The 144,179-nt window shown below is 46.8% G+C and overlaps 2 protein-coding genes, 1 long non-coding RNA gene and 1 pseudogene across 4 annotated transcripts; 2 read left to right on the top strand and 2 right to left on the bottom strand.

Annotated features, from left to right (window-relative positions):
* Positions 1 to 17,565: 17,565 nt before the first annotated feature.
* Positions 17,566 to 97,617, bottom strand: LOC136512419 (glycine-rich protein A3-like). 2 transcript variants are annotated; one of them, XM_066506382.1, is made up of 4 exons: positions 97,589 to 97,617; positions 21,886 to 21,921; positions 18,845 to 19,149; positions 17,566 to 18,079 (listed from the first exon to the last, which is right to left on the bottom strand). In XM_066506382.1, the coding sequence occupies exons 3-4, from the start codon at positions 19,131 to 19,133 to the stop codon at positions 17,769 to 17,771; spliced, it is 600 nt and encodes a 199-aa protein (XP_066362479.1). In that variant the 5' UTR covers positions 19,134 to 19,149; positions 21,886 to 21,921; positions 97,589 to 97,617; the 3' UTR covers positions 17,566 to 17,768. The 2 variants fall into 2 exon arrangements, with proteins under 2 accessions (XP_066362479.1, XP_066362480.1); XM_066506383.1 differs by lacking the exon at positions 97,589 to 97,617 and having other exon boundaries at positions 17,566 to 17,937; positions 17,971 to 18,079; positions 21,886 to 22,154.
* Positions 97,618 to 104,309: 6,692 nt separating this feature from the next.
* Positions 104,310 to 109,534, top strand: LOC136514435 (uncharacterized). The gene is made up of 3 exons (XR_010773652.1): positions 104,310 to 104,527; positions 108,903 to 109,247; positions 109,403 to 109,534. It is a non-coding gene; the product is annotated as an uncharacterized lncRNA (long non-coding RNA).
* LOC136514434 (protein NETWORKED 2D-like) lies at positions 105,092 to 109,495 on the bottom strand (annotated as a pseudogene).
* Positions 109,535 to 137,654: 28,120 nt separating the features above from the next.
* Positions 137,655 to 138,753, top strand: LOC136509862 (uncharacterized). The gene is made up of 2 exons (XM_066504443.1): positions 137,655 to 137,699; positions 137,788 to 138,753. Exons 1-2 carry the CDS (start codon positions 137,661 to 137,663, stop codon positions 138,208 to 138,210), a joined length of 462 nt encoding a protein of 153 aa, XP_066360540.1. The 5' UTR covers positions 137,655 to 137,660; the 3' UTR covers positions 138,211 to 138,753.
* The last annotated feature ends 5,426 nt before the right edge of the window (positions 138,754 to 144,179 follow it).

Consider the following 144,179-nt stretch of genomic DNA (forward strand, 5'->3'; position numbering starts at 1 on the left):
GCAACCCTTCGACGACTGACCTTAATTGACAGCGAACTTCCCACCGTGGTGAGGACCATAGTAATGGCTGTACTTGCCGTGGTGTCCCTGCTGGAACTTGCCATGGTGGCCATAACCACCATGCCTGTAGCGGTGGTACGCTTCGTGTGCTTCGTGAACAGCTGCAGCTCCGGCTGCTAGGCGGCCCATGCCCATGTGCTGCGGCGGCGCTCCGTACCCGTAGTAGCCGTAGCCGCCTCCATGACCATGATGTGTAGGGTAGCCTTGCACAGGATAGCCGCCGCTGTCGTGGTAGCCGCCGCCAGCATGTCGAGGAGGGTACCCATACAGTGGCGGCGGGTAGCCGCCTGCAGCAACATCACAACCCGGATACCCATCCGCCGCCGCCGGCGGCGGATCCTTTCCAGGTGGTTGCTACTGGTATGTTGCAGTTGCAGCAGTAGGAGGAGGGTCAGCTGCTGCTGCTGCTGCGACTGGCTTTGGCTCCGCTTCAGTCTTGGGCGGCAGCTTTTGCGCTGCCGCCGCCGCCGCCTTCGCCGTCGCCACCGCCGCCGCTTCGTCCTGTTGCCAAGCAGGAGCAGCGCCATAGCCGTACATGGGCTGCGGCATCCGAGGACCGAGTCCGAGTGGGTGGTGGTACTGGTATGGTGGTGGGTAACCGTAAGGAGGGTACGGCGGTGGCACGTTGTATCCAGTGGTGAATGACGATGAGAATGCGGAATGGTGGTGCGTCCCCGTCCCCGCCGGCGGCGGTTGTTGTTGGTCTTTGCGCCCCCAGCCCCACTTCTGATCGCCCTTCACATTGCTTGCCGCCTGACCGCTGTTACTAGTTGTAGCTAGTCCCTCCGATGAATTCGATGTTGACGTCCTTCGGCTTCTTCTCCTTCTTCATATCTCTCCCAGCGCTGGCCAGACTACTGAAGAAACATCAGACACAGATTACAGGCACTACAAATTCACGAGTCATGTCATGATTCAATCATTAACTGATTAATTTTTTGCATGAACTGTGGCTTTGATGATGGGCTCAAAACGTATGTTAAGTTGTTTTTCGTGCTCAAGCTCTGCTTCTACATATGTCTCTCTCTGTTCTTTGATTCACAACTGGATTCACGTTCTTTGCCGAGTGCCTGGCAAAGGCCAAATTACACTCGGCAAAGGCTTTGCCGAGTGTGGCACTCGGCAAAGAACACACGACAAAAATTTGATCGGCAAAGCCCTTTTTGCCGAGTGCCCCGGAGACACTCGGCAAAGAAAAGCGACTGTCACGGCGCCGGTCCCGTTGACGGTCACTTTGCCAAGTGCCAACCCTGCAGGCACTCGGCAAAGATTTTTTATTTTTTTAAAAAAAATTTCTTTGCCGAGCGCCAACCCGTAAGGCACTCGGCAAAGATTTTTTTTTAAAAAAAAAATTATTTGCCGAGTGCCAACCCGGAAGGCACTCGGCAAAGAGGTTTTATTTTTTTTGAAAAATTTCTTTGCCGAGTGCCAACCCTGCAGGCACTCGGCAAAGTGTTTTTATTTTTTTTAAAAAAAAATTCTTTGCCGAGTGCAAGACATAGGGCACTCGGCAAATATTTTTTATTTTTTTTAAATTTCTTTGCCGAGTGTCAACCCGGAAGGCACTCGGCAAATATTTTTTATTTTTTAAAAAATTTTCTTTGCCGAGTGCCCTATGGATGACACTCGGCAAAGTTTAGAATTTTTTTTTAAAAAAATTCTTTGCCGAGTGCCAGCCATAGGGCACTCGGCAAATATTTTTTATTTTTTTTCAAAATTTCTTTGCCGAGTGTCAACCCGGAAGGCACTCGGCAAAGATGTTTTATTTTTTAAAAAAAATTTCTTTGCCGAGTGCCCTATGGATGGCACTCGGCAAAGTTTTGAATTTTTTTTAAAAAAATTCTTTGCCGAGTGCCCTATGGCCGGCGCTCGGCAAAGTTTGAACTTTTTTTAAAAAAAAAATTCTTTGTCGAGTGTTATGATCACAGCACTCGGCAAAGCTGGAAAATCTGTTTTTTGGTCACCCATTTTTCCAGCTTTGCCGAGTGCTGTGACCATTGCACTCGGCAAAGGGGTCCTTTGTCGAGTGCAACACTCGACAAAGTGACCCAAAACGGCAAATTTTAATTTTTTTTACATTCCATCATGACAAATAAATTCATACAAACATATATCACATATATATCTCATCCATCACATATATATTTCATCAATCCACACATCCATCCGCCCATATCACATCACAATATATATCACATATATAATAATAAGTGCTCAAGTCCATCCAAATAAATCCACAAGTCCATCAAAGTCCACAAGTGCATCACAAGTATATCACAAGTCCATCACCAAGCGAACAACAAATATAAAAAATACAACATACACTCATCTCGGCCACTGCGACTGTGGTGAAGGCCCAGATGCATCATTCGGAGGTGTATGAGGTGAATTATTCGAACCACCGTCAGATGAAGACTGCACAAAGGAGAAAAGATTGCATGTGAGACAAGATTATTTTGATAGCTAATCTAGGACGATAGGGGCCATACAAGCAAAGCACAAGCGAAAATAAAAAACTTTGATACTCACAGGAGTAGCTGCAGCTGCAGGACGTGGAAGCGGAGGTGGAACCAACAGCCCAGGTGGCAGAGATAAGCCCATACATTGCCCAAGCCCTTGTAAGCATCGTACGTGTAGAGATGTCCTGGTTTGTAAGCATCGTACGTGACAACGTACACGAAATCTTTTGAAATTTTTATCATAGCCTCCACATATGATATCACGACATCTCAACAAGTTTCATGATTTTCGGACTTCATTTGCTTTTTAGAGAATTTAAAAACACTTCACACGCAATTTCGCGGACATGTTTTGTGAACAAGATGTCCGAAATTTCAGATCTGTTCCTGGATACGGCCTCTCACAACACTCACTAACATGACTATCAATTTTTGAATCATTAAATTCCATTATTCGTACTACGTGCAGTTCAAATTTCTATTTTTGGAAAAAATTCAAGTAAACAAAATAAAGTAATTAAATATATCAAAAAGCCACAAAAATCCCCAAATTGTAACTAGGAGTTCCTGGTGCTTTAAAAGGGCTGCACAAAAAAATTGGAGGCCAAAAACAAAAAAACAAAAAAAACTTTGCCGAGTGCCGGGGCATGGCACTCGACAAAGGGTGTCTTTGCCGAGTGCCTGGCATAAGGCACTCGGCAAAGAGGGTTTTAATTTTTTTTAAAAAAATTTCCTCTTTGCCGAGTGTATCCACAGGAGCACTCGACAAAGAAATTATAAAAAAATTAAATCTTTGCCGAGTGCCGTTCCAGGGGCACTCGGCAAAGTATTTTTTTTAAAAAAATTCTTTGCCGAGTGCCAGACCTGAGACACTCGGCAAAGAATTTAAAAAGTATTTAAAAAAATTCTTTGCCGAGTGCCAGACTGGAGACACTCGGCAAAGAATTTAAAAAAAATTATATCTTTGCCGAGTGCCAGATCTGGGGCACTCGACAAAGAATGTTTTTTAAAAAAAAAATCAAATCTTTGCCGAGTACCTAACAGCAGGCACTCGGCAAAGAAGGCCGTGACCGAACACCGTTTCGCGGGCAGCCTATGCCGAGTGTAGAGATTTTGCCGAGAGTCTGGCACTCGACAAATAAGTCCTTTGCCTAGTGCCCTTGTTTACCGAGTGCCCGGCACTCGACAAAGAACTCTTTGCCGAGTGCAATTCTTTGTCGAGTGCAGCACTCGGCAAAGAGGGTCCCTCTTTGCCGAGTGCCCGATTTTTGACACTCGGCAAAGAATTTTGCACTCGGCAAAGTCTCTGTTTCCAGTAGTGTAATTACTTGGCAAAATGCCCTACGCATGGCAACTAACGCCTATGATATATACTAGTGCCTCCGTTCTCCAAATATATCAATTTGTAAAATTGTCTTAAGCCAATTGTAGAAAAAAACTCAAATATTTGTGACACAAAGTCAGTATTATTTGATATATCATGAAATATATTTTTATAATGTCCTTATTCGATCTTATAGGTGTTGATATTCTTTCCTTTAGTCAAACTTATAAAAGTTAGTTTGACTTTGAACACCTAGAAATAACTCTGGAGTTGCTGCTACGTGCAAGAAGTTAAGTTTAAACAAGACATATATGCTCATTTCTCACCCACAACCCTTAAACCGTCAGCATGCATGCATACATTTATATTCTCTCCATTTTAAATTAGAGGTCTTTCTGGTTTTTCTAGGTACATATATTTTGTTATGAATCTAGATATACGCTATATAGATATATAGCTTTTACTATATACATCAAAAACAGAGAGACCAACCTATAATCTAGAATGAAGGGAGCAATATATATTTCTAAATTCTGCAACATGAAGAAACATAGCGGTTAATAAAACCATAGACGGGAGAACAAGGAAACGACTAGCTACGTACATGATGCGAGAGAAATAGATGGATTTAGACAAGTAAAAGCTAAGGTACCGATGGAGAGAAGGACTTCTTTAATTTCTATGGTCGTCTTACAGCTTTGTGGATGCTGTGGTATGCCATTATGGAGCACGGCCTAGCGAGCTATATATAGGCCAGAGGAGGCTGCCAATGCGTGTGTGTGCAGTCCAACGAGTATGCAACTGAGAGTAAGTACAATAAAGAGCTATAAAGTGAGTTTTATGGTGAGGTGGAAGAGAGAAGGAGAGAGAAGAGAAATGTGTTTATAAGTTTAAGGCCTAGTTTTAGAACCACGTACAAAACCGTGGTTTAGAAAAAAAAAAAGATCTCTAGAGTGGCGTTTTTAAAACTCCAAAAAAACTACAGTTTCAGCAATACCATGATATTCAAAACCATAAAATTTGTTGCACCCAAACACTTCATGGCACTCTAAAACCAAAGTATTTCATAAAACCATAGTATTTTTCTAAAACTCCAAAAATACTTTGTATCCAAACAGGGCCTAAGTGTGTTTTATGTTGAGTTTGAGGAGAGAAGAGAGCAGTGGGCTATAAGTTTGCATGCACGAGCTCCAAAAAACTTTGAGAAAGAGAAAATTGGACCATGTATTAATAGTGAAGTATATTACTGCTAGAAGTAGAACTCTGAATCAAGAAAAGTACCAAATCGATTGGAAATGTACGCTCCTGTGGGAGTCGAACCCACCGCATAGGTGCCTTGTTCTACTGAGAGATGAACTAAGGAGCGGCAACCCCTACATCTGTTCTTTGTACCACCCAGAAGGGCACGAGAGAAAAAACAAAACCAATAAAAGATCAGACGAGATGGAATTGGTAACGTGAACGTCTTTTCGTCTTCTTGCCTGAGTTTCATATAAAAAACCTGGCTTTCCAAAAAAAGAAGTACTGATTAGTCACAGAGATAGAATCCTAGATATGATAGGTTTAGGCCAAGTATCGTTCTGCAGGTAGATATCTTGTGTTCTTGGTTGGTGGGATAGGATGGGACGAACCCAGTTATGGTAGTGTTTGGTTGAGAGTCAAGTGGGATGGAGATATCCCACTAGGGAATATCCACAGCATATTCTTAAAAAAGGGGACAACCCCATTCCATCAAAATGAAGGAACCATGGGGACGAAGAGGGATGAGTGGGCCCCACTAGGGGATGAAGAGAATGACGAATGGACCCTGTTAGATGGTTCATCTCATGATAAATATCATGGGACCAAACACAAAACGAGGATGATCCCAAGCCTTGCAACCAAACACGCGACGAGGATGGTCCTATCCCTAGAACAGGGTTGGGGCCATCCTATTCTTCATTGACTTGGAACAAACACGTATGAACCAGACTATATAATAAACATGCGGTAGCCTAAGGTAAGCAAAGTCGTTCTAATTATTTTTCACATGGACTAGCGTCGCTCGATCCTATCTTCCGCTCGTGTTGTCCTAGTGAGATCAATCTGTAAGCTCACTAGGAGGCCGCTGAGAATTAGCCTATCTCCAATAAATCATTCGTAGATGAGATTAGTATTTTTTTTTTCAAATCTAGCACCGCACCTGCGGCAAGTTCATATACGAGAATAATTTAGGTAGCATCGAGCCATCGACGAGACAGTACCAGAAGCAGGGAGCATCTCGTCACGCCAGACACGGCAGCGGCAGCGGCCAGGAGTGCAACCGTGAGGCAATGTACATGCATGCGTGATGTGCATGTTCCATGTACGGATATATATATATATATATGGCGCATAATTGAATGCTAGACTTCAATCGAACATCACTGCTACTTAAAACGATTTTTAGAGACCGGAAGTTTTTCTGAGACGGGTCAATATAGAGCTGTCTCTATAGTGGCCTCCAAACTCATCTCTAATAATACATTTTAAAGACGGCTATTGTTTTCAGCTGCCTCTAAAAATACCCTAATTTTAGAGATGGCTCTATTTCGAACGGCCTCTAGGAATCAATTTTTAGACGAGGCTCTAATTATTCAGCCACCTCTACAAATAGGAGCTATATAGTAAATTCGAATTTTCAAATGATCTTGGACGAAGAAATGACCAAAACGAAAGTTGTAAATCTCAAAAAAAATTGTGTAATTTTGTAATTGATAATTTTTCCATTTGAAATCATCTATGCATAATTACGTCTAAATTTCTCACATTTGAAATTCGAATTTTTCAAATGACCTCTTAATAAACTTTCTACTTGACAAGTTTTTTAGTTGAAACCATGTATCTAAAGAAAATTACATTTGAATTTCCTCACAATTGAAATTTAAATTTTTCAAATGACCTCGGATGGAAAAATGAGCAAAACACAAGTTGTAGATCTCTAAACGTTGAACAACTTTGTAGTTGATAATTTTTTTTTTCATTTGTAATCATCTATCTATGAAAAATTACGTTTGAATTTCTCGCATTTGAAATTTAAATTCTTCAAACGACCTCATCTGGGTAAACAACCAAAACCAAAATTGTAGATGTCAAAAAGTTATAAACTTTGTAGTTGACAACTTTTTCATTTGAATTCGTTTAAGATTAGGATTTCTAATTTGTAGAGGCAGAAAAGCAGATGCGGCTGGAGTAGCCACTACCCGCCTCTACAAATAGGATTTCTTATTTGTAGAGGCAGAAAAGCAGAGGCGGCTGGACCTATAGAGGCTTCCCAGCCGTCTCTGTAGTTCTTTTCAGTAGTAGTGTATCTCAAGCTGTAAATGGATCTACAGTGCCAAGTCTTTGTTAAGTTTGATCTTCAGCACCAAATCTTCGTGAATGCAAGTTTATAGCTGGCAATTCATCGCCAATGATGGTCTTCATCCACCGCCGCCTCTTCGTCCATAAGATGGACATATCGTGTTCTCTGAAAGAAATTTTGTAAGACACATCAGCGAGGATGGCAATGACCACGTCAAAGGACGTTTGGTCAAAGCCAATCTATCTTAAGTGTGACTAATATTATGGAAATAGTGTCAGCATGTGTGACTCCAAATAGATATACTATGAAAATATATTTCATGACAAATCTTATGATACTTATTAAGTGTGATAAATGTAAGTATCTTTTAATATAGATTTGGTCAATCTTAACATCATTTAACTTAAGACTATTCTAGAATTGCATCCTTTATAGGATGGAGAAAGTATCTTATAATACTGCTATATTATCAGAGTAGCATTTTATCCTTTTATTATTTCGTAGGTCGCAGTTAATTGATTTGTGTTTGTGTCTATAAAGTTGAATTCAATTTTTAAAAAAAAAAAACTCAAGGAACACCTAAAATGTGAGCGTGGTTTTTAGTCTTGGATAGCTAGCCAAAGTAGTAGTACTTTCAAGAGTGATACTACCTGACTCTCTTTCCTTTAGTAATGTGCATGATGCCTTGCACCGGGAATAATCTCATCGATATCAGTTACTGCTGTCATCTTGTCCACTGGAGTTTATAGTAGTTTGCGTGCAATCGACGACGCCTCACAGCCTCAGACAAGTGTATACAAAAAGATTTCACCAGCAATGGGTGGATAGGGTAGCAAGACTGAATGCGAATATATGGGCTGGGGCATCATTGCAAGACCGACCCCTGCACCAGCAAACTCAATCACGTGTCGTCGAGCTTGCAATTATTAGCTAATTAATTAATAATATAATCTCAACGACTAAAGATATCACCTGCATCCACTGTGAGCTTGCTGTGTTACAGATTTGGACGACTTGCAATATAAGGGATGGATATATAGACAAGAATATAATCTCAATGACGACGACGACGACGACGGCACTTATGAATAGGCAATACAGCACCAAGAAACGGAAGAATCACCACCTCGACACGATTGGGTTCTTGCCTTCTCTTGGAATAGCGACCACGATGAGAACAAACCACGCATCATTCCAGTCCCAAGAAACAAATAAAACCAGGTGAGACTCGTATCTATCGCCACCCTACCTCTCCCTCTCGGTGATCTCCCAAGAAACAACGTCACATTATATCAGAAATTTGTAGCGTGTGCAATTATCGAATAAACAGCAACATGAAAGGATAACAGAGGAACAAAAGCAGATTTTTTTAATAAAGGAATATTACATTCCGGCCCCCTACGCATTCACAAATGAATGAGTGTAGCCATTTAGAACAGACTCATGGTGCTTAGTAGACCACGTACACTTCACCTAGACCTGAGCAAATTGAGCCCGGACCGAGCTCGATGAGTTTTAGCTCGCCCACGATCCTTACTGGACAGGGCCTAGGCAAAGATCCCCTGCCCAGAAAAATTTTTCTTAGCTCGAGCCTAGCCCGAAATACTTCTTTTTTTTTTTTGCTAATTTACACTATAGAATGCACGCGTGGCCCGCCCAGACCCGGGCCTGGCCCAAAAAATTAGGCCCAACCTGCCCAATGGGACGGTCATGGATGGGACTTTTTTTTTGCCCGAAATAGCTTTTTTTAGCTCGGCCCGAACCCGACCCGGCCCACAAAATGCTCAGGTCTTCACCAGACGGTGACACAAAGCTAAGACATACAAAGGAATGAGACTAAAGTCCCTAACCCAAACTTGCTGCAAAATTCCAGCATCAAGGCCTCAAGCAAGCTACTGCCTTCCCCTAGTGAAGGCAATTCACAATAAACCTTGCACCAATCCGCTAGTCGAATTTGTGTGAAGAAAGACTTCCAGAACGACACCTCCAAGAAGGAAAACGATGAGAGACACCGATGCCGATGGTGGATCACACTGTCGCTCCAACAACATAGGACCTAATTAGATCATGTAAACACTAGCTAGTCGCTTTCAAATAGGGTTCATCTTCAGTTTGTTATAGTTCGCCATGAATTAGATCATGTAAACACTCTTGGTTGTGTAATCACCATCTGAAGTCCATCTCCAAAGAATCTCATCCTCGTTTTCAATATTCCGAGGGATGTTCAATATCGTTTCCCATAATTCTATATATTCTTTAATCTCATTGTCCGACGCGATAGGCAGCACGTGTCTAACCCATCTGTTGCTATTGAGAGCTTCTTGAACTGTTTTGTTCTTTCTTATTGCTTTAGTATATAAATCTGGTGTAATGTTTATTGATTACTTCAACCAAGCCAATAACCAGAATTGCCATGTCTCCTTTCCCAACTATGACCACTGTTGATGCGTAAAAAAGATCTCTGTCTATTTTATCACACGAAATGTCTAGGCCAGTCCAAAGCCCTTTCCTTGATTCTCCTATTGTCATACACAATGCTCCAGCTTGTAGTGGAGATGGTAGGTGTGTGTGCTCGTGTACGTGAACGTCTGCGTCTGTAACTAGTCTCACAAAAAAAAAATGCTCACACGAGGGGAGGATATGGAGGGAGTAAGCCGATTTGAGCTTAATCCGCAATCCAATACTACACCATCCAGCGGTAACAAAACTCGTTGTCAGCGTCAATGCACAAGAGAAACAACTTTTATCGGCCGCATCAATACCCGGGTAGTTTGCCTGTTTCATTTGTTGCGATCATCATCACTGGTGGAGTTAATTATTGCATTTTTTATTTGATGCTCTGCTCACATTATGGTAATGGCATTAGATGCCAGAAAAGATAAGCTCGGCCAGCACAGTAAAATAAAATTTCCCTTTTTATCCTCCTCCGCTGGCGAAGAATATGATGAGAATCTCACAGCAACTGGGACAGCAACGCCGTGGTTGTTTTGTGATTATGCTTGACCTTGACCTAGAGCATTGTAGACCTAGATATTAGTATATTAATTGTTATTTTTCTAGAGACGAATACACGCTCTATCACGAGGGCAGATAGCCCACAATAATGAGACATATGGTGTCAAATTTAAGGCTTGACCCATGTGTATAGCATCGAGAACCAAGCCTGGGCGTTCGGGTTACCCGATTTTTTCGGGTCGGGTAATTCGGGTAATTCAAAATTCGGGTAATGAAAATTGCTACCCGATATTACCCCGGAAAAAACACTACCCGCAAATTTGGGTACCCGATAATTCGGGTTCGGGTTCGGGTATTACCCGATATACCCAAATTTGCAGAAAACAACAAACTACACTAAATTTTAGTAGCGATCTATACATAATTTCAGCAGCAATTTGTATATAATTTCAATAGCAATTTGTAGAGAATAATATATTACAGTCACTCATTCAAATAGAGAGAATTATATTCTAATAAAGTGATAAGTTAAATGGTTCAGCTAACAACACATGATAAATACAAAGACAAAAACAAATCTATAGGTAGTTTGGGTAGTTTGGGTACCGGGGGATATTACCCGAATTACCCAAACTAATTTCGGGTAATCAAAATTGCTATCCGAATTTGGGATCGGGTACCTCGAGTTCGGGTATTTTGGATCCGGGTTCGGGTAATTCGGGTACGGGTAATGGGTATCGGGTATTTTGCCCAGGCTTATCGAGAACCTGCTTAGCTAACCATCCAAAAGCTACACCAAGAGCATGGTTTAAAATAGCGGGCTATTGAAAATAGACAACTTTTTTCAGCAGCTATGAAGCTATAGCGATGCTACGACAGATAGCGTTTTTATAAAAAAAACATGAAAACACAAGTAATTGATGAAAAAACATGGCAAATATGAAATTTGATGAACACAAATATGTTTCTAAGATTCCACGAGTCTAGGTAACATTACCAATATGACATTACAACAGGGTTCATCAAACTCCAGTGTTTAAATGTCTAACATACCAAATTAGTAATAAATGATAAGTAGGAAATAACTAATTAAATTAGTAAGCAAATGATATGTTGGCAAAATATGATATAACACCGCTATTTTAACACTAAAGCTATGCAACTTAGAGGCGCTATAGTGCGCAATAGCGGTCAAAGTTGGCATAGCGGCACAAAGAGCAATAGTTTAGCGTCGAGTCTCTCCGGCCGCTATAGCCCACTATTTTTCCATTGTCCAAGAGCCTCTCAAAAATTTGATCTCTATATCTTTATTTAGAGACCCGTGTGTATAGCATGCACTACCGGAATGCCCAGGTTTGCTGTGTGTCCACGGCACACGACAAAGCCTAAAAACACTCGGCAAAGCCTTTGCCGAGTGTTACACTCGGCAAACGGCACTTGGCGTACACAGAGTCGGCAAACGTTTCTTTGCCTGGTGTTTTTTTATCGGCCACTCGGCAAAGACTTTGTCGAGTGCTAAAACCGACACTCGGCAAAGACTTTTCAAAAAATATAAAAAAAACCACCGATGCGCGCCCGTGGCTCCCCCCCCCCCCCCCCCCCCCCCGCCGCCACCACCACGCCGCTACCACCACCACCAGGACGCCACCACCAAGCCCGCCGTTACCACCACGCCGCCGCCACCACCTGTGCAAAAAAAGAGGGAGAGGGAGGGAGATGGGGGGTTGGGACAGGGCCATGGCCGCCCGGCGGCGGCACTCGACCTTGCAGCCAGCACTTGGAAGTTTGAGCCGAGCTCGCGCGGGGGTGGCTTTCTGCAGATGGCAGCGACGCGGAGGGGTTAGGGACGCAGGGCGAGGCCGGGTCGCGCGCTGGCGGCGCGAGCAAGGTGACGGGCGGCGTTGCTCTACAACCTGCAGATGGCGGCAGCGTGGGCGTACCTGGAGATGGAGCGGGCGTAGGCACACACCGCCGAGCTGCAGCGGCGCCTCGAGCATGCCTACGGCAAGAGCCGCCACCTCGTCTAGGAAGCCCATGGCCGGATCCTCGAGATCCTCGTGCGCTTCCACAAGAAATAGGATCCTCGAGAGGGAGCGGAGGGGGCAGCGCCGGGAGAGGGATGAGAGGGGGCGGCGCCAGGAGAGGGAGGGGAGGGGGCAGCACCGACGGGAGAGGGAGGGGGCGCCGGCGAGAGACAGAGGGAGGGCAGTGGGCGGCGGCGCCAGGAGAGGGAGGGAGGGGAGGGGGCGACGGTGCTGGGAGAGGGGGGGGTGGCCCGTGGGAGGGAGGGGGCGCCGGCCGGGCGAGTTTATAAGGTTGTGAGTTTGCCGAGTGTCGGATCGGGACACTCGGCAAAGTCTGCCAGATCGGGGGCACTCGACAAACCCATTTTTTTATTTTCCTTCTTTTCTATAACGTGTTTCAAGGTCAGAAGAGAAAAAATAAAATTATTTGCCGAGTGCTAAATAATTACACTCGACAAACATTTTTTTGCCGAGTGCCAGACAATTACACTCGGCAAACATATTTCTTTGTCGAGTGTCTAGTTTTGCCGGGTGTTTTTTTTTCTATTTTGCCGAGTGTCGAACTTTGCCGAGTGTTTTTTGCCTCGTTTGTCGAGTGCAATTATTTTGCCGAGTGTTTTTTTGCAGCACTTGGCAAAGAGTTTGTTTATCGAGTGCCCGATGGATTGCTCTCGGCAAACCCTCTTGCACTCGGCTTACCTACTGACTCCGGTAGTGATGTAGAACCCACTCAGCTAACCATCTAAGAGCGTCTCAAATAGTTCCAAAAAAATTGGTCAATCAATAAGTTTTACATGTGGCTAAAAATATTAGAAGCATATTTGTTGGGTTTCTCCAATAATTCTAAAAAATATCGCTCCTCAAATATAGAAAACAATTTTACATTATGAATCTCGAATTATTTCTAAATCACTCCGACCACTTTTATACTTTTTCTATTGTACATTTGCATTGGCAATCCTATCGTGCTCCTCATTCTTTCCGTGTCCTTCCACTTCCAGGTTGGCTGATCGATATGCACAAGTGTATATTCCGTGCGATTGGATCGATTTTCCCAAGTGCGGAAAGATTGAGAGTTGAGATAGAGAGTTGTTGGAGAGCAGTTTTTTTCAATCTTGCAAAAAAAATCAAGATTAGGAGTGAGTTTTTGAAAGTCTTGGAGATGCTCTAAGAGTTGCTCCAAGAGCCTTTTCAAATTTCAATCTCGGTATCTCTATTTAATGAACGCGGGTGGCATGCTTAACATGTGCAAATCGAACGGGATACGGTGTTTCTAGTGATGAATGGATGAGTCGTGTAAGAACTTACCCTTGGGAGGGGAACAACATCTGAAAATGGTTGCTAATACTCTGTAGGCTGAGCAAAAGGAGAAATCCGTCCAAGGAGGGGCTCGCGTCTGCTTAGCTAGTTGGTGAGGCAATAGCTTTACCAAGATGATGATTAGTAGTTCACTACTACGAAAATGATTTTGCGAGGCGGTACTCTTTTATTGACCGAGGCGGTCACAAAAACCAACCGCCTCGTAAAATGCCCAACGATTAACGGAGGTGGTCATTTTATTTACCGAGGCACCAAAAAATGATTGCCTCGCAAAATCGATTTACCCAGACAGTCATTTTATTTACGGAGGCATTTACAATTATCCGCCTCCCAAAATCTATTTACCGAGGCGGTCATTTTATTTACAGATGTGTTTACAATTGCCTGTCTCGTAAAATTGATTTACAAAAGCGGGCCTCTTAAAAAGTCTGCCTCCGAAAATAGAGGCCTGCCTCATAAAATACCCCCGAGGCCCAGCTAAAGCCAGGTAGGAGTGGGGAATTTTTCACAATGGCTGAAAGCCTGGCGCAACAATGTCGAGTGTGAAAACCTTATACATTACTCAAAAAGAAAAGGCCAAATTACTCCCTCAAATTTGGCCAATGCCCAAATAACCTCTTAGACTAACATTTGGTTCCATTTATTTCGCTAACTATTTTAGTCAGCCCACAATACCATATATCCATTAGCAAAAGTTTTTTTTTTTTGCCATACACAAGTTGAGTTTTTAATTTCGTAATTAGACAAGTGATAGTGAAATCACAACTTATTTTGAAATGTACATTTTTTCATAATTACGTTTCGTAAAATTTCTATATGTAGTGTTAATTTGTTGTTAGATGTCCTAACCTGTAAAAGTAATGATAAAAATTTATGATGCATTTTTCCAACATAAGTTATGGTGTTAGGTATGATCACCTCACAAATTTGAAACTAAAAATTAACTTGAACATGGAGAGAAAAGAAAAAGTTTATTAGAAAGTAAATTGGACCAACTGACACAGTTCAGGGAGTAAATAAGCCAAATCAAATGTTAGCTTAGTGAGTTATCTAGACGTCGTCCAGACTTAGAGAATTAATTTGGACTTTTCCTTAACTATAAAAAGGTTCCATTAAATTTCAAAGGAGTTGATGGTAAAAAGCTCCCCTGAATCCTATGGATTAGTTGCAAAAGTTCATAGCTGATGGGATATATTCTAATGTCCGCATAACTGATTGTAACTGCGTTGGCTGATAACTTTGCAGGTTTAATGATTAATCACATGTAACCGTAATGATGGACTGAATTTCAAATTCGAACTAAGAAGGTAACATTTTTGCAGAGGAAAATTAAAACAAAAAGGAAATGGGACAGGCTAGCGCCCGGTCGTCCGGCTCTAGGGCCACGTACGGACGCTGCTCCCCATGCCCCGCACCTGCTCCGTGCCACACGCCTCGCTCGCTCGGGTTCCGCGCCACTCGAACATCTCGTGCCCCACCCAATCCGCCCGCCCCCACGCGAGCCCATGCCACCCGAACATCACTAGCATCGAGAAGAGGAGAAGGCACCAAGGCAAAGTAACAGAAGGCGAGGAGAGAGATGCAACACCTGATCTACTTTTGAAACATTTAGATACAACACTTGCAACATACGTACGAAGACACATGAGACATTTGAAACATGCATCTGAAACACTTAAAAAAAACACACGAAACACTTGAAAACCATTGCAATACATACGCAACATCCAGATAAAACACTTGCAACAAATGTGTGAAACATATGCAACATTCAGATAAACACACTTGCAGCATATGTCTGAAAAACAGATAAAAACATTGGGAATAAATGTTTGCAACATAGGTGTACAACCACAGTAAAATATGCAACATCCCAATCTACTTTTGTAACATCCATACGAAACACTTGCAACATACCTCTGAAACAACTGAAGCACTTGAAACATACGCTTGCAACATGTGCTTTCAACACAATGTCACCTTGCTGCTTGGACGAATGAAGTTCGTCGTTGTGGAGCTCGACGCTTGCGCGGAGCTGAATGACACAGAGTGAAAGGAGGTCGCTAGTGCCCACGATGGACCATCAGCGGAAGAAGGCCCTAACGCGGCGGTCATCGAGGCCCGAGATGTGGCGGTCGTCGAGTGAGCCCATTAGGCGGTCGCTGAAGGCGGCGAGGTAGCTCCCCGCGGGTAGCACGATGCGGCAGCTGGAACGGAGGTCGATGGCGAAGTCCGGAGCCGGCGTCGAGCATGTAGGCACGTGCCTTGGCCAGGAGCAGGCCGTGCGGGAAGCCGCGGTGGTGGCAGACGGTGACGAGGTGGAGTCCAGGCAGGCGAGCTCGGAGCGACGCCGCGAGAAGGGTGGCGCGCCATCGCGGGTTGATTGCATGGGTCAAAGACAGGGGGCGGAGCCGTGGAGGCCTGGAGGCCTAGGGAATGGGAGAGACGTGTGGGGGCGGTGGAACAATCCGGAATGGAAGAGTCGGGCCGTTGAAATGTCTGGACAGGAGTCACGGGATGGAGCGCTACAGTTGTCTGGCCCGCCTGTCCACATGCCCAGCAAGAAGGCGTCCGGACGGACGGGACGGACGTCCGTCCTGACCCAAGCATTATCGACAGAAAATGCATGGCATCGCTATCCTTGAATTGGGCCACAAGTACGTTTCATTGTTAGGCTCGACATAAACTTGTACCTGCTCTAGGTGGGGCCTGTTAAAGAAACAACAAAGAGAGAGACGCTTGGGCCATGGTGGGCCTACTGCTAAAGTCCACGCCGTCATTCGGCCCATTCTCTGAAAATGGTTAAAATAAACAGAAAAGAAAACGCCCGCGCCATGCATGAAAAAACGTTTCTCCAGCACTCTCGCCTGTGCTGGAGACTTCATAGGCTCTGACCAAGGCATCGCTGGTGGCCGCCACCGCCGTTACGGTTACGGCCATCGAGCTGGCCGCCCTTTCTGCAGCTCTCTCCGGCCGTCGTCGGATTCGTGCAGAACCTGCAGTTCAAACCTTGTTGGCTCACAAAACCTACTCTCGTTGGCTCACAAAAATATCACAATGGGTATATATACTAAAAAGCAGTCACACGACACAACACACAAATTAAAAGCCCTGTGCCGCACGTTTCTTTGTCAATTAATAACACACAAAAACTTTGTAAATTATAAGATTTCGATTAGAAATACATAGTACGATCAATATTGTTTTGACTTGATTAGAAATACATAGTAAGATCGCATCGCATCGGATCAGATCAAGATTCTTGACAACCATGCTCGCGACACCCACCAGACCAAGCCTACATCCTGTGTCTGGTAGTGGTAGGTGTGCCTTCCCGTTCGTGTGCGAATCGAAAATGGCTACTTTCATTGCTGATAATTGCATTTGATGTGTTTGTTTTCTCTAAATTATGCTCATACCCACTGCAAGATTTCATAAGAGCAGAATTCAGAGACAACTCAATTGTCAGGATCCCACGAGATCTGACGATAACTGAGTAATAAATCGACTAAGAAATTGGGAAGAAAAGATAGATCCCATGAGATTTGACGATAACTGAGTAATATAAATCCACTAGAAATTGAGGAGGAACGAAAGTAAAAATTTCCAGTACCGGACATACATACATGATACATATACATGTACTTATTCAACATAAATGATACATATACATATACTTATTCAGAATGTCCGCTCGTCAGTGAGAGATGGAGAGAGCTAAATGGGGTGGACGTGAATGACATGTGAGATCCGCTTATATGTGTTTTCCAAAAGCCACATTTGTTCTACCAAACGGCCTTCTGCTCAGCTTCTTTTCCACAGAATCTTTTCCACGCAGCAGCTTTTCCAAACCAAACAGGGCCATAGCATGTCATACATACGACATGATACATTATCTACTATTTCAGCATTTCAGGCAAGCACAGACACAGTTGATCGTACCAGAGCATAATATTCACACATCTTTTCCAACACCAGCAACAAGTACCAAAATTCAGTGCCTACTCATGCAGGGTAAAGTGGTAAACGCAGGGTACGACCATTCCAACACACAGGATATAATCTTCAGAGGCTCAGAGCGCTTCATGCACAACATCAACATAGTACTGCGTACCAGCAAGATAGCAAATGGTTATTATGTCACTTATTAGAAATCATGTCACTCGCCACAAGCTAGATTACTACATATAGATGAAGGATGAGTAAGCGATCACCCTGCTAAATACACTGCTAGGACATTCCAGGCAACAGATGTGCTGGAAGCCTGCATACGAGTTCAGTTATGATCAACCATGGAGAGCGCATCACTTCCACTTCTTGAACTTGCCGCCGGACATGCCGTGCCCATGCTTGCCATGCTTGAACTTGCCGTGGTGGCCTTGTCCGTGCTTGAACTTGCCGTGGCCACCATAGCCATGGCCGTAGCCACCATGACCATAGCCTCCTAAGGCCCCATGTCCACCCTGTCCACTATGACCATAGCCTCCTAAGGCCCCATGTCCACCCTGGCCATGAGAAAGCTTGTTTGCTCCGTAAGCAGCTGCGGCGGCGGCGGCACCTCCAGCGAGAACTGTCCCCATCCCCATGTGGCTCCCGGCATGGCTGCTTCCATAACCTGAAATCACAAGAGACATTAGCTACGAGCTTCAACATTTGAATGGATCAGCAGAATAGAAATACCAATTTCCAACATTACAACAATAAAATTGTATATATAAATGTTAGTGCAAGTGTATGAAACAGTACAGCTCTAAATCTGAACAATAAAATATATATATATATATATATATATATATATATATATATATATATCCAAAACAATCTCAAACCCCACAGTGTAGTATATAAACTGTTTAAATATCATTATTATTTGTAAATAGAAAATGCACAAGTATTTGTCGGAGTTAGACGAACTATTACCTATTCTCGTGGCCATTTGTTTTTGTGGAAGGAACGTTTTGCTAGCTATTGTCATGGTTGAGGCTCTATGATTTAGGAGGTAAAACATATAGTTGTAGAGCAATTCATACAATGTTGAGTCAGTACCGAAGCTACTACTAGTCATTATGATCTCACTCTACTTTAAAGCTAAGGACCCGTTTGGCTGGCTGCGGGCGGCTCCGGCTCCTGCGCCGAAATCACTGTTCATCTGCACGTATTTCACTGTTCATCGAAGCCCCTTTTCTCTCTCCTCTCCTCCCCACTCACAGACGCGATCGCAGCAGCCGGAGCCAGAAATTCGAGCTCCGCTGGCTCCGGCTCCCGCAGGCTCGTGTCGGCCGCCCAGCGGCCGACACCCTGCTACAGTGCCGGAGCCGGAGCCGGCAGGAGCCCGGCCAAACGGTTTCTAAGTATGGAACTGACGAAGAAGAGATCATACCCTGGTGAGATGAGCCGGGGTAGCCTGCAGGAGGATATCCACCTTGCGGTGGGTAGCCACCCGGCTGAGGGTACCCATGTTGTGGTGGGTATGCCCCAGGTGGAGGTGGGTATGCCCCTGGTGGAGGAGGATACGCCCCAGGGGGAGGCGGGTATGCTCCTGATGGTGGCGGGTAGCCCTGCGGAGGGTATCCCTGCTGTGGGTACCCATGGCCACCGGCAACACCATGCATCATGTTTGAGAAGAGCCCCTTGTCGCTCTCGTCATGCTTGTCCTTCCCTCCTCCCATTGTCTCCCCAAGTTACCTGAAGAAAGAACATGCAGAGTATATATCAAACTGTGAGCCAGCTGAAGTGTATTTTGAAACAAGATGAATGTAGACTGAAACAAGATGGAAGAATGCAGTGAGCAAATTCGATATATCAGCAACAGAGTGCACGGCAATGAAACAGGTGATGCAGGGACAAAAGTAGACTAGCTTCGGTTTGGATGTGGCAGTGTACTCATGAAATTGAACGGTACGTATTGGAACAGGACGGATGTAGTAATACTGTAAGAACATTTTTTTTTCTAGATGAAGGCAGTTTTATTAATGAAGTTTGGCCTTTCCTCTCCATAAGAACATTTGGGATCCATACACCGCATTCAATGAACACAAACACATAGAAAAAAAAGGTTTGCTTCGTTCTGAATACTGCTTCTACAGTTCTACTCCTCTCTCCTTACACAACTTGCGATCCAAGATTAGATGTTCCACTGGGGGATCAGAAGAATGCTAAATAAAACAGAGCAGCTTGCTGTGTATACTTGCTAAAGGAAGAAAAAAGACAATGCGTCTAAGACATGTTAGCCCTTGGATCTCTCGGAACGGGTGAGTCGACCACTCACCAGCGTTGCCGACCACGCACTGTCGTTGCCGACCACACACTATGGCTAGAGGTAGAAGAAGGGAGGGAGAACAGAGCACACACACAGCACAAGCACTAGCGTTGGCCGGAGTTCTGCAGAGGGGATGGCAAGCTGAACTCTCTCTCTTTACTGAGTTGCAGTGGCAAACTATATATACGACTCTACCCATCTAATCCTAGTACAGAGATATGTTAGGCTATCATGCTGCTACAGTGACTAGATGTGACAGCATGGCTGACTTTGGCGTCTACCTCTGCTGTTGCTACAGTGTGGCAGGAGAGCCATTCGGCGCCTGCCCCTGCAGCTGCTACAGTGCAACAACAGGGAGCCCTTTTCGGCGCCGCCTGTCCCTGCCGTGCGTTCACACAAGGGGAGTAGCAGATTACTTAACAATTTTGTGCTCCTGGGCTACGCGAAAGGTACCAAGGCATACCGAGCCTGTCCCTGCCGTCCTCCACGTCAGCCGCTTCATGGAGGATCCACGAGAGGATCACTGGGCTGCGGTAAAGCGGCTGCTGCGCTATGTAAGGGGACGGTGGATCAGGGGATCGTCTTCCCTAAGACCGGCGGGAGTAGGCTGCAGCTCAATGTGTTCAGCGATGCAGACATGGCGGGGGACATCGACGGACGGCGGAGGACCTCTGGCGTGCTCGTCTTCCTTGGGTCAACTCCAATCTCATGGTTGTCGCTGAAACAGAAGGTGGTGGCGCTATCCACGTGCGAAGCAGAGTACGTGGTGGCAGCCACAGCGACGTGCCAAGCTGTATGACTGCGCCTGCTGCTGGACGAGATCACCGGTGTGGAAGCTCATCCACCAGCACTGATGGTGGACAACTAGCCCGCCATCGCCCTAGCGAAGAATCCGGTTCTCCACGACCGGAGCAAACACATCGACGTCAAGTTCCACTTCCTCATGGACTATCGATAGAGGGCAGATCGTCATCGAGTTCGTCGAAAATGGTCGGCAACTCACGGACGTCCTCACCAAGCCGCTCGGCCGTCTTCGGCTCACGGAGCTGAAGAAGATGATCGGCATGAAGGGGGTTCAAGGGTTAGCAGCAGGATTAAGAGAAGAATTGTTAAGTAATCTGCTGCTCCCCTTGTGTGAACGCACGGCAGGGACAGACGGTGCCGAAAAGGGCTCCCTGCTGTTGCACTGTAGCAGTGCAGGGGCAGGCGCCGAATGGCTCTCCTGCCGCACTGTAGCCACAGCAGGGACAGACGCCAAAGTCAGCCCTACTGTCACATCTAGTCACTGTAGCAGCATGACAGACTGACATGTCTGTCTACTAGGATTAGATGAGTAGAGTTGTATATACAGTTTGTCACTGCAACTCAGTAAAGAGAGCGAGTTCAGTTTGCCATCTCCTCTGTAGAGCTCCGGCTAACTCTAGTGCTTATGTTGTGTGTGTGCTCTGTTCTCCCTCCCTTCTTCTACCTCTAGCCATAGTGTGTGTAGTCGGCAACGATAATGCGTGGTCGGCAACGCTGGTGAGTGGTCGACTCACCCGTTCCAAGAGATCCAGGGGCTAACAAGACATAATAGTTAATTGTGCATTGCAACACGCAAGCCAAACGATTCCTATAAAAAGAATTACAAATGGAATTGCATGTCTATAATAGTGGTCAAGTATCATTCCAATTTCCTACTGCACATCACTGCAGCCGGCCTTAGGTAACTGAATATTACATGTTATACTCGTCTTGGCAAGCAGAACAGACCCTAAGCGTTACCTTTTTTCGCCAACAAAAGTAGGATCTACTTGTTGCCCAAATTCCAGCCCTAAAAACATTATAATTTACTATTAACTCTTCCACCCTAATCATTGCTGGATCCATATAAAATCCCCTATGCACGAAGATTTCCCCTCCACCTCCAGCTCGATCGAACAGGGGAGGGTTAATTTGGAGGATCCTTACAAGTTACAAGTACAGCCACGCACTTCAGATCGACAGATCACACACAGTCCACAGAACTCTACCACGATGATGATAAGCAAAAAGCAACGATCTACACACACCACATGTATCCCTAAACTTATGTAACAAAAAAACAAAAATCTAACCGAATTACGAGCAAGTATTATATAGAGACTAGAGAGACAACAAGGTGGGAGGAGAGTTGGGCATACCGAACGACGACGCGAACTCCGGCGCCCAGAAGCAGCAGATCTCGGGCGGAGATGTTCCTGTGGGCGACGGGTGCTGGTATGGCCGTTCCCCTCCCCCGGCTGGCGGCTATATACCCGAGGAGACGAAGGCAAAACGCAACCCGGCGAGGAGGCAGGGATGGATTTGGGTGGGGGCAAACGCGTGGCGGCGAGTCAGGCTGACATGCGGGCCCGGGGAGGAGCTATTCGCGGGCGGATAGGCTTTGACCTGCAGGCGCCGCGCCCGCTGCGGCACGGTTGCCGCCTGCGACTTGCGCGTCGCCAGCGCGCGGGAGTGGGAGGAAAGGAAGAAAAGCAAACTGAATCCCACACCACACCACGGGCCGGTCCCACCGCGCAGTGACCCTGGTCGGCGAACGGACCGCCATATTTGCGTGGTATCCACGCGTGTACAGGGCCCCACGCGTCGGCCGGAATGCGGACGAACTGGCCTGGTTGGACCAATTGGGCTCGTCTCGTGTGGACCTGCCGGGCAGGCCCAGGTGAGCCCAGTTGGGCCTGTTTCTACTCAATGCGATGTTTATTTTTTGTTGAAATTTACGCAAGGCAGGAAAAAAAGGCGTTATTAAGTTATACAACGTGGTGCGCAGTCACTCAACAACTTCAGGGATTTATGCATATTTTAATACGTTGTACATATTAAAATTTGACTCCACGGTGTGGCTAGACACACCCTGTTGTTTTGGTTTTGGATTACAAATGTGGTCTCATATTGAATTTGAATTACAAACGTATGAATGATAATGGTGAGATGCAGACAGGGGAGAGTGACGTGCGCAGTACGATAGGCTGACAGATGGGGCTCTTGCATATATACCCTTGTTTTGTATTGAAATTGGGGCCGTTCGGCTGCTCACAATTTCAGTGGGAATTTACTGTGCGCGGATGAAAAATATTGTTCACGCTCTCACAAATTCCTCCGGATTCCTCCAAGCGAACAGGGTCATTGTGATTTTGTCTCTGTTTTTTTAACTTTGTGAATTTGCCCCTGCGTTTTCAAAACGAAGCACCACTTTGCCCCTATTCCGTCATCCTCATCTAACGGTGTTAACTTTTATACAAATGACAACTATGCACATGTGATTTTGCCCCTTGTTTTATAGTTGTTTGTGATTTTACTCCTGATTTGGAATAAGACATTTATATTGTATTTTAACAAAAAAAATGGTTATATTTTATCAAATATATTTGGCACAATTTGCAATGATTTCAAATTAATTCATTCTCAAATAAAATGAACCATGCGGTCTACATCAGGAGCCAATCGGGGTGTGGATGCTTCTAACAAATTGAACGATAATGTAGTGATTGCTACTGAAATCCACATTTCCACACAGCCAGCAGGCAACAGACATCATCACATTCATCAAACTAATCTTTACAGAAATTATCTACTACTAGTAGGCAGTAGCTAGCATTCATACAAATACGAACGGGGCAGCCTAAACTACAGAGGTTGCCCCTCCGACTGCAGCTCCAGCAGGAAGCTACGCCTGGCCCAGGGCCGCCCCTCCGTCACCGGCAACTCCAGCGAGGAACCGGCGTCTGCCCTGCTGCGGTGGCTCCAGTAGGCTGCTGCTCCTGTCCAACCGCCGCTCCTCCAGCGGGCACCAGGCAAGGGCGGCGCGGCAGGCGCAGGCGAGTGAGCTGGTGTGCCGCCGGCCAAGGCCGCCCCACCTCCATCGCGCAAGGCGGAGTGCGAGCAGGCCGGACCACCGCTAGGCGAGGCCACCCTGCGTCCTCTGCGTGAGGGGCAGTGCAGCAGCCGGTCTCGGGCACCGGCAAGAGAGGCCGCCCCGCATCCTTCGCGTGATAGGGCGCATGGCCGCCGCGTCCGTCGCCGCCTGCGCTGCTGCCGCCGCTGTACCTCGCCTTGGAAGAGCCCCTCACGCAGCCGCCTCCGCCGCACCCCGCCTCGGATGCGCCCCCGATGCAGCCGTCGCCCTCGAGAAAGCCCGCGCCTGCTTTATCCTTCTAGTCGAATGGGGGGAGAGGCTGATACGGGGCAGTTTGGTCTTTTTCGTTTTGTGTTTACATATTTTGTATTTTTAAACCATTTATTCTATCATTATCTTACGAACATCCAAAGCAGGGGCAAACGCAGGATTCGTTTAAAAAATAACGAGGGCAAAATCACAAAGTTTAAAAAACAATGATAAAATCACAGTTGGACTGCTGGAGAAGGGAAGAACATAATTTTTTCAAAAAGTTATGGAGAAAATTCTCTTTTTTATCATTATTAGTCAAATGTACGGATTATGTCGTCCGTTCTAATATATTTAGAATCACCACTCTACTATATAAGTATATGTGTACATGCTGGACGGTAACCTTTTCCGCTTTCCATAGCTCTAAGCTGTGATTGGTGAGCTCTTTTCAATCCGATTCCTCTCAGTGCTACCAGCAAAACAAACGGACGCGGATAAGCCGCAACCGGTCGCGAGCGTGCGACCCAGGCCCACGTGTGCAACTCTCAGACAACAGGAGGCCCAAAAAAAAAAAAACTCTCAGACAACAGCGTTATCCCAGCCTCCCGCGCGCAACATCAGCCTGGCTGCAAAATTCCGAGCAGCCTGCCATGCTGGCGTTAGGCTGACGCAAAACCAAAAAAACAAAAAAATTTTCTTTGAATTGCTATATCTTTTGAACGTTGGATCCGTTTTCAAATCCGTCTGTGGGTTCTACGTAGTTTCGATGAATTTAAATTTTTATAGCAATTTATGTGTAATACGTGCTATGAGATTTTTCGAAGGAGACACTGACATGTAATGTTAAAGTTGCTACTTCAAAAATATACTAAAATTTGTCACATAGTATACACAAGCTCGGGAAAATAATTAAAAGGAGTTCCTACCATATAATATTAAAGTTGCTACTCCAAAAATACTAAGTTGTTACAGAGTATGCACAAGCTATGGAAGGGAAAAATATACTAAAGTTGTCACATAGTATACACAGGCTCGGGAAAATAATTAAAAAGAGTTCCTACCATATAATACTAAAGTTGCTACTAAAAAATACTCTCTTTGTTCAGGAAAAAATACAATTCTAGCAAAGTGTCATGGTTTTGTATCTTAAGTTCGATCAATTATAAATAAAAAATATCAATATTTATGATATCAAATAAATATCATTAGATTGATTACGAAATGTATTTTTATAATAAATTATTTTGGAGCCGTAAATATGAATATTATTTACTAGAAATTTAGTCAAACATGAACTACTTTTTGCTGACACGCAACACGTAGTTACATTCTTTTATGGACGGAGGAAGTACTAAAGTTGTTACATAGTATGCACAAGCTAGGGAGAGGGCAAAAAAATATCTAAGGAGTTACCAGCACATAATACTATAGTGTATAACTTTGGGGGCAAATTATTAAAGTAAGCATTGCATAAGCTGCCAACTAGGGGTAAGTTATTATACAACTTGCTCAAATCGGTTTCTCTTTTCTGTTCGAATCTATCGGCAGTGAAAGGATCAAGATGCCCAAGAGGGGGTGAATTGGACTAATTCTAAATTTCTTTGTAATAATTAAAACCTATGGTTAGCCCAATTAACCCCTTGTGCCTAGAAAGTGTTTCTAAGTGTTCTACCGCACAAAAGACTTGCAACCTAAATTCCAATCCTACTCTAGTATGACAATTCTATGAATGTAAAGACAAGTATTGAATTGCTCAAAGTAAATGCTCAAAGTAAATAGAGAAGGAGGAACGCGGCGATGTTTTGCCGAGGTATCGGAGAGTCGCCACTCCACACTAGTCATCGTTGGAGCACCCGTGCAAGGGTGTAGCTCCCTCTTGATCCGCGCAAGGATCAAGTGCTCCCTACGGGTTGATTCTTCGACACTCTGTCGTGGTGAATCACCCACAACCACTCACAATGTGAGTTGGGTCATCCACAAGCTCTCCGGATAATCACCAAGCTCCCAATCACCACCAAGCCGTCTAGGTGATGGCGATCACCAAGAGTAACAATCACGAACTCTCACTTGACCACGACAAGCCTAATGAGAAGGGTGGATACACACTTTGCTACTCTTGATCTCACTAATGAGGGCTCTCTTTAGGATTCTCAAATCTCAATCACCTCACTAGGACCTTGCTCTTCTTGGCACTCTCAAAGGTGTTTCTCAACTGTTGGAATGAGCAAAAGTACCTCCACACACGAGTGGAGGTGGTATTTATAACGTGGGCTGAAAAACGAATCGTTATGTGCCTCTCTGTGGGGTGACCGGACGCTCCGATCATGTTGACCGGACTTTCTGGTCAGTACACCCCGAACTCCAGTGTTTACAATGTGATCGGACGCTGGCCAGCGTCCGGTCAGCACTGATCGGATGCGTCTGGTCATGATTTTCCCTCTCTGGAACCTTACTGGAGTCGACCGGACGTTGGCTCTCAGCATCCGGTCACTTCACCTCTCAGCGTCCGGTCGCACCAGATGATTTCACCTTGGTCAAATGAACTGAGCGGACTCTGCGCTAGCGTCCGGTCAACCCGGAACCAGCGTCCGGTCAGTATTTGACCATCCATTCACTTTCAACTCTCGATCATATGTGAATAAAGTTTGCTCCATTGGATCTAAGGGCTGTTTTGGAGCTACCTAGTGCTAGTTTTAACAAGTGTGTGCCATACCTAACTCACTAGACTCACCTTGGTCAAGCTACCCATCCATACCCCCTTAATAGTATGGCTAAAGGAAAAATAAAGTGTTAAATTACTCGAAGTGTCTCTCCAACTCCAATCGACACTTAGAACTAGTCCATCCTTAACCTTGTCGTCCATCCTTTGAAAACCGAAATGATTTCCATCGTAGAGGCATGACCACCTTGATTGCCCAATTGATCTCCATTACCATGACCTAACTAAATTGCCTCTGCAAAACACATATTAGTCATAGTAATCTTGTATTGTCATTAATCACCGAAACCCAACTAGGGGCCTAGATACTTTCAATATCCCCCTTTTTGGTGATTGATGACAATACCACCCCGAGTATGTGAAAGAGATAAGGTTTTTAACATGCTTGGATCATATAAGCTTTTAGCAATAAGAACAAAAGTGTTAGTCAAGCTTATATGACCCAAGCCAACATGATGTACTCAAAAGATATGAAATAAGCATGAGTATAAGTAGTAAAGCTCATTTGCATCGGAGTTAAAACGCGGAAGCAAAAACAAATGAGCATAGCACAAGTGATATGACATATAAATGATTCAAAAGTAGAGAGCACACATGTCATATATCACGATTACGTAGATATCACTATCACATATATATAGTTCAATGCATGAAAGTAAACACATGATGAATACATAATAGTGTATCACACATAAAAACTCCAAATGTAATAGATAAGCTATTATAATAACTAAGCTCCCCCTAGATATGTCGCTCCCCCTAAGACTAGCATACTCGAACCCTCTCCCCCTTTGGCGTCAAACACCAAAACCGAAGGGTCGATCGGCGGGGTTGTAGCGGATGAGCCGGGCGCTGAGGTACGAGGAGCGAGCTGGAACTGGTCACCATCATCATCTGACCCTAAGCTCTGAGCTGTCTGACCCTCTATAGCTGGTAGTGAAGCTAAAGCAGTCTGGGTTGGATCAGGAACTGGAGCTACTGTAGGCTGAGCTGGTACGACTGAAGCAGCGGGCTCTGATGATGCTACTGATGAAGGGAGCGTCTCTGTAGTCCCGGTAATAGGTGCAACAATAGAAGGACCTGGGACATGTAGATATGGAGGAGTGGGCTGCCCTATCAACTCACTAAAGGAAGCACCAAGGCTCCTGGACACTGTGGTCTCTAGCTCTAGCAGCGATGACGTCTCAGCTGGTGTGAAGCTCGTACGAAACGGTGTGAACTGCGGGGCTGGCACTGACGTAGCAAACCATTGGGACACCTGCTCTGTAGGAGAAGCAAACTATGCTGGTGGCTGTCCCTGACTCTGAAGCCCACTAGGTTGTAACGCTGGAGTCATGGAAGTGGTGGCAAGCTGACCAAGCTAGGGCGTAGGCTGTGGCGGTGGAGCCCCAATAGTTGTCACTACATGCTGCATAAATCCAACAAGCTGCTGCTACATGAGGAGCTACTGCTGATGCATGGCCCGCTACTGCTGTTGTAGTGCCTACGTCTGCTGCTGAATAGCCAACTGCTGCTAGATCTGCTGCTGCTGATGTTGGAACTCATCCTGTCGAGTCTAGAACTGTGCAAAAGTGGCAGCTGTCTCCTGAACCTAGCGAATCTAATCCAGCCTCATCTGCTCAAGTATAGCAAGGAGAGCGAGGTCTGTCTGCGGGGCAGGTGGCGCTGAACTAGAACTGTTGGCCTCATGATCATGTCATTGAGGAGGCATCTAAGGAATGGGCTGGTAGTCATCATCAGAACTGTCACTGGGGTCGCTCACGACCAACCCCTCCTGCTGAGCAAGCTCAAAACCCCTGATAATATCATCCTGCTGGGCTGCAGTCTCTAGCACCTTAGGACGACGGCGCGGCTGACTAGGTGCTGTAGGTGTACAATGCCGAATCATTTATGTCATGTTATTGTAACAACCCAAAAATCCATACACTAAAAATACCAACTACAAAATTTTTTTCTTAGAACTCCCATGTGATGATGAGTGTCATGTATAGAAACCCAACCTAAGAGATGCATTAGGTCTAACCCCAACCCAAGTCAACACATAAGCATGGCATGTCATTAGTTAATTGTGTTTATTTAAATTCTAACAAATGGAGTAATGCATACATTGTTAAATTCAAAGTGTGATTTGGATTTCCATTTGAGTTATGATGTGCTTAACAACTCCAATAAAATAATAAACCATAAAATAATTAATACTCAAACCAAAGAATAAAGGTTTAAAGAGAAAAATCAATTCTATTTTTGTATAACCAAACCACATCTATTTTTGTTATACAAAATAGCTAAATAAAATTTCCTTAAACTCCAATGAATTTGGTGCACCCATTTTGAATTCAAATACCCAAACCAAATTTGAATTCAAATCAAGGAAGAAGAAAAGAAAAGAGGAGAAAGCCTCGCAGCCCAGGCCTGCTCGGCTTCTCGGCACGCCAACGTGTAGCAGCCTAGCAAGCAGCCCCGGCAGCGCGCAACAGGCCGGCCCAACTCGCGCGCAGCTGCCTAGCAAGCAGCCCAGCGTGCGTCGCCCATGCCCGCGTGCCTCCCCGTTTTCCCTTGCTGCCGCTGCCACTTGGCCCCGCATGTCAGCCGCACCCTGCAACAGTGTCGTCTTCCCCCACGCCTCAACCGTCGCGCGACCAAAGGCCAACAGCAATGGTAGGAGCGAGCCAGGGGATCACGCCCAGGGCATGGCCCTATCTCCCCTTGCGCTGCGCCCACGCAACCACACGTGCACCGTTGGATGCAAGCGTGCGCCTTCGATCGCCCCTCGGTCTCCATCTGCCAATCACCGAGCTCCATGGCCGAGCTCGGCTATAAAAGCCCTAGCCCTGGAGCCCTAGCTCATCCCATTGCCCCGCCGCCACCGTGGTGGCCATCCACTGCACACCCGAACCAAGAGAGAAGAGGGAGAAGGGGAAGAAGAGGGGGGGGGGAAGCGTCGAAGCCGCTGCGGGGGAGGAGTTCATCGGAGCCGAAGACGACGCCGTCGTCTTCATCACTGACACGGGCAACGCTGCACTGCACGGCTTCTGGAGCTACACGGCCGCAACCCACCACTGCACCGCCAGCCAGTCGACTCCAACACCTACGGTGAGCCCTGGTTCTTCCCCTGCTCGCCGCCGAACCTTGCTACTTTGGCCATGGCGCTCCACACCGTGAGCGCGTAGGCCCAGGCCATCTCCGGCCTCTGGACACACACGTACCCATGCGCACACCCGCGACCATGCCGTGACCGCCCCACTAGAGCCCCGTGGTGCACCCACGTGCCTCGCCGTCGCCACCATACCGCCGTGGCCGCCGTGGAACCCCCTACCAGCCACATGGGAACCCGAAGCCCTGCCTTGAGCCCTAGACACCCTCGCCATGCCCCCACGGATTCGTAGATGCCTTTACCTACCCAGCCGAGCCACCAGGAAGCCTGCACGCACGACTTCACCGTCGGCGAGCACCACCGAGCCACGAACCACCATGGCTAGGGTCCTAGGAAGTCCTAGCCGTCGCCCCGACCCCACCATCGCAGTCGCCAAGACGTGGTGAAGCTTTTCCCCACCCTAATTGGTTGCCTGAGCCGTTGCAGGAGCTCGCCGGAGAGCACGTCGCCGGCGGGAGCACGCCGTCGAAAGGAAGCAGGGGATTCCCTCGCCGGCCAACCGCGCATGAACCCAGTGCACGTAAACCACAGAGAGAATGGAAATGGGTGGACGCGGTCCACTGTAGACCTGTCTGCGGTTCATGGAGCCACCGTGAGCCACGCTCACGCCCGCGAGTCATGGACCACGGCCCAGTGGAGGCCCACGGCTACGACGTGGCAGCGCCACATCTTGCCACGTGTCTGGCCCGGCCCGGCCCAGACTGGCCCAACCCGAAGCCCGCCGGAGCCCGTTTGAGACCCAGTCCGTGTTGACCGTTGACTGGTCAACGTTGACCTTTGACCTGGCCCCACATGTCAGTGGTACGGACACTCTAGACCCACATGTCAGGTGCTGACGTCATGCTAACATCACACGAGACCCACATGTCAGTGACCCAAGAGTCCCCGATCCCACTTGTCAGAACTGATGACGTTGCTGACGTCAGCTGGACCCCACCTATCAGCTCGGAACCAAGATGATGATGTCATGCTAATGTCATGCTGACATCAGCATGCCACGTGGACCAGTCACAGCATGACACGTGTCAGCCCAGGATTAATTCAGCCTTTTCCATTTTCAGAAATGATTTAAACTTCGGAAATTCATAACTAATTCATATGACCTCAGAAAAATATGAAACCAGGACCAAAATTCATCTAAAATCGAGCTCTACGCAACGAACCCATGTTTGAGTGCATTTGGCTCTTTTGAATTTTCATTGCTTCTTTGTGCTATTCTATAGACGTCGCTAACGTGACTATAATGCGATCGTTGGTAGACTCAGAGGAGAACCAGACAGACGAAGATCGTGAGTACCGTGAGGAGTACGGAGACGACTACACTGAAGGTGCCACATCCCACCCAATCTCATAGCACCTATTACGCATGGCTCATATAGAACTGCTATCGCTTTACTTTGTTGTTATATACACACTAGGATAGGACTTGCATGGTAGTATGCTTTCTTGATGGCCTTTACCTTGACGCAACCTTACCCCTGCTCACCCTGCTGTTAGGCTAGTCACACGCTCGCTACTATACTTCATACTTTTTACTACTACTACTACGCTTGCACTACATTGATGCATGGTAGGAAACTGGTGTTATTTGGACTATGAGGGAGAGTGTTGCGTGTGTGACTTGGGTGTGTGGAGGGTGAGGGTTGTGTCGACCAAGCTGGAATAACGACGAGCCTGGGGTGAGTCTTGCCATGTGGTGCTACCTGGGCACTTGGATATGGAATACCTGTGGCGGGTAAATGGTAATTAGAGGTGGCCTTGGGTGTGAACCTCGAAGAGGTGGAGCCTAGGGTAGACGTGCTGTGGTGGCACGGTAATTGGAAACCCTGATGAAGACATTCTGGCTTGATCATGTCTAAGGACTTACTAGTACTCAGATTCACCGGGAAGCCTTACATCCCACTCGCCCTATATGGTGTGGGACGGTCATACTACTTGGTAGAGCGGTGCCACTACTGCTAGGCGAACGTGTGCAAGGAGGTATGGGGTGCGCGGTTTCCCCCCACACCCTACCGAGACTTTAGGAGGCCTTGTGGACCCGGCTCCTGACATCCAAAGGGCCCCGGCTCTGTCTACAACTCACAGTATCAGCCATCCCAGACTAGACTTGGGATGTTCCAGGGCTGAGAGGTAGGGTGGCATCGTTCTAGGCTAGCAAGCGACCGGAATTCTGCCTAGGAGATTCTAGACTCCAAGGATGGCTAATCTTGTGGGCATGTAAAACCTCTGCAGAGTTTATGGTTGATCGATCGATACATATGCCGACTTGTTGGCTATGGACCTTTCCTGGGTTTCGCTTAAACTAGATAATGAGATGAGTCATTCTTTTCTCCCCCTGTAAGAGAGTGTCGGTCATAGCCAGGGGCTACGGGCCTTGAGACAGTGCTGAGAGGGAGTTGGCCTATCGACTGAGTGATGGTATGGTGGCGGTGTGGAATGGTGGTATATCGATCCTAGGATCGAAACCTGGCTCTGGAATGGGAATGGGGTGGAATGTGTGAGGGAATGGTGTTAAAACTTGACTATACTTTTATATACTTGATATGCTAAATACATAGGAAACCCCAACCTTATAGGTTCCTTTTGACTATATCTAACTTGCATCTAATTTCCACAAAGCAATGCTCATAGGGTTGGGAGTGGCCAGTACAAATCGTACTGATAAATTTTGGCACACGGGTTCTGCTGAGGAGTATAGCTCCGAGGAGTTTGACGGTTGAGGGATTCGTTCCTACGCTCAAGTTTGGTGATCTTATCTTCAAGCTGTTCTGAATGAATGCTACTTTTGATTCCGCCAATGCGGCGATGTAATAATTTATGTAATTCCGCACTATTTGTACTCTGATTATTTCGTTGTATGGATGTGATATTTGACTGGAATTTGGGTAATATGATCTACCTCGGTCTTATTACAATTTGACTCTGTGGATTTCCCTTCACGGAAATCGGGGTTGTTTCAGTTGGTATCAGAGCCATACTTGACCATAGGACGAAACCCTTAGAAATGGACGATAGAATAGGACGTGAATAGCCCTTCTTTCGGTTATATACCGACCCTGCATTTATTTTTATGCAAGGCTTATCTATTAATGACCTGCTAACACCTGTTCCTTAAAACATGCAGATGGCAACGAATGTCGACTGGCCACCTCTAGGACCGCTACCTCTAGACCATGCCAAGCTTACCTTCGACTTACATGAGCTCGGGGGAATTGCACAGACCCTCTGCCGAGTTCTCATCACGTTAGGTGTCCCCGACGAGCTTGTCAAGGTCACCTGCACCAAGAAGCCAGCTCAGGCAGGAGGAATCGAAGGACTGGTTGTCACCTCAGTCAAGTTCCCAGCTAGCACTACCTTACCTTCTGTCCCAGCTTTCACCAAGTTGACTATAGAGGACACAGTCGAGGAGGGACTGCAAGCTATCTCACATAAGGCACTTCGCAGAGTGATGAGGGACCACTACGAGCACCTGAAGACGACAGAGTTCCATCTACTTCCCTAGGCCCTCAACCTCAGCCTTATCCCTAGTGAGTAGAGTTTCACAGCCAACAGAGTTATCCTTGCCGAGGAGGATAGATGCCTTCACGTCTCAGCTATCCACCTATTGGAGCAGGACAGGTACGTAACCCAATTGGAGCAGAGGAGACGTCAGGACCAGGCCCTCCGGTGGGAGTACCAGGAGCGAGATTCGCAGAGAGTACAGGAGCGAGCTAGTCTACTGGAGACAGTTGCCAAGGTATAGGACGAGCTCAACCATCGTGATGAAGTCCATAGAGCCGAGGTCGCTGACTTACAGGACAAAGCAGCCGACCTAGGCAACAGGAACTGCTACCTCGACAGCAAGGTCTTGTAGTTGCAGAGAGAGTTGGACGATAAGAAGGCCGAGTTCAACCGTAGAGGAGACAGAGAGAGGTCCAAGGGGATTGATATGCTGAAAATCCAATCCTGGAACAAGACCATGACTCAAGATCTAGAGGAGTTCAGGAAGATGGCCGTTCACAACTAGGGTCACCTGATCGAGGCACTCAGGCAGAACGAGTACCTACAGGACAAGTGTGAGAGGACTCGGCAGGCTTGGCAGAAGTCTGACAAGAAGCGCCTCAGGGAGATGAAGGGTATGTGGGATCAGCTACCCAAGGAGGTTCATAGCAAGACGAAGCCTAGGATAGAGGAGTTTGAGTTAGCCTCGACTCGCCTCAACCTAGACGCCTGCCCTACCTTACCTGGAGCCAACCCTACTGAGGAGCTCGCCGAGGCCTTGAAGTACGTGTCCCGACTTCACAAGTCTGACGAGGAGATCGAGATCGAGAACAGTCGTATCCCAGCTGCGGTGTACGAGTTAGAGTAGGATGACCCTGCGTGGTCATGAGTCATGTCAGTAGCTTCCATGAGTTGTACCCCATGATGTACCCCTTATGAGATGTATTTTGAGACATTATGCGTAGTACGATTCTCGCACGTCTTCAAGTGTAGCTACTGGAGACGATGCTATGTAATAAAACCCATGTGATGAATGTTTTGGATCTTACTGTATTTTATGAACTTTATTGCTTCTTTGTGATGAGTGTTGGATAGAATAAATGTTTTTCTTTAAATCGTCTAAATCATGTAATCATATCAAATTATAAGCACTGATGGCACAAACACTAAAAATTCCTATGATTCGTGTTGCAGATGCCGAACCGCTGATCTAATCGCCTAATGAACCGTGTACGTGCGCCCACCCCTGAACCAGTCGAACCAAATGGGGGGCGTGGTGGCAACAACCGTGGCCGTGGCCGTGGACGTGGAAGGATACCCTTCCACCTGGAGAATACTCCGCCGCCTGAGGAGAACATTCCACCACCACCACCACCGAACCTGGCAGAAGTGATGGCACAACAGACCCAACTTCTTGCAGCTCTTGTTGAAGGAGCAAACCGTCGCCAGGGAGGTCAGCAAAATGACTTCCAAAGGAAGCTAGAGGGATTTCTAAAGCTAAGGCCATCTACCTATGATGGCACCGACCCTGACCCGCTTGTAGCCAATGACTGGCTCAAGGAGATGGAGAAGAAGCTTGACCTCACCACTTTCACTGATGATGAATGTGTTGGAGCAGCCACACACTAGCTCACAGGTGCAGCACGCGCCTAGTGGGACAGTTTCAGTGATTCCCATGAGGACCCTACCAATATCTCGTGGGATGAGTTCGCCGAAGCATTCATTGAGTATCACATTCCCAAGGGTATCATGGAGGCCAAAGCTAAGGAGTTCCACAACATCAAGATGGGAAAGGACAGGGTGACTGAGTACACTACTCGTTTCACCAATCTTATTCGCTATGCACCTTCCTATGTTGTGAACTCTGAGAAGGAGAAGCTATACTATTACCGCAAGGGACTTAACCCGCACATCAAGCTGAAGTTTGGCGGTATTGAGAGTAACACGTTGCGTGCTCTGGTGGATCGCTACATCCAGATCGAGAAAGATCGCGCTGAAGCTGGAGAAGAGTACAGGGAGGGGAAGCGTAAGCCTGAGGAGTCCTTCTGTGGTTGTGATCGCAAGAGGTTCCACAGAGATGCACCATCCAGAGAACGCTCTCGCCACAACAGGGATGACAACCCTGGATCGAGTAGGGGTAGTGGAGGCTACACCCCAAATACTCCCGCCCAGCTCAGGATCGTTACACCCGAGACCGTTATGCTCAGGACCGCAACACTCAGTTCTGTTTCAACCGTTTCCGCTCAGCGAATGAACGCCCAGCACAGAACCGCTCTACACCAGGCACTGGAAACTAGAAGGCACCCGCGCCAACCTCTACAGGCGGTACGCCTTTCACCTGCTTCGCTTGTGGCCAACCGGGACACAGAGCTATCGAGTGCCCTCAGAACTCAGCTGCTCAGAAGTCTCAGTTCAAGGGATCTGCTACCCGTGGATGTCTCAACCATCTGGACGCCGAGGAAGCATAGGCTGCCCCTGATGTTGTGTACGGTATGTTTTTAGTTAATGGCAATACTGCATCAATTTTATTCGACTCTGGAGCAACTTGTTCTTACATATCATCCAAGTTTGCACGAGAGCATGACCTGCCTGTAACCCCACGTGGAAAGCCTATCATCACCAGCTCACCTTTAGGAGACCTAAAGTGTACCCACATCTATAAGGGAGTGAGTCTTACCATTGAGGGTCTTATCTTTAAAGCCGACCTAACCCTATTACCTGCCACGAGCCTAGATGTCATCTTAGGTATGGATTGGTTAACCAATCACCAAGGTATCATATCATGTTCACCTAGATATGTCCAAGTGACCCACCCATCAGGTCAAGTCATTAGATGTGAACCCCAGTCTGGAAAGTCCACCTCTATCCTTGTTGACACCGTTTTTTGCACGTGTCAAAATGATCAGAGTGGGCTAATCGGCAGGAGGAAAGTTACTGTATACGCTGACAGCCGATGAAAATCAGCTTGTAAAGATGGTTGCCGATGAATGGTGGTGATCGATGGAAAGGTTGATTTAGACTCGGGCGTTGCCGATAAGGTTGGAGATGTTATTGTCGATGCCGATGAAGGAAGGCTTGAAAACTACTGTCGATGAAACAGGAAGTATGCCGATGGAAAGGAGGTCGGTGAGAATTCCATCGTAATTGAGGTGGACAGGGAAATAGATAGGAGTTGATTTCCTTTTCTATATTTGTTAGAGTATGATTCATGTAAGAGTCATATGTTTCCTTAGATATGGACTTGGTGTCCTAGTCGTATTTGGTTATGTCTCTTTAAATCAGAGTATAAATATAGATTGAGGGGCAATGTAATATAGATCAATCAATATCAAAACCAATTTTTACTCCTATTTGCATCTACTTACTTTTCGGCGACTTCGTCAATTTGCATATTTTTCCTTTTTACGAGTTCTCATTGATTCGGCGAGTTGCATCGCTTCAGTGCGACCTTCGGCGATTCTCGAGTTCCGCGTGAGTACCTCTTGGCCGTGACTTCCGGGCGTATCGCTGTTGTCAGGACCAAAGTGCTCGTATCTTCATCCTTGTCGATTAACGGGTCAAATCGACTGGCACGCTTTGGATATCGATTCGGGTATTAGCCCTTTGTGTTTGTAGATCCACTTTTGCATCAACACATCTTTTGGCACACTCGGTGGGACAAATCAATCCGATCAATATGTTCAATCCCAAGATCGATTCAGGGAACATTATCGCGGTATCAGAAGAAGATCTTAAGGAAGAGCAGAGGCAGGCCATGGAAAAGGCTATAGAAGAATATAGGTAGCTTTGTCTGAGATCGTTTAGCCTGAACAAGAGTGGACAAGTCATCCAGAAGCAAGATTTGCCGTTGCCTCGGCAGGTTACCTTTGACTCCAATCCTGGTAAACTTCAAGAGATGGTTAATTCTGCAGTAAATCATGCTTTGATTAATCATTCTAATGTGCTGTCCAATACTATTCATAATGCTGTGGTTTGAACTCTCAAAGAAGGACAAGCGTCACCGCATTACGTTGGGCCTGCCTATCACCAACCAGAGCCGGCATCTGTCAATACTCCATCGGCTCCCTCGGCCGTTGTGGGTACAGAAGTTACTTCTCCTCCAGTATCGGCAGGCTTACCTAATATTCAATCTACACCGATACGATCAGATCTGGTACTACCAGGAGGACGAGTTCAGCTTAATACAGATCTATCGGCATCAGCTATGTCAGGCCCTGTGTCTCAGAATAGCCAGATTCCTGCTAATTAGTGGGGATATGGTATGCCTCCGGAGTCATCTGCTTTCAATCCTGGGTTACCTCAAGTGTTTGATGCAGTAGGAAAAGCTCCTATACCATCGGCTGTTTCGCCGATGGCTCAAGTGCCTCAATATGCCACAGCAACTACTGTGCAACCAACTCCAGGAGGTTTCCAGATGCCTTTGGTTCAAACACCCAATTCAAGTCCATCGGCAAGCTTACTGCCGATGCAGCAGAAAGCCCCTGCTATGAGTCAAACTGGGGTTCAGTTCATGCCTCAAGCTGGTTATAATTATCCAACAATGTCAGCAAATTACCAGCCATCGGTAAGTTTTGTACCGATGAGTTCTAATAATGGTTGGTCAGGACAATTACCTGTTCAACATACAGTTCAGCAAAATCAGCAGGTTGCAGGGATTCAACAAGGTCATATGCAAGCTGGTTTCCAGAATCAAGCATCGACAGCTCAGCCGATGAATCCTTTCCAGCAGGTTAATGGACCACAAGTAACGGCAAATATGCCGATTGCTGGAGATCGTGGGCCACAAAGATATGTGGAGGGATATCAGCAGGTACCTCCTGTAGAAATATAGCCAGTTCGTCAGCAGGAGGCTGATGCTTTTTGGGCCGATAAGATAGCAGAAATTATGAAGGATCAGTTTGGGATAAAGCCCAAGGTCAATACTTATTCTTATCGAACTCCATACCCTCCTGCATATGATTTAATTCCTCTCCCAAATCGGTACAAGGTACCAGATTTCACTAAATTCTCTAGGCAAGATGATACATCAACAATGGAACACGTCAATCGCTTCATTATTCAATGTGGAGAGGCAGCTAGCAGAGATGAATTAAGAGTTCGATTATTTTCATCATCTTTGTCTAGATTGGCATTTACATGGTTCATTTCATTACCACCAAATTCTATTATTACTTGGACTAATCTAGAAAAACAATTTCATAAGTATTTCTTTGCTGGAATCCATGAAAAGAAGCTTACCAATTTAGTAAAATTGAGACAGCGTAATGATGAATCGGTAGAAAGCTTTGTGCAAAGGCTACGAGATGTAAAAAATTAGTGCTACAGCCTGGTGCTGGATGATCGGCAGCTTGCCGATCTAGCTTTCCAAGGGTTATTGCCACATCTTAAAGACATATATGCTTCTCAGGAGTTTGAAAGCCTCAATCATCTTGTGCAAAGGATCTCTGATCAAGATACTAGGGTTTTTGAACCTAAAAAGAATTGGAGTAAAAAAGTATCATTTGTTGAAGAAGTAGGAGATTCTGATTCTGATGAAGAACCAGTTATCGGCTTAGCTGAGTGGGTTAAGAATAAAAAGCCGATATCTTGTCCCTTTGGTCAGAAAGAGCCAGAAAAGTTTACCTTTGATATCACCAAGGCCGACAAGATATTTGATCTTCTGCTTCAAGAGGGCCAAATTAAGCTGTCACCTAATCATGTGATCCCATCGGCAGAAGAGTTGAAGAAGATCTTGTACTGCAAATGGCACAATGCAACTTCACACAGTACAAATGAGTGCAAGGTGTTCAGGCAACAGTTACAATCAGCTATTGAATCTGGGAGAATTAAGTTTGGTACTTCCAAGGCCCAGAAGCCGATGAAAATTGATCAACACCCTTTTCCAGCAAAAATGTTGGAGGCCAAAGGGAAGACCAAGGTATTGACGTCAGAGGCTGCTGTGAAAAAACGCATCAGTGGATCCCCAACATCGGATAACTACCGATGATGCAAAAAGTAAGGGTTTGCTGGGAGAAAACAGTAGTTCCAAAAACCCTCCTCGACCTGGCATTGTGATTACCCATCGAAGGCAGCAGGAGGGTTGGCGTCAGCGTAAGGACCGATATCGACAACAGCAAGAAGAGAGACGTCGGGAAGAATGGTATCGGCATAAAGATCATTGGAGGTGCCCGTTTTTCATCCATTGCTGGGAAGAAGGTATTAAATTGCCAACTGTTGAAAATTGCCCTGAGTGCAATGGTTATTATGGGGTCAATCGGTCAGAAAGGAGGATTCAACCTGGCAATCAGGGTTTATTTATCAATGAGCCGATCAGAGGCAGAGCATCAGTGCATGATCGGCTGGGGGGCAGACTTAGTGTACATGAGAGGCTTGGTAAACACGCTGGATATTTTCTAAGGAATCAAGAGGAGCTTGAGGAGATGGCAAACGCAAGAGTTCCCGATGAAGAAATATTCTACAGGGACCCTAATATATGCCGTGTAGAATCAACTGGGACCTGTTATCAGCCGGTTTGGAAAACCAAGTTTCCTCGATGGTGCCCGGAGGGTCTGACAAAGACACAGAAAAGGAGGATGCAACGTGAGCATCAGGAGGATTTGTATCGAGAGGAAAATTCCTCCAATGAGAGGTCTGGTCATCAGCAGTGGCAGGTAAAACACAAAAATAAGGGTCCATTGGCAGATGTTAATATGGTATTCATGTTGCCAATGGAGTTTTTGGCACTATCTGATAATGAGGAAGAAGTTGTTCTCTCTGATCAAGTAGCTCAGTTGACACTAGATCCAATGATGGCTGTTTTTGAGAAACCTACCGATAACGAGAGACAGCATCTTAAGGCTTTGTTTGTGAAAGGCAGAGTTGATGGGCAGCCTGTATCTAAGATACTTATCGACGGAGGGGCTGCGATTAATATTATGCCTTATGTGATGTATCGGAAACTTGGTAAGGGAGATCAAGACTTGACCAAAACCGATATGATGCTGAAGGATTTTGAAGGCAATGTGTCACCGGCTAAAGGGGCAGTATGCGTTGAATTGACCATCGGCAGCAAAACCTTGCCGACGACGTTCTTTGTTATTAATGGCAAGGGTGCATATAATCTGCTTCTAGGGAGGGATTGGATTCATGCTAATTGTTGTGTTCCTTCTACAATGCATCAATGCCTCGTACAGTGGATTGGGGATAAGATTGAGTTTGTCCCTGGTGATTCTTCTTATATCATCGCATCGGCAGAATCAGATACTTATGAGCGAACTAAATGCATATCAGGAGAAGTTTGGGAAAAAGAGTTACTTAGAGTTGCTGATTATGAAATTCCACCGATCCAAGCAGTCGGTTCTGAAGAAGAGTTTTAATGGATAGGTTTGCCGATGATGGAAAATTAGGTCAAGGGTTCACATCGGCAGATGATTTAGTAGAAGTAGATATTGGTGATGGCGATAGGCCAAGACCTACTTTTATTAGTGCTAAGTTAGATTCCAAGTATAAGCAGCAAATAACTGATTTGTTAAAAGAGTATAAAGATTGTTTTGCTTGGGATTATACTGAGATGCCCGGATTAGACCGATCGATAGTTGAACATCGGTTACCTATCAAATCTGGATTTCGGCCACATCAGCAGCCAGTGCGCCGATGCAACCCTAATATACTTCCTGACATTATGGCCAAAATAACTAAATTAATTGAGGCAAAGTTTATTCGGCAGTGTCGATATGCAGAGTGGATCTCTAATGTGGTTCCTGTTTATAAGAAAAATGGAAAACTTCGTGTTTGTATTGATTTCAGGAATCTCAACAAAGCCACACCGATGGATGGCTATCCAATGCCGATTGCTGATTTGTTGATTGATGCTGCAGCCGGACATCAAATTATCAGCTTCATGGATGGTAATGCAGGTTACAATCAAATATTCATGGCTGAAGAAGATATTCCCAAGACTGCTTTCAGATGTCTAGGTCATGTAGGGTTGTTTGAGTGGATAGTCATGACGTTTGGTTTGAAAAATGCCGGCGCTACTTATCAAAGAGCTATGAACTTTATTTTTCGTGAATACATCGGCACATTAGTGGAGATCTACATTGATGATGTAGTGATTAAGTCTAGAGATATCACGAAACATCTAGCCGATCTACGAAAGATACTGGAGTGCACAAGGAAGCATGGATTGAAGATGAATCCTAATAAATGTGCATTTGGTGTATCGGCAGGTCAATTCTTGGGTTTTATGGTGCATCAGCGGGGCATCGAAATCAGTAGGAAGTCTATTGATGCAATTAACAAGGTGGTTGCTCCTGCTAATAAAACTGAATTGCAATCTTTGATCAGTAAGATTAATTTCATTAGAAGATTCATATCTAATCTATTGGGTAAGATCAAGGCTTTCAGTCCATTACTTAAATTGAAAGACGATCAGAAATTTGTATGGGGAGCTGAGCAGCAGTTAGCCCTAGATGAAATTAAGAAATATTTAACAAATCCTCCAGTGCTAGTTCCACCTCAACACGGGAAACCTTTCAGGTTGTATTTGTCAACTGATGATACCGTTATCGGTTCAGCTCTTATTCAAGAATTTGAAGGGAAAGAACGTGTTATTTATTATTTGAGCAGAAGATTAGTGGATGCTGAGACAAGGTATTCGGCCATCAAAAAATTATGTCTGTGTTTATACTTTTCTTGTGTCAAATTAAGACATTATTTGTTATCTGCCGAATGTACGGTCATATGCAAAGACGACGTAGTCAAGTATATGCTGTCAATGCCGATATTAAGTGGTAGAATCGGCAAGTGGATTTTAGCATTATCAGAATTTGAACTACGTTACGAATCGACTAAGGCAGTTAAGGGGCAAGTTATGGCTGATTTTGTCACTCAGCATTGTAATACAGTGGACTCTCTAGAGGTTGCTCCTTAGACACTTTTCTTCGATGGGTCCACATGTGGTGAAGGAGCAGGTATCAGCATTGTGTTGATTTCACCTCAAGGAAGGAAGTATGAGTTTTCATTGCCGATTGTTGCTACATCGACAAACAATCAGGCTGAATACCAAGCCTTGATAAAAGGGTTAGAATTGCTGAAGGAGATACGTGCCGATGCTGTTGAAATCTTTGGTGATCAATTGGCTGGGATTTATGAATGCCGAAGTGAAGTTTTAATTTTGTATTATGAAAGATGTTTGCAATTGTTGAAAGGGTTTAGAGATTTTTGTCTTGAACATATTTCTCGACTGCATAATGAGGAGGCTAATCGACTAGCTCAGCATGCTTCAGGATATCAGCCTATTCAGGAAGTGCTAACATCGGCAGTCGATACCGATGACTGGAGAAAGGAGATTGTCGATTATTTAAAGGATCCATATAAAAAGGTTGAAAGACGTATAAGGTTCCAAGCTACCAAGTATGTGCTCCTCGATGATGAATTATATTATCGAACTATAGATGGAGTTTTACTCAGATGTGTTAGCAGTGATGAATCGAAAAGTTTGATGGGTGAAATTCATGAAGGAGTGTGTGGAGCGCATCAATCGGCTTTCAAGATGAAGTGGATGATCAGAAGGAATGGATACTATTGGCCGACTATTCTTGAAGATTGTTTTAAATATTTTAAAGGATGTCAGGGGTGTCAAAAGTTTGGTAATATTCAAAGAGCGCCTGCATCGGCTATGAACCCTATAATTAAACCTTGGCCGTTCCGGGGATGGGCTATCGATCTCATCGGTCAGATTTATCCGTCATCGAGCAAAGGACATAAATTTATTCTGGTTGCTACCGATTATTTCACAAAATGGGTTGAGGCAATTCCTTTAAAAAAGGTGACATCGGCTAATATGATCGATTTTGTGAAAGAGCATATTGTTTACCGATTTGGTATTCCTCAAACTATCACTACCGATCAGGGTACTATGTTTACATCGGGAGAATTTGATGAGTTTGCTGTAGGTATGGGAATTAAAGTTTTAAATTCTTCTCCATATTATGCTCAAGCTAATGGTCAGGCTAAGGCTTCTAACAAAGGGATCATCAAACTCATTAAGCGCAAAATTAAAGAAAATCCTAAGAGGTGGCATACAGTATTAAATGAAGCCTTGTGGTCATATCGGATGTCATGTCATGGTACAACCAAAGTAATGCCTTATCAGTTAGTATATGGACACGACGCAGTATTGCCTTGGGAAATTAAAACTGGCTCTAGACGAATACGTTCTCAAAATCAGCTGACAGCCGATGATTATGATACTCTTATGAAGGATGAGTTGGAAGATGTGGCGGGTCATCGGTTAAGGGCTTTAGTTAGCATCGAAGAAAATAAGAAAAGAGTAGCCAGATGGTATGACAAGAAGGTGAAGGTAAAGGAGTTTGCCGATGGAGATTTGGTCTGGAAATTGATTTTACCGATTGGGACTAAAAGTTCAAAGTTTGGAAAGTGGTCTCCTAATTGGGAAGGTCCATATCGGATAAATCAGTCTGTTCCTGGTAACGCATATATTCTAGAAACCCTCGAAGGGGTTGTGTTTCCCAGAGCATTAAATGAAAAATATTTAAAGAAATATTACCCTAGTATCTGGATGGATGCATAAAAGTATAAGTGCCGATAACAGTCCTATCGGCTAAAATTATACAAGGATGTCAATGTCTCATAAAGTGCCGATGCAATAGACAAGATTTACAAGTTTAACAAGGATTGGATAGCCAATATCGCACGCAGGCGAATCTGGTCGTCTTCTTTCATTTCTTTGATGTCTTCATCGGCAGCACCCTCCACAGGCTTGAGTTTTTTCTTCATGGCCAAGGCTTTGCGAGCCTGGATGTCTCTTTCTTGCTGAAGGGCCTTGATGGCATCGGGTAGCTGGCTTTCTTCTTGTTGGGCATGAGTTAAGGCTGCCTCGACTTCTTTCAATTCAGCCAATAGAGCCATCCTCTTTGCCGATAAATCTAAGATTTTCTGCTTAAGTTCAGCGCCCGAAGTCTGCAAGTTGCCGATGCCCTTGTGCTTCTCATCGGCAATCTATTTCAGTTGTAGCATCTCTTCTTTGAGTTGAGCCTGAGCTGCTCTATCGGCAATGCATTGAGCAGCCCATTGATATTGCAGTTGGCGGCTTTCTAAATGGGCTGCTGGGAAGAGTGCTTCTTCAACATCGGCAGGGACCTGGCCACGGATTGTTTTGAAAATTGCCTTTGCGGGGTCCGAGTCATCTACCAGTTGGGCGGTATCCTGCTATAACAAGTCCAGGAGAGCTTCCAACTTGGACTTAATTTCTACCGATATTGTTCCCAGTGCAAGGGAAGAACTTGTTTCCTCTCCATCATCGTCAGAAACGTCAATGGCAAAGGAAAATAGGCTGTTTGGGGAGTCTTGTTCCTGAGAAAAAGAAAAAGAGGTCAGTTAAGGATAAGTATGAATATTATAAATCGACTAGGTCAATCGGCTTACCTGTTTCAAGGCAATTTCCTATACTTGGCTGGAGGAAGCAGCCTGGAGTATGCCGTGTGGAGGATCGGCTGAGCTTGCCGATGGAATATCCTTTGTGGCCTCATCGGTGGTTGGCCCTTGGGGTATGATGACCGATGGTATGTCCTGTATAGGAGGATTAACTGCTTGCTCAGTTGCATCGACTGATTCTGGCCGGCTTGCAGACGTTGGGGCATATGTGGGGATTGACATGGACTTCTGTCGTTTTGGCTATGCCTCGGTATCTGTTAAGGCTTTGCGCTTTGCTTGGGCCTCAGCAACGGTTGGCTGGGGGGCATCGGCACTTGTTGGTTGTGGAGCTTGAACATCTGGTACGCTTGCCGATGTACCCATTTGTTGCTGCAAAACAAGTGTAAGGTATGATATTTAACAGATAAAATGTAAAATCAAAGGAATACCTCTGAAGGTTTGTCAGAGGTAGTGGTGCTTGATGTCGGAGGAATTGCCGATGACGATCCAGCAGCGGCTCTTACACCCTGATGATTAATGTTAATACAGTTTGTGATCGGCATGAGTAGAAATAAACAGGGTTGTTACCTTGAATGCCTTGATCAGGGTTGTAGCAGCAGCCAATGGAGTGGCCCTAGCTGTAGCCAATTTGGACTTGGAGGTGATGGTCTTGGCACGGGTCTTCTGGTGAGTCAAAGCAACTAAGGTGGGGGCGTTGTAGCCGATCGGTGATATCGGGGAAACAGGCCGAAGATCGAAGGGTTTCCCACTTTTGCTCATAGATGGTGCTGGGTTGTTAACCTATCACAAGAAAGTTAGTTACCGATATATGAAAGGAAAAAGCAGAAGGGAGTTAAAAGAAACTTACTGCGTCATCGGGAATGGCGTATTCAGGGTCGATCATGTGCCGATATGTGAGAGCAAATGTTGCAAACAGTTGTTCCCTCCACTCTTGCCACCATTGCTTATATGATTCGGTGATGAAAGATGCTGGCGTCCAGATGGATATATCGACATCTGTAGTATCAGCATCGAGGGAGAGTCGCACTACCCTGCTCCAATCTATTCTGCAGGTGATTGTTTCTCTGGGTTTGATCACATCGGCAAAACAAAGTTTGATTGGCAGTTGCCCAAAAGCCAATTGACGGGATACTGCCGATGGATTGTAAAATTCATACGTGATATTGGTGTTTTTCCCGCTACTGAATGTGTTTACTAGGATTGCCCTGGGAGTAATGATGGCCATCATGAGTTCATTATCTTGATTCAGACTGTCATCGGCAAAGTTGAAAAGAAGGGGGAATCTGTTTTCTTCGTCAATATAAGGTACCCAGGCCCTATGATCATGAGAAAGACCATTGTAGAAGCTTTGGAAGAATCTGCCGATCTGGTCTTCATTGGCCTCTGTTCCAGGGAGGACAATTATGGATTCACCAAAATTGAGGGGTGAGCGTGTTGCCGATTCCTCATCCCCAAGCACGTGGTCTTCAGCAATTTCTCGTGGGAATTGTTGGGCAAAGAAGTCCCATTGCAAACGTTTGTGCATATGGGCATTCAGCCACATGTTGATAAACCACCACGGGCCTCCTAAGTTGCCGATGGGTTCGCTAAGCAAAAGTTTCTGAGACACTTGATGAAGAAGATGATAAGTGGAGCTCAGAAGGTATCGGCCAAGAGGGAACCTTACACCATTGGCCAAGAGTTCAGCCACGGGGAGGAAGGCATTGGTTGGTCCTACTGATCGACCACAGAAGATAAATTTTTCTAACCACATATTCAAGAATGTGGCATGTTCCGTCTGGTTAACTGTCCCGGTCCTCTGGCATTCTTGAATATATCCTGTCCAATCGCCGATGTTGCGGGTATTCACCCTATATTCAGATTTTCTGCCATAGATGGAGCCTTCATCGGCAGTTGAAATGTCCAAGCCAGTGAGCATGTAGACATCGGCAAGTGTGGGAGTAGCTGGGCCATGTCCAAACATAAAAGTGTTTGTTGTGTCTGACCAGAAGTAAGCAGCTGCAATCATCATTGACTCGTTCTTTTGCATATCGGCAATGGATAGCCTAATGCATTGGTCTAGCTTCCGTTCTGCCCAGTGTACTTACATCGACCTGTTGACCCTCAAGTACCAATCTTTCCACCCTTTGGTGGTTTTGGGCCAAGATCGGAATGTATCTTTCCATAAATTCAGAGAGAAATTTTGGGCTCTAAAAGGGATTCTGTTAACCTCTGCATTAATCAGATCAGTTGGATCTGGGTTGCCCATTGGTCCTAGGCATTGGAAATGCGGCTGATCGGTTGGAATAACTAATTTGTTGCGAAGTTCCTAAGTTTAGAGGATCCGAAGAACAAAGAAAAAGAGAAAAATTACCAACTGTATGAACTCGCAAAGACCAGAGGAATCGAGGTAAAAAGTAACGGAAGTGGAACGAACCGCAGGGACGTCGAAGTTGATTGCCATTATCTTGAGGTAGATGGGGGCACGAGCTGGAGACTCAAGGTTGACGCTGGAGAAAAGTTCTTGTTGGTTGAGGTCGCGCAGTTGTTCATCGGAGTCGCCGCCGGAAAGAGAGAATGCCAAAGATTGGAGTCTGAGGGTAGAAGACGAGCGTTCCGGAGAAATCTATTTATAAGCCGCTTGGAGTAGGGGTATTCTGGACTTATCTCTATGCCGCGCGCATGTGGGTCGAGGTGGTTCAGATGGATATGGTAACTGTTCACATGATAATCAAGGGATTGTACAGATGATTTGATGGCAAGTAATCATGACTTGGAAGAGATCTCGGTACAGGATATTTTAATTCTGAAAATGGCAGCATTATTATGTTAGGATCTTGCCGATGGATTATTGTTTCGGTATCTTAACCATAATCAGGGCAAGAGTGGTTGGAAATTGTGCGATATTTACTGAGGTGCGTGAATCAGGACTAGATTTGATTAGATTTGATAACAGATCAAGTTTTGGCTTGGAGGATGAGTAACGGTAATTGGGCGAAGGCAAACGTTATCTGGAGTAAATTTCGGAGCATTAATGGTTTTATACTCCGAAATTGGGGGGCATGTGTTGACACCGTTTTTTGCACGTGTCAAAATGATCAGAGTGGGCTAATCGGCAGGAGGAAAGTTACTGTATACGCTGACAGCAGATGAAAATCAGCTTGTAAAGATGGTTGCCGATGAATGGTGGTGATCGATGGAAAGGTTGATTTAGACTCGGGCGTTGCCGATAAGGTTGGAGATGTTATTGTCGATGCCGATGAAGGAAGGCTTGAAAACTACTGCCGATGAAACAGGAAGTATGCTGATGGAAAGGAGGTCGGTGAGAATTCCATCGTAATTGAGGCGGACAGGGAAATAGATAGGAGTTGATTTCCTTTTCTATATTTGTTAGAGTATGATTCATGTAAGAGTCATATGTTTCCTTAGATATGGACTTGGTGTCCTAGTCATATTTGGTTATGTCTCTTTAGATCAGGGTATAAATATAGATTGAGGGGCAATGTAATATAGATCAATCAATATCAAAACCAATTTTTACTCCTATTTGCATCTACTTACTTTTCGGCGACTTCGTCAATTTGCATATTTTTCCTTTTTACGAGTTCTCATTGATTCGGCGAGTTGCATCGCTTCAGTGCGACCTTCGGCAATTCTCGAGTTCCGCGTGAGTACCTCTTGGCTGTGACTTCCGGGCGTATCGCTGTTGTCAGGACCAAAGTGCTCGTATCTTCATCCTTGTCGATTAACGGGTCAAATCGACTGGCACACTTTGGATATCGATTCGGGTATTAGCCCTTTGTGTTTGCAGATCCACTTTTGCATCAACAATCCTATGTGCCCTTAAAGCGAGTTCAGAATCACAAAAAGAGGAGAAGACAGTTTGTGGTGTGCCTGTGGTCAGAGACTATCCCGATGTATTCACTAAAGAATTACCAGGTATGCCACCAGACCGTAATGTAGAGTTCATCATTGATCTTTTGCCGGGAATAGGACCCATTGCTAAGAGACCCTATTGCATGTCAGTTGATGAACTGGCCGAGCTCAAGGAACAGCTTGATGAGCTCATCTCGAAGGGATATATCAGACCCAGTGCTTCACCCTAGGGATCCACTGTTCTGTTTGTTAAGAAGAAGGATGGCTCGATGAGAATGTGCATTGACTACTGGAACTTGAACGCAGTCACCAACAAGAACAAGTACCCCCTGCTAAGGATTGATGATCTGCTTGATCAGCTTTGAGGTGCCAAGTATTTCTCCAAGATTGATCTCAGATCTGGCTATCATCAGATGAACATTCGAGAGAGTGACATCCCGAAGACAGCTTTCGTGACTAGGTATGGGCAGTTTGAGTTCACTGTGGTGTCCTTTGGACTCACGAATGCTCCCACATACTTCATGAACATGATGAATAAGGTTTTCATGAATGAGCTGGATAAGTTCGTGGTAGTATTCATTGATGACATCCTTGTTTATTCATCCACCGTTGAAGAACACGAACATCATCTGAGCACGGTGCTTGAGAAACTAGCCCAACATCAACTCTACGCAAAGTTTAGCAAATGCGAATTTTGGCTACAGAAAGTTGCCTTCCTAGGCCATGTACTATCAGCTAAAGGTGTCGCAGTTGACCCAGCCAAGATTGAAGCTGTGAAAGAGTGGGATCAACCACGTAATGTGACAGAACTCAGAAGTTTCTTGGGATTAGCTGGATATTATCGCCGATTCATTGAGAATTTCTCCAAGATAGCCCGTTCAATGACCAACCTTCTGAAGAAGACTAAGGAGTTTGAATGGACGCCCAAGTGCGAACAAAACTTCTAGGAATTGAAACAGAAGCTTACCACAATTCCTGTGCTAGCATTGCCTAATATCAGCAAAGATTTTGTGGTCTATTGTGATGCATCCCTTCAAGGACTTGGTTGTGTACTGATGCAAGATGGAGGAGTGATTGCTTATGCTTCTCGACAGTTGAAAGAACATGAGAACCGTTACCCTACTCATGACCTTGAGTTAGCAGCAATTGTGCATGCTTTGAAGATCTAGAGGCACTACTTGATAGGCAACAAGTGTGATATCTATACGGATCACAAGAGCTTGAAGTACTTTTTTCACTCAGGAAGATCTAAATATGAGGCAACGCCGATGGCTAGAGTTGATCAAGGATTATGACTGGAAATTCACTATCATCCGGGAAAAGCTAATGTAGTCACAGATGCTCTTAGTCGCAAGAGTTACTGTCACACCGTGATCATAGAATCCGTACCACCTGAGCTCAAGGAAGAGATTGATGATTTCCAACTAGAGATACTACCGCATGGCTTGCTGAATGAGCTCCGCATACAGTATGATCTCACGGATCGCATCCGTCAAGCTCAGAAAAGTTGTGAAGAGATCGAATATCTCTATGGTCTGATGAAACTGGGCTACAAGACCAACCACCAAGAAGATGAACAAGGAACCATCTGGTTCTGGAATAGAATCTATGTTCCATCTGACCTAGTACTACGAGAGGAAATTCTATCAGAAGCTCACGATTCCAAGTACTGTATTCACCCTGGAGGTTCAAAGATGTATCAAGACTTGAAGAAACACTTCTGGTGGAAAGGCATGAAGACAGACATTGCGGGACATGTGGCACGTTGTGACACCTGTAATAGAGTCAAGGCTGAACATCAAAGGCCTGCAGGTTTGCTAAAGCCTCTTGACGTTCCCGAGTGGAAATGGGAGAGTATATCCATGGATTTCATAGTTGGATTGCCCCATTCACAGAAAGGCAATGATTCCATCTAGGTGATTAATGATCGGTTGACCAAGATTGCTCACTTTGTACCAGTTAAGACCAAGACCAATGCCAAAAAATTAGCAGATCTATATGTTGAGCATATCCTCAGACTGCATGGAGCTCCCTCTAGTATTATATCTGATCGTGGTCCTCAGTTTGTGTCCTGATTTTGGGAAGCTTTGCACAAGTCCATCGGAACCAAACTTGATTTCAGTACCGCTTATCACCCATAGACAGATGGACAGACAGAACGAGTAAATCAGATCTTAGAAGACATACTTCGCGCTAGTGTACTGAATTATGGCTCTGACTGGGAGAAATGCCTACCCTATGCAGAGTTCTCTTACAACAATAGCTACCAAGCTAGTATCAAGATGTCGCCATTTGAAGCTCTGTATGGCAGACCTTGTAAGACACCTTTGATGTGGTCCCAACCGGGAGCAAGATTGTTCTTTGACTCCGCTAAGATCCAAGATGCAGAAGAAGGAGTTGCGCAAGTGAAGGAGAATTTGAGAATTGCTCAAAGTCGATACAAGAGTTATGCTGACAAAAGGAGAAGAGAACTTGAGTTCAATGTGGGAGATTTCGTCTATCTCAAAGTATCCCCGCTACGTGGAACTGTCAGATTCCATGTGCAAGGAAAGCTCGCCCCTAGATTTGTTGGCCCATACAAGATTTGCAAGAGGATTGGGAAGCTCGCCTACAAACTTGAGCTACTCGAGGAATTGATGGGTGTACATCCCGTATTCCATGTCTCACAGCTACGCAAGTGTTTGAGAGTACCCGATGAAGTAGTTCCAACTGATACACTTGACATTCAAGATACACTCGAGTATAAAAAACATCCTATCAGAATTCTGGGCAGAGATACCAAAGAGACCCGAAGCAAGACTATTCCTATGTGCAAGATCCAATGGAGCAATCACATAGAGAGAGAAGCAACATGGGAGAAAGAGTCTGACCTCCGGCTACGATATCCTTACCTCTTCGAAGAGTACGTTACGCTTTAATCTCGCGGACGAGATTCTGTTAAGGGGGTAGGACTGTAACAACCCAAAAATCCATACACTAAAAATACCAACTACAAAAAAAATTCTTAGAACTCCCATGTGATGATGAGTGTCATGTATAGAAACCCAACCTAAGAGATGCATTAGGTCTAACCCCAACCCAAGTCAACACATAAGCATGGCATGTCATTAGTTAATTGTGTTTATTTAAATTCTAACAAATGGAGTAATGCATACATTGTTAAATTCAAAGTGTGATTTGGATTTCCATTTGAGTTATGATGTGCTTAATAACTCCAATAAAATAATAAATCATAAAATAATTAATACTCAAACCAAAGAATAAAGGTTTAAAGAGAAAAATCAATTCTATTTTTGTATAACCAAACCACATCTATTTTTGTTATACAAAATAGCTAAATAAAATTTCCTTAAACTCCAATGAATTTGGTGCACCCATTTTGAATTCAAATACCCAAACCAAATTTGAATTCAAATCAAGGAAGAAGAAAAAGAAAACAAAAAAAGGAAAAAGAAAAGAAAAGAGGAGAAAGCCTCGCAGCCCAGGCCTGCTCGGCTTCTCGGCCCGCCAGCGCGTAGCAGCCCAGCAAGCAGCCCCGCCAGTGCACAACTGGCCGGCCCAACTCACGCGCAGCAGCCCAGCACGCGTCGCCCACGCCCGCGCGCCTCCCCGTTTTCCCTTGCTGCCGCTGCCACTTGGCCCCGCATGTCAGCCGCACCCTGCAACAGTGTCGTCTTCCCCCACGCCTCAACCGCCACGCGACCAAAGGCCGACAGCAATGGCAGGAGCGGGCCAGGGGATCACGCCCAGGGCACGGCCCTGTCTACCCTTGCACTGCACCCACGCAACCACGCGCGCACCGTTGGATGCAAGCATGCGCCTCCGATCGCCCCTCGGTCTCTATCCGCCGATCACCGAGCTCCATGGCTGAGCTCGGCTATAAAAGCCCCAGCCTCGGAGCCCTAGCTCGTCCCATCGCCCCACCGCCACCGTGGTGGCCATCCACTGCGCACCCGAACCAAGAGAGAAGAGGGAGAAGGGGAAGAAGAGGGGGGAAGCGTCGAAGCCGCTGCGGGGGAGGAGTTCGTCGGAGCCGAAGATGATGCCATTGTCTTCATCACTGACGCAGGCAACGCTACACTGCACGGCTTCCGGAGCTACATGGCCGCAACCCGCCACTGCACCGCCAGCCAGTCGACTCCAACACCTACGGTGAGCCCCGGTTCTTCCCCTGCTCACCGCCGGACCTTGCTACTTCAGCCATGGCGCTCCACACTATGAGCGTTTAGGCCAAGGCCATCTCCGGCCTCTGGGCACACACGCACCCACATGCACACCCACGACCACGCCGTGACCGCCCCACCGGAGCCCCATGGTGCACCCACGTGCCTCGCTGTCGCCACCATACTGCCGTGGCCGCCGTGGAACCCCCTACCAGCCACATGGGAACCTGAAGCCCCGCCTTGAGCCCTAGACACCCTCGCCGTGCCCCCACGGATTCGTAGATGCCCTTACCCGCCTAGCCGAGCCACCAGGAAGCCTGCATGCGTGACTTCACCGTCGGCGAGCACCACCGAGCTGCCAACCACCGTGGCCAGGGTCCTAGGAAGTCCTAGCCGTCGCCCCAACCCCACCATCGCAGTCGCTAAGACGTGGTGAAGCTTTTCCCCACCCTAATTGGATGCCTGAGCCGTTGTGGGAGCTCGTCGGAGAGCACGTCACCGACAGGAGCACGCCGTCAAAAGGAAGCAGGGGATTCCCTCGCCGGCCAACCACGCATGAACCCGGTGCACGTAAACCACAGAGAGAATGGAAATGGGTGGACGCGGTCCATCGTAGACCTGTCTGCGGTCCATGGACCAGCACGACTTGGTCTATCGTGAGCCACGCTCACGCCCGCGAGCCGTGGACCACGGCCTAGTGGAGGCCCACGGCTATGGCGTGGCAGCGCCACAACTTGCCATGTGTCCGGCCTGGCCTGGCCCAGACCGGCCCAACCCAAAGCCCGCCGGAGCCCGTTTGAGACCCAGTCCATGTTGACCGTTGACCTATCCCCACATGTCAGTGGTGTGGACACTCTAGACCCACATGTCAGGTGCTGACATCATGCTGACGTCACACGGGACCCACATGTCAGTGACCCAAGAGTCCCCGGGCCCACTTGTCAGAACTGATGACGTTGCTGACGTCATGCTGACGTCAGCTGGACCCCACCTGTCAGCTCGGAACCGAGACGATGACGTCATGCTGACGTCATGCTGATGTCAGCATGCCACGTGGACCAGTCACAGCATGACACATGTCAGCCCAGGATTAATTTAGCCTTTTCCATTTTTAGAAATGATTTAAACTTCAGAAATTCATAACTAATTCATATGACCTCAGAAAAATACGAAACTAGGACCAAAATTCATCTAAAATCGAGCTCTACGCAACAAACCCATGTTTGAGTGCATTTGGCTCTTTTGAATTTTCATTGCTTCTTTGTGCTATTCTATAGACGTCACTAACGCGACTATAATGCGATCGTTTGCAGACTCGGAGGAGAACCAGATAGACAAGGATCGTGAGTACCATGAGGAGTACGGAGATGACTACACTGAAGGTGCCACATACCACCCAATCTCGTAGCACCTATTACGCATGGCTCATGTAGAACTGCTATCGCTTTACTTTGTTGTTATATACACACTAGGATAGGACTTGCATGGTAGTATGCTTTCTTGATGGCCTTTACCTTGATGCAACCTTACCCCTGATCACCCTGCTGTTAGGCTAGTCACACGCTCGCTACTATACTTCATTACTTTTTACTACTACTATGCTTGCACTACATTGATGTGTGGTAGGAAACTGGTGTTATCTGGACTATGAGGGAGAGTGTTGCGTGTGTGACTTGGGTGCGTGGAGGGTGAGGGTTGTGTCGACCGAGCTAGAATAACGACGAGCCTGGGGCGAGTCTTGCCATGTGGTGCTACCTAGGCACTTGGATATGGAATACCTGTGGCGGGTAAATGGTAATTGGAGGTGGCCTCGGGTGTGAACCTCGGAGAGGTGGAGCCCGGGGTAGAGGTGCTGTGGTGGCACAGTAATTGGAAACCCTAATAAAGACATTCTAGCTTGGTCATGTCTAAGGACTTACTAGTACTCAGATTCACCGGGAAGCCTTACATCCCACTCGCCCTATATGGTGCGGGACGGTCGGACTACTTGGTAGAGCGGTGCCACTACTGCTAGGCGAACGTGTGCAAGGAGGTACGGGGTGCGCGGTTTCCCCCCACACCCTACCGAGACTTTAGGAGGCCTTGTGGACCTAGCTCCTGACATCCAGAGGGCCCCGGCTCTGTCTACGACTCACAGTATCAGCCATCCCAGACTAGACTTGGGATGTTCCAGGGCTGAGAGGTAGGGTGGCATCATTCTAGGCTAGCAAGCGACCAGAATTCTGCCTAGGAGATTCTAGACTCCAAGGATGGCTAATCTTGTGGGCATGTAAAACCTCTGCAGAGTGTATGGTTGATCGATCGATACATATGCCGACTTGTCGGCTATGGACCTTTCCTGGGTTTCGCTTAAACTAGATAATGAGATGAGTCATTCTTTTCTCCCCCTGTAAGAGAGTGTCGGTCGTAGCCAGGGGCTACGGGCCTTGAGACAGTGCCGAGAGGGAGTTGGCCTATCGACTGAGCGATGGTATGGTTATGGTATGGTGGCGGTGTGGAATGGTGGTATATCGATCCCAGGATCGAAACCTGGCTCTGGAATGGGAATGGGGTGGAATGTGTGAGGGAATGGTGCTAAAACTTGACTATACTTTTATATACTTGATATGCTAAATACATAGGAAACCCCAGCCTTATAGGTTCCTTTTGACTATATCCAACTTGCATCCAATTTCCACAAAGCAATGCTCATAGGGTTGGGAGTGGCCAGTACAAATCGTACTGATAAATTTTGGCACATAGGTTCTGCTGAGGAGTATAGCTCCAAGGAGTTTGACGGTTGAGGGATTCGTTCCTACGCTCAAGTTTGGTGATCTTATCTTCAAGCTATTCTGAATGAATGCTACTTTTGATTCTGCCAATACGGTGATGTAATAATTTATGTAATTCCACACTATTTGTACTCTGATTATTTCATTGTATGGATGTGATATTCGACTAGAATTTGGGTAATATGATCTACCACGGTCTTATTACACTTCGACTCTGTGGATTTCCCTTCGCGGAAATCGGGGTTGTTTTAGTTATAAGCAGGGAACTCTGTGGTGGCACCACTGTACTCAGCAAGCATCTCTAGGGGCCTCACTGTGACTATTCTGTGGATAAGGAATGTGATCCAATGAGCATAGGGTAGCTGCCTATGACCTCTGAAGCCCTCAGCTATAGTGTCCTCCATCTCTGACAGAAGAAGATCCCAAATATCAAAGACTGCCTGCTGCATCAGAGAGTTGATAAGCCACAACTGTATGCGAGTCAAGCCCTCGCGATACCCCATCCTCGGTAGCAATGTCCTCCTCATGATAGCCTCAAGCACATGAGCAGTAGGAGTAAGATCGCTGGGGTTCCTACGCGACCCTTCGCCGAAGGGCTCGGTGAAGCAGTGGCGAACCAAGTCAGTAGGGAGCACCATACCACCATGTGGGTGTCTAGGAGGCGCTGTCTGTCCATAGCAAACCTCATGCAATCTGACAGGCTACTCCTAAAGTCTGAGTATCTCCCCGACCCTAGTGCTCGTCAGCCAGTAATCTCTGCCTCTGAATGCAAAGTGAATAAAGTTATGGTGCGGGTCAATAAAGAGAAAAGCATAGAACTGATGTACCCAAGATGGAACATATAATCCGGTCCATCCAATTAAATCTATCAGCCTCGGTAGATATGCAAGGTAGGGGCGAATGTGCTCTCCAGCTGCTGCAACTATAGAATCAATGTGGCACACCCTCTGAGATCTAAATACAGCACCACTGTTAAAGTATGCATTGTAGAAGTCCTCCTAGAGTGGTGTGTAGAAGCCCTCTGATGCTCTGTCATCTCTCCTCGGCAGAAACCACACCTCAAAGTCCACGAACCTCAGCTACTGCACCTGCTTGGCCGTGGCAGCCCTCAAGTCAAGATGGGTCACTGGAGGAGGACCCTGTGGTCTGGGCGGTGGACGAGAACCCCTTCGCTGTGTATCTGCCCTCGGCGTGACTGGAGCACGGGTACGACCAGAGCGGTGAAGCTGTGGCTGGGGTGCCTGCTCTGTCTCCTCAGCCTGTTGTCCCTCCTGACCCTCCTGAGTCTGCTCTGCTGGTGGTGCCTGCTGCTGTGAGTCCCCCTAAGGCTGACCCTCATCAATAGCTTGATGCCGTCCACCAATCATGAGAGTCCCAGCTGGACCACCATGTAGGCGCTCAACCTCCTGAAGTGTAGCCCTCGCATCTGGTGAAAGCTGATCTACGATCCTGACTACACTGCGAGCACCTCCTCTCTCGACACGCTCTGCGGCCTCTGCAACTACGGCTGCTCTAGCCGTCTTCGTCGCATTGCCTTTTGGATCTGCAGGCAAGCAAGGCGGACGCCTTGGATCCTCATCACCTGGACCACCTCTGGTGTTCTTCACACAAGCCATCTGACAAGAGTTGCTCCCTCTGACAAAGATCAACTGCCGCTGACACTTTCGAGGCTTGGCCCTGAGTTGACTGACAACTACAACCACGATCTCAATGGCACCAACCCGATGCATGATGGAATAGATAGGATATACGAATAAATACAATATATCTAATAGATACAAAACCCTAGAAAGCAAGCAATTTAGATACAAAATTGAAACGATTGGCTTGCTACCTGACAAACCGATGAAACAACAAGACGAGGAAAGGATCGGGGAACCACCGGGTCGGCAAGGAAGCTAGGGTTTGCAGTGGCGTGGATCAACGACACTGGATTGCGATTTAGGTCATCGGCGAGGATGCAATTTGGGGGCGCTAGGGCACTGTAGGGGCACGACGGCGTGGGATTGTAGCCGGCGGCGCTGTTTGGTGGTGCTTGGCGTGGAGGCTAGGGCACTGGCGGTGCTGAGGCGAGGGTACACGGCGAAATTGGTGGCTAGGGTAGAGGCGAGCTCACGGTGGCTTAGGAGCTATGATGCGGTGGCGCGGGGAGGCGCGCGAGCATGGTGGCACACGGGAGCAACTGCGACGATGCGAGGAGCTGCGGTGGGCACGGCGAGCACTGGAGGCGGTGGCTATGGCGACGTGGTGGCGCGGGGAAGAAGGCGGATTAGGTTAACACGCAACTGATTTGCTTATAAGGTGGCCCCCCCCGAACGGAATAGAGAAGGAAAGAGAAAAGAATCCATATCCCACACATTTTCTACTAACCGGACGCTCCGGTGGCAGCGACCGGACGCTACCACCCAGTGTCCGATCGATTCCAGAGAGGTCCAAATCCTCTGGAATCGCGACCGGATGCGTCCGGTGGACACCGACCGAACACAGCCAGAGTCCGGTCACCTAGCCTTGACTTCTTCATGATCGAGCGAACGCTGAAGCTCCTTCTGACTGGACGCTGGGAAAACACTGTTTCAGCGTCCGGTCACTCCTGCTCAGTAGCTGTTCACCTCCTGTGAACTGATCGAACGCTGGATGTCAGAGTCTGGTGCAGCGTCCGGTCACTCCTTCTTCAGTGAATCTTCAAATTTCTTCGTGCTGCCTGTTCCCAATCAAGTCCCAACTCCAATAAGATCCAAATAAACACCCATTGGGATTGATGTGAGTGACCTCTCTCAAACCCTCATATTTTTCAAAAATATTTTGCCTTAGGCTATAAAATCTTTTTAAGAAAATAGGCAATAAGAGGGCAAATTAAGATAAACGACAAACAACAATCATGCATATGCAATGCAATACATGAAAGTAAATCTAGTTGCTTGTCAAGTTTGATCCAAGGTTAAGCTTCTTCACACGCTTTACGGCGGTTATCTTAACCATGTTAGACAAGCCCTATATTCATTACCAAACATTAAACATGTTGTATATTACAATGCAATGCAAGGGACAACACAAGCTCATCTTTTTGTAAAGTTGCTAAAATCAAGCACATTAAGCTCATTCCGCAATCTACAAAATGTTGCCTCATCTAGCGGTTTGGTGAAGATATCTGCTAATTGATCCTCGGTTCTTACACCTTCTAATGATATATCATTTTTAGCAACATGATCTCTAACAAAGTGATGGCGAATATCTATGTGCTTGGTGCGAGAGTGTTGAACCAGATTATTTGCAAGTTTTACCGCACTTTCATTATCGCACAAAAGAGGTACTTTTTCTAGAACTACACCATAGTCTAGCAAAGTTTGTTTCATATAAAGTATTTGTGCACAACAAGCACCCATGGCAGTGTATTCCGCTTCGGCGGTGGACAAGGCCACACTATTCTGTTTCTTGGAGGACCAAGACACAAGTGATCTACCAAGCAAATGGCACCCTCCGGATGTGCTTTTTCTATCAACTTTGCATCCGGCATAATCCAAATCGGAATAGCTAATTAATTCAAATCTAGCTCCTTTGGGATACCAAAGGCCAATGCTTGGTGTGTGCTTAAGATACCTAAGGATTCTTTTTACGACAATTAAATGTGATTCCTTAGGCTTAGCTTGAAATTTAGCACACATACACACACTAAACATGATGTTGGGCCCAGATGCGGTTAAATATAACAAGCTACCAATCATAGAGCGGTAGAGAGTTTGATCAATCGTGTTACCTCCCTCATCTAGGTCTAGATGTCCATTAGTTGGCATTGGTGTCATGATTGGCTTACATTCATCCATCTTGAATCTCTTGAGAAGATCTTTTGTGTATTTCTCTTAAGAGATGAAGATCCCTTCTCTCATTTGCTTGACTTGAAAACCAAGAAAGAATGTAAGCTCTCCAATCATTGACATCTCGAACTCCTTCGACATCAATTCACTAAACTCTTTGTAAGAATCTTCATTTGATGATCCAAAGATGATATCATCAACATACACTTGACAAATGAAGATACGCCCATCAAGTTTCTTGGTAAATAGTGTGGTGTCAACCTTCCCAATGGTGAAGCCCTTCTCAATGAGGAAGTCCCGAAGGCGTTCATACCAAGCTCTTGGGGCTTGCTTAACCCCATATAATGCCTTGGACAACCTATAAACATGATTAGGATATCTAGGGTCTTCAAACCCGGGAGATTGATCAACATAGACTAGTTCATTAATAAAGCCATTTAAAAATGCACTTTTCACATCTATTTGATATAATTTCATTTCATGATGTGATGCATATGCAAGGAGGATACGAATGGCTTCTAATCTTGCAACCGGTGCAAAGGTCTCTCCAAAATCCAAACCTTCAACTTGAGAGAACCCCTTTGCAACTAGTCTTGCCTTGTTCCTCACAATAACACCTTGATCATCTTGCTTGTTTTGGAACACCCATTTTATTCCAATGACTCTTGCACCTTTTGGCCGCTCTTCAAGAGTCCACACTTTATTGCGGGTGATGTTGTTCAACTCTTCATGCATGACATTTATCCAATCTGGATCTTGAAGAGCTTCTTCAACCTTAGTAGGCTCAAAACAAGAGACAAAAGAGTGATGAGCAATAAATGAAGCAAGTTTTTGTGAACGAGTCATTACACCCTTTGATGGACTCCCTATGATGAGATCTTGTGGATGATCTTGTAGTAGAGGTGTATTTATTCTATTGACCACTTGAGGAGGAGGTTGTGGAGCATCAACATCTTGTGCTTGTACCACCATTTGCTCATGGGAGACATGAGTGTCTTCATTTTCTACTCTCCCATCTTTTTCACCATCTTGTGGTACACTTGATGAAGAGGGTGGATCAATCACTTGTACATCATCTTCTATCTTTAGGCTTGATGTCTCCAACCAGAATGTTCTTCATAGCCTCCCTCAATGGTTCATCACCTACATCATCAAGATTCTCATGTGCTCCTTGGGAGCCGTTAGATTCATCAAATTCCACATCATATGTTTCTTCAACCAAGCCAGTGGCATGATTAAATACTCTATATGCTTTGGACTTTGATGAGTAGCCAACAAGAAAACTAATATCACAATGTCTTTGGAACTTCCCTTGGTGTTGCCGCTTCTTGTAGATGTAGCATTTGCAACCAAACACCCTAAAGAAGGAGATGTCCGGCTTCTTCCCATTGAGCAACTCATAAGGTGTCTTGCCAAGGAACTTTTGAAGGAATAGGCGGTTGGATGCATAGCATGCGGTGTTGATTGCTTCCGCTCATAGAGCTTCGGGGGTGTTGTACTCATCAAGCATTGTCCTTGCAAGAGTGATCAATGTCCGGTTCTTTCTATCAACTACACCATTTTGTTGAGGAGTATATGTTGCAGAGACCTCATGTTTGATTCCAACTTCATCACAATAGGCATCTATGTTTGTGTTGTCAAATTCCTTCCCATTGTCACTTCTAATCTTCTTGAGCTTCACTTCAAATTCATTTTGAGCTCTCTTGGCAAACTTCTTGAAGCAAGATGCAACTTCGGATTTGTCATGAAGAAAGAATACCCATGTATACCTTGAATAATCATCAACAATCACAAGATAATAAAGATTTCCTCCCAAACTCTTGTATGTTGTTGGTCCAAATAAATCCATGTGAAGGAGTTCTAGCACTCTTGTGATTGACATGAAAGCTTTGGTTGGATGAGTATTTGCAACTTGCTTGCCGGCTTAACATGCACTACAAAGCTTGTCTTTCTCAAACTTCACATCCTTCAACCCTCTCACCAAATCATTTTTCATTAGCTTCTTGAGTGAGCTCATCCCAACATGAGCAAGTCTTCTATGCCATAGCCACACAAGTGTTGTTTTGGTGAATAGGCAAGTGTTCAAGTTTGCATCTTTGGAGGTGAAGTCCACTAGATATAGGTTGTTGTATCTAAATCCTTTGAATATCACTTGATCATCATCCTTCTTAGATACAACAACTTCCTTCTCGGTAAACAAGCATTGGAAGCCAAGATCATACAATTGTCCAACGGATAGCAAGTTGAAGCTCAATGAAGCAACATATAGCACATTTGAGATAGAATGATCATTTGATATTGCCACTTTGCCCAATCCTTTAACCTTGCCCTTTGAATTGTCCCTAAATGTGATTCTTTCTTGTCCATCTACTTATTCATCTAGTGAGGTGAACATACGAGGATCACTGGTCATATGTTGTGTGCAACCACTATCAATAACCCAATGACTTCCACCGGTCTTATAGTTCACCTACACACAAGAGATCAAGCTTTAGGAACCCAAACTTGTTAAGGGCCCTTCACCTTCTCAACAAGTGACTTTGCAACCCAAATTTTATTAGACCTATTCTTATTGGGAGGTCCTAAGAACATCACTTTCACCTTTTCACTAGAATCCTTTCTAAGCATGTAGTGAGCATTGAAGGCAAAGGGTCTAGCATGCTTGGGCAAGGGTTATGGTGGTGGAGTTTGGCACTCATGAGCAAAGTGGCCTTCTTGTCCATACTCAAAGCATCTCTTTGGCTTTGGCTTTGGCTTTGATTGTTGTTGTTGAGCTTGAGCCTTCTTCTTCTCTTGATTTGCCATGTACCCAATGCCACTTCTATCCATCTTCATGATGGTGTTCATTAGGAGCTCACTTTGAAGATACTTGCCTCTAGTGAACTTGCTCAATCCAATCTTAAGATGCTCTTTTTCCAACTTGAGCTTCTTGTTCTCTTCCTTGAGTGCATCACTACTTTTATCTTCCTTGAGTGCAACATTGTTTCTCTCTTCCTTGAGTTTCTTGTTTTCTTCTTTTAGCTTCTCATTCTCAAGAATCAAGTCACCATCATGATCAAGAGTTTCTAGCACAATGGTGTTGTGGATTTTGAACTCTTCAAACTCTTTCTTGAGCTTTTCATTGTCATGCTTGAGCTTGACATACTCATCATAGTCATTGCACTCAACCACTTGCTTGCCTTTGCCACTAGATCCTTGCTCAATGCTCTCATCAATTAAATTATCACATGATGTAGCTATATCAATCTTAACAACATCGTTAGTAGCATCATGTGGCTCATTGGGTAAATTTTTTTGAGCAATAACAAGATTGTCATGATTAATTTGGAGAGTAGTGTATTCATCTTTTAGCTTGTTATGGCTAGTGATGAGCTCTTTGTGCACCCACTCAAGTTTATCATGTTTATCTTTAAGCTCTTTCTTAGAAGATTTGAGCTCCTTGAGTTTGGATGACATAGCATCATTTGCTTCTCTAAGCTCAACACTAGCCTTTTTGGCTATGTCACATTTAGCTAAGAGAGAATCATTCTTAATCTCAAGCTTTTCATTTTTAGCTCTAATCTTTATAATGATCTTAGTGTATTTCTTTAGCAATTTAGCAAGATCATCATAAGTAGGTGACTCATTCATCATCATCGCTATCACTATCACTATCATCATTATGAGCATGATCATCACCACTACTATCATCATCTTGTGGTACCTTTCGTTCACCTTTGGCCATAAGGCATAGGTGTGTAGAGGATGATGGCAGTGGTGACGGTGAAGATGATGAAGAATCAATAATAATAGCGGCCACCTTCTCTTCATCACTATCATCATTGGATGATCCACTAGATGAATCAATGTCCGTGAGCCAATCACCGATGATGTAAGCCTTTCCACTCTTCTTCTTCTTGTGGAAGTCCTTCTTATTGCCATCTCTCTTCTTGTATGGCTTGTTCTTTTTCTTCTCATCTTCATCTTCATTGCTTGAGTCATCTTTCTTGCCCTTGTTCTTGTTCTTGAACTTGTCTTTCTTGGGCTTTGTGCATTGGTGAGCTAGATGACCAAGTTCTCCATAATTGTAGCAATCCATCTTGGAGATTGGCTTCCTTCTAGAGCTTGTGAAGAACTTCTTCTTGCCATCAAACTTGATGCCACTCTTATTGAGCTTCTTTAGCATCTTGGCGGTTTTCTTCACCATGAGAGTAAGGCTTTCATCATCAACTTCATCATCACTTGAGCTCTCATACTCAAGCCCTGCTTTGCACTTCTCTTGGCTAGCTTTGAATGCTAAGTCTTTTTCTTTCTTCTTTGTAGAGGATGAGCCATCTTGAGGTGTAATGTGCATGTACATCTCATGAGCATTGATCTTTTCTAAGATTTGTGTCGGTGTAGCGGTGGAAAGATCACCTTGATGTAGCACGGTCACAATATGCCCATATTTGTTAATGGGGAGGACACTTAAGATCTTTCTTACAACATCGGATGGTTGCATTTGAGTGAGTCCAAGCCCATTAACTTCCTCTACAAGAACATTCAAACGTGAATACATCTCATTAGCACATTCTTTAGGAAGCATTTCAAAAGAGTTGAGCTTTTTCATGACAAGATGATAGCGTTCCTCACGCTCACTCTTTGTTCCCTCATGGAGCACACAAACGTCTGACCATAGTGCATGGGCATCTTTGTGGTTCCTCACCCGGTTGAACACATCTTTACAAAGGCCTCTAAATATGGTGTTTCTAGCCTTTGCATTCTATTTTTCATAGTTCAACTCATCGCCTTGTGGGTGTGCGGCATCCCGAGGTTTTGGGAAACCTTGTGAGGTGGCTCTAAGAATTCCAACATCTAAAGCTTCTAGATACGCCTCCATGCGAATTTTCCAATATGAAAAATCATCCCCCTCAAAGATAGGAGGAGGTCCATCCCCGTGAGACATCTTTCACTAGATGGTTAAGCCTAAATATGTGAGCACGAGGCTCCGATACCAATTGAAAGGATCAAGATGCCCAAGAGGGGGGGTGAATTGGGTTAATTCTAAATGCCTAGAAAGTGTTTCTAAGTGTTCTACCTAGAAAGTGTTTCTAAGTGTTCTACCTAGATGCCCTACGGTTAGCCCAATTAACCTCTTATGCCTAGAAAGTGTTTCTAAGTGTTCTACCGCATAAAAGACTTGCAACCTAAGTTCCAATCCTACTCTAGCATGGTAATTCTATGAATGTAAAGACAAGTATTGAATTGCTCAAAGTAAATGCTCAAAGTAAATAGAGAAGGAGGAACGCGACGATATTTTGCCGAGGTATCAGAGAGTCACCACTCCCCACTAGTCCTCATTGGAGCACCCGCGCAAGGGTGTAGCTCCCCCTTGATCCATGCAAGGATCAAGTGCTCTCTACGGGTTGATTCTTCAACACTCCGTCGCGGTGAATCACCCACAACCGCTCACAATGTGAGTTAGGTTATCCACAAGCTCTCCAAATGATCACTAAGCTCCCAATCACCACCAAGCCATCTAGGTGATGGCGACCACCAAGAGTAACAAGCACGAACTCTCACTTGACCACGACAAGCCTAATGAGAAGGGTGGATGCACACTTTGCTACTCTTGATCTCACTAATGAGGGCTCTCTTTGGGATTCTCAAATCTCAATCACCTCACTAGGACCTTGCTCTTCTTGGCACTCTCAAAGGTGTTTCTCAGCTGTTAGAATGAGCAAAAGTACCCCCACACACGAGTGGAGGTGGTATTTATAACATGGGCTGAAAAACGAACCGTTATGTGCCTCTGCGGGGTGACTGGACGCTCTGGTCATGTTGACCGGACTTTCCGGTTAGTACACCCCGAACTCCAGTGTTTACAGTGTGACCGAACGCTGGCCAGCGTCCGGTCAGCACTGACCGGACGCGTCTGGTCGTGATTTTCCCTCTCTAGAACCTTACTAGAGTCGATCGGACGTAGGCTCTCAGCATCCGGTCACTTCACCTCTCAGCATTCAGTCGCACCAGATGATTGCACCTTGGTCAAATGAACTGAGCGGACTCTGCGCCAGCGTCCGGTCAACCTGGAACCAGCGTCCGGTCAGTATTTGACCCTCCATTCACTTTCAACTCTCGATCATATGTGAATGAAGTTTGCTCCATTGGATCTAAGGGCTGTTTTGGAGCTACCTAGTGCTAGTTTTAACAAGTGTGCACCACACCTAACTCACTAGACTCACCTAGGTCAAGCTACCCATCCATACCCCCTTAATAGTACGGCCAAAGGAAAAACAAAGTCCTAAACTACTCGAAGTGTCTCTCCAACTCCAATCGACACTTAGAACTAGTCCATCCTTAACCTTGTCGTCCATCCTTTGAAAACCGAAACGATTTCCATCGTAGGGGCATGACCACCTTGATTGCCCAATTGATCTCCATTACCATGACCTAACTAAATTGCCTCCACAAAACACACGTTAGTCATAGTAATCTTGTATTGTCATTAATCACCGAAACCCAACTAGGGGCCTAGATGCTTTCAGGCAGCTACGCCCACTCCATCGATCCAAATCTGCTCCTCTTCGCTGATTTGCTCCTTCTCCTCATAGATTGGCCACTCCTCTCCGCACTAAAACACATGAATGCAAAAACTGACAAAATAGCTTCCACAGAATGAAACTGAAATTGACAAAATAGCTACCACAAAAATAAAACTGAAATTGACAACTAGAAAATAAAACTGAAATTCACAAAAAGGATCAAGAAACTGAAAACTAAAGTAGACAAAACAAAAAATAAAAAAACTGAAACATAATAATGAAACTAACATAGACAACCAGAAAATTAAACTGAAATTGACAATTTTAGTTCCTAAAGACTAAAGTAGGCACAATGAAAGACAAAAAAAGTTGAAACGTAAATAAAAAATTAATAAGCAATAAATAAAACTGAAATTGACAAGTAGAAACTAAAAACGAAAGAAGACAAAACAAAAAAAACAACACTGAAGGTAAAATTATCAAGACAACTGAAATTGTGAAAAAATGAAATTGATGAATAGACGATGAAAACTAAAGTAGACACAATGAAAAAAAAACAAAAGAAAACTAAAATTGAAAGTACAATAAACTAGTATTGAAAGTGACAACAAATAATAATAAATAAAATTGACAAATAAGTTGCTACACGCTTAATACATAAGTTGCTACACGTTTGCTAGTTTATATAATTTGTTGGAAGGTTAATATATAGGTTGCTACACGCTTAATAGTTAATACATAAATAGCTATTACATATATAACATAAGTTGCCAGTACATACAAACTATTTTGAAATACATGCATCATAGTCTTATTTCATAGATCTCATCATAAGTGGCTCAATAGTACAAATAAGTAAAAAAATAAAAATAATGAAAAATAAAAAATAAATTGCTACACGCTTAATACATAAGTTACTACACGTTTGCAAGTATATATAATTTGTTGGAAGGTTAATATATAGGTTGCTACATGCTTAATACATAAATAGCTATTACATATATAACATAAGTTGGCCGTACATATAAATTATTTTGAAACACATGCATCATAATCTTATTTCATAGATCTCATCACAAGTGACTCAGTAGTACAAATAAGCAAAAAAAAAACTAAAACTAAAATTACCAGCGACTAAAAACGAAATTAACAACCAGAAAACAAAACAAATAATTGAGAAAAATGAAATAAGTTATTATACAACTAATGTGTAGGAGTTAGGAATGCATTCAAACCTAAAAGGGTGCTAAAATTAATAAATGAAATTACTAAATGAAAAGGCAAACTGAAATTGAAAAACAGAAATTACAAAATAAAAATGCAAACTAAAATTACATTTGAACCTAAAAGGGTGACTAAGAAATGAAACTAAAAAAACGTGACTGAAAACTGAAACTAAAAAAACTAAAAAAAACTAGACTAAAAACTGAAACGGGGCCAAATTCTTTTGTGGCAAACTTATGTGTGCAATGGGTACCCTTTCGTAACAACTTATATATTGTAGGTGAGGTAACTAATATGCAGAATTTAGAAGACATTCGAACCTAAAATGGTGACTAAAATCTGAAACTAAAAAAATTAAAAAATTGAATGAAAAATGAAACTAAAAACTAAAAAAAACAAGACTGAAAATTAAAACTAAAAAACATTAAAAAACTTGACTGAAAACTGAAACAAAAAAAAACTGAAAACTGAAACTGGGAGCAAATTCTTTTGTGTCAACTTATGTGTAATGTTTATCTTTTTGTAACAACTTATACATTGTAGGTGATGCAACTAATATGCAGGATTTATGAAGGCACTCGAATTTAATAGAGTGACTAAAATCTGAAACTAAAAAAACAAAACCTAAAACTGAAATTGACTGACATAGCTACCAAAAAACTGAAATAGAAAATAAAAATTGACAACATAGCTACTAAAACTTATACTAAAATTGACAACTAGAAAATTTAACAGAAATTGACATATACTGAAAATAGCTAAAACTGAAATTGACAGAAGCATGTACTTTGACTGAAACAATGAGCTGTAATTTTAGTTCTAGTGAAATTGAACCGTAAAAACTGAACTGTGAAAACCAGAAGCATGTATTTTGACTGAAACAGTAATGAGCTCTAATTTCGGTTCTAATGAAATTGAACCGTAAGCTGTACAATTAGTGAAACAAAAAAAAAAGATTGAACATGCCACTACATATAACAGGGCACACTTAGAAGCTAATAATTATAAGCTAAAAACAGAAAGCAAAATGAAAGAAAACTCAAACTGAGAGCAAAATAAAACTGCATATAACAGGGTATACTTTAGAAGCTAAAGAAATGAAAGGAAAGTGAAACTAAAAGCAGTGAGCACCAATGAAATGCAAATTCTAAGACTGATTTCCTATATGTACTACTTCCTTCATGTATAAAGCAACTGTAGCCAATATCACTTTTCTGAAAATACAATTGTATCATGAAAACTGAAATTACTAACCAAAATTGCAAAACAGAAATTACAAACTGAAATTGCAAAATGAAATTAGAAACAGAAATTACTAATTGAAATTAGAAATTGCATAAATGAAATTAATAACTAAAAATTGCAAAACTGAAATTAACAGGTTGATTATGACCCAAGATGTGCACTTATACAGTTGCCATTGCAATATTCTACCGCCGTTTGTACACAAGGTAAAGGAATTCTACTTCACAATACTTACATGGGCACGAATCTCCTAGTACTTACATGGGCATGAATCCTAGGGAGATTGGGGGCTGCGGTGGTGCAGTGTGCAGAAACTCCATTGACAAGGTTACGGAGGGCTCCAATGCCGCCATCCTGAGCTGGAGATACACTAAGATGGGAAGCTTTCACTAATATAATGGCTGTTCGCTTAAGCTTATTCAGAACTACTTTCCATTCATAGAACAGTATTTTCGTCTCATAACATTTTAGCATAAGCATCCGCATAAGCTAAATTTCAGCATCAGCGAACAGCGTGAATGTTTTCTCTTGCAACAAAAAGAAAACATAAATTTCAGAAAGCAAAAAGTAGAGTAGTAGGCTCCATTCGGCTTACCCCATATCCGGCTTGTTCGACTTATTTTTTCAGTATTTTTCTCTCACAATATTTTAGTCGGAACAATGTTTTTTAGCCAAGATTTAGCAAGCTGAACGGGGCCGTAGGGGGAAGAGAAATCCCAAAAACAAATCCGTCTCCTCCACCCCGAACATCATCTCACATAGACAGGTGTTATGCGTACCCAAGCACAGGAAGGCAAAGCACAAACGTTGTGGGGACTCGTCGACCGAGACATCCACAGATGAGGATCCCACCGTTGCCGCTACGCAGCCAACGCCACGCCAGGTGCCCACTGCTGACGAGCCACAGCCGTTGCGGCATTAGTGCACCGCCAGGCTCCTGCTCGCCCTGGGTATGTGCGCCGCTGCTATCAAGGGCACGGATGTGGCACCGCTCGACGGAGAGCCATGTGGACTCGGCCGCGCGTGCACTCTGGCGAAGGGAGCCGCACCGTCGCCAGTTGCTCCGCCTTGCCACGCGCGGACTCGACACCCAGGCTGCGCTGCCAAAACGAATCGAAAGGGGGAAGAAGACTCTCGGCCCTAAGAAAAGGCCGCCACGTTGGATTGGGGGAAGGGGGTACTGCTGGGCCGGCCCGTCGTGGCCTGGTGTCACGCGCTCGGCACCGTGCGCGACTGGTAGCGCGTTAGACTTTGCCAAAACAAATGCAGCATAGGTTCCTTGCACACAGCATGCTAAACGCCCAATTTCTAGTTACAATTCATGCCATGGAGAAATAAGTATTGCTCAGTTTCAACATCATGGAAAATGAAAGTACTAATTATATTGTTGTTTCTGGCATTCCACCATATTCTATACAATGAAAGCACTGTTCATACATTTGTTGGTACATATTAACGCACACAGAATAATCCGTAAGCACATGGATACCGATGTAGCACTTCACTAGAAAGTATTCTAGAATATATAACTCAAGGAAATGTGTGTGAGAATAACTAAGTCTAACTTGACTCGGAGTAGCAACAAGACTTAAGATAATAGGAGTATAAAGGAGATCGCTAAGGTCTTCAAGTTCTAACTTCGTTAAGCTATGTCTTCTATTATTCAATTCTGGGGATATTACTAAGGAAAACACAGGCAAAGTATGTTTTCTATAGTAACAAGGTCCTGGTTGGCCTACAAACGGGAGGTGGACTACAAATGATTCAATAAGGCTATAAGAGTCACCTTCTCGAGTTACCACCGATCCGGAATATAGGGTGCATCTATGAGTAATCGAGTCTAAGCACGACGCTTACACTACGAATACTACTTTAACCCAAGAGCGACAAGGATTAAAGTACTCAAAAGAGAGTCATAAATCTGAAGAACAATATAAACAAGATGCTTACTTGAATTAGAAGTTGATTACTAGAGAAATCTCAGAAGCAAGCTCAAGAAGAACTTGATTCCGCTAGGGTACAAGCTGTAGAGAGAGCACCGACAAGCCAGAACTCCTCCAAACTCTTCCCTCACACTCTATCTCTCTATTTCTAATACAAGACTAGATCCTAACTTAGAGATCTAATCTTCTCTTGATTGCTAGCTCTGATCCTGATGGAGAGGATATGAATTGTAGCTATGGTTTCTAGGGTTTTAGGATCTTCCTAGAGGAGGGGGTATAGGCAGGTATATATAGGGGGGTACATCAATCCTGGACCCTCGGACCAAGCTAACTTAAAAGAACGACGAAGATACAATCCTTAAGGCGGTGGAGAACCGATGTAGCGAGGAGGGGCTACCAGGTGGGGCCCATAGGCCGGCCGGCCTGCAGGTGGGGCCTACCGGCCCCAGATGTTAGAGACTTAGGGTCTGCTTCAATGAATTGTCTTTTGAAGTTTTCTAGAGTCTTCCCACGTAAGTACCATCGCGAATAAACTCGATTTCCTTTGACGAATATGTCCTCCTTGACGGTTTCTGATTAAATCCTGCTAAAAACACAGATTCACCAAAACTCGTGGAAATTGTCAGTTTAACCCCCTAAGTCTATGTTGATAATCCATTTTAGTCATTTATGCAAGGTATATTGATGGTTTATAATTGTCATTAACTACCGTCAATAAACTTCTCCACACTTAGGCTTTTAATCGTTCTCGATAAAAGGATGGATTACTTAAGATATAACCTTGGGACAAGACATCAACATAAAACTATTCCCAGTCATACATGTACTACAGGATTCAATGTGTCTACCATGAAACTTTGGATGGTTGAAGAATGGAACAACCTAAAACAGATCACCATCTTCCTTCAGTCAAGTCAGCGGAGAAACATTTTTAAGATTTTTTAAAACAAAACATAGTGTACTTTCTCCTTTTGTGGTACTCTCAAATTACTCAATATATGTAGTATTTTTGGATCCTTACCAAGGCATTGATGTTCTTGCCATCTTTTTACCTACTTCTAAAAGCTTACGTGGATTTCAAGTAGGGATAAATATGAGAACGTACTTGCATTGCATATATTGTAAAGTCAAAACAAGGATCCGAGAAGAAAAATGTCATACTCTTAGATCAAGATGTGTATGTGCATGAACATACATATGGTGGCTAACTTAATTCTACTATACTCCTTGAAACATATCTCTCTTGTTGAAACTTTGAAACACTTTTGCAAGGAAACATGGGCTATCTTATTCATTTTTCTTCTTTTCTCTTTTTCAAGCGGGCATCTAAGTACCCATTGTTTTCGATATCTCGGGCACTTGTTCATTTTTCCAATACTTTCTTTTTCTTTTATGAATAACTCTTGCATAGCCCATGCCTCTTCTTCTGCAATTGAAACTTTCAAGAGAGATATTTGCAAGAACTTGGAGCATTTATCCTAACAAACATATTTTTGTGTCTATTCCTAGTGTAGGAGTAAAACAATTTTGGGTGGATGGAAAATATGTTTTTGCGTACTCCTAGTGTAGGAGTAGCAGATATATGGAGTGTACATGATCTTGAGCATGAGAGCATGATAAGTTTCTCAACAAGGGTCACAAGGTTTGACCAAACTCAATTCAATAGCAAGTAATATATGTAGAAGATTTTCCTAGTCCAGCATATCATGTATGGCTTTGGTAGGACATTGCTATACCACAAAAGAGAGGTGTAGTTATTTTTTTTATTTTTGAAATAAAATTCTCCAATAATGAGACATCAAGGATCAAGTTCTCATTTTTCTACTATATCTCATCCCACAACAACTTAAGTAACATGGGGTCCCTAATAAAAAGTTCCAAACAATAGCGAGACTTCTAGAAAAAGTATTATGTGAGTCTATCCTTCAAGTCATGATTGAAATAATCTTTCCTTCATGTTTTAAAGTTATTTATCAAAGGATTTTCAACTCGGTTCAAAACAGAAAGCGAGATAGGTGAAAATATATCATACGGGACTCAAACCTAACCATGGATGAAGCGCGAGGTGAGGCGGAGCTAGGCTGGGTCGGCCGACCCATAGGGACGGCCAGACGGCCCACTCTCGTGCCCATTCAGGTCCAACTTTGGCAAGCGTGGTTCTTGTTCCGTTGCTTTCTAAATTTCATGATTTTCGTGATTGGATCTTGTTTCGTTGTCGTGGTGTGCTTCCCCCACACTTGTTTCCTATGTACCTTTATGCACAACATGTGAAGGCAAACACATATACAAAAGAATAGAAAGTAGATAATGGCAATAAGATTTTATTGATATCATAAGGCACTTTATTACAATCTGAGCTAAACAATCTAACACAAAATTTAATCAACCTAACAATTAAGCTAAGCAAACGACCTAAACATGCCTTATTGACCAACAACCTAACTGTCCATTCTTAAATTTGTCCTGATTGACAACATAGAGGTTTAAGAGAGTAAGCTCATATTCTAGGTTCCTGCGATGGATGCGCTCCTTATCGATCCTATGTTGCAACGCATGGATGTACTCGGTGAGGGTTTCAATCTTGTCATTTAGAAGCGTGATGGTCATCCATTGATGCTTCTCCTCATTTTCTTGGGCAGTGGGCGGTGCCCTCTTCTTCTTCTTCTTTGGCGAGACGATCTTGACTTGCTCACGCGTAGCACAAACTCCTTCTATGGCCACACGTGGTGTGACCGACTTGTACTTTGCGCAGGTGATGTCTCCAAACTTGTTGGTCTTCACCCCCATCAGTGTCTCATTCACTCTTGGAGGAAGGAGGTTGATCTCCTTTGGCATCTTGATCTTCGGTGCCTTTGGCTCACGTGGTTTATCTTGAAGAAGTAGACGCATCGGTGGCGGAGCAAAAGTCGGACAATGGATAGCTTGGGCAAAGTAGGACTGATTGGAGGGAACGAGAGCCATCTCTTGTGGCAGGATGATGCTCAGTGCTAGAGCGTCGGGCTTCTTGTTCAGATTAACTCCATAGGGGATGATCTCTCTACCGGCCATTGGAACTTAGGAGGAGGAGAGCTTTGGTGCTACTAGAGATGAGAGGCTTGTTGGAATGGCCATGGAGGCAGGCAGGGGCTTGTTTATATAGGGGAAACTTACAGCAGGGGTCAAGATCTATCCATTAGGAGTCTCATAATGAGGAAAAATCGAATGGCTTGGAAAATTGGATATTCTCGCGAGAATACTCTGGAAGGTTCACGATCCAATCGAGCGAGGGCAAGGAGATAGATAGGTGGGCCGACCGGCCTATAGGTGGGGCCGACCGGCCCCACATGTCACCACCTCTTGGAGATTTTTTGCACGACGGGTTCTAATGTTTATCTAACCATGAAAAATATATTACCGCGTTACGAATCATAAGGAGGAGGGCAGAGGAGTAAATCTATGGCAAAATAATAAAATTTATCTCATCCAAATCCTCAGTTGTTTTTTTAGGTTCTAGAAAGATCTTGAGACAATGACCATTTGCCTTGAATAACGTACCTTCATCATTTTGAAGTGTTACTGCTCCATGCGATGAGGTGCTTATAACCTTGAATGGTCATTTCCATTTGCTCTGAAGTTTTCTGTACTCGAATAATTTCACCCTGGAATTAAATAATACCTTATCTCCTGGGGCAAACTCCTTTTTGATCCTTTTATCATGCCATCTCTTTGTTCTCTCCTTGTATATCTTGGCATTGTGATATGCTTTTTCATGCCATTCATCAAGCTTAGAGAGTTGCATCTTCCTCCTGGTTCCTGCAGCTTCCAAGTCCATGTTCCATCGTTTGATGGCTCAATGAGCCTTGAATTCTAGCTCGACATGTAGATGATAGGTCTTCTCGTAGGTAAGTTGATATGGTGACATCCCAAGAGGTGTTTTATAGGCCGTTCGGTAGGCCCACAAAGCATCGGGTAGTCTATCTTTCCATGTAGTCCCCATCTCGTTGACCGTCCTCTACAGAATGTTCTTGATTTGTTTGTTTGATGTTTCTGCTTGGCCACTTGTTTGAGGGTGATACGGAGTAGCAACGTTATGACAGATCCCATGTTTTGACATGTACTTGTGAAATATGGAAATATTATTTCTTCAAACATCTTCTTGGAGTTCTTTGCATCTGCAACTCTACATGGCATGGCTTCAACCCACTTGGAGACATAGTCAACTGCCACCAAGATATACTCATAATTCTTCAACTTTGGAAACAGTCCCATGTAGTTGATTCCCTAGACATCGAAGAGCTCGATCTAGAGGTTGTTGGTGAGCGGCATGGCATCTCTTGAATTGATGTTCCCGTACCTTTGACATGCTCCACACCTCCAGATGAAGTCCCTCGTGTCTTCATACATGGTTGGCCAAAAGAATCCACTTTGCTAGATCTCTGAGTGAGTGCGGAATGCACCATAATGCCCTCCATATGGTGATGAGTGGCATCGTTCTATGATTTTGATGCCTTCTTCGACTGGTACACATCTTCTGAGTAGGCCATCAGAGCAGACTCTGAAGAGGTATGGTTCATCCCATATGTGGAGATGACTTTCGTAGATGAGCTTCCTTTTATTCTCCCCTGGTGGTACATAACCCGCAACCATAAAATTGACAATATTTGCATACCAGGGATCGGATTTTATGATCTTGAAGAGCATGTCATCCCGAAGCGAATCATTGATGGGCAATTCCTACAGATTTTTAAATTGCATTCTGGATAAGTGATCGGCAACAGAATTTCTACTCCCTTTTTATCTTTTATTTCTAAGTCAAATTCTTGAAGTAACAAAATCCATCTTATAAGTCAGGGTTTAGCATCTTTCTTTGTGAACAAGTATTTCAAAGCAGCATGATCAGTGTAAACAATCCCCTTGGCTCATACTAAGTAAGATCTAAATTTGTCTATAGCAAAAACAACAGCCAAGAGTTCTTTTCAGTTGTTGCATAATTAAGTTGAGGTCCTATCAAAGTTTTGCTAGCATAAGCAATTGCATGATGCTTCTTATCTTTTGTTTGTCCCAAAACTATCCCCATAGCATAATCACTTGCATCACACATGATTTCAAAAGGTAACGACCAATCAGGGTGTTGAATGATTGGTGCAGAAATGAGTGCTTTCTTAAGAATTTCAAAAGATTTTAAGCATGTGTCATGGGTCGGAACGGCGGCAAGCATTGTTGTTCGAGTCAGTGTCAGAGTACGGGTCTTTGGTGGCTCGGGTGGACTCAAGAACACAAGAATCACAGAGATGATACAACGGTTTATCCTAGTTCGAGCCAATCGGTGCCCTACGTCCAGCAGCTGATGATCCTTATACTCAAAAGCACCCAAAATCGGGGAGGGGGGGTATAATAGGGTTGTAGAGAGATTTGGTAGGGGGTTAGCTCGGTGCTAATCCTAAGGTTGCCTCACCACCGGTGGTGTCTTCCCCTCGTCGAAAAGGAGGAAGATGACAGGATGCAGTGCCAGAGCTCTTGGTGCCCCTCGGTGGGTTCCCTCGCTCTCGGTGCTGAGCGGAGGCCAAGGAATGAAATGATCTATTTGGGTTGAGTTCTTCTGATTGTCCCCCTTAGGCCCCACCTTATCCCTTATATAACGAGATAGGTCGGGTACATGGAGGTTTGGGGGAACTAGTCTATGGTCTACATGTGATGGAGTCCAGGAGGGCCTTGTAGTGACACGGTGTGGACCATGGTAGTGTCATGGAGCCAAAGAAGCCTTGGGCACCATTCGGTTGATCTATTCTAACACTCTACGTGTCAGGCTATGTTGGCTTAGATTAGCTTCCCCTGGGTGGACCTTCTAAAGTCTTTTTGGCATTGAAGGAGGTCGGGTTTAGGGGCTGACATGCAGGCTTGGGGGCCTTGTTGGGAAAGTGGCCACACCCCATGAGTGACCTTGTCAGGAAAGTGGCCAGCAATGAGTGACACCCTGTGAGTGACCTTGTCAGGAAAGTGGCCAACAATGTCGTGCCCAAGGGGCAGCGCTGGGGAGCCCCCGAACCTTGGTAGCTTGGGGCACATCTTCTTGCGCCCGAGCCTTGGCTGGCGTTGTTGGTGGGGCAGGAGCCAAGGGTTGGGCCAAAGCGTTGTCGTAGATCGGGAGCCTTAGGGCTCGGGCAAGCCCCCAAGCCCCAAGCAGAAGTTGTGGTGGAGTCAGGCTCAGTTGGGTTTCTTCTCCAGAGGGTGCGTGCGAGCGTACCCGATGGGTGTAGCCCCCGAGCCTTCAGGCAATCCTGGAGGGGTCAGTCAGGGGGTCTTCTTCATTTGGGAACCACTAAACTCGAGTCTTAACATACCCATATGTTAGGATCTCGTTAGGAGCCCCCGAGCCCTTTGTGGACTCACTAGTCATGATGGCGACAAAGGGCTAAATTTGATCTTTTGGTGACCGAACCCTCCTTGGCGGGGATGGCTTCAGCTGACATGGATGTTGTGCCCTATTTGGGGCCCTCTTCTCCCAACGTGATGGGTGTTGCTCGACTGTCGAGGCTGGGCAATGATGGTACAGATCCCTTCATGAGTCTATGTTGCATAGGTCTTCGACTCGAGCGAGGGGCTCGATGAACTCATCTAGGAGTTGCCAACCTTAGGCCTAGGGGCACCCTCCTTTTTGATCGAAGCCTGCCGTGGGCAAGGTGATTGAGAGCGTCTGGGCTCTAGCTCAGGGCCAATTGATCATCCGAAGTGCCACACCCTTCTGAGGGCTATAGTAGCAGGTCCTGATCCTCTTGAGCTGGCTTTTTGGGGCTGACCTTCTATGGCCATAGATTGTGGTACGAGGAGCGCGCCGAGCCTTAGATGGGCGCCCTCATTGGGCCCACTGCTCAGCTGCTCCTGCCCCAACTCTAGGGAGTTGGTTAGGTTTTTGGGGGGTGCGTCACCTGAGCGCCCATCGATCGGGAGATTAGGTTGCTCTATCTAGGGAGCTGGCGCAGCCCCCGAGGCTGTTGTGGGGCCTCCCTGTCAGTGGGAGTGGCGACTTCTAGGCACATCCCTTCTACTGACGTCTTGTGCAGGCGGTTGATGGCGTCTGGGCCGTTGTGTCTGGTGGAGGAGTTAAGGCGTGCACCCCTGCGTCGTCCCACTTCATATGGGAGATGGGGTGTTAGGGCCACGTGAAGCAGTTCTGGTGGAGGTGGAGCCACGGCACTTGGTGCGTGTAGATCCAGGCCATCGATGGTAGCCAGTGGGCCCGAGGGGAGTCAGATCCCCTTAAGTCCTACAAGGAGGCGTGTGCAGAGTGGGTGGTGCACTAGTGGAAAGTGAAGCGGAGACTTGACTCGTTGTCAATGATTTCCTGACTCCGCCTTTAGTGCATGACCGTCATCACACAACCACCCGGAGGCGTGCTACGAGGATTGAGGAGATGCATAGCCAGTTCCCTAGGGCCCCTTTAGGCCGTTGATGGCTGATCGAAGGGCCCGACGCCACTCATAGCTGAAAGCTCTAGTTTGGTTTTGGTTAATTGATGAAACCCTAAAATGCTAACCTAGTTTATCAAAGTGATTATGAGATAGGTAGCACTACTCCAAGTGGTAAAGCAAATGAAGATCATGACATGATGATGGTGTTGCCATGGTGATGATCAGGTGCTTGGACTTGAAAAGAAGAAAGAGAAAAACAAAAGGCTCAAGGCAAAGGTATAAGTGGTAGGAGCCATTTTGTTTCGGTGATCAAGACACTTAGCGAGTGTGATCACATTTAGGTTTGATAGCTGTACTATCAAGAGGGGTGGAACTAGTATCGAAATACGGTTATCAAAGTGTCACTAGGTGCTCTAACTCATTGCATATGCATTTAGGATCTAGTGGAGTGCTAACACCCTTGAAAACATTTGTGAAAATATGCTAACACACATGCACAAGGTGATACATTATGGATGGCACATTTGAGCAAGGGTTCGGAACTTCACTGGCGGAGTGTCCGCCCGTAGAGTGCGGACGTCCAATGGTGCCACCGGCGCCCTGTACAGAAAAGACAAGGTTTCACAGAGTGCATCAAACATGTCCGGTGGCTAAACCTAGGCAAACGGTGGTCACTATGAGTGACCAGACGCTGGCCTTAACTGGACCGGCGTGTCCGGTCAGTGGAAGCAATGAAGACGCTGGCGTCGGTCTTCGATCGGACACTGGCTGGGTGCATCCGGTCCCGCTGATGTGGCAGCACAGAGAAAAGGAGAAAGGACCGGACGCTGACGCTGCATCCGATCATGATCGGCTGGACACGTCCGGTCATGAATTTTCGCGAATAGAACCTTACTAGAAATGATCGGATGCTGGTGTTGGTGCGTCCGGTCACTTCGAGCAGCGCATCCGGTCACAACTTAAATGTACTAATGACCGTTGAGATCGGGCGATCAACATTTGAAGCAGGGGACATGTGGCGTGCATCACGCGACCAGACGCTAGGGTCCTGTGTCCGGTCGATCTGACCGGCACGTTCGGTCACCCCGAGCAATGCCCATTTGCATTGACATAGCAACCTTGTGAGCTTAGCCAAAGCCCTCCCACTCATCTCCATCATAGATTCATCATCTTTGTGAGATTGGGAGTGAATCCAAGTGCATTGCTTGAGTGTTTGCATCTAGAGGCACTTGGTGTTCGTGTTTCACTATGGGATTCGCTTGTTACTCTTGGTTGTTGCCGCCACCTAGATGGCTTGGAGCAACGAGGATCATCGAGCGAAGATTGGTGATTGTCTCCGGCTCTGCTCGTGGTGATTGTAAGGGGTTCTTGACCTTTCCCCGGAGGAGAGCTAAAAGGTACTTTAGTGAATTGCTCATGGCTTGTGTGATCCTCATCTTGTGTTGGTTGTGCGGCACCCTATTGAGGATTTGGCATGTGATGCCAATTAGCGCGTGAACCTCCAAGTGAGTGAATTGCCACAATGAGGACTAGCTTGCCGGCAAGCAAGTGAACCTCGGTAAAAAATCATTGTGTCATCATTTGATTTTGAGGTGATTGGTCTTCATTGGTATTCATTCTTGTGATTGATTGGTTCACTCCTTGACTCAGCAATATAACCATGTTGCTCACTCTCTTTATATTACCGCAAACTGGTTATCAAACTCTTTAGTGTAGCTAGTTGTGAGAGCTTGTTAGTTTGGTTGGTGTGGCTCTTTAGTTAGCCTTTGAGAGCACACTAACTTAGTGTAGTGACATTGCCATTGTGTGGTTAGAAACTATAGAAACTAGAATTATGGTAGGTGGCTTGCATTTTTAGTAGGCTAGCGCAACACTTGCTTCGCCTCATAATTATCTAACCGGCTTGTTAAGTGTTGTTGTAGAAATTTTTAGTAGGCTATTCACCCCCCTCTAGCCATTAGGACCTTTCAATAGCGCATCGTCTGGGCTATAAAGGGGAGCCCTGGGGGACGCAGTGTCTTCAATCCCTTCCTCTGGCCCCTTCTCTTCTTCCTCTCAGATGCATCTTCTTTAACGGTGATGATGATGATGAAGTGTGACGCTTCCTTCTAGGTGAGCCTGTCTTGGTGCACTGGGCGATTGCTTCTTCGAGGGTGGAAGGACTCCAACAAAGGAGGGGCGACAATGCGGTGCTAGAGGCATCTATTGCGTTCCCCTCCCCTAGAAGCTGTAAGGACACCAGCGATGTCGCTAGAGTCCTTACGACCTCTGATGGGGGAGGGGGACCACGATGCGCCAGTCGCTGCCCCTCCATCCTAGTGATAGCAAGGAGGGCCCACCCCTGTTGATGGTGCGACTATCGGTGTTGCCTATCCTCAGGCCTCGAGGGAGGCCCGCTAGCCCGAGCTATGCATACAATAGGGCCCTAACCCAGGGGCCGGGTGCGTCCTGTAGTCTTTGCTGCCATATAGGCAGTAGTAGATCACGGTTTCTGCCGCCGTATATTGTAATCGGGTCATTTCCAATTAATGAAATGAAATTACTTTTGTTTGTAATCCACCGCTCTTAAGTCATGCTCAGAGACTTTGTCCCTCGTTGGGATAAGCTATTACGATGATGTCCTCATTGGCTAAGATCGCCATGCCCGTGCTGCTAGCAGGTAAGTCCATGAGAACCTTGGGTTTATGGTCGTTCCGTGCCCCGGTCATGTCCCCTAGATAGGAGATGCTCAGCTTTCCGATCGAGCCACTCATATAGTTCCCGAGCCCATCTATCAGCACTCGGGGGCTCGCTGCCTCCCTCATTGGGTCACCACAAGTAGCTCAGAATCGGTACTTGGACATCGCTCATATAGACTGTCGGGACGCTTCTGGGTGTCCCAGCTACAGTCATGTGGGCTCATCTCCTGAGCATCCCTCGCACTTTAGGTGCTTTGGGCGGCCTTGAAGCCTAGTGGGCCGGCCTTAGAACCCTTGGCGATGCCCTTCTGGGGGGCCCCAGACTATCGTGCGGTGGGGTGTCTCGATCCGACGAAAGATCAGAAAATAGGTAGGTACCTACAAAGATAACAGAATGGACACAAGAGAAGGGAAAGATGACATAGCTGGTAATGCGGCAGTCGGGGCTATTCTGTTAGCGCCTTGCCGATCCCTTGCTCGGCCCTCTTTCTCCATCCGTCCTATCCTCGCCTCGCTCTAGGGTTTCATGCAGTGGTCATCCTTCAGAAAGGTCTATAGGTGGTTAGCTCAGTTGATCCTCTGGTGCAGTCGAGCTACCACTTAGGTGGCTCAGGTTAAAGGTGACAATCATAGAGACAAGCGAAGCAAGAGGGTTAGGAGGACGGGACTTATCTTTGTTTTTGTTGTTGGAGAGTTAGGCCGGCGAAGGAGGTCGGCAAGCGGGTCATGGCTCGGGAGACGATGCTTCTAAGTAGATGGCTCGGGGTTGGCCATCCCTCATTGGGAAAGGTCAGAACTCACCTCGATTGGGTCAACCCCTTTTCAAGGGCCGAGCGCCTCGATGGAGGGGCTAACCAAGCCACCATTGCCGCTAGGAACCTTGTCTGCCTCATCGATGCTCGGTTGATCGAGCAACGCTGCTGCCTTGGCTGCTTCCACCACCGGTGCTCTTCCTGTGTCACGACCAGAGCCATCGAGATCACAGAAGGCGATGAGTGCGGCCGCTTGGGCGACACAATCCTGCTTGTAGTAGTGGGCTTGCTCGAAGCTCCCTTCGACGGTGTTGACACCGTTTGGGCCGAGCATCTAGAGCTTCATGTAGGTGTAGTTTGGGATGGCCATGAACTTGGCGAAGCACGACCGACCGAGGAGGGCATGGTAGACACTGGGGAAGCCAACCACCTCGAAGGTGAGTGGATGCTTGCAGAAGTTGTCCAGCTGGCCGAAGGCGATGTTGAGTCAGATATGCCCGAGGGGCATGGCTTCCTTCCCCTGGCATGATCCCATAGAACGACACATTGCTAGGGTGCAGGTTGCTGTGGGGGATGCCCATCTTGTTGAGGGTGCCAGCATAGAGTATATTGAGGCCGCTGCCCCCAACCATCAGCACCTTGGTGAGGTGCGTGGTGCCCATGATCGAACTGACCACTAGCGGGTAGCGCCCCAGATGAGGAACGTGATCGGGGTGGTCTTCCTAGTCGAAGGTGATGGCCGTCTAGGACCATCGGAGCTGCGTCGGAGCGGCGATGGTGTGAACAACCTTCACCTCTTGCTCAGTGATGCGGCGCTACCAGCAGGATTCCTAGGTGTGGGAGCCCTCGAAGATCATGAGGCAGTGCTCAGCCTCTGGGAACTCGGTGTCTTCCTCCTGGGCGCCTCCCGCTGGGTCGCCGGCCTTCAAAGTAGGCTTCTAGGCCTTGCCTTGTTGGCCGAGGGTGCCATGGATGTAGCCGTTTATGGTAGCGCAGTCCTTGAGGAGGTGCTTTGCCTACACCATGTGGAATGGGTAGGGGGCCTCGAGCGCTTTCTCAAAGTGTTCTTGGCATGCGCCTTGTCCGTGGGGCTGAGGTCCTTGTTCCTCCTATCGCGGCGTCACTGGGACAAGGCGAGGTCATCGCCGTCGCCTCCGCTAAGGTGACCGGTGGCCTGGCTTTACTGCTGAAGTTGGCCTGGACTACCTCCTCACCGATGGCGTACTACGTGGCGATGTCCAGGAGCTCACGCATCATGCATGGGGTCTCACGGCCGAGCGGGTGGACAAGCGCCTCGTAGGTCATGCTGCAGATGAAGGCGTTGATGACGTCAGTGTCAGTGATGTTGGGGAGCTGTCACACCCCAAAATTTATATTTTGGGTTGTGAATAGAAATACTAAATAAAATAAAGGATTTAATATTTTTTTTCTAAATTTCCAAGATATATTTATTTAGCTTCTAATTTAAAATGAGAAAATATAGATTCATAAAAATTTATAAAGTTAATGTGACTTTTTTGTTGCATGCATGCCGTTGCATGTTTTATTTGTTTGTCTATGTGTGCTTAGTTTAGATTTTGTGAAAACCCCTTTCAAAATTTCCCATTTAGAAAAATGAAAATCCTTTTCTTTTCTGCCCTCACCCCTCCCTGGCTTATGGCCCGTAGCATCAGTGGCCGACCCAGCAGGTGCTCCCTCCCCCTTCCTCCTTCCGCTCCCACACAGGCCCAATAGTAGTGCAGTCGGCCCAGACCAGCCGAACCTATCCCCTCCCACTCTCCTCTCCTGCTCAGGCCCAGCGGCCGCGCTCCGCACCAAGGCCCTACCCTAGCAGTAGCCCACAGCCCTCCTGCCCCCTCTCTCTAGTGCCCGCTGATGGGCAGGGCCCGGCACCAGCACCACCGATAGGTGGGGCCGACCTATCGGTGACCCTAGCTATAGGGTCGTCTTCTCCCCATGCATCGCGCTCGTCCCCGCACTGCCGGTGCCGCTCCACCATGCGCTAGGCCATGCAGGGCACCGTCACCGCCCTCTCCTACAGTGCACGCCCGCTCACGTAGCGCCTTCACCACACAATCCATTGAGGCGCGCTCGCCCACATGCCGCCTGAGCATGGTCAGCTGCATTGCTATCGTCGCGCCCCACCTTGCTCGCTCGCTCACTCGCATGAATAGCGAAGCCCCTATAAAAGGCGGCCTTCACTGCCACCTCACTCCCTTACTTGCCCTCCCTCGTTCTCGCTCTCTCGCTCATAGCGCCCGAGCTCGCTGTCGTCGAGAAGCACCACCACTCTCGATTTCCCTCTCCGCTGCACTCTAACAGTGCTGAGTTCACCAACAAGCTTCACCTCGAGGTGAGGTAGCCAATGGTACCCTCCCTTTCCTCACTCTCCCTTTTTGTGCACCATCGTAAATCACCAAAGTTACTCTAGTAAGGCCAAGCCACCTGCCGCTCGCGCCACCACATCCGGCTGCTCCTAGACGCTGTCGAGCAAACCGTCGGACTCGCCGTCTCGCTCGCACCCACCCTATGCCAGCCGCGTAGGCTGGGAAGGCCAGCAACGCCTCCCTACCGAGCTCGTCACCCGCCTCCTATGGCTGTCGCCGTGCCCAAGCACCGCCGGTTCACCGTGGACCTGTGGACTTGGCCCACTGGCTCGGTCCATGAGATCCCACCGACAGCCCCCTGGCTATTTTGCAGAAAGGCCCCTATCTTCTTCTTAAATTAACCCAAAGTCCAGTTTACAAAAAGAAATTCTGTTTTATTTATTTTAAAATCTGAAAATAGTTCTGAAAAATCATTGTTTTGCCACTCGCACTGTTTGAGCCATATCTTATGTGTTTTAGCTCCGTTTTAGCCTGCTCTTGTTGTGTTGCGTTCGTTACAACATAAGCTTCTTGTTAGCAGTAAAGTTTAGCATGCACATGTTTATGAATTTAATCTTATTAATTTGATCTGGGTTCGTATTGCCATCATACTTGGAGATGTGCATCGGTGGCTGGAAAACACCTAGGGTACCGAGCCGCTTGGATCACTGCCCTGAACGCTGGGGGTGCCAAAGTGATCCGAGGCGACGCCCCTACCTCATAGCTCAGGGGTACGGGACCGTGCCTGAGTGTGGCACCTGGCCTCGATGGTGTCGTGGATGTCGCGGTCATCGCCCATCTAGTGGCATGCAGGGGGACACCGAGGAGAAAGGTCATGCCTTCGCTCCAACCAAGGCTTGGTGCCCCGAGTCCATGGCCGGTCGTAGCTATTTTAGAGGCATCACCGCTGCTCCCCCTACCTATGGGGCATGAGCATCGGAGCGGTCCTCGTTGGGAGTGGCCGTCGTCTAGGACGGCTGGGAGAGCGCGCCGCGCCGCCAAGACGCCGAGCTCTCGACCTACTGCTCAAGGGCTATGCGAAGGAGCCACTTTGCCTCGTTCAGCCACTCATTGGTCTTCGAGTCTGGCATGTCGGAGATGTCTTCCTAGCGGCAAGTGGTGGCCGCCATGTTGTACGCCACATGGGGAAAGCAGAGGCCGCTGGGTGCCCCCATGCGGGCGTCGTCGTTGTCGTCGAGAGGGTGCACGGCTTGCTACTGTGCAATGTCTACCTCAGAGGCCTTCAAGTCCACCTACCAAGCCTGCAAGGCGATCCTCCTTCTCCTAGAGGTAGGCCGCATGGCTATGGGGACTCTAGCCAAGCGGCGTGAGGCTAGGTGCCTCCTCGGCAAGAACCTCACCATCGATGTGGCAGCACATGCGTGGATGGGTGTTGTAGTCAATGTCATTAGAGTCATACTCCGAGTCACTCCCCAAAAGGATCTCGAGGAAGGTGCACAGTGATGGGGCATCGGTCCCCACCACACCATAAAGGATGGCGCTTCATGGTGCCTCGCGATTGACGAGGTGCTCTAGCTCCATCTGGAAGGACACCGCCACGTTCTAGATCCCAAAAGGCAGGTTTGGGAGGTAGTACTAGAAATGGTCAGGCGGTGGGAGCACCTCACCGGTGGCAATCAGGTGGTGAATGTTGGCCAACATGTAAAACATCTGGCGACGGTCCGACATAGTGGGGTTCGGGCCCAAACCCTGCCGGATCTATCAGGCCATGACCTCGAGATCTGCTCCTAGAAGTCCTAGTGTAGTGGGTGACGCCGGGGGCTCGCTACCCACTGGCATAGCCCCGTGGAGTGGAAGAAGCTCACTGTAGCAGTCGGCGACGTAGGCTAGGATCCCAAAGTTGAGAACCTACCTAGAGCGAAGGCACCGGCCATGATGGAGAACTCATCGGGGAAGTGGACACCGCCATCTAGGGCAGTGCCACTTGCTCCAGCAATGAGGCAGGTGGCTCTAGCCACCATAGAGCCAGAATCACACTTGACGCTGCCCCTACCTGGCATGCTAGCTATCGTGGGGTCAGAACCGCGGCAAGCATCGTTTTGTTGGTGTTAGAGTACGGGTCTCCGATGGCTCGAGTGCACTCAAGAACATAAGAATCACAGAGAGGGCGTAACGGTTTATCCTAGTTCGAGCCAATCAGTGCCCTACATCCATTAGTTGATGATCCTTATACTCAAAAGCACCCAAAATTGATGGGTTACAACAGGGTTGTAGAGAGATTTTGTAGGGGTAGCTTGGTGCTAATCCTAAGATTGCCTCACCGCCGATGGTGCCTTACCCTCATCAGGAAGGAGGAAGACAATGGGATGTGATGGAGGACCTTTCAGTGCCCCTCGGTGGGTTGCCTTGCTCTTGATGCTGAGCGGAGGCCAAGGAATGGAATGATCTATCTAGGTTGAGTTCTTCTGATCATCCCTCCTAGGTCTGACCTTATCCCCTATATAACGAGATAGGTTGGGTACATGATGGTTTGGGGGAACTAGTCTACGATCTACATGGGTTGGAGTCTAGGAGGGCCTTGCAGTGACGCTGAAAGCTCTAGTTTGGTTTTAGTGAATTGATGAAACCCTAAGTGCTAACCTAGTTTATCAAGTGATCATGAGATAGGTAGCACACCCCAAGTGATGAAGTAAATGAAGATCATAGCATGATGATGATGATACCATGATGATGATCAAGTGCTTGGACTTGGAAAGAAGAAAGAGAAAAACAAAAAGCTCAAGGCAAAGGTATAAACCATAGGAGCTATTTTGTTTTGGTGATCAAGACACTTAGAGAGTGTGATCACATTTAGGATTGATAGCCGTACTATTAAGAGGGGTGAAACTCATATCGGAATGCGGTTATCAAAGTGCCACTAGATGCTCTAACTCATTGCATATGCATTTAGGATCTAGTGGAGTGCTAACACCCTTGAAAATGTTTGTGAAAATATGCTAACACATGTGCACAAGGTGATACACTTGGTGGTTGGCACATTTGATCAAGGGTGGTGAAGTTTGGGAGCAAGGGTAAGAAACTCCACCGGCGGAGTGTCCGACGGTGCCACCGGCGCCCTAGACAGAAAAGACGGAGGTCACTAGAAGTGACCGGACGCTGGTCACGGTTGGACCGGCACGTCCGGTCAGGTGTAACAGTGAAGACGCTGGTGTCGGTCAAATGACTGGACGTTGGGTCGCTCTTCGACCGGACGCTGGCAGGGTGCGTCCGGTCAGTGCTGACGTACGCTAACGTAAGGCGCACAGAGGAGACATCATCTGATCGGACACTGGTAGGGTCCGGTCAAGCATGACCAGACGCGTCCGGTCGGCAAAAACATGTTTTGGACCCTTACTGTAAACGATCGGACGCTGAGGGTCCAGCGTCCGGTCAGCTCTATCGGAGTGTTCGGTCAACATTTCGATCGTTGAGATCAAATGATCACCGTTGAACGCAGGAGACACGTGGCCGCCATCGAGCGACTAGACGCTGAGGAGCAGCATCCGATCAGTAGGACCGGAGCATCCAATCACCCCGATCTGTACCCAGTGAAGGAGTACAACGGCTCTATTTTGTGGGGGGCTTCTATTTAAGCCCCATGGCTGGCTCAAGCTCATACGCTTGGCCATTTTGCATTGACATAGCAACCTTGTGAGCTTAGCCAAAGCCCTCCCACACATCTCCATCATTGATTCATCATCTTTGTGAGATTGGGAGAGAATCCAAGTGCATTGCTTGAGTGATTGCATCTAGAGGCACTTGGTGTTCGTGTTTCGCTGTGGGATTCACTTGTTACTCTTGGTGGTAGCCACCACCTAGACGGCTTGGAGCAGCGAGGATCGTCGAGCGGAGGGTGGTGATCATCTCCAGCTCTAATCATGGTGATTGTGAGGGGTTCTTGACCTTTCCTCGATGGAGCGCCAAAAGGTACTCTAGTGGATTGCTCATGGCTTGTGTGATCCTCATCTTGTGTTGGTTGTGCGGCACCCTATTGAGGGTTTGGCGTGTGAAGCCAATTAGCGCGTGAACCTCCAAGTGAGTGAATCGCCACAACGAGGAGTAGCTTGCCGGCAAGCAAGTGAACCTCGGTAAAAAATCATTGTGTTCATCCTTTGATTCCGTGGTGATTGGTCTTCATCGTTATTTACTCTTGTGATTGATTGATTGGTTCCTTCATCTACACGGTGGTATAACTTTCTTGATCACTCTCTTTATATTACCGCAAACTAGTTGTCAAGCTCTTTAGTGTAGCTAGTTGTGAGAGCTTGTTTGCTTGGTTAGTGTGGCTCTTTAGTTAGCCTTTGAGAGCACACTAACATAGAGTAGTGTCATAGCTATTGTGTGAATAGATTCTACCTAAACTAGAATTGTGATAGGTGGCTTGCTTTTTGAGTAGGCTAGCGTAACACTTGCTTCACCTCATAATTGTCTAACCCTTTTGTTAAGTGTTGTAGAAATTTTATTAGGCTATTCACCCCCTCTAGCCATTAGGACCTTTTAGACGCGCTGTGGACCGTGGCAGTGTCGTGGAGCCGAAGAAACCTTGGGCGTCGTCTGGCTGCTCTGTTCTGACACTCTGCATATCAGGCTATATCAGCTTGGACTGGCCTCCCATGGGTGGACTTCTAGAGTCTTCTTGGCGGTGAAGGAGGTTGGCTTTAGGGACTGACGCGTGGGCCTGGGGGCCTTCAAGCCCTTGGAGGCCACGGGAAAGCTTTGTCTTCTTGTGTCACATCCTATGCGTGACCTTGTCTGGAAAGTGGCCAGCAATGCCATGTCCAAGGGGCAGCGCCGGGGAGCCCTCAAGCCTCGGTAGCTCGAGGCATGCCTTCTTGCGCCTGGCATCATTGGCAGGGCAGGAGCCAAGGACCGGGCCAAAGCATTGTCGTAGATCAGGAGCCTTGGGGCTCGGGCAAGCCCCTGAGCCCCAAGTGGAAGTTGGGGCGGAGTCTGGCTCGGTCGGGTTTCTTCTCCAGAGGGTGAGCGCGTGCGTACCTGATGGGTATAGCCCTTGAGCCTCTAGGCGATCCTAGAGGGGTCGGTCAGGGGGTCTTCTTCATTCGAGAACCACTGGACCTGAGGCTTAACATACCCATATGTTAGGATCTCATCAGCATGCATCATCAAATTCAAAGGGTACATCGTTGGCCAAAAGATTTGTTAATGGTCTAGCAGTATGTGAAAAATCTTTTAAGAAATGATGATAAAACCCCACATGACCAAGGAAACTACAAATCCCTCTGATATTTTCGGGAGGAGATAACTGTTCAATTACTTCAATTTTAGCTATATCTACCTCAATCCCTCATCCAGACACCAAGTGTCTAAGCACTATGCCTTCTCTAACCATGAAATGACATTTTTCCCAATCAAGGACTAAGTGCTTTTCTTCACATCTTTGCAAAACCTTGTCTAAATTTTCAAGACAATCATCAAAAGTTTTTCCATAAACAGAAAAATCATCCATGAAAACTTCCATGATTTCTTCAATCATATCAAAAAATATAGACATCATGCATCTTTGAAAAGAAGCTGGAACATAAGTTCCATATGGACATGTAAAAGTGGTTTTGCTTTGGTCATCAGGATGGATTGGTATCTGGTGATGACCTGAATACCCATCAAGGAAATAGAAGAAAGAGTGATTTGCCAGTCACTCATTTCATCAATGAAGGGCAACAAAAAATGATCTTTCTTTGTTGCCTTATTAAGTTTTCGATAATCAATACACATCCGCCATCTAGTGATGGTTCTTTGGGGGATTAGTTCATTCTTTTTATTTTTAACAACAGTCATGCCTCCCTTTTTAGGCACAACTTGAACAGGGCTTACCCACTCACTGTACAGAATAGGATGGATGATCCCGGTGTGCAGGGGTTTCAAAACCTCTTTCTTAACAACCTCTCTCATTGCATTATTAAGCCTACGCTATGGCTCCCTAGAAGGTATAGAATCTGGATCTTTAGGGATGCGATGGGTGCAAAGAGTAGGGCTAATTCCCTTAAGGTCTTGGAGCGAGTAACCAAAAGCAGAACGATGCTTTTCTAAGACAATTATCAAGCAGAGAGTTTCTTCCTGAGAAAGTTTATCACTTATGATTATAGGAGAATCCTGATCATTATTGAGAAAAACATATCTAAGACCAGAAGGCAGGGGTTTAAGCTCAATGGAGGGCTTAGGTGGTTCCAGCAATTCATCTAAGTGTTTACACCAAAATTTGGAAAGAAGAACGCGGGAACTCAAAGCTTCCAAAATTGTGCTGATCAAAGAATCGATTGCATGAGGATCGATATTAGCTGATTGAGATGCGACACTGGAATCGGCTTTCTTCGATGACGTTAGCAGATAACGACAATGAGCTACGATTGGCGTCAGGAAATACATATTGGACTCTACAAAAAGGAAAAGATTAGGGTCCAAGTTATCTTAAGATAGGAATGTTTTCTTTTATATCAAAGATTGTAATGAGTCGTACTTGAGTAGGATTCATGTTTAGGCCCCAGGTATAAATATTGGACCCTGGCCATTGTAAAAAGGACAATCAATCAAATACAAGTTACTTACTTTTTCGGCTCTGGCCAACCCTTAGGAGTAGGAGTAGAGTAGATCTCGGTGAGTTCTTCAGCGAGCAGGGCTGCATCGGTCCGGCCGACCTCTAGCTTGTCTGTAAGTATCGTCATGGCTTATACTTCTGTTTGTACGGCTACATCGATCCAGTCGACCTCCACTGTGACTCTAGTATAAGCAAGTTATCGACTCTTATCTAGTTCAAGTACGGCTGCAGCGATCCGGTCGATCTCGACTGCTCGAATTAGATTAAGGTCAAGTTATCGGCTCTACCTAAGGGTGGCGTCCTTCGGGTAGATTCATTAAGTTATCGATCTTGCTGATGTTTTTATCGTTATTAGTTTGCAGCAATATCAACCTGCCTGGTCGAGATCGATCTAGATCGACCTTATATCCATTTAGTCCGTCGTTTGTTTTGTTACACCACGATATTTCTTACTTTAAGTGATGGTTTATGTTTCATCGGCTGTTTCTACTTCGATCTTGATCGCGCATAGTATGCGGTTAAGGCACGAATGATCTTGAAGAGGTTTGTTGGCTAGTTAAATCTGATCTATGGTTCACTATTATGGTTGTAATGATCTGGTCGATCCCCACTGATAGCACTTTAGATTAGAGGATGCTAGTTGGTCAATTTGTTATCGATCAGGCGTGACCTTAACTGTTTGCTATGCTTGCATCGGCTAAATAGCCGATCACCTATGCGTTAACGCCTATAGTGTGTTTACATGATTTATCACGGCTGCATCAATCCGGTCGAACCCCACTGTTAGAGATAGTAGGTTAGGTCTGATGAGTCCATAGGTCTGTCCATGTGAAATAGTCGATTATTCACACGCTGTAGTTCTCTTCACCTGAATCAGCTATTTTGGCCGATTCATCCGAGCCTTCACGTATAGCGTGTCTTTCGGAAAGCCTGTTGAAGTATGGATGTTTTTACGGATTCTTTGGTTTTAGTTTGTTATTATCATCATAGCTGCCATCGATCCGGTCGAACCTCACTATTGATGGTAACAGATTAGATTTAGAGTGTTTGTAGGTCCATTCGTATCAGATAGTCGATTTGTTCGCATGCTATATCCTTTCTCGTTAGATTCATCAGCTCAAAGATTCACACTAGTAATATCTACCTAGCTGATGATCTCATTTACATCTACGTGTACTATTCCTACCAACTTAAAATCAATCGCTACCCACGAGCTTTATAGTCCGTAACAGCTGATTTCTGTACGTATCGGCTATTTAGTCATTTTTCCCATCTGGCTGCTCCTGAAGCGACACACTTGGAACTGTCTGGGCATAGACTGGTATGTTTCACCTTAAATTACTGATAAACTTTCTCTCCTCATCAATTGCAGGGTCAAATTGATTGGCACGTCTCGGGAGAAATACGTAGGATCGGTTCTCCCTGCATTGAAGCCAAGCGGATCTCCAGCTCCACCAAGTAGATCCTTCTGGCTTGCTCGTGTGCCGGCGCGACACACACATTTTCGTGCCGACACTAAGGGTTCAGGTTCTATGGGATTTTCATCTTCCTCCTCGATGAAGAACTGGTCATCATCTTCAAGGTTGGGTTCGATCAAGTATTCAAGAGATGCAACCTTAACCTCGTCCATTGGGTCTTGCTTGGGAATTGGCTCAGTCTCAGCATTTAGAGAATGAGTGATGGGTAAAGAAAGTTTAAAGTTTTTCCCGAGGCTTATTTTCAAATTCCCTGTTTGTCCTTCTTAGATGAGTCTTTCAATTGGTTGTCCTATCAACAGGTCAAACTCCATGATATCAAAGATATAAAAGCTCAAATGAACTATGGTTCGTTTTACCTAGATAGGGAGGACATAAAGTATTCCCAAACTTGGGAGAATGTGTCCTGAAAGACTTTTCAACAACCTTGTTCTTGAGGTTAATGGCATGTGTTTCAATAAATCATGAGCAAAAGATGTAGACATGATATTAATATCCACAACTAGATTATAAAGAGCATCGAAAGGAGCTTTGTTAATTTAGCAATGAATGGAAATAGAAGGTGAATCTAGATGAATCACATCAGAGGAAAGCTTTGATTCTTCTAACCATTCATTGCTTATAATAGATACTAGCTCTTTTGTAGTCTTTTTAAGGGAAAGCTTCCTTAGAAGGGTCAAGAATTTCTTCTTGAAATGATGATGTCCTAGGCTTCTTGGGTCTCCTCATCATATGATTATTCGAGGTATTTCCATATTCGGCAAAAAGTTCATCCTCAAATTCAAGCATAAAATCCAAAATTGGAGTTTCCACCTTTTCCGGTGGTTCAGGATTTAGGACAGTTGAGGTTTGTGATGGGTTAGGTAAAGATTCTGGTTTAGCTATCTGGGATTCCTTCTCTAGTGGCTTCTCTTCTACTTCCTTAGGGGTGCTCTCTAAGACTTTAGTAAGAATACTTCTCCCTGAATTGGTGGAGACTTGCAAGAACGATCCTCTTGAAGCTATATCAAGATACTTTGAAGTTTCCATATCAAGACCCATATAAAAGTGTTGAAGAAGAATGGGGTCTTGAATGGCAAGGTCAGGGCCAATATTAATAAGAGCATTAAAGCGTTCCCATGATGTGCCTAGAGATTCTTTTTCTTTTTGTTTAAAAGTTAGAACCTCTGAACGAAGGCTGACTACTCTAGAGATAGGAAAGAAATGCAAGCAAAAGCTAGAACACAAAGCTTCCCAATCTCCTTGTCTACTCCCTATGGTTTGCTTATACCAACATTTAGATCTTCCTTTCAAAGAGAATAGAAAAAGCTTCCATCGTAAGGTTTCATCAGACATGCCTGCAATGCGAAAGCATGCATAGGTTTGTTCAAACTCATTTAGGTGGGAGTATGGATTTTTATCATCTTTACCTAAAAAACATTGATCCCGTATCATGTTGATTAAACACGGGCGCAACTCATAGCTAGGTGTTAGGATAGGCTTTGAAGATTCTAGTGGCTCTAGGCGTGCGCTTATAGGTGTAGCATATTGGTATATAGAAGTGGATTCTAGATCAATGATAAAAGAAAAGAATAAAAGAATAAAAAGATAAAAGAATAATGATACAAGGTTAAGCTAGGTTCGAAGTTAACTCAGCAACCGTTTCTCCGGCAATGGCGCTAGAAATGCTTGTTGGTATATATTAACGCACACAGAATAATACGCAAGCGCATAGATACCGATGTAGCACTTCACCAGAAAGTATTCTAGAATATCGAACTCAAGGAAACGTATGTGAGAATAACTAAGTCTAACTTAACCCAGAGTAGCAACAAGACTTAAGATAATAGGAGTATAAAGGAGATCGCTAAGGTCTTCTAGTTCTAACTTCGGTAAGCTATGTCTTCTATTGTTCAATTCTGGGGATATTACTAAGGAAAACATAGGCAAAGTAAGTTTTCTATAGTAACAAGGTCCTACTTGGCCTACAAACGGGAGGTGGACTACAAAGGATTCAACGAGGCTATAAGAGTCTCCCTCGCGAGCTACCACCGATCCGAAATATAGGGTACATCTACGAGTAACTGAGTCTAAGCACCACACTTACACTACGAATACTACTTTAATCCAAGAGCGACAAGGATTAAAGTACTCAAAAGAGAGTCGCAAACCTGAAGAACAATATAAACAAGATTCTTACTTGAATTAGAAGTTGATTACTAAAGAAATCTCAGAAGCAAGCTCAAGAAAAACTTGATTCCGCCAGGGTACAGGCCATAGAGAGAGCACCGATAGGCCAAAACTCCCCCAAACTCTTCCCTCACATTATATCTCTCTGTTTCTAATGCAAGACTAGATCCTAACTTAGAGGACTAATCTTCTCTTGATTGCTAGCTTTGATCCTGATGGAGATGATATGAATTGTAGCTCTGGTTTCTAGGGTTTTAGGATCTGCCTGGAGGAGGGGGTATAGGCAGGTATATATAGGGGGTACATCAATCCTGGACCCTCGGACCAAACCGACTTAAAAGAATGGCGTAGATGCAATCCTTAAGGCGGTGGAGAACCAACATAGCGAGGAGGGGCTGCCAGGTGGGGCCCATAGGCCGGTCGGCCCCACATGTCAGAGGCTCGGGGTTTGCTTCGGTAATTTATCTTCTGGAGTCTTCTAGAGTCTTCCCACGTAGGTACCGTCATGGATAAACATGATTTCCTTTGATGAATAGGTCATCCTTGACGATTTTCTGATTAAATCCTGCTGAAAACATAGATTTACCAAAATTCGTAGAAATTGTTAGTTTAACCCCCTAAGTCTATGTTGATGATCCATTTTAGTCATTTTTGCAAGGTATATTGACGGTTTTATAATTGTCATTAACTACCGTCAGCAACATTGCTTGACAGACATTTTGACATCAAAGATTATGATTTCATAGCACATGAGAAATATGTTGTCCATGCATACACAGGGTACATATCTATGATACGAACAACATGAATAGTATATAAAAGGACAAAACAATCAAGGCCAGATTACAAATTAGTGAAATTGTATATCAAACAACAGAATGTATTGACGAAACAACATTTAAAAATCAAATTCCAATTGGCGAAAAAGGTAGGAACAATTGCCTTTCCTTTTTTTCTCAAAAATGTAGGAGAGCTACACTTCATTAAATTAAGAAGAGAATAAAGGGCAACAGCCCAAACAACACCTCACACACCACACACACACACACGCTCACGCCCCAACAGTTTCAAGGATTACACTCGCGCCGGTGACATAAACACACAAGACAACCACTACTGAGTTAGACACTCTAATTACCGGGGAGGAGGACAGTCAGGAAAGATAATCCTCAAGCCCCTGCCATAGACCACAAGCGGCGGTCCTCACTAGCTAAAATCAGAGCACCAGCTAAGCTTGGAGCTGCTCCATCAAAAACACACCCATTGTGATGGTTCCAAATAGTCTAGGCTCCAAGTATAATAAGTGAATTAACTCCTTGCCTTATCAGCCCATCAGCGGTGCTACTGCTAGCTTTCTCCCACCAAGCATGGAAGGACAACTCTGTAAGCTGAGGGGACAGGATCTGAAGACCGATCTATCTGAGCAGATTGAACCAAAATTCTCTTGCGAACACACAATGGACAAGGAGATGGTCAATAGTCTATTCTTCTTGATCACAGAGAGGATAGTATTCAGGATGAGGCAACCCGTGATGTGCTAGGCGATCAGCTGTCCAACACTTGTTGTGCACGACCAGCCACATAAAGAAGCGACACTTAGGCAGTGCCCAAGATTTCCAGATTCTTTCCCATGGTCGAAAAAGAGTAGAACCCAAAAAGAACCCATCATATGCCGGCTTAGCCGAGTATTGTCCATTGGAGGAGAGCCTTGATATGTGTCTATCCTCAACCTCCGGCTGCAGCTGAAAATCCATCAATAAATCCCATAATTGGAGAAAATCCACTAACACATCAACTGTACGAGCTCCCTAAATGTCCAAAATCCAAGCCTTGTTAGTGAGGGCGTCCTGGACAGTGCGCTGCTTGACCCTCCTCTTGGGAATAGCCGCAAAAAGGCGAGGGGCAAGGTCTGCAATGCATTGCCCATGGAGCCACCTATCTGACCAGAAAAGAGTATTTGCACCATCTCCAACTATAGAATTCACAGCTACAGAGAAGAAGGCTCTCACTTGCTCAGGCACACGTAATGGGAGAGCAGCCCAAGGACGATGAGGTCCTATTTTCTGCAGCCAAACCCATCTCATGCGTAGGGACCAGCCAAGAGACTTGAGATCTGAAATTCCTAGACCTCCCAGCTCTGGTGGTCGACAAACTTTGACCCAGGCCACAAGACAATGCCCACCTTTTCCATCTTTAGGGCCTCTCCAAAGAAAACCGCGCCGAATTTTATCCACCACTTTGAAAGCCCATGGAGGAAAATCAAAGGCCATAGCCAAGTAATTGAGCATCCTAGTAAGAACAGATTGTACTAGTACCCTTCTTCCAGCCCTTGTCACTAGATCTGCCTTCCAACTAGGTAGTTGATCTGCAATGTGGTCAATAATGGGCTACACTTGTTCTTTAGTTAGTTTTCTTAAAGATAGGGGCACACCTAAGTATCTGCATGGGAATTTTGAAAGAGGGTAGGGCAGCAGGTTTTGTATGGTAGCAATCTCCAAATCAGCACACCTGATAGGGAGCACAGTACTTTTCTATAGATTAGTCTTGAGCCCAGAAGCTTCACCGAACAGATTAAGAATATCCATGGTTGTAGTGTTATCCCCAGACTCCGGGCGAAGAAAGAGGGCCACATCATCAACACAATTGCCTTTCCTCATACCACTAACACTCAATTTTCTCTAACCAGATTAAAATATAAATGATTGTTAACGCGCTACAAGAGCATATGAATATCAGGTCATAGGTAGCATAGACCTTTTAGATATCACACACTTTCTTTGTTTACTATTCATTTAAACATAGTGCGAAGGTACATCTATGCAATGTTTGGTGGTTTGATGAAGGCAATGGCCTCCTTTAGGTCTGGGCATCTCAAAAGCAAGGATCCCTTCTATTCAATATTTAGGTTGAGTTTGTCCACCTTGGCACAAACCTTGAGAACACGATCAATCATTCCTATCAAATGAGGACATTGCAAAGAGTGTTACACACATGATATTACAGGAAAGGCTATAAGAACCTTCTTCACTTACGGCTCATCCTCCAGATGGATCAGCACGATATTCACCTATTTTCCAAGTTTATTGCATGTTTGGCACAGAAGCTCATTTTAGGTTAGAGCATCGCCATGAAAATCAGGAGAGCCTTTCCAGAAAATATCTAGCGAGGTCCCTCCAGCAATGTTGGTTAACCTTACAACCCTTAAGTAGTCTTCTAAACCTTCCAATATGTGGCTTATTTGCGGCCCGCATTGGATTTGTTTTTCTGCAAGTCTGTACAATATGACAACTACTATATAAGCTAATATAATCAATGGGGACACACTATGATTATTTTTTCTAGGATTGGCTCCCTTCAAATTTAACTTATGTACTCATACCAGTACAAAAACAATGATATTTTGTTACCAATTTATGTATCTGCCTTATAGGTGATAGCGGAATATTTATTCTACAGGGACTACAAAAATCTATATAGCTGAAATGATGAAACCAAACAACATATAAGCTTGCAATGCTCCATAGCCAAAATATAATTGCCAAGTTAACCTATTATTCTCGCTTCATGACCTTCTGAACATAAAAATAACTCACTAAGCAGTGTTTTTCCTGTCAGCCAAACATATTAGAAGGAAGCAACAGGAGCTTACATCATTGCATCATATACAGTCTATAAGATGATTTTATCTAACTCTTCGTAAAGTAACTTCCTCAGAACATCAATTTTATTTTATGTGGGGTTATAGCCCTTCGCTTGGACCCTCACCAACCAGGATGAAGGTTCCTTCACCGAGGTGAGAGGAAAGCTCAGAAACTAGGCCTGCACATGAAAGAGAGTAAGTGCCAAAAGATTAGGGTTAAGGGAAAATCAGTAGAGCCCTCTTTGCCCTTGCCCCTTGGGTTTTATTTATAAGGGATGTGGGAGGAGGCAATCTTCCTCCCTACCCCATTTGGTTCACAAATTTACATAAAGGTCTCAAACTAATTAGGCGCTGAGCCTTTTTACATGGACAGGGGTTAGGCACAGCCGCCCCTACCCCAATGGTAGCCTAGAAGTAGCCGATCTCGATGATGTTCCTGTGGGCGATGGGTGTTGGTTTGGCTGCTCTCCTTCCCCGACTGGCGGCTATATACCCGAGGAGACGAAGGCAATGTGGCGAGAAGGTAGGAGGGGGGAGGATTCGAGTGGGGTCAAACTCATAGTGACCCGGGTAGGCTAACAGACCATGATATTTGGGTGGTATCCATGCGTGTTGACACGTGTCAAGGGCCCCACAGGTCGGTCATAATGTGGCCGGACTGGATCGGCTAGACCCGTTGGGTTCTCCTCTTTGTGTGGACTTGCTGGGCAGGCCCCGGATGAGCCGAGTTAGGCCTCGTTCTACTCAGCACGATGTTTTGTTGTTCAAAATTACGCAGACCACGCATTTATCATTGTGCTAAACATTTTGCAATAAAAAGAGAAAGTACACTTTGTTATGCCGGTACTGAATGGGCACGCCTAGCTACCGACCAGGTGGCAGGGGCGCATCCCGCCGACCCCCCCCCCCCTCCCCTCCCAAAAAATAATTTCCTACCTCACTTGCTTTACTAAATTGGACCGAGTTCAATTGTTTTCTTGGGCCAGATAGCAGACTAGGCAGCAGCCATGTAGTAAAATCCAAAATTGCTGACATCATCACATATCCATGCTTTTTGAAGTAAAAAAGTCATAGCTCCTATACTAAGTATCCTAATTAAAATCCGATTGCACCATCATGTTCCTTGCAATAAACTCTTCAAAACAAAACCCCTCATGGATACATTTCGATAATTTTTTAACGAACATTTATCTCATGATGAATATGTATTTAAAGATAATCATCGAACATCACGTTAACACTACACGAACATCTATCATAGAACATCATATGTATCCTATGTGAACATCACATGTATCATGAAATGTCAACAATAAAAAATAAAAATAAAATTAGTGAAGTATTTAATTATAGTCACATAAAAAGAAGAAAAAATGATACCGAACATCACAAATACATCATAGAACACCACATTGACACTACACGAACATCACTAAATATAGTATAGAACATCATATGTATACTACGTGAACATCACATATATCATAAAACGTAAAAAATTAAAAATAAAATTAGTGAAGTAATTAACTATAGTCAAATAAAAAGAAGAAAAAATGCTACCGAACATCACAAAAAATATCCTAGAACATCAATGTATACTACCGAATATTATAAATACATCATAGAACACCACATTAACACTGCACGAACATCACTAAATATAGCATAAAACATCATATGTACACTACGTAAACATCACAAATATCATGAAAATGTAAAATAAAATAATAAAATCAGTGAAGTAATTAATTAGAGTCAAATAAAAAGAAGAAAAAATGCTACCAAACATCACAAAATATGTCCCAGAACATCAAAGTATGCTTACTAGACATCACAAAATACATCGTAGAACATCACATTTCTACTTGCGGGCATCAAAAAATACATCATAGAATATTACATGTATACTACATAAACATCGCACGTGTCTATAAATAAAAAAAGTGAAACATAAAATTATAAATAGAAGAAACGAAAGGAAATAAAAAGAATAAATATGAAAATAGAAAAAGAAAATAAAAGAATAATAAAAGACCACCAAATAAGAAAAATGAAAAAAAGAAAGGAAAAAAGAAATAGAAGAAAACAAAAGAATAATAAAAAAGGAATAAAAGATGAAAAGAAAGAAAAATATAAAAAAAACTAAAAGATGACAAGAATAATAGAATACAACAAAAATTTAAAAGAAAAGAAAAAGGAAATAGAAATAGTAGAAAGGAAAGAAAAACAAAGAGGAAAAAATAAATAGAAAAAACAAAAACTCAAGAACCTGGAGTCCTCGAGGGAGCAACTGGGTCAAACTAGGCCGGGGTAGCTCGGGGGGAGGTGTGTGTGTGGGGTGGGGTGGGGGAGGGGGGGGGGGGGGGTCGGTAGGTGGCTTCGTGTCACCTGGTTGGCAGCGATGCTTTCGACTCGACTCCTGTGAGGTGCGGTGGGATGCATTAACAGACGAAAAGGTAAGGGCTCTTTTTTTTTCTTATATTACTAACAAATATATGTGTGCATTACAATCGTACTTACAATTTGTTACGTGGTGCTAGCTATTTTCTTGTCAAATTTGCTTGACTGAGTTTGTACCAACCTTAAATTAAATAAATTCCTTCCTTGCAAAGCAGAAAAATTCTTACTCGTAAATATATAATAATTTTAATATATCAATGTTGGTACGATTAAATATCGAGTTCTTTGACTTCCTTTGAGGACCTATAAAATTTTTAAATTCTAATCTCTGATTAAAATCGGCAAATAGTTAGTTGTCGATGTGTCAAAGATCGATCTGTCCGCTGATGATTATGATGGGTGACCTCTCTCGATTTTACACATGGCATCTCTGATTAAAATTGGCAAATAGTAGTTGCTCGGGCTTGCGCACTATCTTAGCCAGTCACCCTAATTGATTGATACACCCTTTGAGATCTAAAGCAACATTCCTACTCACTCTCTAGCTTGATTGTTTATCCAAAGTGAGATTGGAAGAGATCTAAGTTCATTTGGTTAGTTGTTTGGCATCTAGTTGCATTAGTTCAACGTTGGAGCCTTGGATTTCTTGTTACACTCTTGGTGGTTGCCACCACCTAGATGGCTCGGTGATTAGAGGATTGTTGAGGACCCTATTGGTGATTGTTGGGTGCCTCCGATGGATTGATTTGTGAGGGGCTCTTATGCTCATTCCGGCTGTAGATCACGAAGAGCAACTTTAGCAAAATGCTAGAGGTTAGTTGGAGTGCTCTTTGTTGAGTTGATTCTTGTGGCACCCGAGTTGTGGGTCAAGCTTAAGACACTTATTAGAGGGCAAAAATCATTTACTTTGAGACTCACCTCAATGAGGACGTAGATTGTTGGCAAGTAACCGAACCTCGGGGATAAATTTTGTGTCTACCTCTTGCCCCATTGATTTGCTATCTACACTTGTGCATTTATAGTTGAGTAGAGTAGCTAGTTTTAGCTACGCATGCTAGCAACGAATATTTATACCTTGGCTCTTTGTGGCCCTTGTGTGGCTTTGAAATGGTTGAAATGTATGATTGTAAGGTTGTGTAAAAGTGAATTCATCTCTGATGTATGATAATTTGCCGGATTATAGTAAGTGCCAAAAGTGAGAGGTACTCGGCCGATTGGCTCCGGCCGATCCTAGTATCTCGGTAAGCTACGTGAAGTGGCATTATCGAGTCTAATGGCAAAACCATAACTAACGTAGGTTAGAACTACAATCAAGTCCTACATGTTGAATTATTACCTTTCTTTCTGCATGCAGGAAAAGCCGAATATTGTATTGTTGTAAGAGAAGTTTGTGTCTATGTGCTACACCAAGAGATTTGTTTATGCTACTGTGTATAGTATTATAACATATCTGTTTGTTATTACTGTAGTCAAACATGTGACTCATATATCATTCATACTAATTTGGGTGGTTGGTGAGTGTCATGAGATGTGGGAAAAAATAATAGTGTCTATTGTTACCTATTCGTTAATTGATGACAATTAGCCTTATGATTGTTCATTAAGGTTAAAAAGGTCACGCACTGGCATATCAAAATTCTCTTATGGACTTAAATTCTAGCCTTCAACCGATTTTAAATTAATTTTAAAGCTGCATTTCAAATCAATGATTTGGATTGAATTGAATTGGGAGTAACATTTGAAATAGGTACGTGGCACAATCCAAACATGATGCCCTAAGGAACACTCGGGTTTAGTGTTAACAACCTGTTGTGATAGTCCAAGAATCACTCGCACGCTTGGTGACACAAACCAAGTTGGATGTGATTCCTATGAGTATAATGACTCACGCATGTGTATGACTGGTTCATTTAGCGATAGTGAAGGGGGCTACAACAAACAGGGTCGGAGCTAGAAGGGGTGTGTTTGCCTCGTGGGTGCATAGGATTTTACTCTATAGGTGTGAATATGGTGAAAATTTGATCACGATCACTATTTTTTGATATTTTTGTGTGTGCGCCCGCACCCTGTACAATGTAGATAGATCCACCCTGGCTACAAACCGTTGTAAGTGTCATTTCTCCATTAATCATCGTAAGATAGGAATGTTGAGAAAACAAATAAAATTTAGTCATGCACAATGACGAGATGATATAATTAAATGGGCCTAATTAAATTTAGGCAACATTTCAGGAATTATGATATATAGAATCATCGATGAATTATCTGCAAAGACATGATAGAGGATACATGATGTTTACACATACAAAATAACCATCGACAAGAACACATACAACATTATTCAGCAGGTGCATCAAGGTACCATGCTAGTCACGCGACGACATCAAACTGAACACTTGAAATGAAATGAAATTGTAAAACGTACATGGACCACACATATGCATATAGGGAATTGAATAACAACAAAAATAATTTGGAAATAGAAGAAACAGATCGATTAATTAAAGGCAGGACGACACGGCTGCAATGCAGCCTGCGTAGCAGCTAGTCACACACGGCACGAACATCAACTGCCTGCATTTCTCATCTGTGAAAGATGAGCATGTGTTGGCTTTGACCAAGCCAGAGCAAGTGTGGCTGCGTATTCCTCGCACGGATTAGTACAATCAACGGGACATTTACCGGCCGCTGTCGCTGTCGCTGTCACCGGCGGTGGATCCATGGACAAGACGATCAGCAGAAGGCAGCCCGCTGCAGCAGCCTTCTTAAGCGTGGCGACGCCGCCACCAGAAGCCATTGATGCGGCTGGCTGGCAAGCTAGCAAGACGATAAGATGGCAAAGATGTCGTAGCTATGAACTAGCTAGCTAGCTGCTCAGCTTAACCGTTTCCCATAAGCTCTGGACAGGCATGGCAATTTATACACAGCCAAATGCCTGCCTGCTTTAAGTCAATGGTATATATGTTCGTGTGGTCGTCACCAGGCCAGGTAGCTAACGAGCTAAGCATCACGAATGACAGCATTATTCAATAGATGAGATCAGATACGATTACACGAATGACAGCACATGGTCCTTCCCATTTTGATAGTAGGTGCCTACTATATATATCGACTGAGTCAACAGGATTAGACAATCAGTTCTTTCTCCGTACTCTCTTGATCTTGTGGAGAGCATTGCACGTACAATTCACTAGAGCGAAAATAGCTGTTCATTTCATTGTACTCCCATCCATGCATATATAGAGGTGGAAAAAAATCATATGCGCATGAAGTCAGATCTGAATGAATGTCATTATTTACTGGTTTTATTGTCAGACACAAAATACGGATCTAAACAGACCCTTAACTAGTAGATTAGATGCTTACTCCATCTGTCCTAAGTGTCGCTATGGTATTTGTGTTGGTCAAACTTTCTTAAGTTCAACTAGGTTTGCAGAAAAATTTAGCAACATTTGTATTTAGTTGTCCATAGCTTGGGAATTGATACAGATTGACAGATGGATAGAAAGTCATGGTAGCTGCTGTTTATATACCTAGGGTTACTCTTGGTCTGGGCCATACGCTACCAGAATCTAGAATTGCCTTGAGGGCTGTGAATTTTCTTAAGTGCCAAAATAAAACCGCCAATGAATATATAGTTTCCTTGGCTGTGCTAGCAAACCTCCAAGAAAAATATATTCCTCGAGAGGTTTGAAAGATCAGAAATTACGCATTTCCTTGAGTGTGAATGTAAACCTTCAAGAAAATTACCATTTCCATGACTGCTATTCTTTACCGCCAAGGAAAAATAGAATTTCCTTGAGTGTTATACTAAACAGCCAAGGAAATTTACATTTTCTTGAGGGTTATGTAATTTCCTTGGCGGTGCACCCAAAAAATTACAATTTCCCTAAGCTCATACAAATTCATTTAGACTATAGAAAATAGTAAATTAGTTCAGAAAATATTGAAAATCCTTCACAACAATGTACATGTAGTATATTACATATAAAAAATGTATTTGCTTATATTGGATAATTTTTTTGCATGTTCCTTTAGAAGGGTTCCTCAGTTCATCATTTGAAAAATTGATAATTTTTTTTGCGTAATAAGTGCCAATGCAAATTCACATTCATTAATATGAAGATAAAAGTAAGATTGTCTATAAATTTGAAGTGTGTATGAGCAATAAAAGTTTTGAGATGTACAAACTTCAAAGTTTGCCTTAGGTTATATGAAACTTTTTGAGAGAAATATCCATTTGTGAACAATGTATATGCTAACTTTCATAAAATCCTCTAAATTTTTTAAACCGCCAAGGAAATTGATTTTCCTTTTCTCCTATCTCTGAGCGAATTTGCTTGACGGTTTGTGGCTAAGGATCATTTCGTTAGCGGTTTTTGGCACTCAAGATAATTTGGGATTGTGGTAGTGTTATTACATGGGCTATTAAAAATTCGGGTCCCCAGTAAGCATTCGTGGGGGAAATTACATATCCGCCTCCGCCTGGGTCTAAAACCCATAGGTTTTAGGTCTAAATTCACCCGAGTGCCATCTTTAGATGTGCTTATAAATATTGATATGGACAACTTGCATTGTGAGATATAATACTAGTAGAGATTATTAAGATAGGTAGATGTAAATATATTTAGATATAGATTAGCCGTCCTGCATGGGCTGATGGTTTGGTTTTCTGTCTCCCGTCCTTCCGCCGTGCCGGGTCCGCCATTCAGCTGGAGGAGACGACGGTCCGCCATTCCGCTGGAGAAGCGAGCTCTCTCAGGCTGAGAATGGCGCCGGGACTGCACCTGGACTGGGAAGCTGATTCCCTGGATCTGCGTTTGCAGCAACGCTGAAGCTCTTTTGAAGCCAGCAAGTGCTTGCGCTGCTTCTTCGTACCCGCACCCCGCGAACTGTTCGATGGAATGCCACGCCGAGAGGACACCACCTTCAGGCTCTCTCTCACTCAGGTGCGTGCTTACCACCATATCTCTTGTCTGACTGAGCTTGATGTGTACTCTACTGTTGTTTTCTTGTACTACTCATCTCTGATCAGCAAGACTAGTACTCTGCCCACGCAATGCAGTAACCCTGAACTAAATAGATCACTTATTATGGCCTCAATGTTAAACGGCACAAGCTGAATTTCATCATGTATAGTTGTTCTCTTCAGCACACAGTGACTTCTCTGCGAATTCAAAATATCTATTTTTCTAATAAATTATCTACAAATGTAAAAAAGCTGTACAGCATATGCATATCTCTTTTGAATTGAATCAGCTGGTTAGTAAGAATATGTTATTTAGTCCCAGTAAGATGCTACAAGATTCCTTAAAAATAAGCTAAATATAGTCTTCTGGCATTATTAGGCCACAACCTGACATCAAATCTTGAGTCTTGTTTGCTTTCTCCATGATGAATTTGATATTTGATTCCATCCAGAAGACCTGATCATCACATTAATATGTTAGACTATCAGATCACACACTAGCATATTTGAAACTTTAGGCATTTGGACAAACACTCATGCATACCTAGCTCATTTTAGTGAAGAATGCCATGTCACTGTGCTGCTTCGAAAGGTACGCTGGATTCACACATGCAAACAACGATGTCTTCTTTTTCTTGGTTGGAAAGAGGAACATCCGCAGCGGTACTTTTGATTTAGAGGGCGCATTCCTCCAGGTGCTGCTAGCTTTCGGCCCAGATAAGCTAGTGCTCTTGTCAATCTTTGCCAGAACCTTATCAAGTTCTGTGTGGAGCCCTTTGACATGATCCAAACTAGCCTGCAGTCCATCAGCATCTTTGTTGTTCGCTTGCTTCATGTTCAGGACCTCTCCCTGGAATTTTGCAACTTGATATGAAGTGAATCTAGCTCCGTGCTCAGTGTCTTCATCCATTTCCGTAGCTCCTTCAATTTCCTCCTGTAGGTTGCATAAGGAATCAAACCTAGACTGGAGTTCACCTTTGAACATCATATTCTGTTCCGACCATACTTGCAATTCAATCTTGAGTTCTCTTAGCCTCTTTCTTGTTGTTTCCATTTCTGAGCCTGTAGGGTATTCGTTTGTATCGTCCTTGTTTGGCTTTAGCTTGTCATTTGTTAGCTTACTGATCTCAGATTGTAGCTGATCATACTTGGTCTGAAATCCTTGTATCTGTTGGAAAGACATGCTCAACTTCATCAAGAACGCTAGGTTCTCCTCCAGAAGTGCATCAATGTTTCTTCTGAACTTCTTTTCTAGTGGTGATGCTTTCTCCATCTCAACTGCATTTGTTGATGTGAGATCCTCCAGGATAATGCTTTCTTGAATGGTAACAGAATTATGTGGTGCATCATGTTCCATGGAAGAATTTGTACTCATGTTATTTTTCAGGCTAGAATTATTTTCTGTTCTCCTAGGAATATAGGAGACACTTTGTGCCCTTTGATGAAGTTGCAAAATACTTGGAGTCCTTCGGTGGCCCCTAACCATTCCATTCTTCTCACTTAGGGACATGGTTGAATTCAATTGATGACCTCTTTGTGATGCATCTTTGTAAGTTAAAGATTCCAAGAGCTCACGAAGTGACCGAATCTCAGCATCCTTCATTCCGTTGGCACACTCTAGTTCACTTATCATGGCTCTTATCTCATTCAGGCATTCCTGGTTCTTTGTTTCCACTTTTGCAAGCCTTCGCTTTGCATTCTTATAGTTTCGGAGGATGGAAGTGCACTCATCTAATAGTACCTTTTCCTTATCTTGGAGTCCAGTCATAAGCAATTGCTGCAGATTAATCATGACATCCTCTTAATCTCCAACATTTGCAACTTCCCCACTAGTAGAACTAGGATTTTTAGTGATATATGAAGCTTCAGCTTCGTTCATCTCCATATTCTGTTCTGACCTGCTCTCAGACATGTTGTTACACTGTGTTGAGTTATACATCACATTATCCTGTTGTTTCACATTTTCTCCTGGGCTGCTTGGGGAAATGTGATGCAGCTGTTCTAATGGGTCACTCTCATGGGAGTGTACAATATATGGTTGCACACTGCTTTCATTGTTACTAGTCATTTCATCAACATGTTCTGGTCCTCCATTATTATTGTCAGTAGACAAATTATGGTCTGCATTTTCTGTTGTTCCTACATCCACTGATGCAGATGTACTGAACTTATCTTCAAACTCGCAACACCACAAATCCTCTGTTTTATCTACATGAGAATGCTCTTCTGCTTTAATCTCATAGTGGCAACTAGATGACTGACAATCGTCATGGAAGATACTTGGCTCTGATGTGTCTGGACGATTAGGAAATCCATCCACATGTGCCTTGCTTGCAGTTTCATCCATCTCAGGATCTTCTGATGGGCTTGTTTTGCCATGCACACTTGATGGTTCAGTGTCAGTGGATGCTGTTGCTTCATCAGTCAGCATGCACCTAGAAACTGCTTGGTGCTCAATGAGAGATAATTGCAGCATATGTGAAATATCACAGAAACTATTTATTGTTTCTGTGAAATTTGTATAGACTATTCTTTCTTCTGCATCATAGGATGCCTCAAGGTTATGCACTCTAATAAGCTCCTCTTCTGCCTGCTTGAGCTTGTCATTTAATTCACCCGGGGCACTGGTTTGTTCTGTCTTCTCTTCCTCCAATTTCTGCAATGACTTCTCCAGCTCATTATTTTCTAGACACAACCTATTTATCTGTGCAGTCTGGGTTGAAATCATGAGTTCCAAATCCACAACTTTGTTAACTAGTTCATCAATTTTCTCTGCAATATCTTCCACAGAAAGATCAGAGCTCATCTCGAAGTATCCCCTGTTCTTACCTACCAGTTCTTGTAGTTGAGTTTTCTCCTTCTTCATGGAGAACAATTCATCTTTCCTAGCACTGGCATCATTATTGACATTCTCATCTGCAGAATTTCCTGAATATGTTAGTGATTTACCATGTGCTCTGAAGATACCCTTCAGTTTATCCCTAGAAACCTTAACTCTTTCGGACTCAATCATTGCTTGCCTGAAAAATGACTTTTGTTGCTCCTGCATTTTGATAATGGCACCTTCAGAAGATTTAAGAGCAGTGGCTGTCATCAAATCCTGGGCCTCATGATCCTCTATCGCTGCACTTTCATTGAACTCATCTTGGAAGTAGCAAACTTCTTCCTGCATTTCATTAATTTGCTTTTCAAGATCCCAGTACTTTGCAATTCCGCTCTCATAAGAGCTTTTGATGAATTCTTTCTCAGTCTGCAGGACTAATATCTCTTTCTGCAGCCTGCTAATCTCAGCTTGTGCATTATCCTTGCTGATTGGAGCTGCAGATTTCTTGCCTGAATCCTTCAGTCCTGATTTCTGACCATGCTTCTTCTTCATCAGTCCCTCCACCGTTGACTTGTGGATTTTGCGACGATCAACTGTGGTAAAAGCCTTCGGAAGATTATCATCGTCCTCTTCTAACAATGAATACTGAATCTGATCAGGGAAGGCAGTTGCAATGGTGTGGTTTGCTTTGGGTAACTCCCCTGACATATGGTCATAGCGTTCAGCAAGGGCCCTGTATGCCCGGCATGCTTCTTCCACTGAACTGATCACCTCCGGTCGTCGCTTGTAATACATTTCTGCCCTCTTAGCGAAAGAATCAGCTTCCTCCCCAAGGAGGAAGAGAATACACTTGACCCTATCTTCCATATTTGCACGGGTGCACATGCATGGAAATCTTTTGACACCCAAAATACAATAATGTTGAACAATGAAAATAGCAGGTACAATTGGGGACACTGGATATCCAGAAACAAAGAAAAATCTCAGAAGCATTGTCTAAATGTTTTTTTTTTTGCCATGGATTGCAAAATACGTGTTGAAGGATGTGTCATAGTGCTCCCTATAAAAATGTAGAGTTCAAAGCAATTTTAATTGTTAATTGGTTGATATGGAACAGAGGTTTCAATTTGTTCTTTCTTTACTTTACTGTATTCAATTTTGTGGCCAATTTATTTTCGCATAATGATATGCAATGTTTTGATTGTGAAAAAACAGTGTTTAAAAAGCAACAGGCATTAGGCGGGTAGTCTGGTAGAAACCCATGTTTAAAAACCACAATCATGACAACTGTAGTGTATTTGTAACTACTAGGCCAGTACCAATCGAAACTAGAATGAAAGCATTAGTACTTCTTGCTCTGAGTAACCAGACATTGTCAAGTGAATAGTACATCTCTATGCTTAGATGGTCCATATATAACTTTGATAATCACCTGAACTAAGGTGTTTATTGCTAGAAACCAAATTTTCTTGGTACAATCCTGCACAGATTACATACCATGTATATGCCATATATTTGTTTTCTTTTGCAGGAAATCATCCAAGCTTGGAGGAAGAAAAGAAATAGTTCAGAGAAACCAGCCTCTCACTCACTGTAACAAAATGTCATTAAAATGCTTAAACTAAAGCTGCACATGAAGCAAGCCTTGAGCATAGTCTTGCTCAAAAAGGGAGACTGGCTGGACCCAGGTGTTACGGCTGAATCAACATGGATGAGATGTGTTCTCAAGAAAGACGAACCTCTGAGGTTGTTGTCGAGCCATTTGGACTGCTTGGTGCGGAAATGGCTCGCCCACCACCATGAATAGGCATTGCTGGCCGCCCGCTGCAGCATACTGTTCTTCCTGCCTCCTTCAGCTCAAGAGTTCCTCAGCCGGGTAACCCAAGCTCCTCTTCTGTGTATACAAAGTTCACCTGCTCTGCACAACAGCACAAGCATGTCTCACTGAACTTTTCTGAAATGCGCACAGGCTAATTGATCGAATACCTCTGTGATCTTGGTGGTCCTTGATCGTTAGGTCCTTCTTTGCAGGAAAAAGAAAATGGTGAGATATCAGAACTCATGAAGAAAGGGAGGCTGGAAAGAATGCCATGAATAATGGTCAATGTCCGGTGATTGAATCTGCTGCTGTTGATGATGATCAATGTCTAAACCAGACGAGGAGGAACGCAGATTCTGTGCTTAGTTGTCAGCACACGACAGTCGTTGGTACATGGTAGGTGGTGGTGATGACGAAGTGGTGGTGGGAATCAGGAGTAGTAGTCACTGAACACTGGGCCCATTGGCTTTGTGAGCTCGTCATTAGTCACTGCATCTGCTGGTGTTGGGCAGCACGTCGGCGTGTTGATTGGGTCACGAAATTCGGATGCGAAGGAGATATGCTTTACGCTTTACTCCCTCCATCCTAGAAAGAAAGTTATTATGGAATACGTGCAGATCAAACTTTCAACTTTGAGATCTGATTTCCCACCGCACCGTTTGCAACATAGAGAAACAATATATGCAACACCGAAAATTATCTTTTGCAACATCAAAAAACATCATTCACAACATCTGTAGGTCATGTTTATGATGTGCGACATCGAGCACGACGCCGAGCTTAGCCTCCCTGTCTAGGACGGCCGCTGGAATACACACGCGACCCGGCGCACCTCATGCCAGGGTTTACAATACCGGTAAGAAAAAAATTTCGGTCCCCAGCGATAAATACGAAATTTCGGAAATTTCGGAAATATTGGTTCAAATTTAAATAAATTTAAATTGAATTTTAAACAAATTTGACATCATTTCACTAGAAAAACTCTATAATCCATCATCCATCATAAATTTATATAACATCGACGAAATAACATAATATATCACAGAAGTAGAGCCGCGGTAATACAGTGTGCTGACGGTGGGCGAGCTGCATATACTAGTGCCGTCCAATGTGTGAGTGAGAAAATTAAATAAATTTAAAGAAATTTAGGGCTTTGATAAGACTAGATGATATGGAGGGTCATTTTAGTGTGGTTTGGTGTAATTTTAGAGTGAAAGATAAATTTAACCGAAAAATTTTGACCGATAAAAAAAAAATTCGGACCTCAGCGAAAAAGACGATATTTCAGAAATTTCGGCGATATTTCGTCGAAATTGTAAACCCTGCCTCATGCCCGTAGTCACGCCGGCGTACCCCTGCATGAAGTGCACCTACAACGTCTTGGAGCCCACGCAGCGGGTCATCGCGGAGCAGATTCACACCGGCCACCAGGCCTGCCAGGAGATCGCCGCCGGCCGCGCCGGCTGGGACGTGCTGTTCCAGCCGTTCCGCTTCTTCCGAGTGCACAAGAGCAAGAGCTACCTGCAGGTGGACGCCAGGAGTGGAGTCGAGGATGCAGCAGCTGGTGGCCAAGGTCGAGAGGGACACCGACGGCGAGCTGTGACCCCCGACACAGTCCATCGAGGGCATCGACGCGTGCCTCGCCGCGGGCCCCGACGGCGAGGTCGATCCCGTCTGGCGCTCCGCGCTCATGGGTCATGGCCCACCGCGGGCCTGCCTCCTCGTCCGCGTGACGAGCCGCGGGTCTGAAATGGAGCCCGTGAGCGTCCGACGCTCCGGATGCTCTAAAAGGAGCATTACCGATTCATACAGCATAGTCTTTTCGTTAGATTTGTTGGTGTGCATTTGCCGCCACTGTAAACTAATGAATGCAATTTGCTTTTATATGATCCCGTGGATAAAGTTTGTGTTCTTAGCTGTGATATTTCTACTGGTAAGTTGATTTAGTACATTTGGGGATGCATGTTCGAGGATATATAAATGGGGATGCTGGCTTACCAATTTCGATTTTTTTTTCTAGGAGCTATTAACCTTGCTGTAATGTGTGTTGGGTTTGCGTCTGATTACCTTGCATATTTGCATGAGTAGGACGCAGAAGATGCAAGGATTGCTGGAGCATCAAGTATCATGGTGTTGACGTGATCCCCAACAGATTCGAGAAATGTATCGTTTTGATTGAACTGTCCTCATTTTATTCTTTTTTTTAGTCAGTAAGCTCATATGGTTTATCCATTTTCAGCAAAGAAGTTTGGTTGCACTGAATTTTTGAACTCAAAAGACCACAACAAGCCATTTTAGGAGCTCTGTTTCTTTACCTAAGCCAACCTGTGATAGGTAATGCAGAACTTAATCATAATATCCATTTTTTTGATGCTTTAGGTACTTGCTGAGATGACTAATGGAGGGGTTGACCGTAGTGTGGAGTGCACCGGTAACGTCTGTCAACTATGATTCAGGCATTTGAATGTGCGATGTGAAGCCTGAATAAACACATGCTTTATTGCTATTATTTACAGTCTGTTACATTTAGATTGAACTTTAACAGCTCTACTTCAAATCCAGGGCTACGATGTTGCGTGGAGGATGCTGAAGAAAAGGCTCTCCCAATAAACTTCCTGAACGAGAGGACTCTGAACGAAACCTTGTTCGACATCTACAACCCACGCATTGACCGGCCCGCCCAATGTGGTTGAGCTGTGCACGAAGAAGTTAAATGCAATGTGTTACGCCTTGTTACTTCAGTTGTGCTGAAAGTTGATCGCTTCAACTGGACCTCTCTCTTGGGGCGATACAATCGCCACCGCCGAAAGCCCCCGCCATGCCTCCTCCCCGGCCGCCGCCGTCGCCCTCCAGCTAGCGGTGGCGGTGGCCTGCAGGCGCCCAACAAGGCTACCATGCAGCTCCCTCCTCTCCTCCCCTCTTCTTCCTCTTGGCGACCTCTGCATCTCCGGCAACAAGGACGACCGGCACCGGCCAAGAAGGCCTGCGCAACACCGGATCCGTGTCCTTGAGGTCCGGATCCGGCGACCCCCGCCCAGAATCCAGCTCTGGCAGGGTGTGGCGTGTGGGGTGGCCAACGGTCGGATCTGGGCCCCTCGAGCCTGGATCTGCTGCCTTTGGCGCAGCGTGCGGCTGCTGCCGGGCGGCGGCGCGCCCTAGTGGCGCATGTCCCTGCTGGAGATCCCTATGTGGTGCTCGACCAGGACAGTAGCTTGCCACCCCATCGCCGGATTCGTGGCCTCATGGCAGAATCTGGTGGTGCTGCTCTGTGCTACAGTGCTCTTCTTCTTGTGCGTGTGCAGGGACCTGAGCGCGTGGTTTGGCCGCAGGCAGGGCTGCGTGCCTTCACTGGATTCGGTGTCGGCAAGGCCGGATCTGGTGGAGCTGCTGTTTGTCCACTGGGACCGGGGCACAGATGGTGCCTACCAGCGGTGCAGTCTTCACGTGCGTGCGCACAGTTTGCCCACCTACGAGCCGGCGGTGGCGGTGGGGCTGCGTGTCCACGGGCGCCCTCTCCCTGTGCCTCTTGTAGGGGAGGGCGGAGCGCCGGTTCTTCAGAGTGGTGGCATCGCCCACGCCCGTGTCCACGGTGGCTGTGTCTGCGTGGGGCGGCGCTGGGGCGTCCGCTGCAGGAGCGTTTTGCTAGTGTTCTCGGTGAAAGCTCAGTCTAGCTCTTGTTGGGCTAGCGAAGATGATTTCCTTTTTTAAGGCATCGCTGAAGAACCTCTTGCTGCCACGGCCTGGCTGTCAGTAAGGGGGCTAGCCGTGGCTCTGCGCCACGGGCCGCCATGGGGTGCCTCGCGGTTTGCCGCCGTAGGGCGGCGACACGCCTTCGTCGAGGCGGCAGCCTACTTCTGGTATGTCATTGAGGTGGGCGACCTACTTCTAGGGGTGGATGTGGGGCTCCTCGTCGTTGTCGGCCTCGAGTACGGCAAATGGTGCTAGTATTTGTTCGCGGTGCCCATAATATCGCTATCAGTGTTCTTACTCCACCATAATCCATGAGCCTTGATTGCCTTGTCTCATAAAATGCCGGGTTAGCAGGACCATGATCCCCTCTCTTAGATCTCCTCGTTCAACTTTTGTCATCCCTCTCTCCTTTGATGCTTCCTTCCCTCGATGGGCGTTGGTGGGTGTCGATGGGATCCTGGAAGTGCCTCAAGATAGTGTAAATCACGACTGTCGTCTGCCTCGCTTCTTGGCTCAAAGCTTAATAGTTGCTTGGGGATTGGAGGTCATTGGAGTATTGTCACTTGAGAGTGTTGTTTGTCTGTGCAAAATGACATGTTGTGCACATCTCAAAACCCCACCTCATATCCAACCCCTTCTCTCTCTCTGATGTTTTGCACAAGTTCTAATTGTCATGCTTCGCTTCCAGTGGCTGGCTCTGTCTTTTTCTATGATCCTTGAGTGCCTTGTCTCATCAAATGCCAGTAACGAGATCATGGTCCCATGTCTTAGATCTCCTTGTGCTCCTTGGCCCTCCCTCCGCTGAGGATTCCTCCCCTTATTGGACGTTGGCGGGCGTCAATTGGGTCCTGGATGTGCTTCTAAGACAATGTAATCACAATTGTCGTCTGTCTGAATTGACTCGAAGCTTAACAGTCGCCGTTGGAGTGGAGGCCGCGAAGTTCAGCCTCTTGATTGTGGTGTTGTCAGTGAACCATGACACGCAAAACTGAAGCTTACCTATGGGGTGCTCGGCTACCGCGAGATGACAGGAACTTCGCCAGTTTGCCACAATTTGGTGCTCTGTAATAGCTAGCGCTTTGTACTCTTAGCACCAACAAAATCCGAAAAGTGTATTTGTAACCAAATGGCTATTTAAGGGCCAATCATCAATATATAATCCAGGGTGGGGGCTCCTCTCCCCCACTCTGGTCGACTTATAAAAAAACTTGAGTTCTGCTGAAATTGCTAAAACTCCAAACATCTGATTGCTCGTGCTACAATTCTGTTTGCGCACAGGACCTGGAGGTGAAGTTCATCAAACATAGTGTGATGTTGTTCGACCTAATTTTTTCATGCGGCAATTAACGGTGATGATTGGCTACAAAAGGAATGTTGCCAACATCATGCTCAAAGTATTTTTTTCTTGGTAATAGTACAACACATGTTCAAACTTGAATTATCGAGACATTATTTGGTTTCCGTTGGAATGCACATGCATGATCTTAATAATAGCGTATTTACTCACGCTATCTACATAGTTCTTTAATTTAATAGCTAATGTGGTAAAAATAATAAAATAAATGTGGTAACTATTGATTTGATAATGCAGTAAATAACATAAAACAAATGTGGTAACCACTGATTGGCAGGTGCGAAAGCAGTTGGAGCTGACTCATCTATGTGCCTAAGCATAGAGGTCTAGAGGATGAGGACGTTCACATGCAGTTCACTGGGACTCTAACCAAACAAGGTAGAGGAAGGTTCCACGTAACCAAACAAGCCAACAAGGCAGATGCAGGCCCGTGGCAGTCTACAGGCCATGCATCTTTGCTTAGGATTGCATCCAAATAGACCTTGAGTGTCGCCGAGTAAAGAACCGGCTATCTTTTGGTGGTTGTTATGTCAATCAGCCTATTTCGGAAGTTTGGTGACCTCCAATATCTCACAAATAACTAAGATAGAAAAGGTGGTTAGGCCCATTTCTAAACTTACAAAGGTACTCCTCGCAATAAACACTAATGACAATACATGTACTCTGCTCCAACTGTTAAGTTATCAAATAACAAAGATATATGAGATTGTAACGTCAAAAGACCACTTTGTTTATCTGCTAACAATGCATATATACTGCAGTGAGTATTACATGCCATTTCCATTTCATGGTAGTGGTACAAGATACGTGAGCTGTTGTATCATTTCAGCAAGTTGCTATGATTGCTAGCGTTAAAATGTGTCTGATGACTCAACAAACAAGTTAACTGTGACTTGCTGGTGAGTTCGCGTGACTGTCTCTGGCCTGGAGTCTGGAGTTTAGACTCTATATGATCGAGGAGAATTGGAGGCATCTGGCCTAAACATGGTAAGGATGAACACCACGCCATATGTAAGTCAAACAATTTAATTCTTCCTCCGAAACCAAACAATCCATTCTTCAAAATAGGTTCCAAACCAATTCAGAAATCATAAACATTTCCCATCAGCTTGGTTCCTCTGCTCTGGTTCTCTAGGGTCCCTCTGTTTTCTGGTCTCATTTGCCTGTTCGACAGATATTCTTCGAATAAGCTAGCATGCCCCAAAAAGGCTAACGGGTAAGTTATAGATAGGGGCATTGCTAAGATACTCCGACTACCTGTATTAATTTTTATAATTAGTAAAATATTTCTAAATAAATAAATAATAATAAGAAAAAAAACAAAATTTTGAAATGATGGCATGTTTCTACACCGGCCCCTGCTTCCTTGTTCGGCATGCACAGAGGTCTGCGAGCGCCGCCAGTGTACGCATAATAATGCAATTATCACTTTTCTAAGAAAAGTAGAGTATCCATGTTCGTTAAAATTTGTCATATATGGTGTAATTACTTCAAAAAAATTTACTTACTGCATTTGCCATTAAAAATGTGACATATGTATAATGCAACTTACTATCATGCAGTACCTCCATTCCAAATTATAAGACGTATTGGTTTTTTTGATATATTGTTTTTTAATATGTATTTAGACATAGTGTATATCTAAATACATAGCAAAAGATATATATCTAGAAGAGCCAAAATATTTTAATTTGAAATGGCCAGAGTACATCTCTTTATAATATAATATTAACATGTCATTACACAAAAATATGTTACACCTCACGTGAACTATAATAAAGCTGTCACACCAAAAAAAAATGTCAAAGAAAATGTTGTCATGCACTCGTTATTAAAGTATTGTTTAGTTCCTCCCCTTAAAGTTTATTCTCTATCCTATCGAATGTTTGACACATGTATAAAGTATTAAATATAGACTAAAACTAACTAATTGCACAGTTTTCGACTAATTTGCGAGATGAATCTTTTAAGCCTAATTAGTCCATGATTTGACAACGTGGTGCTACAGGTAACACATGCGCTAATGACGGATTAATTAGGCTTAATAAATTCGTCTCGTGGATTACGGATTCCGTAATTTATTTTTTTATTAGTATCCGAACACCCCATGCAACACCCCTGTGACACCCTAAAATTTACACCATAAATTTAAACAAGGCCTAAATTAAATACAACTTTAGTATGTGACTCCGCCGTCCGTATATCCACAAGGAGCTTGCTGTGAAGACCAACCTAATCCAAGATGCTCGAAAGGATGGTGATGTTTTTATTTGCGAGGGGAAACAGTACCCCAGATCAACACATCACTGTCGATTCAAAACCCCCTTCACCGCCGGATTTTAAACCGACAGTGGCAAACCGGCAGTGATGTGGAGTTCACATCACTGCCGGTAACTCAAAACCAGCAGTGATGTCTAGCCAAGAGTGTCGGTTCCTGGCACCACCCGGTAGTGTCCAGTTGAGCCAACACTGCCGATTTGTGACTCGAGCCAACAGTGATGCTCAAGCCTACACTGTCGGTTTGTGGCCTAAGCCAACAGTGATACTCAAGCCAACACTGCCGGCTGGTGGCTCCAGCCAACAGTGATGCTCAAGCCAACACAGCCGGCTTGCACTGTCGGCTTGAGCCACAAACCGGCAATGTTTGGTTCAACAACACTGTCGGTTTGTAGCTCCAGCCGGCAGTGCCCTCTTAACCATCACTGCCGGTTTTGAGCCAACCGACAATGATATCTTTTTCGCATTTGATTGTTCATCCTCTCTCCGTCCCTGCCGTGGCCACGTGTGGCCGCCATGCCCGCCCCGGTCCGCTCTGGACCGCTGTCCTCCCGTGCACCCGTGCCGCAGCGCCGCTTGCCTCGAGCCACACGCAGTTGTGGCACCGGCGTGTCCCCTGCCATCGGGTCGCCCCGGAGGTCCGCCATCACCTAGAGGATGGCCGCGCGCAGCTCCGCCTCGCTAGAGCCTCCATCGCCAACGCCTCGCCTCCCTCTTCTGGCCTCGGATGGGTCGGCACCCGCCATGACGCTGCCCTACAGCACCTACCTAGGGTCATGCCCGCTGTTGCCCTGCCTCCCCCGCATGAACACATGCGAGCCCCCACGGTCCCGCGCCGTGTCTCCGTCGTCCGCGCCACCGCAGCATCCCCGCCGGGCCATGCCACCACTACATCCCCGCCCGTTGTTTCCCCCTCGCGAGCGCGCTTGGGCCCACGTTGCCCCGTAGTCGCCCTTGTCCGGCAAGCCGCACCACCACCTCATCGCCGGCACGCTCTCACCACGAAGCCGCCCGGTCCTGAGCATCGGCGCACATGACCGGGGCACCATGCTTCTGCTCTGGCTGAGCCGCGTCCTCCGGCGGGTGTGCATAGCATCAGGCAAGCAGTGAGGCCGCCTCCCCACCACCGTCGACGAGCGCACGGTCGGATTCGATCGCCGGTCTATGGCTTTGCTCGGTGCTCTATTTTGAGAAGGTGAGAAGCACAAATAGGATTCTTTACCAGGTTCATTTCGCAAAAGTGCTAGACTCATAACATTATAAGAAAGGGCTTAGTTAATTCGGGGAAAGTCCAAGGGTCTTAGTGCAAGATTTCCACCGCACCTGGGCTCGGCCGCGCTGGGCCAGTCTGCTGCCGCTACGCGTGGGCTGTCGCTGGGCCGTCGGTTGTTCTGGCTGGCCCGCTCACTCCCGTTCCCGTGTTAGGCCGCTGCCTGTGCATCTGGGCCATCCGCGCCTGGGCCGCCTTGTCCCGCTAGGCCGGCCTTTGTGCCGCCGCGCTTGGGTCGCTCACGCCACGCGCGCGCTGTGCCCCATCTGGGCTCCCTTGCTGCTGGATGTCGTTGAGCGGGCCGCTAGGCCGATCCGGTGGCCGCTGGCCCTTTAGTTTTCTAAAGTGATTGCTAATTTAGTTTAGGAAATAAATTATAAAATCAATATAAATTTGTGTAGTTATCCAAAAATGATGAAACAAATTTTGTTAGTCTTCAAAAATCATGATCTATCTGCTAGTATATTTTATTCATATAGTTTGATAATGTTCTTGGAAGCTATATAATTAATTTGAGATACTTAATATTATAAAAATATAAACTTGTAGGAATTGTTGTGATAAATTGGTAATAGTGTTGGATCTAAAATTTTTATAGTAGGTTCCTAGCAATATTAGCTGCTCACTGTAATTTTTGTAGCTCTAGAATAATTCGTTTACTAGATAGATAATGATGCACTATTTTGAATAAAGATTAAATTGATATAATGGAATAAAGAAACACCTTGTAATTGTATAACTAAAACATGGGTTGGGATGTACCGCCTTATTTGACAATAGGGATACGTAGACCAGCGTTAGAGCTATGTCGTTAGCTTGTGAGGCGTGATCGGATTTCTAAGCTTTTTGAATGTCGTTGATTATTTACATCTATGCATTTGCTTCAATACATATCATATAGGTTCGAGGATAGATCAACGGATCAATTGAAGGATGATTGGGAATCTAAGGATGGGGTAATGGTATTCTCTCTAGGAGATGATACAATGGGCTTTCCATTCAGTTGATGGTGGATGATCTGAAGATGCAGATACTAACTTTTTAGTATATATCTTACCTAGGCAAGTCCCGGTGCATAACCCCTACTTTTCTACACTTTAAATTATATTTGTGCATTAAGTTTTAAGAAGTTGAATGAAACCCACTTGCATATATAAACATTTATCCCATGAGTCTTACTAGTATGACAGGATCATGTAGAATGCTATGCTACAGGACTCCGGTAGAAGTCGAGTGATTGCCTGTCACTCGCGAGAGATAGGAAATATATTACTGTATTATTATCACTTGGAAAATATAAAATGGTGGAAAGGAAAATAGTGACCGGGCAGGGATATGGTTTGGGTATTAGTGGGTGTAAAAGGTTGTGTCCTGCGGCTAACAGGGCATAGCTTAGTTACACTGCTTTCCATGTCCGTGTCCGTCAAGGACCGGCCGTTGCATAAGACCCTCGGCAAGTCACAGATTTATTATCCTGAGCACATATTTGGGTATGGGCGCTTGGAAGACTTGTTACTCTCTTGTCATGGGTTTTGGCTCTTTTCGGACTGACTATCAGGGTGGTTTTTTGGTTAGGAGGTCCTTGCACCGCACTGAGTCTGGGACTCAGGGGTGAGGGCTTGGAGTCCTAGTTTGGACGGGGACCTGGACCCCATGACAGGAGGGTAGTGGGTTGGTCCTGCTTGTGCCTGGGGTACAAGCGGGGCGTGTGTTTTCGGGGTACCTAGCTGGGAGCATTGATTCGTGAATTGTCAGGCGATCCGGTACGGCTTGTTGATGGTCTAGCACCATAGTAAGAACTGGAATATGAAAGATGGAAAAAAGAACTCTGATTGCTTACCACCTGCTTGAAAGTAGCATAGGTGCTTACATAGAATGGTTAGTTAATGAACTAATGCACTGCTAATAAAAATCGAATATAAGGACGCAGGCTTAGTAATGCTTCCTGCAGATGCAATAAACCCACAAGCCAGATAGCCTTACATATCATTGGAGTCTTTTTTTCTCTCTTATCGAGTAAGTCTTGCTGAGTACAATTAAGTACTCAGGGTTTTATTTCCTCCTGTTGCAGGTGACAGGCAGATGCTAGAGCTAACTCTTGTGTGTGGATTCCTCCTGGTGAGCTCAGAGATGATTCCTTTACGCTGCGATCATAGTTTTTATTTATAACTCTCACTAAATATTTTTATAAATAAAAGTTTTATAATCTGTTGTCATAAGTTTATATATCGATGTTTCATCATGTCATGAATAGATATTTATTTTCATTGTAATTCTAATCACATGTTTATATTCCGTTGTTCAATTAAATTGTTCATAACTCTGATAATATCATTACATTCTGCTGTTATAACAATAAATATTATACTTTGATGTTATTTTAAAGGTGATGTAAGAAATGGTTAAAATGATGTAAGCTTTATTCTCTCATTTGTGATCCTGATGGAAAAATATGGATTTTCGGGTTCTCCCTTGGAGTGTGCCCGACGGGACCGCGTAATTTAGTGTACTCCCTTGAGTGCTTAGTGTCTAATGGAAGACAAGCACTCCTGGGAGGCATTAGATTTAGCGGTTCTGTTACAGTAACATTGTTCACAAAATTTACATCTCTCTCTTATAGTTTCATAAATTATAAGAGGGATACGTAACATTTGTTGTGAATAATATTACTACCACTATATCTGATGAGTAAATGACCAAATGACCAAAATAGAAGTTGTAGATCTCGGAAAGTTATGAAACTTTGTAGTTGACAACTTTTTTATTTGAAATCATCTTGTCAAGGAAAGCTACGTTTGAATTTCTAAAATTTGAATTTCAAATTTTGTAAAAGACCTCGGATGGAGAAACAACCAAAATGAAAGTTGTAGATCCAAAAAAGTTATGAAATATTGTAGTTGACAACTTTTTGATTTAAAATCATCTTGTCAAGAAAACTATGATTAAATTTCCAAAAATTTAAAATTTGATTTTTTAAAGCACCTCGGATGGACAAACAGCAAAAACAAAAGTTATAGATCTCGAAAAGTTATGAAACTTTGTAGTTAACAACGTTTTCATTTGAAATCATCTTGTCATGGAAAACTACATTTCAATTTATCAAATTTGAAATTCAAATTTTGTAAATGACCTCTGATGGAGAAACTATCAAAATAAAAGTTGTAGATCTCCAAAAGTTATAAAACTTTGTGGTGCACAACTTTTTCATTTGAATTCATTTAGGGTCCCAAATACTCATTTTAAAATCAGATGAATATAAAATGGCGAGAACGAAAATCTCATTTGGACACAAACAACTTGCAGGTAGAGTGGTTATGAGCCGAAGACGCGAAGCAGGAGGTCAGGATAATTAATAATATTGTATTTGTTTTTCCCATGCGGTTCTCCTTTCACCATGGTTTTTTTAAAGTACTTCGAGACTCTCGAATCTTCACTTCGCCACCCAGGCTTGTCGTCCTAACACTATTTATCTGCAAACAATATTGGATAGAGAAGATTCACCTGCTCACGATCCTGATTATGGCTTTGCTAATGTCTCAAAGATAATAATTAAAAAACACTAAGCTTGGATACAATAGGTACTTCCGGAATGCCATGGATGCATATAGCAATCTAACTAGCAGTTGACTTACTACTGCTAATTCACCATCGTCCCAATGTACATTTATATATTATGCCTTCCATCCATTTTTCAATCCAACATGCAGTAGCTATGAATTATATCATGCCACAGGAATGCTAGTTAGCACTGGATACATTTTATACTGGTTTGCTTTTCTATCTGATCACGAGCATATGACTGGTTTCTCTCCTGCCTACACTCTACATTATCTCCACAACTCCACTCATCATATTATTGCAAGAGAGGGTGATAGAGAGAAACACAAAGATAGAAGTGTCTAATTCAAAAATATATATAATACTTTATATTTATTGAATATTTTTCTATAATAGCTTATATTGTTATTTACACATATACTTGAGGGATATTTAAATTTATTTCTTATATATCTACAGATATGGGTAATTTAGAAATAAATTAAGGAGATTGTTTTATACTATCTTTCATAATGACATATATGTCGCTAAATTGAGAAACAAAGTTAGGAGTTACTTTGTTTCATTTTTTATAATGACGAATGTGGGTAATTTAGGTGCAAAATTAGGGTCTTATTTTAATCATGTCCCATAGTTATATGAAGGGCGGCAGCCCTGTTTTGCTATCTTATTTCTAAGGTAGAGCTTGTGCTCCGCAGCTCCGGCTTTGTGAAGTCCAGTGTCAGGGTAATCTTCTGCGGTGCTCCACGTCCATTCCCATGGCCTCCATGGCGAGCAAGCCAGCAAAGGTGCTCATACGACCCGCCATGCCAAGCCCCGCCACGGCCACTTCACTGGATGGTGGAGGAGACGGAGGCGGGTGGAAGGCGGTGCGTGGATGCAACGACAGGTCGACGACGGTGCACAGATGCGGCTTGGAACACTGCTATTCATAAAAAATTTCAGTACTGGAGCTCGAATGAACTCAAGTGTTTGGAACAAGAAGATATTCATCCAAATACAGTACTTCAATCATTCACACCAACTATACCGCTCAAAACATTATTCTTCTATTATAGATTTATAATTTTATCCTAGATCACATAAAAATTTTCGAAAATGGAATTAGCACACCTTTTTTTTTGCTAATCCAACTAATTTAGTAGGCATATGATGCCTATGGGCACACAATTTAGTAGGCATCTGGTGCCTCCCGGTGCCTTTTCTTGCTGTGAGATCACTCCTCTGGAGCCATCCAATTTCCCTCAATCATATTACACAATTTCATTTGTTTTTCCCACACCATACCTTTGATAGTACCTATGTTTCACTACTAGGCACTCGCAATCCTTGAATCTTCAGTCCCCACTCAAGGTGCCAAAGGTGGCTTGTCGTCCTAACACTATATATTTATCTCTAGACAATATTGGCAGCCCCAATGTCTCAAGATAATAATTAAAAAACACTAAGCTTGGATACAGTAGGTGCTTCCGGAATGGCATGGATGCATAGCAACCTAACTAGCGGTTAATGCCTAACTTATAATACTGCTAATTCCCCATCGTCCCCAATGTACATCTATATATATTATGCCTTCTATGTATTTTCAATCCAACATGCGGTAGCTATGTATTATATCATGCCACAGGAATGCTAGTTAGCACCGGATACATTTTATACTGGTTTACACTCTACATTATCTCCACAACTCCACTCTTAGTAAGTTTGCCAAGAGAGGGCGATAGAGAGAAACTCAGAGATAGAAGTGTGTAATTTGATATTTGGATTCATATTTCCTTCTTTCTAGAAATAAAAAATTTCCTTGTTCTTGCTATATTTCTCGTTAAAAGGAATAGCTCTAAATTAAAGACCAAATGGCTTAAAGAGTTATCCGCCACCGCATTTGAAACAATGCAAGAATTTTTTGCAATTTTATTTTCAGGAGCCATGGTCTCATCAACAATGGTGGTGGGCTCAAATATATAGCTCTTACATTCAACATTTTAATTTGGTTTTAGGGAACTTTTGCCCGATCATGTTTTATTTTTCACATTGTTGGATATTCATCATATATGTTTTTTTTTTGTGAAAGAAGAACTTTCAAGAAAGGTAGAAACTAGTTTTACAAGATAGGCACACCAGCAATGAGCACTCATTAGAAGAAAAACCTACAAACCTGAAAAAAAGTAGGAGCAATTGAGTACAGAAACACAATGTCTAAGATAAGCTTCACAAGCCTGCCCAAAGCAATTCACCATAACTACTCATGCTCTTGAGCATGCCTTTCTTAATTTTGGTAGCCTCCAATGTCTCAAGATAAACCACTAAGCTTGGATACAATAGATGCTTCAGAAATGCCACGGTTCATATAGCTACCGAGCTAAGCTACCAACAGTTTGCATACTACTTGCGCTTTCCTTGCAAATGCATACATTATATAATCTGCCTTGGTACTCTTCATTTTCAATCCAACATGTAATAGCTGTGCATTTATCATACCATTAATATGAGCAGCTAGCCACCACTGTCATGCATTTCATCTTAGTTCCAACGACAATTAGTTTCTTATCTGATGTGCAGCATGACTGGTTGATCCGGTATTCGCATCCAGGTCAAGTTAAAGGATCGATGGTCTGGTATTCGCATCCTATAGAGTTTGAAAATTCTATATATATATATATATATATATATATATATATATATATATATATATATATATATATATATATATATATATATATATATATATATAAACGAAACAGATCCGGTCCTCCCTGTTCCGTTGCGGTGCAGTTAGTGGTGGATGCATGCACGCAGATCGATCGAGCACGGGTAACTCGGCCTTCAAACTGATCGATCATCCAACAAGCTAAGTGACTGGTTCCTTACCGGCACTACCGAGCGCTGCACTCGGCAAATGCCACTCGGAGAAAAAAAAATCGGCAAAGCCTTCTTTGCCGAGTGTTATTTATCGGGCACTCGGCAAAGCCTTTGCCGAGTGTCGACCGGACACTCGGCAAAGAAAAGTAGCCATTAACGGTGACGGTTGCTTTGCCGAGTGTCTCACGTACGACACTCGACAAAGAATTTATATATTTTTTTTCCCGAAAGTGTTTGCCGAGTGTCGGCTCTTGGCAAAAATTTTTTTTATTTTTTTTAAAATGTCTCTTTGCCGAGTGTCTGCAGGGACACTCGGCAAAGCCTTCCCCTTTGCCGAGTGTCGTGTCCTGACACTCGGCAAAGAGCCCAGCTTTGCCGAGTGTCTTTGCCATTACACTCGGCAAAGCTGGGAAATCTGGTTTTTTCATGCAGTTTTTGCCAGCTTTGCCGAGTGCAGTGGCTGTTGCACTCGGCAAAGAGGTCTTTGCCGAGTGTGACACTCGGCAAAGCGTCTATAATTGCCTATTTTTTTTATTGTTTTTACATTCCAACACTTCCATCACACATTCAAACAGAAAATTTCACAGATATTCATCACATTCTTCAAATCCATGACATTCATCACACATCCATCCCATTATCACACATTCATCACTTACATATCACAAACACCATTTAGAAGTCACAAACATAAGTGTCTGAATATATCATATCGAAATTCACAAGTTCAAAAGTTGTTCATCATCTAACATCCAGTTTATTACCACAATTCCATGAACACGGACAAGTTCAAACTCATTACCAAATACGCCTTTGATCAGGCGGTGACTGATACGGATCCTGACGATTAGGCGGATTATTGGAACCCGCCGACTGAGGCTGCACAAAGGAGTATATATTCTATGTGTTAGACATGTACTTGGCTAGCCAATTAGAAATTAGTTGCATGTAAGAGACTGCAATTAACTTTCATACTCACAGGTGTAAGTCCATCACTGGGTGAGGCTGCAGGTGGAGGTGGTGGAGCGAGCAGCTCAGGTGGCACAGCAAGACCCGTATGTTGCCCAAGGCTTTGAAGAAAGCCCGTGATGCTCGACAACCGATTCTCATAGGTCTCTGTGATGCCCGTCAACCTACTCTCATAGGTCTGACGCTGGGACATCAGCTGCGCCTGCAGCTCTTGACGCTGCCGAGCTTCTTCTTCGAGCCGGGCCTACAACATTTCACTCCAATGTTTCAGTAATGCATAGCTAATTACGGTATGTAAAAGTCAATATACGACGAGTCAAACTGAAATTACCTCGAGGACGTCGACCCGCTGCTGTGCAACGGTTGGCCGTGTGCGTATGGTCGAGCTCTCGCTCGTGCTCCTGGATCAAACCAGTGGCATTTGAATATGACAGGATTAAGAGCTTTGGAACCATGAAATAAAAGTTCATAGATTTCCTCAATTCTTCCATAATATTAGACCTCATCAGTGCCTGGTGTTAAAACTCCGCTATTTATGGTCTTTCGATTGGGCCGACTCTGCTCGTAGCATGTTGTTTGAAAGCGATATCCATTCACGTCGTAGCCGTTAAATGACTTGACCCTAATGGCACAGCCGTTTGCAACCTGTCTTAACTCGTCACTTATAGTAACATCAGTTTGGGCCTTCCGTTTGAACCAAGAAATGAAATCGGGCCTCCCTGGTCCCGCACCCTTTGAAAGAAAGGTATCAGTTTCCTGCGGGGTTGGATCCCTTCGTCCTTGCTAGGTTTGATGAGTGAATTCCCTGTACCAAAGAGAAATAAGGGGGATGCGAAATAGTGTGACGGCGTATCGAAATAAGGGGGTTGAGAACTTACCCAATGAACGGCTGCACCTCGACAAGGTTGGTCAACACATACAACATGATACTGCGCCACTCTTCATTTTTCAATTGCTTAGTGGTCGATGCACTTGCGCTTCCGAGCTGCCCTTGGAAAAGGCTGAGCTTCGATTCATTTTTGCCAGCATTGTAACGAGGGGGTGGATTATGCACGCTAGGAAGGAGGTTCGGTTTGTAGTATTTCTATGTGAAGGTTCCCACCTCCTCCCTAATGGTTTCCTCTGCAATGGAAGCCTCAATTTTGGCCTTATTTCTACATTTTGTTCGAATAGTCTTCAGACATCTCTCGATTGGATAGCACCACCAGGCCTGCACGGGCCCCCCATACGTGCCTCATAGGGGAGGTGCACAATCAAATGCTGCATCGGCAAGAAGAAGCCGGGTGGAAAGATCTTCTCTAACTTACAGACCAACACAGGTGCCGCTTTTTCCAAGTCACGAACGACGGACCGGTCAAGCTCCTTTGCACAAAGCTGGCAAAAGAAATAGCTCAACTCTGCAAGCACTTGCCATATATGATCAGGGACATAGCCTCGAACCATCGCTGGAAGGAGCCGCTCAATCTAGATGTGGAAGTCATGACTCTTCATCCCGTTGACTCGCAGAGTGCCTAAGTTGACTCCCCTCCTCAGATTCGCTGCATACCCATCAGGAAACATTAGCGTTTGGATCTATTGAAGTACTTCCCTCCTCTGAGCCCTGGTCAAGACAAAATCGACCTTAGGCCGCCTCCATGTCTTGTTGCCTCTAGGAGGCTGCATCTCTTGCTTTGGTCTATCACATAACGTTGCCAGGTCCACTCTAGCCTTAGTGTTGTCCTTAGACTTTTCAGTGTCCATGAGTGTTCCCCAAAGTGCCTCGGCGACATTCTTCTCGGTGTGCATTACATCGATGTTATGTGGCAGAAGAAGGTCATTGAAATAGGGGAGCCTCGTCAAGCCTGACTTATGTGTCCACATATGTTGCTCACCATATCCCACAAACCCACCATCTGGAGCGGACACGAGAGCATCTATCTACGCATGAACCTCGGCACCAGTCATCATCCGCGGTGGAGGGTCTGTCACTACGACACCTTTCGTAAAGTTCTTGATGTCTTGTCTGAATGGATGTTCAGAAGGGAGGAATTGCTGATGTGCGTCGAACGATGAATACTTGCCACCCTTCCGTAACCAGATGAACCTCAAAGCTTCCTTGCATACTGGGCATGGGAGCTTCCCATGAACACACCAACCGCTGAATAACCCATACGCCAAGAAGTCATGCATGGAGTACTGGTACCAAATGTGCATTTTGAAGCTTGTCTTTGTAGCTCTATCGTATGTCCATACCCCTACCTCCCAAGCATGGATCAATTCATCAATCATCGGCTCCATAAACACACCCATATTACTCCCCGATTGTCTAGGAATTATCAACGACAAGAATATGTTATGTCGTTCAAAGGAGACACCGGGGGGGGGGGAGATTGAGGGGGATAACGAACACGGGCTAACATGTGTATGGGGCAGCCATCATTCCATAAGGATTGAACCCATCTATTGCCAACGCAACACGTACATTATGAGCCTCTCCAGCTTTTTCACGATATATGTCATCGAAGTGTTTCCATGCTTCACCATCGGCTGGATGCACCATCTTCTCCAGACTGTACCATTTTCCATTTTTGTGCCATGTCATCTGTTTCGCGGATTCCTCGTTCATGAATAGCTGTTGGATCCTGTCGGTGTTTTGGAACCGGGGGTCCCTCAACCAACGAGTGAATTTGTGCTGCGTGCCCCTAATCCCGGATGGTGATGCAAAGAGACACAAGGTTTATACTGGTTCGGGCAATCGAGGCCCTACGTCCAGTCTGAGAGATCGATCTTGTATTCCTTGCACCGGAGTGCTTGTAGTAGGGGGTTACAAGCTAGGTGAGAGAGGGGGATAGCCCCAGGTCTCGGCGAGGGTGGTGCGGGCTGCTTGAGACGTTGTTCCCAAGCAGCGTAGAGGTGTGTAGTTCTATCGGTGTGTTCGTCTTGCTGCCCGTTTCCCCAGAAATGGCCCTGACTACCTCCTTTTATAGTTACAAGGAGGAAGCGAGAGGTACATGAGAAGGCTACTATTTGCTGACGTATTCCGCTTCCTGGAGCAGTATGGCGTCGTGGGAGTTCCCGTCGATGTCTAGTCGGTATGGTCTTCAAGGCTGACGACATGCTGCGCTCTTGTACTTTTGTTGACTCGGTGAAGTGTCGAGGTCTGGTGGCTGCTGTAGTAGGCTGTGTCGAGACCTGCCGTGCTGAGGCCGAGACCTACTGTGCTGAGGCCTGCTGTGCCGAGGCCTTTAGCAGGTGGCAATGTGAGGCCTGGGCGGCCATCGTCGATAGTTGATTTAGGCGGAACAGTGCGGAACGTGCGTCTACAGGATACGGTACCATGCATTGTCAGTAAGGGATGGTAAAAAGGCGATTTGACCGTCGTCCTGTCGCTCCTGTCGCGGCGTACTGCCGATCGTGGCTTACGTAGTGGGGGCAGCTGGGCGCATTAATTGGATGCGATAGCCTGCCAGAGTGACTTTTGAGACGGAGGCGACGAGGTTGCGGGACGAGCCCAGCCTCGGGCGAGGCGGAGCATGGCCAGTTCGCCCGAGGCCCTACCGGGAGCCTCGGGCGAGGCGGAACTCGGTTAGTTCGTCCGAGGCCTATCGGGGGTCTCGAGCGGGGCGGAGCGGTCGGTTCGCTGGTCCCGAGGTCACAGGAACCTGGTTCTGACTCCCCACGTCGTGTTCGTCCTTGGTGCAGGAGTTTAGGCAGCACAGTGGCCGGTAATCCCTGCACAGTCCCGTCGTGGATGGCAGGGTGCTGACGTGACGGACGTCTGGTCTGCCACTTCGCTGTACTGTGCCGTCGTGTGGTTTGTCGGAGTGGTTGAGCGCCTTGATGGGACGTGCGGAAGTGGCACGCTGGTCATACTCGGTCTTGTGCGTCGTGGGGCTCCAGTACGGCTTGATGCAGGACATGGCGGGCGACGTGCTGGTTGCCGTGTGATGACGTCGTAGGGAGCAGCGGCTCTGCCGATGCCGAGGCCGAGCCATCGTGGGGGCTCGGTGGTCATGGACCCTCAGGCTGCCGAGCCCGTGAAGCAAACTGTCGAGGCCTTGGGGGGAGTCATTGGCCCTGGGTACTGATTCCGAGGCCACAGTAGCCCAGATGTGGCTCCCCACGCTGCATTGTCCTCGGTGCAGGAGTTGGTAGCATAGTGAGGTATGGGCGTCACGGTGGTTAGTACAGTGGCGGGTAACCCCTGCCCAGTCCTGCCTCCTGTCCCGTCAGTCGCTCTGCGGTACTGTGCCGAGCATGCGGCTGGTGTCAGGGGCAGCAGTCGGCTGAGTTAATGCGACACGGCGTTTTGTCAGAGGGACGGGAGGAGGAAGAGGCAGCGGAGTGCTGCCGAGCCCGCCTCGCGCGAGACGGAGGATCGGTGGCCCGGCCGAGGCCTGCGACGAGAGAGGGGGTCGGCCGAGGCCTTTGGTAGGGGGTCGCCCGAGGTCAGCGGCGAGGGGGCCTCGGGCGAGTCGGAGAATTGCAGACCTCGGTGATGGGGCCTCGGGCGAGTCGGAGAATCGGCCGAGGCCAGCAGCGTTTAGCTGGTTTCGATTTTTACGAAGTCTAAGCAGTCGTTTTTTTGGATCTTGCTTAGGGTACCCCTTCTCACGGTATCCGACAGTAGCCCCCGAGCCTTGGGGGGGAGTGGAGGCACTCCCCCTGAGGTTCTGACGAGAATCGGCCCTTGATAGTTCCTGTCGGGATGGTGTTTCGTACTCGAGGTTTTGGTGGGTGCGCGCGAGCGCACCCGCCGGGTGTAGCCCCCGAGGCCCTGGAGGAGTGATTTCACTTCTCCAGGGGCTTTTTCTCTTTCGAGTGAGGAGTTTACATTGTGTTTGCCGGGCCCGTGGGTGCGAGTTCGGATCGCAGGGCCTCGACGATGCTACGGGAAGAGCCCCTTAGCCTCCGCCTGGAGCGAGAGGGCCGTCAGGGGTCTTCCCGGCTTTTTTGTCCGTCTCCCTCACGTCCTTTTCGCTCGGACGGGGGCTGTTTGCCGAGCCCACTCGTGTGCGAGCCTGAGCCGCTGGGTCTCGGCAAAGTTGCAGGAGGAGCCCCCGAGTCTCTCGCACGGAGCGAGAGAGCGGTCAGAGGTCCCCCTGGCTTTTGGTTCGCCCCTCGCGCGTGAGGGTCTGTCGGCCGAGGCCCCCTCGGGTGCGAGCCTAGGTCGCGGGGTCTCGGCGTCTTTTGCGGAAGGAGCTCCCTAGCCTCTGCGCGGAGCAAGAGGGCCGTCAGGAGTTCTCCCGGCTTTTTGAACGACCCTCGCGCTTCCTTTTCGCTCGGAAGGAGGGTTTGTATTGCCGAGCCCCCTCGTGTGCGAGAAGTCGCTGGGCCTCGGCAATGTTTTGCAGGAAGAGTCCCTTAGCCTCTGCGCGGAGCAAGAGGGCCGTCAGGGATTCTCCTGACTTTTTGTTCGACCCTCGCACTTCCTTTTCGCTCGGAAGGAGGGGTGGAAGATGCCACGCTACCCTCGGTGGGCGCGAGCGACGGCATTTCCGGTGAGCTGTTATCGGGTAAGTCCGAGTGGAGGCCCGTACCCCGTTCGTTGGGGGTCGGCTAGCGGTCCGGAGACGCGCTCCAAGAGTACCGGAGGGTTTCTCTAGTGGGTGCCGAGGCCGTTCGCTGGGCCTCGGTGGCTCGGTGCCTCCCTACGGTGGGATCCCATTCGGAGACTTCCCTGCCGGTCTCGGACACGACACCGGGCGTCCCAAGCGTTTCGCTTGCTTGGGCCTCGGCCTCGTATAGGCTCGCCCGTAGTCGTCCCTGACTCTTTTGCCCTGGGGCGGTTGTCGAAACCCCTGGGGGCCCAGCCTTCGAACCCCTGGACCGTAACGGGCTCGGTTCGCTTGTCTTTATCTCGGGTGCAGGAAGAGCCCCCGAGCCTCCGCACGGAGCGAGAGGGCGGTCAGGGGTCTTCCCAGCTTTTTTGTCCGTCTCCCTCACGTCCTTTTCGCTCGGACGGGGGCTGTTTGCCGAGCCCACTCGCGTGCGAGCCTGAGCCGCTGGGTCTCGGCAAAGTTGCAGGAGGAGCCCCCGAGTCTTTCGCACGGAGCGAGAGAGCGGTCAGAGGTCCCCCTGGCTTTTGGTTCGCCCCTCGCGCGTGAGGGTCTGTCGGCCGAGGCCCCCTCGGGTGCGAGCCTAGGTCGCGGGGTCTCGGCGTCTTTTGCGGAAGGAGCTCCCTAGCCTCTGCGCGGAGCAAGAGGGCCGTCAGGAGTTCTCCCAGCTTTTTGAACGACCCTCGCGCTTCCTTTTCGCTCGGAAGGAGGGTTTGTATTGCCGAGCCCCCTCGTGTGCGAGCCCAAGTCGCTGGGCCTCGGCAATGTTTTGCAGGAAGAGTCCCTTAGCCTCTGCGCGGAGCAAGAGGGCCGTCAGGGATTCTCCTGACTTTTTGTTCGACCCTCGCGCTTCCTTTTCGCTCGGAAGGAGGGGTGGAAGATGCCACGCTACCCTCGGTGGGCGCGAGCGACGGCATTTCCGGTGAGCTGTTATCGGGTAAGTCCGAGTGGAGGCCCGTACCCCGTTCGCTGGGGGTCGGCTAGCGGTCCGGAGACGCGCTCCAAGAGTACCGGAGGGTTTCTCTAGTGGGTGCCGAGGCCGTTCGCTGGGCCTCGGTGGCTCGGTGCCTCCCTACGGTGGGATCCCATTCGGAGACTTCCCTGCCGGTCTCGGACACGACACAGGGCGTCCCAAGCGTTTCGCTTGCTTGGGCCTCGGCCTCGTATAGGCTCGCCCGTAGTCGTCCCTGACTCTGTTGCCCTGGGGCGGCTGTCGAAACCCCTGGGGGCCCAGCCTTCGAACCCCTGGACCGTAACGGGCTCGGTTCGCTTGTCTTTATCTCGGGTGCAGGAAGAGCCCCCGAGCCTCCACACGGAGCGAGAGGGCGGTCAGGGGTCTTCCCGGCTTTTTTGTCCGTCTCCCTCGCGTCCTTTTCGCTCGGACGGGGGCTGTTTGCCGAGCCCACTCGTGTGCGAGCCTGAGCCGCTGGGTCTCGGCAAAGTTGCAGGAGGAGCCCCCGAGTCTTTCGCACGGAGCGAGAGAGCGGTCAGAGGTCCCCCTGGCTTTTGGTTCGCCCCTCGCGCGTGAGGGTCTGTCGGCCGAGGCCCCCTCGGGTGCGAGCCTAGGTCGCGGGGTCTCGGCGTCTTTTGCGGAAGGAGCTCCCTAGCCTCTGCGCGGAGCAAGAGGGCCGTCAGGAGTTCTCCCGGCTTTTTGAACGACCCTCGCGCTTCCTTTTCGCTCGGAAGGAGGGTTTGTATTGCCGAGCCCCCTCGTGTGCGAGCCCAAGTCGCTGGGCCTCGGCAATGTTTTGCAGGAAGAGTCCCTTAGCCTCTGCGCGGAGCAAGAGGGCCGTCAGGGATTCTCCTGACTTTTTGTTCGACCCTCGCGCTTCCTTTTCGCTCGGAAGGAGGGGTGGAAGATGCCACGCTACCCTCGGTGGGCGCGAGCGACGGCATTTCCGGTGAGCTGTTATCGGGTAAGTCCGAGTGGAGGCCCGTACCCCGTTCGCTGGGGGTCGGCTAGCGGTCCGGAGACGCGCTCCAAGAGTGCCGGAGGGTTTCTCTAGTGGGTGCCGAGGCCGTTCGCTGGGCCTCGGTGGCTCGGTGCCTCCCTACGGTGGGATCCCATTCGGAGACTTCCCTGCCGGTCTCGGACACGACACAGGGCGTCCCAAGCGTTTCGCTTGCTTGGGCCTCGGCCTCGTATAGGCTCGCCCGTAGTCGTCCCTGACTCTTTTGCCCTGGGGCGGCTGTCGAAACCCCTGGGGGCCCAGCCTTCGAACCCCTGGACCGTAACAGGCTCGGTTCGCTTGTCTTTATCTCGGGTGCAGGAAGAGCCCCCGAGCCTCCGCACGGAGCGAGAGGGCGATCAGGGGTCTTCCCGGCTTTTTTGTCCGTCTCCCTCACGTCCTTTTCGCTCGGACGGGGGCTGTTTGCCGAGCCCACTCGCGTGCGAGCCTGAGCCGCTGGGTCTCGGCAAAGTTGCAGGAGGAGCCCCCGAGTCTTTCGCACAGAGCGAGAGAGCGGTCAGAGGTCCCCCTGGCTTTTGGTTCGCCCCTCGCGCGTGAGGGTCTGTCGGCCGAGGCCCCCTCGGGTGCGAGCCTAGGTCGCGGGGTCTCGGCGTCTTTTGCGGAAGGAGCTCCCTAGCCTCTGCGCGGAGCAAGAGGGCCGTCAGGAGTTCTCCCGGCTTTTTGAACGACCCTCGCGCTTCCTTTTCGCTCGGAAGGAGGGTTTGTATTGCCGAGCCCCCTCGTGTGCGAGCCCAAGTCGCTGGGCCTCGGCAATGTTTTGCAGGAAGAGTCCCTTAGCCTCTGCGCGGAGCAAGAGGGCCGTCAGGGATTCTCCTGACTTTTTGTTCGACCCTCGCGCTTCCTTTTCGCTCGGAAGGAGGGGTGGAAGATGCCACGCTACCCTCGGTGGGCGCGAGCGACGGCATTTCCGGTGAGCTGTTATCGGGTAAGTCCGAGTGGAGGCCCGTACCCCGTTCGCTGGGGGTCGGCTAGCGGTCCGGAGACGCGCTCCAAGAGTACCGGAGGGTTTCTCTAGTGGGTGCCGAGGCCGTTCGCTGGGCCTCGGTGGCTCGGTGCCTCCCTACGGTGGGATCCCATTCGGAGACTTCCCTGCTGGTCTCGGACACGACACAGGGCGTCCCAAGCGTTTCGCTTGCTTGGGCCTCGGCCTCGTATAGGCTCGCCCGTAGTCGTCCCTGACTCTTTTGCCCTGGGGCGGCTGTCGAAACCCCTGGGGGCCCAGCCTTCGAACCCCTAGACCGTAACGGGCTCGGTTCGCTTGTCTTTATCTCGGGTGCAGGAAGAGCCCCCGAGCCTCCGCACGGAGCGAGAGGGCGGTCAGGGGTCTTCCCGGCTTTTTTGTCCGTCTCCCTCACGTCCTTTTCGCTCGGACGAGGGCTGTTTGCCGAGCCCACTCGCGTGCGAGCCTGAGCCGCTGGGTCTCGGCAAAGTTGCAGGAGGAGCCCCCGAGTCTTTCGCACGGAGCGAGAGAGCGGTCAGAGGTCCCCCTGGCTTTTGGTTCGCCCCTCGCGCGTGAGGGTCTGTCGGCCGAGGCCCCCTCGGGTGCGAGCCTAGGTCGCGGGGTCTCGGCGTCTTTTGCGGAAGGAGCTCCCTAGCCTCTGCGCGGAGCAAGAGGGCCGTCAGGAGTTCTCCCGGCTTTTTGAACGACCCTCGCGCTTCCTTTTCGCTCGGAAGGAGGGTTTGTATTGCCGAGCCCCCTCGTGTGCGAGCCCAAGTCGCTGGGCCTCGGCAATGTTTTGCAGGAAGAGTCCCTTAGCCTCTGCGCGGAGCAAGAGGGCCGTCAGGGATTCTCCTGACTTTTTGTTCGACCCTCGCGCTTCCTTTTCGCTCGGAAGGAGGGGTGGAAGATGCCACGCTACCCTCGGTGGGCGCGAGCGACGGCATTTCCGGTGAGCTGTTATCGGGTAAGTCCGAGTGGAGGCCCGTACCCCGTTCGCTGGGGGTCGGCTAGCGGTCCGGAGACGCGCTCCAAGAGTACCGGAGGGTTTCTCTAGTGGGTGCCGAGGCCGTTCGCTGGGCCTCGGTGGCTCGGTGCCTCCCTACGGTGGGATCCCATTCGGAGACTTCCCTGCCGGTCTCGGACACGACACAGGGCGTCCCAAGCGTTTCGCTTGCTTGGGCCTCGGCCTCGTATAGGCTCGCCCGTAGTCGTCCCTGACTCTGTTGCCCTGGGGCGGCTGTCGAAACCCCTGGGGGCCCAGCCTTCGAACCCCTGGACCGTAACGGGCTTGGTGCCCAGTTCCTTTGCCTGAAAGGAATCGGGTGGAGGTTACCTCTCTCCCCGCGGTTAGCAACGGCAGGCGCGCCTTTTGAGGCAACTTTTTCGGGGAGGTGAAACGGCGCCTGCTGCTGCTGCGGTCGGGCGCGACGTGGCGTCAGTCGACGGGGCGTAACTGCACGCGCAATTAATGAGGAGGGAGTGGGCGGTAAGACCGGATCTGGATAACCGCGCCGGATTTTCTGGGGGAAACTTCCCCGATTTCGTCGCCCGGCGGTTTCGACTCGTCCCTGCATAAATACGCAAACAGCCTCGCCCTCTCCCTCCTTACCTTTTCCGCGTTTGCTTTTGCTGCCTCCGTGCCGTTGCTGAGAGCACAGAGCGCCGGGGAAGAGAAGGGCGAGGGCGAGAGATCGAAAGAGAGAGGGAGAGAGATTACCGCCGTAGCAGCGTCCTCCGCCGCGCAATGGCTGGTGGTCCCGTCATCCTCCCGGCGGATCCCTGGGAGCGGTCCGACGTCACCGAGGAGAAGCTGCAGTCGCTCGTGGAGGCCGGTCTTCTTCGCCCGATCACCGACCCCGACGAGCCGGAGTGGATTGCTCCGGGGGACGAGTCGGAGCCGAGGCCGCGCGACGGTTACGTGGTGAGCTTCGTCGTCTTCCACGAGCGAGGCTTTGGGTCGCCGGCGGATAGCTTCATGCGGGCACTCCCGCACTACTATGGCGTGGAGCTGCACAATTTCAGCCCCAACTCCATCGCGCAGGCGGCCATCTTCGTCGCCGTCTGTGAGGGGTACCTGGGGATCGCTCCCCACTGGGAGTTGTGGCTCCATTTGTTCCGAGCGACGTTCACCTCCAAGCCGGGGGGGACGAGGGGGGCTCGGAAGGCGCAGAGGGCCGGCGGCTGCACCCTTCACGTGCGCCAAGACCGGCAGTCCCTCTACATCCCGGCCCAGCTGTCAACGTCCAACCGTCGTTGGTATGACGGCTGGTTCTACCTCCGCAACGACGGCGGAGGACTTCCCCCTTATACCGGGCGGGTTGTGGAGAGCCAACCGGAAAAATGGGGATACGGCGTCGTCAAGGCCGATCAGCCTAGGCTGGAACCGCTCCTGAGGGCCCTGGGGAAGCTGCGTGACCACGGCCTTTCGGCGGCCATGGTTGTGGCGGCTTTTCACCGCCGGAGGGTGTTGCCTCTGATGGCCCGGCGGCGGCGGCTGTTCGAGATGACCCCGGGTGATTCGATCGCCGGTGTCAAGATGTCCGCCTTCGCTCTTACCGACGACGAGACCCTGCGTCGGGTGAGAGAGGCGGTAGACGGGAAGCCGAGGCTCGATGACTTGACGCCGTTCCCGATGCGCCCGTCACGGGGGTATGTCTCGCTGGTAAGTTGGATGTTGCCGAGGCTCCCGCTGCCTTCTTGTTTTTCGCCTTTTTTGTCTGTCGTCTTACTTCGTCGTTCCCACAGGGGATGAGAGACGTGCGAGGCTCCCCGCCGCCCGTTCCCGAGGACGCCCGGCGGCGATCCGTGAACAGGGCGCGCGCCGAGGAGGCGAAGAAGAAGAAAGATGCCAAGGAGGCGGAGCGCACGAAGAAGCTCCTTGCGCGCGAAAAGCTGGACGCCCGTCGCCGGCGTCAGAGTCTCGATGGTCTCCCGTTGGAGCCGTCTCCCTCGTCGTCGGTGTCGGATTCTTCGAGCGACGGCGGCGGGCGCGAGGTGGGGTCGGCCTGCCTGGAACACCTCCCCGACATCAGGGAGATGGTTCCCGGGGCGCCGGCAAGGAGCCTGACGCCCCTAGGAGGAGGAGGAGGCGTCCCGGGGCCAGTGGCGGCTCGTCCCGGGGCCGAGGCCGACACACCCGAGGCGCGGGTGTCGGAGGAGCGTGCCGTCGGCCCGACGGGTTCGACCGTGGGGGCGACCCCATCATCTCCGCAAAGGGTCGAGGAGGTGCCGGGGTCCGACGGAGGCCAGCTGGCGCTGGTGGATACCGAGGCCGCGCTGCTGCCACCACCGCCGCTGTTGCAGAGGAGGCAGGCGGTGTCGAAGCGGTTGCATCCCCGTTCGCGGTAAGCGTCTTCCCTGGTGGAGTCCGCTTCTTGTTTGCCCCTTGGTTGCATGCTGACCTTGGGAGTGTCTTTTCTTCCAGCCAGACGCTTCTGGTGGGAGACCCTCCCTTGGCGCCCCGTAAGGCGCTCAAGGTGAACGTTAGCTCCTCCGCCCATCAGGCAGCGGAGGCGCAGGCTGGCGTGCGACGCGGCGCGGCGTCGGGCGAGGCCGTTTCGGGGGAGGCGGCTGCCCAGGAGAAGGAGGCTGAGGCGTCTGCTATTGCCGAGGCCATTGAGGGCGAGGCCGGAGCCCCCGAGGCCTCCAACGTCAGGGCGGTGGATGCCGGGGCCATCGAGGTAGAGATGGCGGAGGCCAGAGCCCCCGGGTCCGTCGAGGCCGAGGTGATGGAGACGGAGCAAGTTTTGGCGCCGCCCCTGGTTCAGGCGATTTTGTCTGATGATTTCTCCCATGGGAAGGAGGTGGCGGACGTCGAGGCGGCTAGTACCGTGGAGCAGCCAGCCCCTGATCCCGCCGAGGGGAGTTCGGCTCTTGTCCGGCTACGGCCCGAGCCTCGTGGGTGGAACTTCCCCCGTGTTTTCTGGCGGAACCGGGCTGACCCCGATGGGGAGCCCGTGTTCGCCCTTGAAGATACCGCAGAGGGGGGGCATTGGGGTACCCTCGAGCAGTACCGCCAACTGGCAGTGCGGTCGCTGCAGACAGCGATGACTATTATCGGTCAGGACTTGCCCGGTGTCACGCGGGTAAGTACTTTCCCCTCTCGTGCCGCGTTGTTTTTTCTCCGAGCCCCCACGCAGTGTTTGACGTGTGTTTTTTGTTTTGCCTCCTTAGGAGCTCGAGGCCCGATCCCTTGGGAAGTCGGTGTTCCTGCGAAATGAGAGGGATATCTGGGACCAGCTCCGGCGCCAAAAGGGCCTGCTTGCCGATGCCCAGGGGCTATTGTCGGCACGGAGTGCGGAAGTGGAGGACCTCCGCCTTCGTTGTGCTGATATTCAGGCGGAGTTGGCCACGGCTAAGGAGCAGTCCGCCCCTCTGGTGGCCAAGATCAAGGAACTGGAGGAGGAGCGAGACTCCTTCAGGCTTCGGGCCCAAGAGGCGACGGCCTCTGCTAAGGAAACAGCCGGGCAGCTGGGTGCGGAGCAGAGCGAGCATCAGGCGACGAAAGTCGCCTTGGCAGAGGCTACCCAGGCGGCCGAGGCCTCTCGGGTCGAGGTCTCAGCCTGGAAGAGCAAGGCCGAGGGTAAGTTCCGCTGAACCATGTTCCTCGCTCTGTTTGCTCTTCTTGTCCTGGTTCGCGCTTGACTCCTGTCCCCTTGTTGCGACGTAGGTCTGGAGAAAGAAGCCTCCCAGGCGGCTGAGGCCTCCGTCGCGGCGCAAGCAGCGCTGGATGTCGAGGTCCGGGAGCACGAGGCGCTGCGCAGCGCTGTCCGGTCCGCCTGCGAGGCTCTGGACGCCGAGGAGGTCCAATCAGCTAGCTCCCTTGGGAGCCGCCTGATCGCGTTGAGCGGCCACGTCCGCGAGAGACTCCGAGGGGCGTTGCACACGGGTGTCAAGCGTGCCCTGGCCGTCATCTCCTCGCACTACGCCATCAACCTCGAGGCTGTCAGCGACGGCTATGTGTTGCCAGAAGATGACGAGGAGGCTGATGCAGAGGTCGTGAGGCTGTTGGAGGCGGCCGAGGCGCCTGGCACTGCGTTGGCCAAGCTATTTGAAGAAGAGGTGGTCCCTCCCGCGCCAGCCGCCGATCCTTGAGCTTTGACCTGGGCCAAAAGGGGCCATGTAACCGGATTGGGTTAGTTGCCGAATCGTGACGTTTTTGTGGCCGTCGAGGTCCTTAAAATATTTGCGTATGTGTGTTTCTTAACCGTTTTCCATTCTATTTCTAAGTCCGTGCCCTCTGTCTCGATCGCGAAGAAATCCCTCGGAACCTAAGCCGTCCTTCGGCGAAGGGTGGTGAGGGAGCTGCCGTAGCCCAGAGGCGTAGGCCGTTCTCACGACTCGGCCGGCCCTTTGGCCTCCAGACAAGCTTTTGGTCTCTGGGTTTCTTGCGAAGATCCCGTCGGAGTGCGAGAGAGTTTGGCGTGGAAATTTTCGGAAAACGGTTAAGAAAGGGTGTCCGGGACTTAGGGGGGTTCCCCCTTTTTAGCCCCCGAGGGAGGCTCGACTTTGCAGAGGCAGAGCCGAGTCTCCCTTGTTGCGTTATAGTGACGTCGAGCCCCTATCGATAGACAACCTCTCTGCAAAGAACTTCCTCGGAGCCTAAGCTGTCCTTTGGGCGAAACGGTGGTGAGGGAGCTGCCGTAGCCCAGAGGCATAGGCCGTTCTCACGGCTCGGCCGGCCTTTTCGCCTTTGAGACGATCTTTCGGTCCTTAGGTTCTATACAATCGATTTGTCTATAAGGGGGTTCCTCGAAAGATTATAACAACTAAAGAACGCTTCTTTATTGTATTTCGAGGAACAATGTAAACAACGTTCGGAAATTTAAGGGTAGAAACGACGTAGCTGTTCTATGTTCCAAGCGTTGGTGAAGATTTCGCCCTTCTCGTTGGAATAGCCGAGGCAGTAGTCGCTTGCGGCCAAGAATCGGCGCAAGGCCCCATGGTTGTGAAGTTCGGTGAAATCCACCCCGGGCCACGCCGCGTCCTCGTCCGAGGGGTCGGAGTGGGTGCTCAGGTCGAGAGCGAAACGCTGGCGGCGCTCCGAGGGGTGCTCGTGAGCGGCAGCGTAAGCGTAGGCGTAAGAGGTGGCGGCATTTCTCAACCCAAAGGGGTATGGGAACGGGGCCGTCTCCAGATTCTGCCCCACCGGGGTCGGCTCTTCAGAGAGTGGCGGAGCGGGGTTAGATGACTGGGCATCGCCGTAAACCCCCGGCGATTTTCCTTTGTCCAGGCTCAGGTCAGACAGGTCCCCAGCCAGGGACCCCGTACCAACAGCTGGTCGTAGGATATCGGCGGGGAGTGGCGTGCCGCCCCGGGCTCGCGTAGCGTCGGGGTGGCCTTGCTCGCGCCATGCCTGGCGAGCGTGGCGAGAGCGGCCGCCCGGGCGCCGCCTGCGCCTGGGCTGCCGGGGCGCGACTTCGTCGTCGGACGGTGGGGTTCGAGGAGTGAGGAGCACCATGTCGTACTCATGCCCTAGAGACATGAACTCTAGGCTCCCGAACCAAACTATGGTGCCGAGACGCAATGGTCGTATGTGGTCTGCCATCCGGAACTTGCTAGGATGACGAAGCTGACACGCAGAGGCCCCTACCTGGCACGCCAACTGTCGGTGTTTTGGAACCGGGGGTCCCTCAACCAACGAGTGAATTTGTGCTGCGTGCCCCTAATCCCGGATGGTGATGCAAAGAGACACAAGGTTTATACTGGTTCGGGCAATCGAGGCCCTACGTCCAGTCTGAGAGATCGATCTTGTATTCCTTGCACCGGAGTGCTTGTAGTAGGGGGTTACAAGCTAGGTGAGAGAGGGGGATAGCCCCAGGTCTCGGCGAGGGTGGTGCGGGCTGCTTGAGACGTTGTTCCCAAGCAGCGTAGAGGTGTGTAGTTCTATCGGTGTGTTCGTCTTGCTGCCCGTTTCCCCAGAAATGGCCCTGACTACCTCCTTTTATAGTTACAAGGAGGAAGCGAGAGGTACATGAGAAGGCTACTATTTGCTGACGTATTCCGCTTCCTGGAGCAGTATGGCGTCGTGGGAGTTCCCGTCGATGTCTAGTCGGTATGGTCTTCAAGGCTGACGACATGCTGCGCTCTTGTACTTTTGTTGACTCGGTGAAGTGTCGAGGTCTGGTGGCTGCTGTAGTAGGCTGTGTCGAGACCTGCCGTGCTGAGGCCGAGACCTACTGTGCTGAGGCCTGCTGTGCCGAGGCCTTTAGCAGGTGGCAATGTGAGGCCTGGGCGGCCATCGTCGATAGTTGATTTAGGCGGAACAGTGCGGAACGTGCGTCTACAGGATACGGTACCATGCATTGTCAGTAAGGGATGGTAAAAAGGCGATTTGACCGTCGTCCTGTCGCTCCTGTCGCGGCGTACTGCCGATCGTGGCTTACGTAGTGGGGGCAGCTGGGCGCATTAATTGGATGCGATAGCCTGCCAGAGTGACTTTTGAGACGGAGGCGACGAGGTTGCGGGACGAGCCCAGCCTCGGGCGAGGCGGAGCATGGCCAGTTCGCCCGAGGCCCTACCGGGAGCCTCGGGCGAGGCGGAACTCGGTTAGTTCGTCCGAGGCCTATCGGGGGTCTCGAGCGGGGCGGAGCGGTCGGTTCGCTGGTCCCGAGGTCACAGGAACCTGGTTCTGACTCCCCACGTCGTGTTCGTCCTTGGTGCAGGAGTTTAGGCAGCACAGTGGCCGGTAATCCCTGCACAGTCCCGTCGTGGATGGCAGGGTGCTGACGTGACGGACGTCTGGTCTGCCACTTCGCTGTACTGTGCCGTCGTGTGGTTTGTCGGAGTGGTTGAGCGCCTTGATGGGACGTGCGGAAGTGGCACGCTGGTCATACTCGGTCTTGTGCGTCGTGGGGCTCCAGTACGGCTTGATGCAGGACATGGCGGGCGACGTGCTGGTTGCCGTGTGATGACGTCGTAGGGAGCAGCGGCTCTGCCGATGCCGAGGCCGAGCCATCGTGGGGGCTCGGTGGTCATGGACCCTCAGGCTGCCGAGCCCGTGAAGCAAACTGTCGAGGCCTTGGGGGGAGTCATTGGCCCTGGGTACTGATTCCGAGGCCACAGTAGCCCAGATGTGGCTCCCCACGCTGCATTGTCCTCGGTGCAGGAGTTGGTAGCATAGTGAGGTATGGGCGTCACGGTGGTTAGTACAGTGGCGGGTAACCCCTGCCCAGTCCTGCCTCCTGTCCCGTCAGTCGCTCTGCGGTACTGTGCCGAGCATGCGGCTGGTGTCAGGGGCAGCAGTCGGCTGAGTTAATGCGACACGGCGTTTTGTCAGAGGGACGGGAGGAGGAAGAGGCAGCGGAGTGCTGCCGAGCCCGCCTCGCGCGAGACGGAGGATCGGTGGCCCGGCCGAGGCCTGCGACGAGAGAGGGGGTCGGCCGAGGCCTTTGGTAGGGGGTCGCCCGAGGTCAGCGGCGAGGGGGCCTCGGGCGAGTCGGAGAATTGCAGACCTCGGTGATGGGGCCTCGGGCGAGTCGGAGAATCGGCCGAGGCCAGCAGCGTTTAGCTGGTTTCGATTTTTACGAAGTCTAAGCAGTCGTTTTTTGGATCTTGCTTAGGGTACCCCTTCTCACGGTATCCGACAGATCCTCAATAGGAACGGAAGGCGTCGTACGATCTTCACTGGGACTGTCGTCTGACTCTTCTGACCATCACCAGAGTCTGTCTCTAGGTACCTAGATGATTCACACTTTGGACAGTACTTTGCGTCCACATGTTCTTTCCAGAATAGGACGCATCCCTTCGGACAAGCATGTATCTGCTCATACAGCATCTTAAGTGCCTAAAGGAGCTTCTGTGAATCGTACATGCTCTTTGGCAGAATGTGGCCCTCCGGAAGCAGGGTGCCAATCATGATCAACATCTTATCGAAGCCATCTCGACTGATGTTTAACTCGGACTTCAACGCCATCAAGCGTCCAATGGCGTCAAGTTCAGACACCGAGGACCGATCGTAAAGGGGCTTCTGAGCAGAGTTCATCATCTCGTAGAAAGCCTTTGTGGTTGCCTCCATCTCCTCCTTCTCGCGCTCGTCAATGCCGAGTGCTTGGTGAACATCATCTAACAAGTCTGGTACACCGGCATCATCATCAAAAGCTTCGATGCGTGGTCTCACCACCTCCTCTCTCGTACGATGGGCTTCACCATGGTAGATCCACCGGATGTAGCCCGGCATATATCCATTCTTCACAAGATGTTTACCCATGTCGACCCTGTTTATCCTTCTCCTGTTTGCACATTTGGAGCAGGGACACGGCTCTAGCAGATGTGATGACGAAGCCTTGCCAAATGCCTTGTTCAAAAAAGCCTCGGTCTTGCGAAACCATTCATTTGTGTACTTCATTTGACTTTTCCAGCCCGTGTACATCCACTGACGGTCATCCATCCTCTAAAATGCCAGCGAGTAATGCAACCATCAACTACATCTACACGACTTTCATACTGTCTAATAGGTGAGGATAGGTCATAATCCCACCCACGGATGCGTAGATGAGGTTAGTTACCATGGTCTGCTCCTATCCCAGACATAATTTTGGCAGCACCTCCTCGCTGTTCTCCCGATACACGTCCTGGCAGGGAGAGTGTGTATCCGGAGAACAATGGGGACGGTAATGCCGAAACCCTGTCTCAGATCGGAGCGGACCATGGAAACTAAACTCATCTACGCATCCGCGGGCTGTCCAAATAACGTGGACAATCTGAAAAAGATACGGCTGTAGATATGCAAAGATATGCATATCACCAACCGTATCTCTTTCGGACGGGAAACGCCTAACTTGGTTACGCGATCTACGACCAAGGTACGCAAAAGAGGGGTTATACCTAGGGTGTCGGTGGAGTCAGGCTAGCGGGGCGGTGGCAAGTCGGTACAGTGGCGAGGCGACGTGGTGCAAGCAGACCCGCAACGCCGAGGAAGACGATCGGTGTAGCCAAGGTGCTCCGGCTCCGCTCAGACAGTTCCTTCACCTGCATGAAAACAAATAGATTTGGGTCAATTCTAAATTTTGGCAGCACCTCCCCTGCACGGGGAGGTTTCCAAAACCTGCAAAAAACAACGGCACGAAGGCCGACAATCACAACGGCTCGAAGGCCGACAATCACAACGGCTCGAAGACCGACAATCACAACGGCTCGAAGACCGACAATCACAACGGCTCAAAGGCCGACAATCACAATGGCACATAATTATACCTTGGCGGCAGAGGCGTCGACGAGACGGGAACACGGGGAAGATGGCGCCGGGAACGGAACGGGAAGGCAACCTCCTCTTTCCTCTCCTCCCAGCCTCCTCCTTCTGCACCGGTCGTTCGGTGGGGCGTGTCGGGGCGGGGAGCGGCGGGGCAGCGGCCGGCAGGGCCCGGTGCGGCGCTCTTTGCCGGTCGCGGTGGCGGAAAGCGGGGCCGGATGCGGCGCGACGCAAATCGGCGGCGGGGAGGGTCGGGGCGGGGCTTGATGTCGGCGTCGGGGCAGCGCGCGCGTGCAGCGGCGGCGCGGGGCGGGGCGGCGGGGCAGCGCGCGCGCGGGCGGCGGGGCAGCGCGGTGCGGGGCGCCGGGGCAGCGCG

Source organism: Miscanthus floridulus, chromosome 16 (assembly GCF_019320115.1).
Source record: "Miscanthus floridulus cultivar M001 chromosome 16, ASM1932011v1, whole genome shotgun sequence".
In the NCBI taxonomy this organism is placed as follows: domain Eukaryota; kingdom Viridiplantae; phylum Streptophyta; class Magnoliopsida; order Poales; family Poaceae; genus Miscanthus; species Miscanthus floridulus.

Coding starts and splice junctions, on each gene's coding strand:
- LOC136512419 (XM_066506382.1), bottom strand. CDS start 19,133: ATGGGAGGAGGGAAGGACAAGCATGACGAGAGCGACAAGGGGCTCTTC. Junction 18,080..18,844: donor CCCCGGCTCATCTCACCAGG/GTATGATCTCTT, acceptor TTGTGATTTCAG/GTTATGGAAGCAGCCATGCC.
- LOC136509862 (XM_066504443.1), top strand. CDS start 137,661: ATGACTATTATCGGTCAGGACTTGCCCGGTGTCACGCGG. Junction 137,700..137,787: donor ACTTGCCCGGTGTCACGCGG/GTAAGTACTTTC, acceptor TTGCCTCCTTAG/GAGCTCGAGGCCCGATCCCT.